The 144,179-nt window shown below is 48.5% G+C and overlaps 1 protein-coding gene across 1 annotated transcript; it reads left to right on the top strand.

Moving 5' to 3' along the window:
- Positions 1-24,663: 24,663 nt before the first annotated feature.
- LOC147659122 (uncharacterized) lies at positions 24,664-88,568 on the top strand. Its single transcript, XM_086951957.1, has 7 exons — positions 24,664-24,754; positions 39,073-39,195; positions 43,134-43,220; positions 56,888-56,944; positions 64,623-64,724; positions 86,076-86,162; positions 88,223-88,568. Exons 2-7 carry the CDS (start codon positions 39,082-39,084, stop codon positions 88,304-88,306), a joined length of 531 nt encoding a protein of 176 aa, XP_086808083.1. The 5' UTR covers positions 24,664-24,754; positions 39,073-39,081; the 3' UTR covers positions 88,307-88,568.
- The last annotated feature ends 55,611 nt before the right edge of the window (positions 88,569-144,179 follow it).

Genomic DNA, 144,179 nt, shown 5'->3' with positions numbered 1-144,179 from the left:
CTTTATGTGGATGGTTCATGTATGAGAACAAGCACAGGAAAGTTAGTGGCCGCATATGCAGTGACCACTGAGACTGAAGTCATAGAGACACAGCGAATTGACCCATTGTCTGCCCAAGCAGCAGAGCTTATTGCCCTGACCCAAGCCTGCATACGAGCCAAGAACCTGAAAGTAAACATATACACAGACTCACAGTATGCATTCGGAGTTGTTCACGACTTCGGTGTCCTCTGGCAAGAGAGAGGCTTTTTGACTTCTCATGGAGCCAAGATACAGCATGGTCCCCTCATTCAAGCTCTGTTAGATGCAATACACTTGCCTACAGCCATTGCCATCATGAAGTACAAAGCACATACGAAAGTTACTGACACTATTTCCCAGGGTAACGACCTGGCAGATCGAACAGCCAAGCTTACAGCCCAGACTCATACAGACATTCCAGCTAACACGACAAAGACTGAAGTACCTCCACTGACGAATTGCATGACAGTCAGGGATTCCACACAAGATGTACCAACATACAGACACATGCCACTCCGGACGAAATCAAGACATGGACTGAACAAGGAGGGGTCCAGACAGATCAGGGATGGATGACAAAGGGGAAAGCCACATGGTTTCTCCCCGACTCTATGGTTCAAGCTATCATTAATACAGCACATAGTCCAGCACACTTAGGAGGTAAAGCCAAGTTAGACAGCATACAGAACATTTGGTCCAACAAATATTTACGTGCAGCAGCAAAACAGAAAGTACGTACCTGCATGATCTGTTGTCAGTTCAATCCAGGCAAATGCATTCCCGTGGAACAAGGTGGATTTCATCCTCCTGACCACCCTTTTGAAGTCCTCCAGATGGATTATATCCAGATGGACCGATGTTGAGGATTCAAGTATGTCCTCGTAGTTGTATGTGCCCTATCCAGATGGACAGAAGCGTACCCAGTCCCAGATTACACTGCCGTGACTACTGCCAAACAGTTGGTTCGTGAATTCTTCCCGCGATACGGCTTGCCCCGTGTCGTGTACTCGGATAATGGACAGCCATTCTCTTCTGAACTCATGAAACAAGTATCTCTCCTGTTAGGGTACCAGTGGAAGTTCCATTGCGTACGACATCCAGAGGCAGCTGGCCTCGTAGAGAGACACAATCAGACTCTGAAAACACGACTAGCAAAGATCTGTGCAGAAAAAGGCGTAGATTGGATGGTAGCCTTGGCGGTTGCCCTCTTTTACATGCGTATGGTAGCTCATTCCAGAACCGGACTATCTCCTTATGAGGTTGTCTTCGGTAGACCTCCAAATATTTGGGGTACACCTATGCCTAGAAAAATCACTGACGTTGACAGTAATATGCTGACAGATTACCTGGCTTCCTTGATGTCTGCACTACTCTCTTGTTCGCAGGTTGCCGCCGCCTTTCCAGACAACACCCAGGTTAAGGACCACGCCATTGTCCCTGGCGATGTCGTGCTTGTGAGAAATTTCGACCAGTCAAGCCCCCTGGAGCCGCGTTGGAAGTCACCGAAACTTGTGCTACTAACAACGAGGACAGCTATAAAAGTGGAAGGACGTAAGGGCTGGATCCATGCCCATCACGTCAAACGGTTCTACGGACTTGGCTCAGATTCCAAAGACTGTTTCGCGAAGGTTTCTGAGAACATTTCTGATAATGACACTAAACTCCCTTTGTTAGAGAAAACTCCGCAGCAGGAGTATAAATCAAAACTACGGTCTAGTAAGTCAGGCAGCGTTTAATTGTTTAAGTCCCCCTCGGGTGAAGCGGTTAGACAGGTTCCTGACATGTATGAGATAGACCCAAATAGTGAGAGAGATAGACAGGAAATAATGAAAATGAAATATTGTAAGAATCTACGTAGTAAATGCATCGTTACCTTGCTTATTATGTTTTTTCTAAGTATATCGATTATATGTATGAGCTTGACACTACATGTTTTCTTTCCTCCTTTTGGTTCACATGTACATTCCTCTTTCAATGACACTGTAGAGCACACATTCAGTGACCTGCCACCTCACGAATTATCCTATCGACTAGCACTGCGCAACAATACCTTTATCCGAATGTTACACCATTCTCATCAGACCAGCAATGTCACGAATTGCTGGGTATGTGGCCGACTCCCACCTTACCAGAAAATGAAGGGAGCTCTGCCCCTCTTTCCTTATCCGTTTTCGCACAATGGTTCGTGCGGGGCATGGTTTACTTTAATGTCCTCATTAGACAGTAAGTCCGCAATTACCCAGGGCAATTGGATATGGGGAGACCTGAATACAGTTATGAATAAAGTATGTTTCCCAGACAAGGACGGTCTTCCCCAAAGGATAGGGACCGATCTAGAAAATGAAGTGTATAATTTAGGTAATTTTTCCCTTACCCTCATGATCCTGAACGTCCAGTCTGAGACTAATTCGGACTTACCGTTTATAACCGTCTTACCAGTGAAAGGCGAATTATGCGTTAGAAAGAATGGTTCAGTACACCTAGGACACAGTGATTGTAATACTGTGGTCGAATTCAGTGATAAAGGAAAGTCTACTTTCAAAGCTTCCCGCCATTCTTATTTTATTTGTGGTCAGACAGCTTATGTACGTCTGCCCTTAGATTGGGGTGGAACATGTTATATTGCGTTCCTACTGCCACCAGTTTTTCTAGCCCCATCCAATTATCATCGAGATACCCATCTTGTGCATGTTAGACATAAGAGAGACCTTCCTCCTGTTATCGATTACTCCGAGTCAGCGTGGGACCAGTATAAGGATTACATTAAAGGATACTTCTGGTTCATAGGTCCCGTCCAAAATAGTAAAATAATACGCAGGTTAACAAGAACTCTTGAAGCAGTAGTGAACGAAACTACATTTGCTTTAGGTAACTTGACCAAAGAGCAGTCTGCTATGAGACTTGTTGTTCTTCAGAACCGCCTTGTTCTTGATGTCATCTTGGCCGATAGGCGCGGAGCTTGTAGAGTGATCGGCTCCAGTTGTTGTGTGTTTATTCCAAATAACGCACCATCAGTGTATGCAGCAATAACAAGACTCCATAAGATAGCTCGTGAATTACATCAGGACCCATGGTCCTGGTCCGGCTGGCTCTGGAGTGTAATAGCGGGATGGGGCTGGACCGTACTGTCATTTATTGGAATAGTACTGCTCATACTCTTCAGTTGCTGTCTCTGTCTGCAATGTGGGCCAGCGATTTGCGGCTTGTGCGCCACTGCTTGTGTTCCCCATCCACGTTCACGTTCCCGTGCTCGAATGAAAAAGGACAAGCAAATGATGTTATACGAACAAATAGATGGTCTCATGAAGATAGATATATCCTAAAGGGCGCAGTAGGGGCCAAGGAGGGAATGAGGAAACAGAAATTTTTAGGTAGTCAGTGTGTCCCCCCACTCGCACCCTATCCATGTACCTATGTCCCATGTATGTCCATGTTATTGTGTAACTCCCTTCCCGTGTCTGCCATGAAAATGCCTCTGCATTTCCGTCTAATGTTAGCATGTCAGTTAGTGGGCCCTCCATGTATAAAGTACTGATTCCACATTAAGGCCTATGTTTCCAATGCATTTACATGGTGCATTTTTTAATATCGCAAAGCACACGTTTTCCACGTTTTCCTGGCCCAGTTGAGCCAGGCCCTGAATTGAGGCTCCGAGCCTCTTCTGTCTCAGAAAGCTGCAGTTTAGGTATGCATCCCTGACCTCTACCTTACTTCCTGCCCAGCCGAGCGGTGCCCGGCTCGGCCTGGCCTGCCTGCCAAGACGGTATTTTGCCTACAGTTATATGTTCAGCCTCCGCAAAAACACATTCCAGTCTAGTGAAATAGGTAAACATATTCCCGCCTGCAGAGCAAAGGGCCCGGCCTTCCTGTCTCCTTGCAAGTAATTTACTGCACCCGTTGCCATGGTAGGCCCATGGCCCCCGTACATTGCACGAAGAAACATATGCACGCGCTAGCATTCAGTAATGAACGGCCTCTGCTGGAGAGACCTTTTACTTCAGACAATACATCCTCCAAACACAAGATATCAGATATGCTATAGGTGTAGGTCGTTCTGACATCCCAGACACCAGACTCCTCTACTAGTGCTAAAGTCAAGCCCCCCAGCTCTCCCCAGTTACACGTCAATACCACGTCATGTTCAGTTGCGCGCGCATGTATGGTAAAGGTTACTGCTGACCCTGCAGATTTTCTCTATGCATCCACCCACTTGTGACACTTCTGTGACTCATCTGGTACACACCTCCGTGTACTCCTCCTTACACGCCTTCTTTTACGCCCATATGTTCTTATCTCTCTCTTTTCACTTGTTACGCCTACTGTATTCATTGCAATTGTACAGTTTTACTATATATAATGTGTGATGTTAATAAAACGTTAGATATCCCTTCCTGAACCTTAGTGGTGATGGAACCCGATTCTCAGTGACTCGAGTCATCTTAATTAAAGCCCGTATGACTCAGATACCACGGACTCTGCCTCTCATTTTTTATGAGCTATCCTTATTGTCATTTAATGTATAGAAAAATAGTCCCGGTAATTTTATTTACCAAAGGAGGATGCCTCTACCATTGATGTAGTCACCACGTCTCTAACAGTCGTCCGCATTGCACCTGAAATTATTTTAATTGGACTCCTATGGGTGGCGGAAACGGCTCTTCATAAACAGATTTATCTGCCATGGGTGGCGGGTGACAAAGTTGTTTCTGAAGAGGGGGAAAGGAATTGTAGCGTAGTTCCTATTTTCCCAATAGGCCCTGCGCATTGAAATAACATAAACAGTAGTATCGACGTAGAAGTGCGGATCTTCCAGGCCTCCACTGACTATGCTAAACTTAATTGGGTTTGTTACCAACTAGCTCAGAGGTCACTGGAAACTTTCTTGACTGAAATAGGAAGTGATCAGCTTCCCTGGCACAGACAAGAAGGGATTCAGTTTTCCAACAACCGTGCAACATGACAACTTTGCTCCTCAGATCAAGAGTCAATCTCTAGGGTCGTGTGAAACAATAGACAGTTATTTTACTCAGTCAGGTTGGTGCAGTTTACTTTCACAATATGTAGAGAACAGAGAGACGGGCGTTTGTCAATAAAAGGTTAACATTTATTGAACAGTCTTTCTTCTCGTACAAGAGAAATGTATTGCCACAATTGCAAGACTTGTTATTATAAAAAGTACGTACAGTAAGATAAGTATTGCGAGATAATACTGTAAAAGCATTGATATGGTTTCTTAGCCATACAATGGTTTAAAAGTAATAAAACATATATACATTCATATATACATTAGGCTAAAATACTCAACTGGTGCTTCTAACTACGCCTACCCCAGTGTACCTGACCTAAGCCTAATACTTGGGAGGGGAGTAAGTAAGTAGCTTTAAGTTAAGTTGGTTTTGCCAAGGTTTGCTTCAAGAATTCTCATGAAGGGTTTAGTCAACACCATACCTCTGAATAGAATGATGGAGGTCTGGTATCTCCTTCAGGGAAACTCGGTATCCCAGTCACCCGCGAGGGTAGACCAGAAACGCTGGAGCTGGATTTCTCTGCAGGAGAAAGGCAGCGTCTCTCTTCAGCGCGTCGAGGAGGAGGAGGGGGGACAGCGTCCGTGGGCAGCTTGCATCTGCTGGGCTCTTCGCAGAGGGATGGCTGTTCAGCTCCTAAGTTCACCACACCATCGTTCGCGCTTTAGCAGCGATAATGGTATCAGCAGCTTCACCAACAGCAACGAGACAGCAGCAGCATCAGCGTACTGCAGACAGCGTTTGCTTAAGGCAACGTTGGTAATATTTATACCTGACAGGTGCCTGGTTTGACGTAAGTTTGCTGGACATAAGACGTCAATTAAGATGTCACTAGGAAGTGATCACTATCAGTTGCTCATTAGAGTTCTATTACTAATCAAAACACAGCAAGCGGGGATTTCCAGGTTTGCTGAGTTTTTATCTTGTTGAAGAACTCAGAGTGTTAATCTAGGAATCTCAGATAGTGACTTCTGCTCTGTCATTGCACTAATTGGTTGCAAAGGAAGTGGCAGAGAAAGCTATCCTGGAATGTGGCTCTGTTCGTGTGAGGCCAGAGATGAGTTTCTGAATATCGCACTTGAACGGTTATGCCAATATAGGGAATAAATGGATTCATAGCCGAATAGGGGCATAAGGTCACAGTATCGATCAGGATCCTAGATAAGCACGCAACACCCACTCCACAGGTTCATGTCCATCAAATTACTAAAACTAGAGCAATAAGATGCATGTGTAACATTGCCCACCCCAAAATACATAAATGCATTTGAAATTGGAGTATATTGTAATACGTGAAAATTATAGGTACTGTACGTTTTTTGAAGCATAGAAATCATTCAAAAATTATAGCATATGAAATCGATGAACGATTATGCAAAAGAATTACACATGAAATATCTCTGAAACGGAAGAAGGGTGAGATAAATCATCACATATAAATGCATTGCAATAAATGTGCTAGAGGCTGGTGTAAGTTATTATGTCTCTAGATGTGTTTAGAAATAGAAGTTGAAGCTTCTGTTCTCTAAGAATAGTTTTTACCTTAAGCAAAGAATTTTTCGTGCCAAAAAAGGGTCAATATTAAAAAGTGTTCAATTCAAAAGAATAATGCTTGAACGGGGAAATAGAGTTCCAACGCTTTTAGCAGTTTTTGTTGATCAAAACTGAAGGCCGAATTCAGAGTTCATGGGAACGCTGTGTGTCGGAAAGCTTCTCCAAAGTTATTGTTTCTGTTCGGGTGAGAACATCATATCAGACAGGCTCTCAAAGAATTGGTCTACAAAATCAGGTGACAGTTCAACCAAATTAGATAGCGCTGTAACTTGGCAGGTGTGAGAATGATTGCTGTCATCATAGTCGGGATCAGCAATGCTCACAGAAGGTCGTACCTGGGTGATGCTGCTTTTGTCACTCGCTCCACTGTTACCACCTAGTCGTAGCACAGGAGTCTCAACGAATGCCGTCATCAGGATTGGTAGCCGCTGGGGACAACACAATGCGTGAGCCGTTATCGGACTGAGCAAAGTATCGACGTCCATTGGTACTGCTCATGGAAGTGAAAGACAGATGTCCAACACGCACTCATCTCCGCATAGCATACATCGAAGTACCGGTAAGATACAGTTCTGCCATATAGGTCTGAATGAAAGGAACCAGGTCATGTTTAGATCTCTCAGCCTGGCCAATCCAAGGACGTTAGTTATCCTGTCCCGGTAGCGCATTGCTAGGATTGTCTCTTCCATTCCCATGGGAGCTATGTCTGAGTTTTGGCTTGCCATAACGAAGCAGGACGGTCAAAAATAAAATCCCTGCTACAAGTCCCAAAAATAAGGGTATGCCGCCAAAAACAGAGTGGACAAAATTAGGAACGATTCCCAGAATTGCTTGAAATGGTGTTAGCAGTCCCGTAAAAATCGTCTTAAATATGCCTGGGATGCCTGTGGCACTAGACATGTTAAGGAGTTGGCTAAGCATTTCTACGAAATGCACGGGGCAATTTGTTGATAAAAGTTCATGAACTTCAGTAGCTGTCCTTGCAACTAGAAGATCATACGTCTCTTTTGATGACGTTATGGGCACTGTTGTCTGCAAAAGCACGGACTTCATTTTGCTTAAAGTATCAATTCGTATACAATAGAGATTCAGACGAGGCCATATGGGAGTCTCTGTGTCTACAGGCCCGCTCGGAAACAATGCCTGCATACAGCATTTGACCATGGATGTTACTCTTACTAGATAACTTTTCCCTGGCACAAGGCCACAACATCTGTGATCCGTTCTAAGAATGTAACTCCCATTTGCAAGTTGCATAAAGAAGGGCTCTATCTGAGTTACAGGTGTGACAAGCTGGTGGCATGAAAGGTTGTTAGAATTTCCATCACAAGCTCCGTATAAATTAATACCCTGGCACAAAAGTATACCGCTTAGTGAATGTTTACAATTTTCACCACTAAGAAATACATTTTTGTCGCTGTCACTATAGCAAGAATGTGTGTATGGTAATTTCCATTCAGATTTTACATATCCTTTACCCAATCGTTCATACTGGCCAGTAGGTATGTATTCAAGGCACTTTTTAAATCAGAAAGTTGTCATCGGAATAGTGATAATTCCGTGTATTATCCATTCATGACAGGACTTTCTGACATTGTCAATGTTAATCTCTCAAGTTTTTCGATGCTCAGGATTGTATAGTCTGCTCCTTTCTGTGCCAAACTGATTTGTTTATCAGTAAGGTTAAAAATGGAAAATAATGACGTTGTGTTTATTAAACGCCAAGGCACATAGCCTGAACGAAGATTTTGCTGCGTCCAGCCTAATTGTACAATAGAGCGTAATTGTGACTGGCCATGTTGTAACATTAGCAAGTCTCTTTCTATTACATCAAAGGCAGAGGATACAATATTGTCCAACGAATATATTTCTGGAGGACGGAGTCATTAACCCATTGTCCACTACAGAAAGTGATTTTTCCCAATTAATACGATCAATTTCTCGTATTTTTTCAGCTGTTTCAATTTGTTTGACTTTCCAAGCCTCGTTGTATGCAGCATAGATACTGGTCGCTATGAAACGCTTTTGACGCTGTTTGCGTGGTCCAAGAATGAAATCGCGCAAATCAGCACCATCTTTTAGTAAAGACAAGTGTTGCTTAATTTCAGCCAGTGTGGATGTTCCTAGCCATTCAAGGCAGAGTTTCCCTACACTGTATGTTGTTACTATCCCTGGATGTTGTCTCTGGGAGTATCTCGGGTCTTGTCTGGACATTTTTAACCCCTGTGTTTTGTTCAGGAATCTATCTTGACAGCTGTTTGTGTCAGTAGGCCAGATTAACCACTTTTTCCAATCAGGATGTGTTCTGTTAAAATGTAAAATTTGTGACACGTCTAACTCAATATCTGTAGTTGTATTTTCAGGTATTGGCTTTGGATAGACGGTTTTTTAAGGTCCTTGATCTTAGCTAGGCCAAGACAGGATGTTTGGTGTATTGTCATTTAAAAACATCATTTGTTCTGGTATCATGCAGGTTCTGAATAGTGCTTCAAGGACTTGTACCTGCCAATCTTTTGTACCCCAAATGATTTTCGTTTCAATGTTATTTTTCCAATAATCAAAACCAAATGTCATCATTTTGTCATAAAATGCTTCTGAATATATCAATTTAGAATTTGTCAGCATTGTTTTCATTCCTGTTTTATCTAACAGTTTGTAATAAAACGTTTCTGCATCACTGGTGTTAAACCCTGAGAAGTATTTGAATTTCTCAAAGAATGTTTTAGAACTGCTTTTAGGTGGTGTAGCACAATGTTCCCATTGATTATACATAAAAACATTTCTAGGCTGTGCAGATTTATGCAAGTAATGATCGCCATAATGTGTGTAGCAGAATAATTGCTCATAACTAGATGAACCTTGTAAATAATCATGTTCTGTAAATCTAGCTGACATTACTAAATCAGACATCATGTCATTAATACTGTTAAAGTCCCAATCATCAGAGAATGTACTAGCTTTTACAAAGTCAATTAAGGAAACCTTCAGTTGATGAGGATACTTCTGGATCTCGACCGGACCATAGATCTCGTAGTCAGTTTTCTCCCATACTACCCCACCAGGTATTGGAATGGCTGTGACATTTACTGTTGACAGTTCTCTTTTCTTCACGTGGGATGATCTGTGTGGTTTGAGGACTAGGTTGATGTTCTGACTTGCTGTGTCCATTCAATTGTAATAAACTTTCCTAAAATTTAAACTAAAATTAGGCATAGTAGGAGTATGAATACCCCTGAAATAATCCAATGCTCAATCAACGGTGAGTCCAGATATAATTCTTTGATTTGTTGAAGGAGTCCTGTTGTATTTTCTTTAGAAAACTTTTTTGTTTCTGGCATCACTTCGGGGTCGTTTTGATCTTCAGAGAAGTTGTCGAAGTTGATGAAATAACCAGAGGCAGTTCTGTCAATTGTTGGGATTGTTCCTTCAATCTGTCTCTCGGTAGCACATTCTGATGCCACATTATTGTAGACTGGAATTTCTTGACGAACTGTTCCAATCTGTGTTTCAAGAGGCACGAGTTCCATGGCATTATTGCATAGTCCTTCTCTGTGCACTGCAGGCTGATCGAATGTGATTAGTCTTTCAGTTTGAACCTCTTGGGTTGTTGCAAGTTTGGGTATTCTGTTGTTTCTTGGGAGTCCACTGGGCCTACTGTTGATTATAGGCGACATGGTTGTGGTTTTACCAGGTCGATAGACACGACTCTGTTCTTATTTTTACCAGCAAGGGGCGGTAGTACAACTGATCTTGTTTCGGTGACTGCCAAGACAGGTACTGCTTTTCTGTAAGAAGGCCCAAATTCCTTCTTCACCGCGATTTTTTCTCTGACTAGATCCCCAATCTTTGGAATCCAGACAGGCCTTGCTGGGGCTGTTGCTTGTGGTGCCTCGTCAGTGGTATCTGGCTGTTGCTTTAACTTTATGTTGCTTAAGGATTTTCTTGTTTCATTCAGTTCCTGTAAAACAGCCAAACGATCTTTGATGTCAAAGTCTGTTGTTTTTTCTTGTACCACTGACATCTGACTATCGAGGTCCTGAATGTTCATTCTAATTCCGAACAATAGTTCGTATGGGCTGAAACCTTTTAGAGATTTTCTTGGCAAGTTGTTAAGACTGGACTGGACACTTATTAAATGTTTGACCCGCCCAGCGCCTGAACCTAATACCTTCGCTGTTATAGATCGCTTTATGTCTCGGTTTTTTCTTTCAACCACACTATTCCCTTCGGGGTGCGACGGACAAGAATACCGCAACCCAATTCCCATGCTGGCCATGGCCTCCTTATAAGCTCAAAAGCTGAAAGCAGGACCCTGGTCAGAATGGAACGTGGTAATTGCGTATGTGCCGATAAAGACTCGCAGATCTTTTATACCCGTTCTAGCGTCAGCCGAGCGCTGGGGCCACATTTTTTAAGTGTGTTTAGCCTTAACTGATTAATAGGACACAGGATGGGGTGTAGGCAGCGTTACGCTGTTTCTGATCGGTAGCCGGTAGCATGGTTCACTACTGCGATCCCTATTGCAGTTTTCACAGTTGTTTGCATATATTTGGTGTTCTACACTCATTCCCGGCCACCAGTATACTGATTGTAATTCAGTCAGTGATTCCTTGATCTCTCTGTGTCTAAGACCCAAACCCATATGTGCGTCTGCTATTAAAAATATTCTCCTGTTCGTGTTTGGAATAACTCTGTCCCCCACTCCAGGGAATCGAGCAAAAGGAACGGAGTTTGCATCGATTACGTATGCATAATTGAGTGGATAGTTCACGGGTAGTGCTGCACAGTCGCCTTTTATGGTCGTTTTAACCGCCAGCATGGTTTCCCCGTCTATGTATTTTTTCTGTACGCTTTTTTGTGGCTACGGAAGCCGGTTTAGTTGCTTCCGCTGTGGCTGTATTAGCCAATGAATTCCCTGCAACGTGAACGCCATCACGTTGAAGACTCTGTGCGTGTACCACGTGAGTCTTTTGTAGTTCTTTCTGTAAAAGAGCTACCTGTTTCCAGAGCAATTTATGCTTTATTATGGCACCTGTGTCATCTTTGTAATCGTTTTCAATCCAACTCTGCAGTTTATTATTGTAAGAGTTGACGCAAAAATGAGAATCGCACACGATAAGTGTCGGGAATTCACGTTCTGCATTTTCGAGCGCCATCTTCAAACATCTGATTTCAGCTCTTCGAGCCGAACAGTTTCTCAATGATTCAGTTTTTGTTACTTTCGGTCTGAATTTACCGCACAGCCAACGACCTTTAATAATCGCACATGCTGCATCGTAGGATTTGCTCTCTACGTTAAAATGCTGTACAAACCTATCTGTATAGATTATACAGGCGTATTGTGGGAGAGGCAGAAGTTCGATTGGCAGAGGATATTCTTCTTCATATTCTAAATCATTCAGTTCTTCAAATTGTGGAGCAAAATAGTATCTCACATCTTCTGCTCCTAGAGAATCTACACACTGTATCCATTTTGGATCCAGTGACACTGTAGGCAGGTTTACTGGGCTGAATAGCGCCTCGAAGGCGGATTCCGCTGTGAGGATATTAATCCGTTTGCCGTGTGATTGTTCTCGTTCATTTGCTAATGCGATTTGCACTGCTTTCACAGTTCTTTCTGTGAGACTGAATGCCTTTTCTGCTTGTGTGTACAAGTGAGATTTAATTGAAATAGGTACCTTTTCTCCCTCATTAGAGGTCAGGTACGTGAATCCGCATCTTCCTGGGATGACTCGGATTACAAGACCGCGTGTATTGTCACGTGTATCTAATTTAGTTTTAGCTAACATGTCTGTTTGCAGTGATCTCAAAATTTCTGTGTGTTTTTGAGTCCAATTGATTTGTTTAAAATCAGGTTTAATTAGTTCGTAGAGAGGTTTAACCCTCTCCGCGTAATTTAGAATGTAAGTTCTTCCGAAATTCAGAAAACCTAGTATGGATTGTAAATTCTTCAGCGTTTTTGGAGCTTGGAGTACAGCACACTTTTCTAAGAAGTTGTCTGCTAGGCTTTTTCCTTCACTTGATAATTCGTACCCTAAGAATAGTACTGTCAGATGGGCAATTCGAGACTTTTTAAAGTTGAATTTGTAACCCTCTTCTGCGAACCCAAGTATAATGGTGTTCACTCTTTTCAAGTGAGTATCCAAGTCGTCGTCTGTGAGATAGATATCATCTACGTAAGATAATGCCTCATCATCATAGATTTGTAGTAACTCTGTTACCCTAGCTGAGAATAGTCCTGGGCTGTTCTTGAACCCCTGTGGGAGTCGACAGAATTTTTTTGCGACCCAAATGCTGAGAAAGCGGTCAAATATCTGCTTTCTGGTGCAATGTTTTGACAAAAGAAACCATTAGATATGTCTAATGTCGTTTTATATTTTTTCCTAACTATGTTATTCATTAGGGCTGCACTATGCGAATTTTGTACTGCAAATGTTTTACAACATGTATTTAGGTGTCTGTAGTCCAAAACTAGACGATATGAATTGTCTGGCTTGGAGACAGGAAACAAAGGATTGTTCATTTGAGAGGTGCATGTTTCAATCACCCCCTGGTATTGAAGTTGATCTAAGATCTCCCTGACCTGTTTTTTAGCTTCTTGCTTAATGGGATACTGCCGTTGGGCAGCTGGTTCACTTTTTAGTTGGATTTTGTGAGGAGGAGAGTCCTCATCCCATCCTACATGATTTTTATATAATGCCGGTGCCTGGGCCACTGCCCATTTCCTTGCATATGTATATTTTTTGTGAATCGGAATGTGATTCGAGAAGGCAGGCATAATCACTTCTTCGCCACAAGGGCACTCCCTGACAAACTCTGGGGGCCAATCTTTTTCAGCTAACAGAATATCATAGCCTTTTGAGAGTTTATCCCAAAATAGATCCTTTATTTTCCTAGTCTTATCACCCTCTATACGCAATGTTATTTCGTATATTTTATGGGGCTCGCTAAGTCTGGTGTCGGCAGTTTCAACCTGAATGTATTCATTCGTGTCCACTCCCCGTTTTTCAATTGTGTCCTCAGTATTCTCGGCATGGTTGATTACTCTAATACTGGCTACCTTCTTTTTTGGAAATTGAGATTTTTTACTCTGAGCAGGTTCCTTTTCTTTGGTCTTGGTGTGCTCTCCTGGGTCTGACCGTCCTCTTCTTTCCGATTTCTACGAAAAAGATCGAGAGGGACGTGTATCAATACTTTGATATCTATCAGGTTTTTTCAAATTATCCCTATTTCTAAGGTTATATCTTTTCTCAGAGGGCTCCCTCTGGGGAGACTGGTGTTCTCAAGTCGGAGTTCTTTCCCTCCGTCGAGGAGACCTTCCTCTGGACTGAAAAACTTTTTCCTTGGGAGTGGATTGTTTATTTCCATCCCAGCTCTTTTTAGGAGTGTTTGAATTATTTTTAATAAAAAAAATTTCAGGATTTTTGAGCAGTTGGGGCTTTACTGGTTTCCCACCCAAGCTGTCTCTACCTAATTCTTCATAGCATTTTTCTATGATTCTGGCAAGCTCAACTGGCTGATCTGTCATATCTGTTTCCTTCAACTTATGGCAGATCGCCACAGATGCTGCTTCTCCCTTTATGTTGGCTAATAATATAGCCGAGACCTGCTTAAAGTCTTTCAGTAATTTCATACCAAGATTTAAGGCGGGCTCTGGACCGTATTCATTTTGAATCTGTTTTAGCACTTCTGGTATTACCGCCATAGACGGAACACCGTGTGTTTTTGTGTAAATGGAAGCAAAGACTGTACCCCAAGTGTCGCAGTCCTCCACGTGTGGTGCGATTCCCATAGGAAGGCAGATGGTCAAGATTCTGTGTTTCTCTATAGGGGTAGTATCAGGAAATACTGCCTCTATTTGAGTGATTTTCTGTGCTAACCAGAAAGAGATTTGTTCCCGTTTTACGGGTGTTTTACCAAGACATGACTGTATGTTCTGTGGTGTAATTTTATTAGTATTCCCCTAATGAGGGGTCAGCTGTGGTATATTAACAGCTGGCTGGACTGTTGCAGTCCGCATTACATATTGGTCTAATTGTCTATGTATTTTAATTAATGTTTTTAGCTGTACTAACAGCTCTTCTCTAGACATTTTTGCAATGTCAGGATGTGGTGTGTAGCCGGCTAGAACCGGCCACGTTGCTCCTGGTCTACCTAGTGGACCGAGCCTGGTAATATGATCATTGTTTTAGGGCGCCATTAAACCAGAGCAGGTGCTCTTGGAATTTTAGTGGGATTTCAGTCTCCTCGAAAGGAGCGTACTCTTCCGGAGGTTCCTCTATTTTGTAATAGTGAAACTCTTTTGTTCTAGCGTTTGCCGCTGGAAAGTTTATCCATGAATAGAATACATCTGTCTGCCGATATTCGTGAGCCTCTATCACGAAGATTACTGTACCACCTTGTGGTGTCAGTCCGTTTTCTATAAGTTTTAACGTTATAGATTTTCTTAAGTGGACCGGGATGATTATTGCATCCGGGTCAGTTTGTAGGAGACTCGAGTCTTCCTCTATTAGTAGGGTTGCCAGCCTAGCTGCTTCCCTTTCTTCTTCTTCACTGTCTGACATTTTATAAATGCAGGCTTTGCAGAGTAGGTCTCCAAGGAGACAAAGATTAGGTGCACAATATTTTGGAACACTGTATCCTTCAACGTTGAATAAACCAGAGCTTTACATAGGAATCTCTTCCTACTGAGTTCGGGCGGATTTTAACCTTTCACCCACTCCAGATGTCTATTGGAGTATTTACGGGAAAAAGGGGTCTGTGTGAAATATGCACGACTGAGTTACTCTAACGTCTTGCGTTAGTTTATCGCCTTACCAAACGTTGGGCGCCATGTAGCGTAGTTCCTATTTTCCCAATAGGCCCTGCGCATTGGAATAACATAAACAGTAGTATCGACGTAGAAGTGCGGATCTTCCAGGCCTCTACTGACTATGCTAAACTTAATTGGGTTTGTTACCAACTAGCTCAGAGGTCACTGGAAACTTTCTTGACTGAAATAGGAAGTGATCAGCTTCCCTGGCACAGACAAGAAGGGATTCAGTTTTCCAACAACCATGCAACATGACAACTTTGCTCCTCAGATCAAGAGTCAATCTCTAGGGTCGTGTGAAAGAATAGACAGTTATTTTACTCAGTCAGGTTGGTGCAGTTTACTTTCACAATATGTAGAGAACAGAGAGACGGGCGTTTGTCAATAAAAGGTTAACATTTATTGAACAGTCTCTCTTCTCGTACAAGAGAAATGTATTGCCACAATTGCAAGACTTGTTATTATAAAAAGTACGTACAGTAAGATAAGTATTGCGAGATAATACCGTAAAAGCATTGATATGGTTTCTTAGCCATACAATGGTTTAAAAGTAATAAAACATATATACATTCATATATACATTAGGCTAAAATACTCAACTGGTGCTTCTAACTACGCCTACCCCAGTGTACCTGACCTAAGCCTAATACTTGGGAGGGGAGTAAGTAAGTAGCTTTAAGTTAAGTTGGTTTTGCCAAGGTTTGCTTCAAGAATTCTCATTAAGGGTTTAGTCAACACCATACCTCTGAATAGAATGATGGAGGTCTGGTATCTCCTTCAGGGAAACTCGGTATCCCAGTCACCCGCGAGGGTAGACCAGAAACGCTGGAGCTGGATGTCTCTGCAGGAGAAAGGCAGCGTCTCTCTTCAGCGCGTCGAGGAGGAGGAAGGGGGACAGCGTCCGCGGGCAGCTTGCATCTGCTGGGCTCTTCGCAGGGGGATGGCTGTTCAGCTCCTAAGTTCACCACACCATCGTTCGCGCTTTAGCAGCGATAATGGTATCAGCGGCTTCACCAACAGCAACGAGACAGCAGCAGCATCAGCGTACTGCAGACAAGGCAATGTTGGTAATATTTATACCTGACAGGTGCCTGGTTTGACGTAAGTTTGCTGGACATAAGACGTCAATTAAGATGTCACTAGGAAGTGATCGCTAACAGTTGCTGTTGGACAGGCCACATGACGGGCCGCTCTCCCCCGGCTCAACCAGGCCCGAGCCCAGTCACGCAAGTACCACACACCACCATTGCACGTCCTCCGTCCCCTCAGGGACCCCTGCCCTCGAACATGTTAACCTCGTGGGTCCGATCCACTGCCGGCCCACACGCCCAGCCCGGGCCGCCATCTTGGACACTTCACCACGAGGCCGCCTGGCCCCCGATCGACCTCAACCCTGGGCCTAGCCCGGCCTCAGACATTCCGGCACCACCCTCCGCCCAGGAGGTGAGCGGGCTACTTGGCAAGTCAATGGGAGAAAGAGGTGCCGATGGCTCTCCCCCGCCCAGTGCCGCTCGCCCATCGCCTCCCCGGGCGCTGGCTCCGCCCCCCTGCTGGGTGTCTGGACTCCCTCATCCCGGACCTCCTGACCTCCAAGTGCGAGGGTCCGGACATCAAAGCACGCCAGCCCTATAACTGGGGCAGCTCCAGAGCAGGAAGGCAGTTGTATCTTGGAGTCGAGAGACGTAAAGAGGAACTCATCCTGGACGGACTACTGGCGCTGCCGTAGCTCTGTCCTGTGCACCATCGTCCTGCCTGTTGGCGCTGCCACAGCCGTCGTAACCTTCATCCTTCATCGTCGTCGGGATCTGCTGGCGTGGCCGCGGACCGTTGTAACCGTCATCTTTCACCGGGACCTGCAGGCTCCGCCGCGGACCGTCGTCCTTCCTTCATCCATCTCGGGACCTGCTTGGCTCCTCCACGGCCCGATCATCTAGAACGCCGAGCTCGAGGATTGAGAGCTATTTGGTACTCATTGGTAACTAAGACTGTCCCGCTACCCTTTTCCTCAGCCAGAGATCAGAACCGAGGGGACCCCTGAGTCCAGACCTCCGTGTATCATACCAACGTAACCTAAGAATTGCACATAAAGTCTCGTTAACCTTCAATCTTGTGTGGTGTCCGTCTGTGGGGGGGAAGTTACTTGTCTGTACAGTCGTTGGAGACGGCTCTCCCTGGAGACCTCTCCCCGTAATCTCGGCCGACCCTCCCGGTCCGTCTAACATTGGTGGCCAGCGGCGCGATCCGAATCACCGCATAACGTACAGAGAGTAGCTCACCCCACAACGAACCACAATGTCAACTAAAGAGAGCGGATCAACTGAGAAGTTCCAAATGGAAAAACTAGAGGAGTACAGCCATCGTGAACTAAAGCAGTTCTGCATCGAACTAGGTATCGCTACCACCGGACTAAGCACCAAGGACGATTTTAAGCATGCCCTAGAATCTTGGGCAGAGACCGGGGATGTCGAAGCCCCTGAGCAAAACACCGCGAAAAATACCAACACGGCCCCTGAGGGGCAAAGAACCAGTCTCTCGCAAGACGAGATCCAAGAAAGAGAAAAAGCCCGACTACACGAACTAGAAATGGCCCGACTCAAGATGGACGTAGAACTCAAGTTGGCCGAACAAAAAATAAACTTAGAGCACCTACGTCTCCGAGAAGAAAGAGAGGAGAAACAGAGGCAAAGGGAGCTCGAGGAAAAGAAACTAGCGTACGAGCACGAACGGAACCTAGCCGAGATCAACCTGCGCAAGCAGAATAAAGAGTTAGGGGTGCCCGACAGACCACACACCCCAGGGACCACGGAGAAAAAAGTACACATCCCCAAGGATGTTGTCCGAGAATATTTTCGAGAAGACGACATCCAGCAATGGTTTAAGGCCTATGAAATCGCGATGACTGCGCACCGGATCGATAGAAACGATTGGGGAGCCGGCCTATGGGGCAAATTCCTCAATGAGGGCCGCGATACCCTGTTACAGCTCCCAGACCACCAGATGACCTCCTACGACCATATGAAAGCGGCCCTCCTCACCCGCTATGGCCTCACGCCCGAGATGTACCGTCAGAGGTTCCGAGACTGCACACGCATTCCGGGTACAACTTGGGTGGACTATGTAACGTACTTTAGCCGAGCCTTCGAAGGCTGGATCAGAGGGAACAACGTCACGACCTACGAGCAGCTGTTCAATCTGATGGTATGGGAGCATCTGTCCAACAATTGCTTCATTGAACTACGCCAACACCTCCTCGACAGCAAGTTAACCGATCCCCGGCAGCTCGCAGCCGAAGCTGACCGGTGGGAGATCACCAGAGTGGGCCGGAATGGGTCCTACGAGCAGAACAGGAACAACAATGGTCACCACCGACCCAGAGGAGGAGGAGGGGGCCAAGGACGAGGAAGAGACAACACTCCGGCCGCCCCCACTACCAGCACCACCCCCCCGGCCAACCGGGGCAGCACCCCGGCGCGACCGGGGTACAGAGCCAATGTTACATGTCACCGATGCCAACGAGTCGGCCACTATGCAAACGACCCAAGCTGCCCGCAGTATCAGAGTCCAAAACCCCGCCATGTGGCCGCCGCGGCACTAGGGGAAGAACAGATCTCCGAGGAACAAGAAACAGACGAGCAAGAGTATCAAGAGTGGGAGCCAGCAGCCATGACTCTCGCGTGCTTAGGGGGAAGAGACATGGTCCCGCGGGTCCCCCTACCCGCTAACACCCAGAAGTACAGCCAATGGGTGAGCATCAATGGACAACGGGCCGAAGCCCTTCGAGACACCGGGGCCAGTGTGACAGCCGTCCGCTGTCATCTGGTGACCCCAGAACAATATCTACCGAACATTCTCTGCCCTGTGCGATCAGCCGACAACTCGGAAAGTCTGTGTCGGATGGCCTGCGTCCCCTTTGAGTGGGGAGGGGTCTCCGGCATATTGAAGGTAACGGTCCGAGACGACGCCCCCGTGGACTGCCTCCTCGGAAATGACCTGGAAAGCTCCCCGTGGGCAGCCGTGGAGCGAAAAGAACACTTGGGGATGTTGGGCGTCCCGGACTGGGCGTGCGTCACCACCCGGTCCATGGCCGCCCGTGCCAACCATCACCCGGAAGAACCAGAATGGCCGGCGCCACCGCCTCCGGTCGCCCCAGCCGAGACCCCCGACCATGACATCCCCCTCGAACTTGCTCAACCTTCCGACCTCGCTAATCTTGACCAGTGGGCTCAAGAAGGGGGACCCACACAAGAACAATTTCGTCAGGAACAGAAGACCTGTCCCTCCCTCGAGGGACTCCGACAACAAGCGCTCGCCCAAAGCGCAGGGGATACCTCCGGAACTCATTGGGTCTACTGGGACAATGATCTGTTGTACAGCGAGCAACGAATCGCCGAGCTGGGGGCCAACCGAGTACTAGTAGTGCCCCTCCGCTTTAGAGACTTCCTGCTAAATCTGGCCCACGATGTCCCCCTGGCAGGGCACCTGGGACAAGATAAAACCTACAGCCGCCTAGTGACCCACTTCTTCTGGCCCAAAATGAGAAACGATGTGCACCAGCATTGCCGATCTTGCCCCACGTGCCAAGCCAGTGGAAAGAGCGGCCGCAAACTAAAGGCCCCCCTGCAACCCTTTCCAGTAGTCACGACCCCATTTGAGAGGGTCGGAATAGACATTGTGGGACCCCTGGACCCGCGTACAAGACAAGGCCATCGCTTCATCCTGGTACTAGTGGACCACGCCACCCGCTACCCTGGGGCTATTCCTCTCCGGACCGTGACAGCCTCAGTGGTCGGCCGGGCCCTGATGGGGATCTTCTCCCGTGTGGGGTTCCCCCGAGAAGTCGTCAGCGACAGAGGCACGAACTTTATCTCTAAATACATGAAGTCCCTCTGGCAACAGTGTGGGGTCACCTACCGCTTCACGACCCCCTATCACCCCCAAGGAAACGGACTTGTTGAGCGGTTCAATCGCACGCTAAAAGGGATGATCGGGGGATTGGAAGAGCCCCTCCGTCGCCAGTGGGACGTGCTGCTGCCGTGCCTCCTCTTCGCCTACCGGGAGGTCCCACAGAAGTCCCTAGGCTTCAGCCCATTCGAACTGCTATATGGGCACCCAGTGCGGGGGCCGCTCAGCCTGATCAAAGAAGGCTGGGAGATGCCTCCGGCCAAGAGTCCTCCAGATGTCTTCCGGTACCTCCTCACCCTCCGCAACCAGTCCCGGCGGTTCAGAGACCTAGCAAAAGCCAACCTAGAGGCCAGTCAAGAGGACATGAAGAAATGGTATGACCAGAACGCCTCATCCATTGAATTCGAGCCGGGGCAACAGGTATGGGTAATGTCCCCCACAGAGCCATGCGCTCTCCAAGACAAATGGACGGGACCCTTCAAGGTAATCGAGCGCAAGGGTCCTGCCACCTATCTGATCGATATGGAGTCCTCCCGGAATCCACTCCGAGTCCTCCACACCAACAGACTGAAACCCCACTTTGCACGAACAGAACTCAGCCTATTGATGGCCACAGACAATGGGGTTGAAGACGACTCCGAGCCTCTCCCTGACCTCTTGCGGACCCAGGAGCAAGACGGCTCCGTGGATGGGGTCCGACTCTCGGAGACCCTCACCAGAGAACAACGCCAAGAGTGCCAAGCCCTCCTGTCACGGTTCGCCAGTCTGTTCTCCCTCACCCCAGGTGTCACTTCCTGGTGTGTGCACGATGTGGACACCGGAGACAGCCCTCCTATCCGCCACCGGGCCTACCGCGTACCTGATCGGGTACGGGCCTGCATCCAGGCGGAAGTAGCTAAGATGCTCACGCTCGGGGTCATCGAGCCCTCAGACAGTCCATGGGCCAGCCCGGTCGTACTGGTCCCCAAAGCAGCCGCCCCCGGAACCACACCAGAACTCCGGTTCTGCGTCGACTACCGGGGCCTGAATGAAGTCACCAGAACGGACGCACACCCCATCCCCCGGGCAGATGAACTGGTCGACCGAATGGGCGCTGCCCGCTACCTCAGCATCTTCGACCTGACAGCAGGTTATTGGCAGATCGGCCTCACACCCCGAGCACAAGAACGTTCTGCCTTCTCCACCCCCGATGGCCACTATCATTTTACGGTCATGCCCTTCGGCATGAAAAATGCCCCAGCAACTTTCCAACGGCTCGTCAATCAGGTCCTGGCGGGGCTCGAAGAGTTCAGCGCCGCCTACCTGGACGACATCGCTGTGTACAGCCACCATTGGACCGAGCACCTCCACCACCTCCGAGCAGTGCTGCAAGCCCTTCAGCGAGCTGGCCTCACGATCAAGGCCAGCAAGTGCCAAATTGGACAAGGGTCGGTGACCTACCTCGGACACCAGGTGGGAAGCGGCCTAGTGGCCCCTCTACAGCTGAAAATTGCCGCCATCCAGAACTGGCAGCCCCCTATCACCCAAACCGAGGTGCGAGCCTTCCTGGGCCTCACGGGCTACTACCGAAGGTTCGTGAAAGACTATGGTACCATAGTGGGGCCTCTCACCGAACTCACGTCAAAGAATCAGCCCAAGAAGGTGAACTGGACCCCAGAGTGTCAAGCGGCATTCGAACAGTTGAAGGCCGCCATGTGTTCCGCTCCTGTGCTCCAGGCCCCAGACTACAGCCGGGAGTTCGTCGTCCAGACGGACGCCTCCGACCAGGGCATTGGGGCGGTCCTGTCTCAAGTGAACACCGAAGGCCTTGATCAACCGGTGGCCTTCATCAGCCGGAGACTCCTACCACGGGAGCAACGCTGGAGCACCATAGAGAGGGAAGCCTTCGCTGTGGTATGGGCCCTCAAGAAGCTCCGGCCCTACCTTTTTGGCACCCACTTTCGGGTACAGACTGACCACCGACCCCTGCAGTGGTTGATGCATATGCGGGGGGAAAACCCAAAATTGCTACGCTGGTCCATCTCCTTGCAAGGTATGGACTTCACAGTCGAACACCGGCCTGGGTCAGACCACGCCAACGCGGATGGCCTGTCCCGGTTTTTCCGCCTTGACGAGGAGAGTCCCCAAGAGGATGGGTAACTCTCCCCGCCTTCAGCTGGGGGGGACGCATGTTGGACAGGCCACATGACGGGCCGCTCTCCCCCGGCTCAACCAGGCCCGAGCCCAGTCACGCAAGTACCACACACCACCATTGCACGTCCTCCGTCCCCTCAGGGACCCCTGCCCTCGAACATGTTAACCTCGTGGGTCCGATCCACTGCCGGCCCACACGCCCAGCCCGGGCCGCCATCTTGGACACTTCACCACGAGGCCGCCTGGCCCCCGATCGACCTCAACCCTGGGCCTAGCCCGGCCTCAGACATTCCGGCACCACCCTCCGCCCAGGAGGTGAGCGGGCTACTTGGCAAGTCAATGGGAGAAAGAGGTGCCGATGGCTCTCCCCCGCCCAGTGCCGCTCGCCCATCGCCTCCCCGGGCGCTGGCTCCGCCCCCCTGCTGGGTGTCTGGACTCCCTCATCCCGGACCTCCCGACCTCCAAGTGCGAGGGTCCGGACATCAAAGCACGCCAGCCCTATAACTGGGGCAGCTCCAGAGCAGGAAGGCAGTTGTATCTTGGAGTCGAGAGACGTAAAGAGGAACTCATCCTGGACGGACTACTGGCGCTGCCGTAGCTCTGTCCTGTGCACCATCGTCCTGCCTGTTGGCGCTGCCACAGCCGTCGTAACCTTCATCCTTCATCGTCGTCGGGATCTGCTGGCGTGGCCGCGGACCGTTGTAACCGTCATCTTTCACCGGGACCTGCAGGCTCCGCCGCGGACCGTCGTCCTTCCTTCATCCATCTCGGGACCTGCTTGGCTCCTCCACGGCCCGATCATCTAGAACGCCGAGCTCGAGGATTGAGAGCTATTTGGTACTCATTGGTAACTAAGACTGTCCCGCTACCCTTTTCCTCAGCCAGAGATCAGAACCGAGGGGACCCCTGAGTCCAGACCTCCGTGTATCATACCAACGTAACCTAAGAATTGCACATAAAGTCTCGTTAACCTTCAATCTTGTGTGGTGTCCGTCTGTGGGGGGGAAGTTACTTGTCTGTACAGTCGTTGGAGACGGCTCTCCCTGGAGACCTCTCCCCGTAATCTCGGCCGACCCTCCCGGTCCGTCTAACAGTTGCTCATTAGAGTTCTATTACTAATCAAAACACAGCAAGCGGGGATTTCCAGGTTTGCTGAGTTTTTATCTTGTTGAAGAACTCAGAGTGTTAATCTAGGAATCTCAGATAGTGACTTCTGCTCTGTCATTGCACTAATTGGTTGCAAAGGAAGTGGCAGAGAAAGCTATCCTGGAATGTGGCTCTGTTCGTGTGAGGCCAGAGATGAGTTTCTGAATATCGCACTTGAACGGTTATGCCAATATAGGGAATAAATGGATTTATAGCCGAATAGGGGCATAAGGTCACAGTATCGATCAGGATCCTAGATAAGCACGCAACAGAATGGGGATGCAACTATGGAACCTGGAGAGCATGGTTGGAATGTTTATACTTTGTTTGCTATTAAAAGCATGTAGTAGGTTCATTGACTAGGAGAAACTCTTTCTGACATTGCTAAAGAGCTATAACTTTAGCACTTGCCAAATAAGCATTCAAACACTGCTCTTCAATTACAGCGCCCGTTCACAGCGGCGGCAGTCTGTTCCACGTGCCAATGAGTAGGACCAGACACCAAGATAGCTGTTGGCGTAAATGAAGCTGGGTCCTTCAAGATTACTCCTCCCCACCCCTCCTTCCTAGGACCTTAGTAATGTATGGATGTTAGACCTAACAGCTTTAAGGTGGTCTTACACCCCGCCCCCTACCTTGTGCCTACCTCCTCCTTTTCTGATCTGGTTTTTGTTGGCTTTAGGACTCTGTGAACTTTACCACTGCTAACAAGTGCTCAAGTGTATATGCGGTCTCCTCTAAACATGGGGATATTGGCTCCTCCCAAATTTGCATATTTAATTTACTTCTAAGTCCATAGTAAAGTGCACTACGTGTGCCCAGGGCCTGTAAATTAAATGCTACGAGTGGGCCTGCACAGGTTATTTTAGGGTTTGCCTGCTTCTTACCAGACTAGAATTGTGGCTGTTGCTTGACGAGGGCTCATACACCAGTCAAACTCCAACTCAATTTCTAACAATGGGCCTAGCATGTAATCTATTCCAAAAGGGGCGGCAGGTCCCGGCTCACGCTGGTGTTTGGATGGGGCGCGCAAGCCTGTGCTCACTGCTGATTTAGGTCTGAATCATTTGTAATCTCTGTCATTGTAGGTTTACGGTACGTGGTAGCAGCTCGCACTCTTCCCTACTCTGAGATCAAGACAACAGACAATACAGCAGACAAGGTAAGGACGTGACTTCATGGTGTCCACCTGAGCACAACTAGTAACCAGGGCACGTTGTATGTCCAAGTGCTTACGTGTCAGGGTGTGTTCTTGAGATGCTCTACTCAGTCACTCTTGCCAGCATTTTAGAACAAGCATTTGCAATGCAACAGGTCTCGCAGTTGTGAGAGTTTGAGCTATTGGCATTGTAAATGGCAATGCCTTTTATTTACGTGTTGGTTTTTAAAACAAAAATAAAAAGCACTGTCATTTACAATGCCAGTAGCTTAAACTCTCGCAAATGCGAGACCTATTGCATTGCAAATGCTTGTTATACATGGTGTATTTACTTTGTGCTACATGTGTGCACTGTATTTTCATAGTTGGTGTGGTTTTTGTTGTGCTGCTTCTATCTGCCACAATGTCCTTATGGTGCAATAGTGTACAATTGTACTTATTGTTTTATTCATTCTGCATGCTTGGAGCAGCGAACCGTGTGCGTCCTTCAGAAGGCTGTTAGTGGAAGAGGTGTAGCGCAGCGGCCAGGGTGCCTGACTCCGGACAACAGGGTTCACGGTTCGATCCCCGGTGCCAGCGGCAGGGCAGCCCAGCACCATGTGACTCTGGGCAATAGCTTGCTTAATCTTCCCAAGGGCCCCCAGCGCCGGGAAACCGCTTCAGAGGTAGCTGTGCGCTGTACAAATTCAAGGTTGTTGTTATTATTATTAGTGTCTCTCGCGAAGCTGAAGAACTTGAAGCAGGCGGTTTATCCTCCCTTAAGGCTGCAGTATCCTTTCCAGACTGTGGTGTGTCTCTCCCGTGGGTTCCAGGGTGTAGGTTACTGTATCGTTCCCTGATGCCGCGCCCCCCCTTTGCCCCTGGTATTCTCCATTGTGGTCTGGTGTCACATTGCTGCTCTGGCTCCATGCACAGCTTCAGGTTATCACCGTCACCGTGTTCCCTCTGCTGCTGCTGGGATGCACAAGATGATACGCCGCCTGTTCTCACTGCCGCATCCAGTGTACTTGGGAGGTACTTCCCCGCCAAGCCCGGCTTTGCGGCCCTCTGTGTCAGCCTGAGACATGGTTGTAGGGAGGTGGCATGGAGGAGTCTCCCAAGGCACTGAGGGCGGCGGGAGACTGACTGGGCCTTCCCGTCTACCTACACTCCGGCTCCGAGTCTGAATCCGAGGCCGTACTGTCCTGAAGCCTGGCACGCACCAAAGCACGCTCCTACGGCAGCACGGCGACAGCTGCATGGGCCGAAAGGTACACCGAGCACCCCGTGAGCTCCAGGGACATGCTGCAGGGCATCGCGCTGAAGTATGGTGTAACGGTAAAGAATGCAGGAGCGACTAGTTGGATGGAGGGGCATCAGGAGCTGAAGGGTTCTGCTGCGATGCCTTCGTCCTAGCAGTTGAAGGTAACAACGTCTGTAGTCCTGGAGGAATATAGTGGGGGTCGGCAGATGGCGCAGGGCTGGCTGAGCCTGGAGAGGATACAGGGGACAGCTGGGGATTGGAGAGGAGCGGCCTGGTGAGGGCAGGCAGGAGGGTATGTGGCAGTCGGAGGAAGCGCACGCCCGGGCATGTATGTTACTAACACTACCCAGATATAGATGTGAAAAAAATGGCAGTGTAGTGAGCATCATCCTAAAGAGAATGATGGACAGTAGATAGTGCTCTGAAAATTATGACGGAACCATGTGAGTACTGCAAAAATCCTATGCACAGCTCCATAGTTAAACAAGTGGAGCGCGGCCAGAAGTCCATGTACAGTGTTTACCTTGCGGGAGCGAGCGCTATAATTGTTAACAGATGGCACCGCTGCCGGCTTCCGCAGGGTAAATGCTGTACATGCACGAGGGCTCATTGGAAACCATGCATAACATGCAAGAGTTTCCACAAAAGCCCGGAGTGATTCCAAGAGGTCACTCCAAAGCAGCGCTTGCGCCCTGCGTAGGTGAGACCTAAAAATGGTCTAAAATCTAATGGATGACTCTTCCCAATGGAAAGTTTTACAAATATAAGGCCACCATCTCCCTACCACCAAGTACCTACTCACTAAGCATACCTAGCGCATGTGTACTGCTGTCCTGCATTGTAAGCCTAGGGTCAGGGTCTCAGACATTGGGACACGACTTGCTTGACTTGACCAGTCATATAGTTCCTAGGCCGCGTCTCCCCTCTCCCTCCCACATACAGGTTACTGGTGCCTCATGGTTGTGACTAGGTTTAATTATAATGTGTAGTCTCCATTTTCCGCCACGAAATACCCACTCAAGTATAAGAACGCTTTAAAATTACGAGTTGTAACTTTAATCTAATTTTAAACTCTAACATCCATCTGCAATACCTTTTGTAGTTTGATACTAATTCATTTAATGTCCTTTCTCGAAGTGGACACTATCTACTAGAAAAAACATTTTACAGATGGGTATTTTTCAACCATATAAGCAGTGTTTTTCTTAACTTGCTGAATGTCCCATCTAAATGGTCTTTTTTAATGACGTATCAAAATTTGCTACTGTCTTTTGTTTCTTGCATTCAGTCTGTTCAAATTTCTAAAATCATTACAACTATCGGTTTTATTGTGTCCACTTTGTCATTCATAATCTCAAGCTTTATTCATCTACACTCACAAGCACCGTACATACACACTCCAAGCAGCGCACATACACACTCCAAGCAGCGCACATGCACACTCCAAGCAGCGCACATGCACACTCCAAGCAGCGCACATGCACACTCCAAGCAGCGCACATGCACACTCCAAGCAGCGCACATGCACACTCCAAGCAGCGCACATGCACACTCCAAGAAGCGCACATACACACTCCAAGCAGGGCACATGCACACTCCAAGCAGGGCACATGCACACTCCAAGCAGGGCACATACACACTCCAAGCAGCGCACATGCACACTCCAAGTAGCGCACATGCACACTCCAAGCAGGGCACATGCACACTCCAAGCAGCGTCCCAACACAAACACATGGGGAGAGTATGTAGCTTTACGGCTGGAGCGGTTGACCTCGAAGCTGGGGAACCGGATTCGAGTCTCTGCAACAACGCATCCTGTGATTCCAGGTAAATCTCCCAGTGCCCAACGAAAATAAATGTGTCCATCTGTAACGAAACTGGTGCTCATGTAAAGCGCTTTGATACCCAATGTCTCTGGTCTAGTTTGCGCTATATAAAACTCCTAATTAAAAAGAAAATTCCAAGAGACATACATGCACACTCCAAGCGGCGTACAAGCACACTCCAAGCGGCGTACAAGCACACTCCAAGCAGCGCACATGCACACTCCCAGCAGCGCACATGCACACTCCCAGCAGCGCACATGCACACTCCAAGCAGCGCACATGCACACCCCAAGCAGCGCACATGCACACTCCAAGCAGCGCACATGCACACTCCAAGCAGCGCACATGCACACTCCAAGCAGCGCACATGCACACTCCAAGCAGCGCACATGCACACTCCAAGCAGCGCACATGCACACTCCCAGCAGCGCACATGCACACTCCCAGCAGCGCACATGCACACTCCAAACAGCGCACATGCACACTCCAAGCAGCGCACATGCACACTCCAAGCAGCGCGCATACATACACACTCCAAGCAGCGCACATGCACACTCCAAGCAGTGCACATGCACACTCCAAGCAGTGCACATGCACACTCCAAGCAACGCACATGCACACTCCAAGCAGCGCATACATGCACACTCCAAGCAGCGCGCATACATACACACTCCAATCAGCGCTCATGCACACTCCAAGCAGCGCGCATACATACACACTCCAATCAGCGCTCATGCACACTCCAAGCAGCGCGCATACATACACACTCCAAGCAGCGCACATGCACACTCCAAGCAGCGCACATGCACACTCCAAGCGGCGCACATGCACACTCCAAGCGGCGCACATGCACACTCCAAGCGGCGCACATGCACACTCCAAGCAGCGCACATGCACACTCCAAGCAGCGCACATGCACACTCCAAGCAGCGCACATGCACACTCCAAGCAGCGCACATGCACACTCCTAGCAGCGCACATGCACACTCCAAGCAGCGCGCATACATACACACTCCAATCAGCGCTCATGCACACTCCAAGCAGCGCACATACATACACACTCCAAGCAGCGCACATGCACACTCCAAGCAGCGCACATGCACACTCCAAGCAGCGCACATACACACTCCAAGCAGCGCACATACACACGCCAAGGAGCGTACATGCACACTCCAAGCAACGTAAAAAAAACAAACACACGGGGAGAGGATGTAGCCTTATGGCTAGAGCAGTTGACCTTGAAGCTGGGGAACCGGGTTTGAGTCTATGCAACAACGCATCCTGTGATTCTGGATAAATCTCCCAGTGCCCAACGAAAATAAATGTGTCCATCTGTAACGAAACTGGTTCTCATGTAAAACGCTCTGATACCCAAGGTCTCTGGTCAAGTTTGCGCTATATAGAACTCTTAATTAAAAAGAAAATTCCAAGAGACATACATACACACTCCAAGCGGCATACATGCACACTCCAAGCAGCGCGCATACATACACACTCCAAGCAGCGCACATACACACTCCAAGCAGTGCACATACACACTTCAAGGAGCGTACATGCACATTCCAAGGAATGCACATGCGCACTCCAAGCAGCGCAAATGTGCACTCCAAGCAGCGCACATGCGCACTCCAAGCAGCGCACATGCGCACTCCAAGCAGCGCACATGCACACTCCCAGCAGCGCACATGCACACTCCCAGCAGCGCACATGCACACTCCCAGCAGCGCACATGCACACTCCCAGCAGCGCACATGCACACTCCCAGCAGCGCACATGCACACTCCAAGCAGCGCGCATACATACACACTCCAAGCAGCGCGCATACATACACACTCCAAGCAGGGCACATGCACACTCCAAGCAGCGTCCCAACACAAACACATGGGGAGAGTATGTAGCTTTACGGCTAGAGCGGTTGACCTCGAAGCTGGGGAACCGGGTTCGAGTCTCTGCAACAACGCATCCTGTGATTCCAGGTAAATCTCCCAGTGCCCAACGAAAATAAATGTGTCCATCTGTAACGAAACTGGTGCTCATGTAAAGCGCTTTGATACCCAATGTCTCTGGTCTAGTTTGCGCTATATAAAACTCCTAATTAAAAAGAAAATTCCAAGAGACATACATGCACACTCCAAGCGGCGTACAAGCACACTCCAAGCAGCGCACATGCACACTCCCAGCAGCGCACATGCACACTCCCAGCAGCGCACATGCACACTCCCAGCAGCGCACATGCACACTCCAAGCAGCGCACATGCACACTCCAAGCAGCGCACATGCACACTCCCAGCAGCGCACATGCACACTCCAAACAGCGCACATGCACACTCCAAGCAGCGCACATGCACACTCCAAGCAGCGCGCATACATACACACTCCAAGCAGCGCACATGCACACTCCAAGCAGTGCACATGCACACTCCAAGCAGTGCACATGCACACTCCAAGCAACGCACATGCACACTCCAAGCAGCGCATACATGCACACTCCAAGCAGCGCGCATACATACACACTCCAATCAGCGCTCATGCACACTCCAAGCAGCGCGCATACATACACACTCCAAGCAGCGCACATGCACACTCCAAGCGGCACACATGCACACTCCAAGCAGCGCACATGCACACTCCAAGCAGCGTACATGCACACTCCAAGCAGCGCACATGCACACTCCAAGCGGCGCACATGCACACTCCAAGCGGCGCACATGCACACTCCAAGCAGCGCACATGCACACTCCAAGCAGCGCACATGCACACTCCAAGCAGCGCACATGCACACTCCAAGCAGCGCACATGCACACTCCAAGCAGCGCACATGCACACTCCAAGCAGCGCACATGCACACTCCAAGCAGCGCACATGCACACTCCTAGCAGCGCACATGCACACTCCAAGCAGCGCGCATACATACACACTCCAATCAGCGCTCATGCACACTCCAAGCAGCGCGCATACATACACACTCCAAGCAGCGCACATGCACATTCCAAGCAGCGCACATGCACACTCCAAGCAGCGCACATACACACTCCAAGCAGCGCACATACACACGCCAAGGAGCGTACATGCACACTCCAAGCGGCGCACATGCACACTCCAAGCGGCGCACATGCACACTCCAAGCAGCGCACATGCACACTCCAAGCAGCGCACATGCACACTCCAAGCAGCGCACATGCACACTCCAAGCAGCGCACATGCACACTCCAAGCAGCGCACATGCACACTCCTAGCAGCGCATATGCACACTCCAAGCAGCGCGCATACATACACACTCCAATCAGCGCTCATGCACACTCCAAGCAGCGCGCATACATGCACACTCCAAGCAGCGCACATGCACACTCCAAGCAGCGCACATGCACACTCCAAGCAGCGCACATACACACTCCAAGCAGCGCACATACACACGCCAAGGAGCGTACATGCACACTCCAAGCAACGTAAAAAAAAAAAACACATGGGGAGAGGATGTAGCCTTACGGCTAGAGCAGTTGACCTCGAAGCTGGGGAACCGGGTTTGACTCTATGCAACAACGCATCCTGTGATTCTGGATAAATCTCCCAGTGCCCAACGAAAATAAATGTGTCCATCTGTAACGAAACTGGTTCTCATGTAAAACGCTCTGATACCCAAGGTCTCTGGTCAAGTTTGCGCTATATAGAACTCTTAATTAAAAAGAAAATTCCAAGAGACATACATACACACTCCAAGCCGCATACATGCACACTCCAAGCAGCGCGCATACATACACACTCCAAGCAGCGCACATACACACTCCAAGCAGTGCACATACACACTTCAAGGAGCGTACATGCACATTCCAAGGAATGCACATGCGCACTCCAAGCAGCGCAAATGTGCACTCCAAGCAGCGCACATGCGCACTCCAAGCAGCGCACATGCGCACTCCAAGCAGCACACATGCGCACTCCAAGCAGCGCACATGCACACTCCCAGCAGCGCACATGCACACTCCCAGCAGCGCACATGCACACTCCCAGCAGCGCACATGCACACTCCCAGCAGCGCACATGCACACTCCCAGCAGCGCACATGCACACTCCCAGCTGCGCACATGCGCACTCCCAGCAGCGCACATGCACACTCCAAGCAGCGCGCATACATACACACTCCAAGCAGCGCGCATACATACACACTCCAAGCAGCGCGCATACATGCACACTCCAAGCAGCGCGCATGCACACTCCAAGCAGCGCGCATTCACACTCCAAGCAGCGCCCATGCACATTCCAAGCAGCGCCCATGCACTCTCCAAGCAGCGCACATGCACACTCCAAGCTTCTTATGATTGGCGTACATGCACACTCCAAGCGGCGTACATGCACACTCCAAGTGGCGTACACACACACACTCCAAGCAGTTTATGCACACTCCAAGCAGCGTACACGCACACTCCAAGCAGGGTACACGCACACTCCTAACAGCGTTTATATCTACTCACAAGCAGCGTACATAGAGACTTGCTAGCGTAGCATGGAGACCATATTGACCCTCAGCACATCCACCCTGTCATTCACACACTGAAGCAGTGTGCGTACAGTCTTGCAAGCGTGGAGACCATATTGACGCCCCGCATATCCACTCTGCCATTGATACTCTCAAGCAGCGTACATAGAGACTCACAAGCAGCATATGTACACACTCGCAAACATGGCGACTATAGCAAAATGCTTTTTTTCATCATGATCACCCCCATTTATTTTTATGTCAAAATTGGCTATGCTTCTAGTTAGCACAGTTAACTTTCCTGTGAGTCTGTATTAGATGGTGCAAAGCGTACCCTGGGCCTGCAAGTTAAGTGTCACTTATGGACTGCGCCAATCTTTGTACCATCATTAGATTGATCATGCTGGAACTGACTGCAGGCCTACTACAGTAGCCTGAATGTGTAGTTTTAATACTGCAATGTTGACCTGTTATAATTGGGCCTTGAAAAATCATTAAAGGCATGCAGGTCTAGGGGATTGAATAATCTACTTGACCTAACTGTAATCTACTTGACCCCTAAACTGGTCTCAAATTGTGTGATCCTTGGCAAATATTTAATTTTATAGTGCCACCTTTTTCTTAAATATCACATTTTAGAGTACCTTCAAATATGTGAGTTCAGCATTTCTGCTGTACAAAATTAGCATTGCCATCAGAGCAGGGTCTGGAGTGTTTCTCAGTTCATGTTTAAAAACTCATAATTAATAAATATATCACTAAATCATAATGTGGTTGCGCCCTGTCATTTACAAACAGTATGTTTTCTATTGAAGTGGACAAAAACTTTACCATTACCATGCAGTTTTACTGATAAAACTATGTAGTGCATAAACAATGTGTAAACTTTGGGTTTCAGCAAACATATTTATCATTTGCATGTCACCAAGTAAAGTGTTCTGATTTGTTTTCATCTTTTTACAGTATTGTTTTCATCACACAGAATTACAAAAATTGGAATTCATGAAATATATTTTGAAATGTTTGTACAGATCACTTTAATAGCTATTTAAAACTTGACGCACTACAGCTTTTTATTTCACACTCTTTGTACAGCACATCAGACAGTTCACTTAACAAAACTCTGGATAGACAGTAATTGTAAGAAGATGTAAACTGACTTCTGACCTTTGTATGCCCAGAGCAAACGTGACAAGTTAAAAACAAGATTTAAAGGCATCTTTGTTGCTCCTTCACATTCTGAATGAACAGAGCACCTGTTCTTTGTCAGCTCGGCAGAACAGGTGAAGAGGCACTAAATATAGCTCGCCCTGATCAAATCTGACTCGCCATAGTGAGTTGCATGTAGCTTTCTCGAGGGATGATTATAATTAATAATAAATCAATATTAATAATTCACCCCTCAGTAGGCTTTTATGCCCAATAAGGCAGGGTGAATGGTATTTGAATGTGAATTGTTCAAGTTATCAATAAAAATAGACCCAGAAAGCGATGGAGTTGGGTTGGATACAGAAAACAGGTTTTGTCCCAGTCGAATATTTTACCGTCTGACTTAGTCTCTGAAATGGAAGGCAGAAATGCTTGATCCGCACTTTTGTGGAGCTTGGATTCCTCACGTGGAGCAAGGCTGAAAGATGCATCCATGAGGCTGGGTAGCCTCACTGCAACTTCCCCATGAAACAGATTTGCTGCTGCAGACACGCTTGAGCAGGAGCAATCGGTGTCTATGGACCAGCCGCAAAGCACCTTTGTTGTGTTGTCGTTGCCGGTTTGCCCCAGTTGTCCGGAGGATTTAAATGATGGGATTGTGGGCTAACATTTTAATTCATTCAGTTCCCATTTTGATCAATATCACATATAAGAGCACCTTCAAATATGAGAGTTCAGCATGTCTGCTGTACAAAAAACTCTCTTGTTTGATTTAATGGACTAAACCTTTGCTCCATATACAATGCAAATCTAGCTGTGTATAGGATACACATGAACCCTGACTTGCCTCTTAGTTCATTAACAGCATTGTCATCACGATGGGGGCAGGGATGTTTCTCAAATCATGTTTAGAACTATCACTTTTAATAAATACATGACTGAAGCATAAAGAGGCCGCCCTTATCACTTTTAATAAGTACATGACTAAAGCATGAAGAGGTAGCCCACTGTCATTTGCAATCGACAAATTTTATATTGAAATGGCCACATCATTTACCACGGACATGGGGCTTTACTAATAAAACTATATAGTGTACAATGTTCGGAAATTGAGTTTCTGCAAATATGTGTCATTTGCACATCACAAACTGAAGTGTTCTGATTTATTTTACTCCCATTTAACTCTGTTTGCATCACACTTCTTAGTTTAAAAAATGTGTTTTCATAATTCCTGATATATTTGGTAATATTTGTAATATTCATTGGCAGGCTATTTATTTAAATGTTATGTGTTATAGAACAAAACTGACATCTTCAGCCAGCTCACTTGACGAAAACATCTAACTGCAGTAAGACAACGAAAAATAACCTCCATTTTCCAAGCAGCAATTCGTAAAAAGACAAACTGACATTTGATCTCTTTCTTTGAACAGACAGCAAATGTGTCAAGATAAACAAGATTTAATGGCATCTTTATTGCTCATTCACTTTCTGAATAAACAGAACAACTGTTCCTTTCCAGCTTATATTCACTTTGCAATAGAAACACATAGACTTGTGTATGCAATAGGGTGAGAATATAATGCAGTCCTAAGGGAGGAAAATAGTGTAATGCATTAACAGGTAAGTACACAACTTACTCTTCCAGTCTTTGAAGGTTTAGACCAACACTGGGCTAGGTTCTCTATAAGGTAAGTGCTGCACCACCAGCGGCAGTGGGGCAGCGAGGTGCAGAGGTCACTGTACATCAATGGAGACTGGGGGCTCCTCGAAGAGGCACATTTTGCAGGTAAGTATCTGCGGTTTCAAGGCACAGTCCTGGTGGTTAAGTTCAGCAAAGGGGAAAACAAGGCAGCACCAAAGCTACACCACCATGCGGTATGTGTTTGGTGAGGGGCCCTGGAGGGTGGCACAATAAGTACTGCAGCCCTTAAAGACCATCTCTGGTCACAAGGCCCTTGGAACCACTGGTACCTTTTTACAAGGGTCTTACAGGTGAGCCAGAGGTGCGCCAATGGTAAAAACAAAGATATCATTTTGGGAAGGAACACAGGCACTGGGAGCCTGATTTGCAGGGATCCAGTGCACACTCAAAGTGCATCAGAGACCGGGAAAAAGTGGGAGGATGGGGTAACTATTCAAAAAGGACACTTTCCTACAGCATACATAGAGACTCACAAGCAAGGAGACCATATAGACAAGCAAGGAGGTCATACTGACTGTCAGCACTTCTGCTCTGTCATCCATACTCTCCAGCTCTCATCGTACACACTCACAAACAGCTTACACAGTGGATCGCAAGCATGGGGACCATAATGACCTCCATGCATCCATCTTTCATACTGTCAAGCAGCGGTCGCACACACAAGCAACACACATACACACTTGCAAGCATTGAGGCTATATAGATGCTCTGAGCAGCTACTCTGTACTTCAAACTCCAAAGCAAGGTACTCACACTCTGCAAGTAAGGAGACCATATTAACCCTTTAAGTGCTGCCGTCGGCCAACGGTCGTCACGAGCACTACCTTGCCAGTGCTGCGCACGACCATTGGCCGACGGGTCAGCATTCGTTATTCGAACGTTCAGCACTGGGCGCTGAACGTTCGACGCTCGGAAGGTGTTAACTTTTACTGCATCCATTGTATCATTTGTAGTCTTGATCTGCGTCCATACACATTTCCTAGCACGGCACAGACTGCCTAAAGCATTAAGACCTCTGTCATTCATGCTCTCAAGCTGAGAACAAACACACCCACAGCCTCAAAGAGCATATTGACTTTGAGCGCGTCCATTCTCACTCACACTCTCATGCAGCGTTCATACACAAATGCACTCCGAGTATACGCAGTAGCAGACATGGAGCCCACATTCATTCTATGCTTCCACTCTCCTTCGTACCGTACAAGTCAGAGGCCACCGAAGTCATCTGCGGCGTCCCTCAAGGATCCTCGCTGAGCCCCACCCTCTTCAACGTCTACATGAGCCCCCTCGTGGCCATTGCACGCCAGCACAACCTCAACATCATCTCCTACGCTGACGACACCCAGCTGATCCTCTACCTGACCAACGACCCCGCCGCCGCCAGAGCCGACCTTCACGAAGGGATGAAAGACGTAGCCGAGTGGATGACGACCAGCCGCCTGAAACTGAACTCAGACAAGACGGAAGTCCTCATCATGGGCTCCTCGCCCTCCGCCTGGGACGACTCCTGGTGTCTGCCCGCCCTGGGCACCGCACCCAAACCGACAGACCACGCACGCAACCTGGGCGTCATCCTGGACTCCTCCCTCTCCATGACCAGACAAGTCAACGCCGTCTCCTCGTCGTGCTTCAACATCCTGCGCATGCTACGGAAGATCTTCTGGTGGATCCCCACCGAGACCAGGAAGACGGTCACCCAGGCCCTCGTCACCAGCCGACTGGACTACGGCAACGCCCTCTATGCCGGAACCACCGCCAAGCTCCAGAAGAGACTCCAGCGGATCCAGAACACCTCAGCCAGACTCATCCTCGACATCCCACGACACAGCCACATCTCCGGACATCTGAGAGTCCTGCATTGGCTCCCCGTCAACAAAAGAATCGCCTTTCGTCTCCTCACTCACGCACACAAAGCCCTACACGATCAAGGCCCGAGCTACCTCAACAACCGCATCAACTTCTACGCTTCCAAACGCCATCTCCGATCAGCCAGTCACGCCCTCGCCGCCGTCCCCCGCATCCGAAGAACGACAACAGGAGGAAGGTCCTTCTCCTACCTGGCCGCCAAGACCTGGAACTCCCTCCCGACCTGCACCTGACCCAAGACCACCTCTCCTTCAGGAAGAAGCTCAAGACCTGGCTGTTCGAGCAGTAGCAGCACCCCCAAGCACCTTGAGACCCTCCGGGTAAGTAGTGCGCTCTACAAATGTTTTTGATTGATTGATTGTATCTCGAGCTTCGTTCATACACACTCACATGCAGCATACATACACACTTCACACTTGCAAGCATTGAGACCATATTGACTCTCAGCGCATCCACTCTTTCATTCCTACTTTTGAGAGGCGTTTAAACACCGTACCAAACAGAGAACATACACAGTCGAAGGGAGGAGGAATATTTTGATACTCCATGGATCCTCTCTGTTATTCATAATCTCAAGCAACGAAGGGCCACACCCACAGCTGTAAAGCGCTTATTGACTCTTAGTGTGTCCACTTTGCCAGTCTTACTTTCAAGCAGTGTTTACATACACTCACATAATAAATGCTCGGAAGCAGCATACATGGCTGCACTTAAGCAGCATACATTGTTGCTCTGAAGCAGCGTACATGGTCGCTCGGAAGCGGTATACATGGTCGCTCGGAAGTGGCATACATGGTCGCTCAGGAGCAGCGTACATGGTCGCTCGGAAGCAGCGTACATGGTCACTCGAAAGCAGCGCACATGGTCGCTCAGAAGCAGCGCATATGGGAGCACGGAAGCTGCGTACATGGGAGCACGGAAGTGCGTACATGGGAGCACGGAAGCTGCGTACATGGGAGCACGGAAGCTGCGTACATGGGAACTCGGAAGCCGCGTACATGGGAGCTTGGAAGCCGCGTACATGGGAGCTTGGAAGCCGCGTACATGGGAGCACGGAAGCCACGTACATGGGAGCTCGGAAGCCGCGTACATGGACACTCTGAATCAGCGTACATACCTCCCTGAAGCTGCATATACACATTCTCAGAAGCAGCGTACCTACGCACTCACAAGCATGGAGACCATACTGATTGGCTAAGTGAATGACACCAGGGTTAAGACCTGTTGCCATTTTGAACTGAAAAAATAAACATTTATTCTAGAAGGTGAAAACATTCATCGGATTTAAAACTTCTACAAAAAATTATTGTAGGTCAATCTTTTTTGTCCTCAAAATGAAGTGCCACGCAATCTGCATAAAGCTTATTCTGTCGAAGAAAGCACATTTCCTGTATATCACGGACATGTCCACAATTAGCTTGACTAGAAACTGAACGAGAACATACAAGCCATGCATTTAGCTATTAGTAGACTGACATTACTACTAAATTAAATATAAAGCTTGTAGTGTACTTTTTTAACTATTTCCCAAATACTGGCATTTGCAGGTCCTAGCTCGGAATACGCTCTCTGGTTCAGTATATAGTGCAGTGCATTGTGGGAGGAAGTGTCAATCACAGTGAGCTGCGTAAAGAGGTGTCTTTGGTAACTGAGAGGAGACAAGGAGGAGGACTCAACCTGGGCGAAGAGACCTCTTGTCTGCTGCTTACGTTACATGGAATAGCACACAGGAAATCAGTACTGCGCTTGCTAAACAGACCCAGGCGTACTATTTCTGCAGCATAGGGAGGCGGGATAGTACTTATCTGTGGTCTTCGCTCCAATTGGACAGCATTACTCCGGAATTGACGTTGTCAGTCAAAGAGCTACACTTCTCCAACATGTTCGACAACTGGTGCAAGTTTCCTTAGTGATTCCATCCCTTGGTGAAAACCCTTATCTAAAGATTGTCTAGGGTGGAGATCTTTAGAGGCTTTGTGCTTTAACTCTAATTTTAGTAGGGAGGGATCAATATGCAGGAGAATTCTCGCCTCACCTTCTCTTCCCTTCTCTTTTCAGGTGGACACCATGTCGTCTGTGATCATAAAAATTGATGGCGTTGAGGTGGCCATGGTTAGCCCTGGATTGAATACGACTGTCGTCAACCTCAAACTTCCTCAGCATAATCACATGGGTTTGAGGGTAAGCAGTGCTCTGAGAGATAAGAGTGTGTCACCGGAGTGAGTTGGCATGGGCTGTATATAAGGGAACATTTCCATAAGGCTTGCAGCCAGACCCCAAAGAGGACAGGTCAATGCTCAATGTATACGTGATGAATAAGTTAATGCGGGGTTGGATCTAGGAATGTGACCCCATCACCGCACCCCGTAAATGTCAAGGGCCTGCCTCTGTTCATTTTTATTAAGGAGTCTGACTTCATTTGCAGTCAGACACGTTATACTAGTGCAAAATGAAGGAAAAACAAACCCTAAGTTGTTGGTACCTTCAAGATCCAATGTATTTATAGCGCTCAGAAATCATTAAGTTAATTATTCATTTATTGGGATACTGATTCTCCAGCTCTCTAATTGTAGCCCTGGTAAAAGAATGTAAATGAACCCTGACAAGGAATAAGGGGGCGTGAAAGGTAGGGATGCCCTACAAGGATTTCCTACAAGGAAACCCTACAGGGATAATGCTGTACAAGAAGAGGTATTCGCGCCACCAAAGCCATGGGCCATCTCGCGGTCCATGGGGCAAGAAGGCTCAGTTCTGTCCGAGTATCTCTCTTTCCCTTTGGGACTGAGGACGCCACCTTTGAAGTGAGGTATGGTTTGGAGGGGAGAGATGCGATCTAGATCGAGTAAAGTAATAGAAAAAGGACTCCTTCTAATGTAAATGTTCTGATATTTACAGGTGCTTGAATGTGTGGCAATACTAAGGGTTTTGTTGTATCCTGCATAGAGAAACTAGTAGCCTTTTAGAGTAGTTTCAAGTCTTCTTTATTAGATCCACGTCACAATCTTAGTCCAGCCAGCTCTATATAGGTACAAGTCATGTACCAGCCATACACCAGCCCCACCAGCAGCAGCCTGCCTAGCTGCTCAGCCCATCTCCAATTGTCCCCACACATCCACTCAGGCAACCAGGCATTCCACGCATCACAGTCACACCAACATTCCGTTACCATCTCACACTCTGGCTGAGCAGCTAGGAAGACCCAGGTTGATTCCACATAAATGCAATACTTAGGATAGAACAGGTTTCTGATGGGAGTTTTGCAGACAGTGAGGTAGTTGCATCGCTTTCTGACCGGGGAAGATGTGCATTGTTATGCTGATATTGAAAAAAAAGTGTTACCGTTTATTATGGAGAAATAAAGAAAGCTAAATTCGCATCTAGTTTGTGCTTGATGACTTTCAGCCGTTGCAGTGTTGATGCATTGTCGACTTACAAGGTTTTGTTGTGTCTGTGTGAGGAAAGAAATTGTGTTGGGAAGAGTTGTATGCAGATGAGTATCGCCAGCAGTGCCCTGACATGGGGGATTTGTTCACGTTTGTTGTACAGACGGTTCTGTGCAGATGTCTTTATTGTGTCCGTTCACGGTGCACTGTTGTACTGTGTCCTTAGTGTCCATCTTTTGTTCGGTTGAAGGGTGCACCCTCTTTGCGTTGTGATTGAGTGTTTAGACGATGACAGGTTGGTACCGAGTGTTTGGACGATGTTAGTTGAATGGTGGTTGAAGTTGTGACAGGTTGGTATCGAGTGTTTGGATGTTTTCAGTTGAATGGTGGTTGAAGTTGTGACAGGTTGGTATCGAGTGTTTGGATGTTTTCAGTCGAATGGTGGTTGGAGTTGTGACAGGTTGGTATCGAGTGTTTGGACGATGTTAGTTGAATGGGGGTTGGAGTTGTGACAGGTTGGTATCAAGTGTTTGCACGATGTTAGTTGAATGGTGGTTAAAGTTGTGACAGGTTGGTATCGAGTGTTTGGATGTTTTCAGTCGAATGGTGGTTGGAGTTGTGACAGGTTGGTATCGAGTGTTTGGACGATGTCAGTTGAATGGTGGTTGGAGTTGTGACAGGTTGGTATCGAGTGTTTGGATGTTTTCAGTTGAATGGTGGTTGAAGTTGTGACAGGTTGGTATCGAGTGTTTTTGGACGATGTTAATTGAATGGTGGTTGAAGTTGTGACAGGTTGGTATCGAGTGTTTGGATGTTTTCAGTTGAATGGTGGTTGGAGTTGTGACAGGTTGGTATCGGGTGTTTGGACGATGTCAGTTGAATGGTGGTTGGAGTTGTGACAGGTTGGTATCGAGTGCTTGGATGTTTTCAGTTGAATGGTGGTTGGAGTTGTGACAGTTTGGTATCGAGTGTTTGGACGTTGTTAGTTGAATGGTGGTTGGAGTCGTTCCATATTGTTGTTTTGGAGACTGGAGTGCATTGTTTGGTGGTTGATTAAAGGTAGGTGTGATGCAACTTGTGTCTGTCACCTGGTCCTTTCCTTGTCTAGATGTCCTGCCTTTTTGTTGTTCTGTGTTTGTTCTCTACATCCTCAGTATTTTCTGTGAGTCAGCTTCAACCTGCAGAATCTGCCCAAGGCCTTATCTGAGAGGTGGGCCTTAACTCTCTCACCTGATCACTGAACTGCTGTATGGACTTGGATAGTAATGAACATTTCAGCATCTGTCCTTGCACCAGTGATGTGCACCTGCCTCTGCTCTGGTCTAAATTGACCCATCTTTAGCTGCTCCCCACTCAGCCCAAGGCCTCTCTGTCCTGTGAGTTGGGGAAAGGGGAGTGATGGTTCCCTGGAATGCTGACAAAAACCATTAAACGTGTTCTGAAGCAGCACAAGTGAGAGACCAGCCATGAAAGGGCAGCCCTTCAGTTTGGCCAAAGTTCAGTTAAAAATGTAAATGATACACGTCAAGAAGCTGTAACCAAGGTGAATTGAGGGAAAGTAAGTAATTGTATAATATAACAGCCAAACTCATGACAATGTGACAAAATATAAAGTTATAACCTCTACCTCAGATTGAGAAGAGGGACTTAAAGAAACACTTTAAATGTCAGAGAAGAAAGCCACGAAGAAGCGAGCTAGAATCATATTTAAAGAATACTCTCCTGAGGAAGGGAAACTTAAAAGATTAGTCAAACAAACAGCATTTAGAAGGAGAAGCGGACAAAGACAATTCAGATTGCAGAATCAGTGGCAAGCGATTATGGCGTACGCATGGTGGCCACCAAATGGTGGACAACAGCTGACGAAATACAAGCCTAAATAGAAGAAGGTGGACAACCGAATTAGAGAACTTATTTGTTGATAGGCTACTACTATAGACCCTGTATGTGTATAACATTTGCTCACTGCTGTTGTAAAACAACTGACTTACACCTGCGGACGGACAGATGTGGAATAGAAGTTTGGAAGCCATTTAAAGAAAGCTTAAAATAAGCTATTTTCTTGAGCAAAAACCATTGTTCTTTTTCAAGGCTGAACACAGTAAGAGAAACACTTAGTTAAGGATAGGATAGGATAGGATAGTGAAGGATAATAAATGATTTAAGAATTATCTGCAAACAAAACCTGTCCATAGGAAGAAAAGTAAGTAAACTGAGTGGTGCTCAGAAGAGGAGGCTGCCACATGCAGAACCCTGGGCTATCCCCCCATGTCTTCTAAATACTGAAGATGTATGAAGACCTGAAGAATGGATCAGCAGTGTAGTATGTGTGATACACACACTCTGCATACCTGATAAGTAATCCTACTGAGGTGTGAAGATTTACAAATAGCAGAGGTAGGTAAATGATGTGATGGGCGGCAAGTGAGGTTTGTGGGTAGCGTTGCATCTGCAAAGTTTGCTCGTCCTGCTTTGTCTTTCAATACAAAGATCTTTTTAAAGCGGTGTGTGGTTTTGGGGACATGTGGATTCTTGTATTGATGAAAGTGTTGTAGATGGACTTGGGGGATGTGAGTGAGCACTCCGCGAGTAATTCTTCGGGAGTATTCAAACCGGGTGGGTGGTAGGTGAAGGGTTCGGAAGAAGTACGGTGAAGGAGTCTCTGTGTAAATCTTGGTCTTAAAGGATATTGATGTACTAATCCTTCTTCACCAAACTTGTGTTCTCTTTCTGCAGGTGTCGCAGATCTTGGCAGGTTTGGTGTGCGTCATATTCTGCTGGACCAGTCCGTACTACCTAACTGGACTATGGACAGGGATTCCGGTGAGAAGTTTGGGCCTGCTGCGTTGATGATTGGTTTTAGGAGCACTAACCTAGGCTTTAGCAGCTACTGGGATTAGAGTTTATGGGAAACTGACATCCTCAGCACCTGAAGGCCCATCAGCAGGGGCAAGTAAGGCTTCTGTGCATAAAGATGTAAGGTTGTAATGGACCAACATCCCAGGACCATTAAGACGTGCCACAGAGTGCCCTTGAGGGAGTAAAACCCATTAAGGTCTTTACAATATGTGACCGTTGACTGCCTTCTAATGAGGGTAAAGTTGTGTATTCCAAAGGGGCTTTGAGGTTGGCTGTGTCGGAGAGCAGTGCAGTGAATTAATGAGTGAGCGAGAGAGCAGATGAGTGAATGAATGAATGAGTGAGCGAGAGAGCAGATGAGTGAATGCCAATCAACATTAGTTAAATGCACAACAGTTGATGGAAGGATTCTTGCAATAAGTCTAACCACTGGCAATCGCTCTGCGTAGCATTCCAACGCATCGTTCTTTTTCCTACCTTGCCACCTCTGTTTGAACCCAGCTATATGCAAATCACTCCTGACCCGGGGGCTCCTCTGTCGGGTGTAACTTGACTCTAGTGGCATTGGGATGGGCACGAGCGATTGCCAGTGGCTGAGAATAATTTAAGCATTTCAATCATCACTTTATGTATAATTTAGAGTGTCGCCCTAAGTGCGACAGGCATGCCCAGATGGTGGTCCGGTTCTCACTGTGACACTGGAACCAAACGCTACCAGCCTAATAAGGGCAAAACTGATCCTGGGTTGCTTGCGTTCCGGTTCAGGGACGCCCTGACTTGCAGTTCGGCCTGGACTGTCCCCATTGGAGCAGGGTCAAGACTGATTTGCATATGGCTGGGTCCAGACTCAAGTGACATGATGGAAGGAAAACTATGGGTTGGAATGCTACTCGAGCAATAGCCAGTGGTTGAGATTAATTGAAGCATTCCATCCATCATCTTGTTCTCCAAACCTGTTGCCACTTTTGTGGCCATAAAAGCAGACAGTTGACAACCATCCTTTCCAAAGAAATACATCGGACCGACCTTCCAAGGAACGAGACAGACAGAATTCTTCAGGGTTTCCTAAGCAGTTACTTAATGACTCTGGTAAGTCGACCGCTCCAAAACAAAACAAACTTAACCCAAATGACATGTCATTCATAGGACTAAGTGTGCGGACCGCTGGTATGGAGGTTCAAACTTTACCAAGTTTGTAAAAAGTTAGTAAAGTGTAACCAACTTACAACATTGAACTTTTAATAAGAGTATTAGCAGGTGAAATATTCTTTCAGAAAAAAGCAAAACCTATGTTTTTGAGTAAAACTCTCCTGGAAATGTTTTTTTCCTGAAAAATCTTCTGCATAAAACATTTTGCAGTAAATTTAACCCACAACGGTGATTTTGCAAGTGGTGCCACATATTTTACATTTGCCACCATGCTTTAAATTATAAAAGTGAACACCTGTGTTTCAGGGGGTGGGTGGTAAGAAAGGGGAACAGTGACTTTGAACGTAGAATTAACTAGACTTTCCGCACACGTTTGCCATAGTATAGCCTATGGCAAATCCGCGCCGCTCTTCAGAGCAGGCCTTTGCCCCCACTGGCACTTTACACAAGCAGGACTCTGGGGATGACCAGAAATACCTAAGAAAAGCACAGAGGGCTTCAGAAATTGGCAGCTGTGTATGGAAAGCTGCAGCAATGCAGGAACCCTGCAGGGAGAGGGTCTGAGAAAGCTTTGCAGGTTCTCGCTCCAGGGAGAGACTTGTCTGTATCCCTGATCGACTCCAGATCTTTAGTAGATCAGATCCAGCATGAGACTCCAGGAAATACTGGGGTGGACAAGTGGAGCCTCTCTCTGGAAGGAAGATTGTTTATTTATTTATTTATTTATTTTATGGTTTTATAGAGCGCGTAGTCACCCGGTGGGTATCCCAGCGCTGAACCTTTTTACTCGTAAAGGGGGATTTATCCATTAAATACGTTTTAAACCACTTTTGTAATGAATAACAAGTAGTTTTATACTCTTAAAAATACTTACACCAAGTTTTTAGTCTGAGTAAATCTACTCCCACTGGCATGGGCAGACAGTGGCTGTTCCCAGAGGGTATGATATGAAAGTTTGTGCACACCCACAAACGTAGACATGTGTCGGTATTCACAAACCTCTCCCGGACCCACTCCGCCTCACAAAATATTGGAGATACCATACTCCTGTCAAGGGCAGCAATAAATCCTGTTGAGGGTGTGATTAGGGACAGGGCACCCCCCAACATTGGTGAAGTGTAGGGAAAGGCTTTCTGTTGGGGAAAAAAATGCATCTGACACATGGTTCGAATTTATTGACAAGTGCGCATGTTAAAACGCCTCTGCTTGTGAGTAATCGGAAATTCAGAAAGGTTTCCCAGAAATACATGTGGAAACATTTAACTGCAATCCCACTAGAAACCCTTACGAATTTGAGCAAGTTGATAACCAACAGACACAGATCTTTTATTTATTTTTTGTGTGAATCTGGCACATTCTGCCCTTTATTTCCTCATGATAGTCGTTGCTGACAGACACTGTTCTCCTTTACAGCTGTCGAGGGTCTATTTCAAAGTGTCCTTTTCTCACCCCTTGCTTCCATGTTGTATCTACTACCTTGGATGGGGAGGAGAGTGGCCTCCAGATAAACTGAGAGCAAATGGTGGCCAGGCCCTCTGAAGTTATTTTCCTTCTCCATTTTCTTCGAGGTCCTCCATGTGTCACTGGCAGCCATTGAACTCCATAGTTCAATAACAACACCTTTCATTGCGGAAGCCTTATGAACGATGCCCTTATGCCCATCGTCAGTGCTCCTGACACTTCTCTCCAGCACCATGAGGTCACCAGCTGTACCCTCTCTTGTCCCCCTATGTACCATTCTTAAGTTCACTCTGAGTAAGACTGGTTTCCAGTTGGGGTGTTACTTGGAGGTGCCCCATGACCCCCAGGGAAGAGGTTCTAGGTTCAGGAGTTGATGCCAAACCTCCAGTGAGATGTTCTGTAGGAGAACCTTAGGCTCTTTCTTCACACCTGGTTCTTTCCAGGGTTGGAATGCCAAAGGTTCATTTGTCCTCAACTTGTTTTTTAAAATATCTTTTTATTGAATTTTTGACGGATAAAGGCACACCCCTGACTGAGTCCTCCGCATTCAAGTGGCCTAGCTCAAGAGTTGATAAGCTGTTTTAACCAAGTCTACTTTGAAATCCCTTCATTTTTCTGAAGAAAGGAGCCATTGTGAATGCTGTAGTGTAGTTGTGACTTCTCGGCCATAGAGCTGAACCACCTACGGTGGATACAAAACATGGCTGATCTCCTGCTTCTCCTGCTCACCAAAGATAACAAGCGAGGAAAGATCAACCCCTTGCTTGGACCTTTTAGGTGATTCTTGAATCCCCAAAACTTCCATAGAAAGTTCCAAAGATGCATTTCTTACTGCGACGTATCATCTGCTGGCATCTCCTCCCCAGCAGCGTACCCTCTCAGTAAAACCTGTAAGGAGGGCTTGCCTTTGATGCACGAGAAGCATCCATCACAGCCCTACTGAAGCCATATTACACTGTGCCCCGGGGCCGCATTGGGCATTTGCACCCACTTTGCTCTCCCCGGGGCACTTTAGTGTTACAGAAGGGGCTATAGATGCTTGTGCGGCTGATTCAGTAATACCGATTGCGCAAGCGTACATAAAGCACCAGTGCTATCTTCAGGGCGCGTTCCCTCATTTGCATGAGCACAGACCCCATGCAAATTGGGAATCTCTTTGCCTCTGCACCTCCGCCGTATTACAGATGCAGGAGTAGAGGCAATGACAGTGTGCCACCTAAAAGTTGGGGCGCTGTCAGTGCAATACCTGAGTGCGGCGCTCTGGAGGGGGAAAAGGGGTCTCTAATTCCCCTTCAAAGTGTAGATGCGCTGGAGCCAGCACTGTGAAAACACGGAGCAGCTTTAAAGTAGCCGCTCCGTTTTTCACATGAATGCGCTGCCCCCGGGGCAGCGTGGGTTTGCAGCTGACCTGAGGACCGCACATTCATCATCATATGGTACATTTTCTGTCATTGCGCCGGGTGCACCTTGTAAAAGGTGCGCCTAGTGCAATGAAGTACATTTGTGCTGCATGTTCAAAGCAGCCCCAGATTGGGAAATGAGTGAGGTACAGAGAGCACTAAAATAATACACCAACCCCCTCCAAAAAATCTGCCCTTTGTAAATTCGAGAGAAGAAAAACTAGCCTTTGCCCTAGCTGAGGCACAATGACAAGCACATAATCAAAGGATTTACTCCGCAGTGCTGCCTCAGCAACTCACAGGAAATGCAACTCGAACGAGTCTACACACTCAAGAACACTTGGACTGAAAATGGAAGAGAGCCTGAGCCCTGTGCGCATGAGGAGGCTACGGCGAACACTGGTCATAGTTTCCATTATCGAGACTCCAGGGGACTCAAGAGATACTTGTGGGAAAGTGTCCTTTTTGGTTGGTGAGGTCCCACCTTTTGCTCGAGCATTGATGGTTCGGAGCCTGCTGCCAAAGCCCCAGCGCCAGTGCTCTCTCCCTAAAACGGTCATGTGTAAATTAGCAACTACAATTGACAAGGACTTTGCACCCCCTTAATAAGTCCCGAGTATATCTTACCAGTGGTACCCCGGGCATGGGTGGTAAAGGGGTCCCAGGGCATTCAGCATTGTTTGTGCCACCCTGAGTGACCCAAGTAAGCTAACAGCAGACTGCAGAAGACGTGCAAACTGCTCGAACTAGACTCTGCCCTCCCCATGTGTGGCCAAGTCAATGCACTGTCTTTAGTATAGATCCGTCACTCTAAAGAAGGCCTCCTAAAGCCCAGGAGGTAGGATGCATTATATTAAAGATATGAACACATAAGTGCACGCTTATATGTCCCTATAGTGCCCTTTACCATTTAATGACACTATAAGTGATAGACGGTCCACAGAATAACATAGGCTGGCACCTGGGCAAACCTAAGGTTGGCAGCTCCATTATATATGTAGAGTTTGGTATCAAACAATGTGTCTTCTCACTCCTGACATCAATCCTGTGCCATGCACCCATGAGACTAACTTGGAGGTTGCCCGCCTGGTTGCCTTATCTTTCCTCTCCTCTCGGTAATAGCCAGCGCTTGCTGCCACCAAGAAAGGATTCTGACCTCCTGACAGACAGTGTGAGCACTCCCAGGAGTTAGGAGCAAAGGCCTGAGCAGTAAGGAGATAACACCTCCTCCCTCTCAGGATAGCTAGTGAACTGGCGCATCAAGGCAGTGAGCTTCAAAAGCTACACCGCCTCTGATGTGCATCCAGGCTGCCTCCCAAAGGAAGGAATCACCACCTCTATGCCCCCAGGCACATTTGGCCCCGCGCAGGTGGGAAAATTAGATAGTCAAAAAAGACGTATAACCCCAGAAGGCTAGCAACACCTCTAGGGTGGCCTGCCTGGTCTGTCCAGCTGAAGAGGACATCTGCCATTTTTAATAGTGGTAGAAAAGAGGATTGTGGGTAGAAATGGGGACCTACACCCCCAAGTGTGGTCCCTTTAGGGGGCCAATTGCACCCACATCTATCACACCCCTAAATTTAGTATTCAATGGGCTACCCCTGGCACCAGGACCTCCGTTCGGAACAACCTGCATCAAGGAGGACAAAGAAGAGACCAGTATCTGTGACGACTTGACTAGCAGACAGCAAAAGAGGGCTACTCTGTCCCTGTGGCAATGCTCCTGGAACTGCCTGATCAAGGCTCGTCCTAGGCTAACTCTCGGTTCCCGTAGACAGAGGGATCCTTGTGAGAGCCTGAAGCACCCTCAGACTCCCCCTGGGGTAGTGGCCCTAGTCTCCTGCAACCTGCAGGTAAGACAATGCTCCTTATTCGAAAAATCGCTGTCCATTAGGCCCTCCAAGGGATGTCCTAAATCCAGGTGGTCTAGTGTGTTTGGGAACTGTAGTCCTGCCTTCCACGAAGTTAAAGCCAGCTACCATGGTCCCTGGGACCACTGGACGTCGAAGTACCCATCTGCTCTGCTTGCCGCTGCCAAGGCTTGTTGGTCGTCAGTCTGACAACTGACCCCGGCATTAGGTGCAGCACCTAGAGGGAATTCAATTTGATGTTCATCCGACATAAGCAGTGGCCTGGTTGTTGTGTTTTTGCATCTTGTTCCCCACAGCTTCGTTAAAGTGGTAAAAGAAGCTGTGGCACAGCTCCCGTTCGGCACCAGGAGCAGCCAGGACCACTCTGCACCTGGGCTCCAAGGGCCAGGTACAATTGAACTGACTGCCTTGGGTTGGTCCTGGGACTCATCACCTTTACCCTCCATTAGTTCCACGCATCTCTCCCTTCATGTGATCAACTACCACTTTTGTTTTTTACCATTGACCTAAATGATAATGTTTCACTGTATTAATTTAAACTGCCTTTCCATTGTTTCTAAAATCCATTACTCCGGTTAACTGTATCTGATTTCCTTTGTTTTGGTGGCTAAATTAAGATACAAATCTGCTTTATTTTTTATAAATTGGTGTCAGATTTCTTTTGAGTCTTGTCAATTACTTATCGTCCATGTTGGTACTCTGAAATGCTTAATACATGTTCCTCTATTAAAGCCGGACTACTCTTTGCTACTCTACGAGGACTGAGCTAATGATTTAGTTGTTTGAATCCAAGGCCAATTTTTGGGGTTCGTGATAGTATTGCATGGTGAAGCCGAACCAGCATCACTACAGAATACTCCATCTTCCTACAATACTCTGCTGAGAAATATAGGAAATTCAAGTAGAAAATCCGAAGGATTCTGAGGATTAGTACAGCCACAAAATGTGGGTGGGTGGGAGCCCACTCCTCTGCTGGGATGCTTTTCCAGTTGCAATGGGTGGTGCTGATAGATCTTTTGTGGTGTAGGATGGGTATGCTGTAACTGGCAAGAGCATAATATCAATCAATCAATCAATCATACCATTTATATAGCGCGCTACTCACCCGGAAGGGTCTCAAGGCGCTTAGGGGAGGGGTCCGCTACTGCTCGAACAGCCAGGTCTTGAGTTGTTTCTTGAAGGCGAGATGGTCCTGTGTCAGCTGGAGGTGGATGGGGAGGGAGTTCCATGTCTTGGCTGCCAGGTAGGAGAAGGATCTTCCTCCGGCGGTGGTTCTTCGGATGCGTGGTACGGCGGCGAGGGCGAGGCTTGTAGAACGTAGCTGATGGGTGGGCGTGTAGAAGGTCAGGCGGTCGTTGAGGTACTTGGGGCCCAGGTTGTGGAGAGACTTGTGTGCGTGGGTAAGGAGCCTGAACATGATTCTTTTGCTGACTGGGAGCCAGTGCAGTTCCCACAGGTGGCCGGAGATGTGGCTGCGTCGGGGGATGTCCAGGATGAGTCGGGCGGAGGCGTTCTGTATGCGCTGGAGTCTTTTCTGTAGTTTGGCTGTGGTTCCAGCGTAGAGGGTGTTCCCGTAGTCCAGTCGGCTGGTGACGAGGGCCTGGGTGACCGTCTTCCTGGTTTCGGTCGGGATCCATCGGAAGATCTTTCGGAGCATACGCAGGGTGTTGAAGCACGATGAGGAGACGGCGTTGACTTGTCTGGTCATCGAGAGGGAGGAGTCCAGGATGAAGCCCAGGTTGCGTGCGTGGTCGGTTGGCTTGGGAGCGGTGCCCAGGGCGGGGGGCCACCAGGAGTCGTCCCAGGCGGAGGGCGATGGTCCCAGGATGAGGACTTCCGTCTTGTCTGAGTTCAGTTTCAGGCGGCTGTTCTTCATCCATTCGGCAACGCTTTTCATCCCTTCGTGCAGGCTCGTTCTGGCGGTGGCAGTGTCTCTGGTGAGGGAGAGGATCAGTTGGGTGTTGTCAGCGTAGGAGATGATGTTGAGGTTGTGCTGGTGTGCGATGGTTGCAAGAGGTCTCATGTAGACGTTGAAGAGGGTGGGGCTGAGTGATGATCCTTGTGGTACGCCGCAGATGAATTCGGTGGCCTCGGATCGGAACGGGGGGAGGCGGACTCTCTGTGTTCTTCCGGTGAGGAACGAGATGATCCACTCCAGAGCCTTCTCTTGGATCCCGATGTTGCTGAGGCGTTGGACTAGAGTGCGGTGGCAGACGGTGTTGAACGCTGCATAGAGGTCCAGGAGGATGAGGGCCGCTGTTTCCCCGTTGTCGAGCAGGGTTCTGATGTCGTCGGTGGCTCCGATGAGGGCGGTCTCGGTGCTGTGGTTGGCTCGGAAACCGGACTGCGAGGGGTCGAGGGATCCGTTCGTCTCGAGGAAGGCTGCAAGCTGTTGTTGGTCTTCTCGATGACTTTGGCAGGAAAAGGGAGGAGCGAGATGGGGCGGAAGTCCGCTGTTGGTTTCTTCAGTAGGGCATTGAGCTCGCCATGCTTCCAGCTCTCCGGGAAGGTGGCGGTGTTGAAGGAGGTGTTGATGACGTCCCGGAGATGGGGTGCGATGATGGAGTCGGCCTTGTTGAAGATGTGGTGGGGGCAGGGGTTGGTTGGAGATCCGGAGTGGATGGTGTTCATCGTGCGGGCTGTGTCTTCGGTGGTCACCGTGGTCCAGGTGCGGAGGGTGGCGGTGGGGGGCATTGGTTCGACGGTTGGGTGCGTTGGTGGTGCGTCAAAGCTGTTGTGGATGTCGGTGATCTTGCGGTGGAAGAACGAAGCGAGAGAGTCGCAGAGATCCTGTGAAGGAGTGATGTCGTTGTTGCCGGTGCTGGGGTTGGAGAACTCCTTGACGATGCTGAAGAGCTCCTTGCTGTCGTGGGCGTTGTTGTCCAGTCGTTCTTTCAGTGATTTCTTCTTGGTGGTGCGGATGAGCTGGTGGTGCTTGCGGGTAGCGTCTTTGAGGGCGGTCATGTTGTCTGTGGTCTGGTCAAGGAGCCAGGTTTTCTCAAGGGTGCGGCAGTTCTTCTTGGAGTCCTTGAGTTCTTTGGTGAACCAGGAGGCCTTCTTGCTTCTGGGTCTGCTAGGAGGGTTCTTCAGTGGTGCGAGGTCGTCGGCGCAGGCGGTCAGCCACTGCGTGAAGTTGTGGGCTGCTACGTTGGGGTCCGCTGCCCTGGCGGGTGGGTTCTGGCTGAGGCAGGTGGTGAGCTGGTCGGCGGTGATCTTGCTCCAGCTCCTGTGAGGAACCTGTTGCGGGTGGCGGTGGGTCGTCGTTCTTCTGAAGCTGAAGTGGACGCAGCTGTGGTCGGTCCAGTGAAGTCCGGTGGAGTGGCTGAAGGTGATGTGCTTGCTGGATGAGATGACGGGGACAAGCGTGTGGCCGGCGTAGTGGGTGGGGGTGCTGACCAGTTGCTTGAGTCCGAGGTTGGCGAGGTTCTACAGCAGGGCGGCGGTGTTGCGGTCCTTGTTGTCCAGGTATCAGTTGTTGGCATGTTGTGATGTTGCTGATTGAGGAGAAAATTGGATCTAGTTAGTAGTAGGTTTGGCAATCTGCTGGGTTAAGCTCCGGTTTCTGAGGTTTTCTAGAAGGGCCTTGAGTATGGGTGGTTGTGGTCTTCTAGGTGCAAGCTAAGGTCTTCACGGAGGATGAAGGTTCTGGAGTTGATGAGGGGTGCGACGAAGCCCGTGGTGATGCTGGTAAAATTGGTGCAGGGTCCTAGTGCTCTGTATAAAAGTGTTCTGCATAGGGAGAAGTTGGTTGTGCTGTGTATCTTGAACTTGAGGTGTTCCATGTAGCTGGTGGGGGTGTCTGTCTATGTGGTGCCAGCTGATGGTATTTTTTAATTTGGTGGCGATTCCACCTCTGGGCTTTTGCTGATAGTCTTGCCTGGTGATCTTGTAACTGGCAGTGGTGGCTGTAGCGATATTTGGGGCAGGGGTCTGGTATAGCCATGTTTCCAAGAGGAAGAACAGGTCTGGACGTGGTTGTGCTGTAGGTCCCATATATCCGTGGCATGTTTGGTGAGTGAGTAGGTGTTAAGGAGTACGTATCAGCCTGGCATTTTGTGTGGGTAGTGTTTGGTTTTGTGTGAGCGGTTGGCTGGTTTCTATGAGTGTGAACAAAGGTGGTGCTGGGTGCTAATCAATCAATTATTATTTGTAAAACGCACCTTTTCACCCTGGGAGTGTGGGGTTCGGGAGGGTATCCAGGCACTGGGGTGTGGTGAGCCTCAGTCGGAGAGCCAGGTCTTGAGTACCCTCCTAAAGTTGGTGAGTGAGGGGGGGGGGGGGGGGCAGAGGTGGTGTGGGAGGTCATTCCAGGAATTGGCTGCGAGGTAGGAGAGGGAACGACCTCTGCATCAGATTTGTCGGATGCAGGGGACGTGGGCGAGGGATGCGGATCGGACATGTCTGATCTGTTGGTGGAAGGTCCGGCGGTGGTTGATGTAAGAAGGTCCGGCGTTGTGTAGAGCTTTGGAGGCGAGGGTCAGCAGTTTGAACAGCCATCTCATCAGGACGGGGAACCAGTAGATGTTTCTGAGGAGGAGGGAGTGGGGATTCTGGTCAATTTTGGGGGGGGTCGAGTATAAGTCTGGCTGAGGTGTTCTGTATGGTCTGTAGTCGTTTGAGGAGGTGGGTGATGGTTCTGGCGTAAAGTGCATTCCTGAAGTGCAGTTGGCTGGTAATGGTTGCTTGAGTCATCGGTTTCCTGGTGCTGACAGGGATTAACCTGAAAATCTTGTGAAGCATGCGGAGGGTGGGGAAGCAGGGGAGGCGACTGCGTTGACCTGATGCTTTATGGATAGATTGCGGCTGTTGGTGCAAGAATGGTGGGTTTAGTGTGTGGGAGAGTGCATGAGAACTAGCAGGAGACGCATATGAACGCTCCTACTGTTGATGTGTGTGTAATGCGGTGTGGCTGCAGTGTGGTGAGGAGTGACCAGGGTTGAGAGCAAAGAGGAGCGCGGCAGAGTAGCACTGGGTGGGGGAGAACCACGGTTCCTGGGGCTGGGTGTGGTCAAGGCACGGACAGACGTGGACGGGCTTGCCTTCGGTATGCCAGAGACGTTTCCGCACATCTGCTGTCAGTAAGTAGGTCCTGGGAGGAGAGAAAAATGATGCTGTGGATGGGAAACAATGGTGTTGCTTTTTGTGCAAATGGATGATGGGAAATCCGGTGATTTGTAAACAAATTTTATTGTTTTACATTATGATGATCACTTAAAGTTCGTTAGGGTCAACATTTACCTGTGTGTGTGTGTATATATATATATATCCCCACCAAATTTCCAAGAACTTAGGATAACTGTGCATCATACATGTTATAGGCCGGAAAATCGCTGCCCCAAGAGGGAAGAGAGAACAAGTTCTCACTGCTCACAGATTATAATGTAACACCCCCCTGAAAAGGAACCCCAATCTTCACTAACTATTATATAACCCAAAACCAAGTTTAGCCCTCGCCCTCTCCCCCTCACCGGTGTGGTCAGAGTGCTTACAACAACTACAGCTTGCGTCTCGGAATAGCCGAGTATCAGGACTTCCCACAATGGATTATTAATTAGTTGTCTTGGATGGGACCACCCTTCTCTGTGTCCACAACTTATTGCCGGTCGGGACACTGATTGTACCAGCCCCTCCCATGCTCTTGCCGAATCCAGCGCTTTCTCATTATTCAAGCATCTCGCTTGTTGAAACCGAATAACACTTTCGCTGCTAGCCCATTTAATCAGTTCAGCCTTCAAACCTCTTGCTGCTAGGACCCTCCTTTGATTTGCAATGCGTTGTAATTTCTCGCTTTGCCAGCAACAAACCCATATCTACGAATTTACTTGTCACCTTTGTCTTGGAGGTATGGGGGAACCAATGCAATATACACGTGGCTATGTCAAAAACTATCTGGCGATCTGTGACTGAATTTAATAGTTCTCCTACTTCAACCCAATAATTCCCCAGGTTCGGGCATTCCCATAGCATATGTTCTAGCTCCACTGCCTCTCTTGTGCACCTGGGGCATGCGGCGCTGTCAACCTTAAAATATTTCTTAATCTTACCAAGCGTGAGATATGCTCTGTTTAGTATGAAAAAGTGCACCTGCTGGAATCGTGCATTCCTAGTGCTTTTCCAGGCCCTGTGTAGAATATGTCCCCATGTAGTTTCTGGGATGGGCTTCCCTATACCTGTCTCCCATTTCAATCATAATGTGTCTAGTGGAGCCAACCCCTCATTCGACATTCGCGAATATAGACATGTAACTGCTTTAAACGTCCCTGCTGCCATCACAACATATTGACATGCCATTGTTGTTTTGGGCTCTACTAATCCCTCCTTCCAATGTTTCTGAAGTGCGTGCACCAGGGCGGCATGCACAAGGAATCCCCCTCTGGGGAGGTCGTATCATTCCTGCAATGCCTGGTAGGTCAGTAATTCACCGTTCTCGTATAAAATCCCGAGCACCTGCACCCCAGCTTGTTCCCACTCCAGCAAGGACGTCCAGTCTCCACCATGGGGCAATGCTGTAACCATCCCCAGCGGTATTTCAGGAGCGTACGGATGCATCACTCCCGCTCTACGCTGGCTCCGATTCCAACATAATCTCAATGTTTTCTCTTCCAGAGACCGATCCCTAAGGTCAAGCCTTTGTTGTAATATTATAAAGGATAGGATGTGTCTCGGTATTCCTGTACCTCTCAAGTCCTCCAGGCCCCTAAATTCTATTGCAACTGCTTGCGTGAGGACCTGTAGTTGGGCTGCTATATAATAAAGCTCCAAGTCAGGAACCGCTAGTCCACCCTCTGCTTTTGGCCTCATCAACGTTTTTAGGGCCACTCTCTGTCTCCCAGACCCCCAGAAGAATCCTATTATCATGGAATTAAGCAACTTAAACATGGATCCCGGTATCCATATGGGTAATGTTCTAAAAAAATACAGCAGCCTAGGCAGTGCCACCCTCTTTAATAAGGCGACCCTTCCCGTCCCTGACAACAGAAGCGTGCTCCAGAATGCTGTTACCCTTTAGTGCTCGTATACATCTCCCAATATTCCCTTCCAGAATAGCACTGGCCTTGTGGTAGAAATGCACACCAAGGTATGTTAGACAGGTTGGTTCCCAGCGTATACTCCGTGGTACTGTAGGTGCTGCTCTCCCGGGTTTCACTGGGAACAAGCATGTCTTAGCCCAATTTACCCTCAGCCCTGAGATGCCGCCAAACTCCGAGACCAATCCTGCCGCCCCTTCCAGCGCTCCCTCAGCATCCACCAGAAACATCAGCAAATCATCCGCATATAGCGAGACGTATTGCTGTTCTCCTCTGAACGTCAAACCCAACCGAGCTCGTGCTGCCAGGGGTTCTATAGCCTGGGAAATCCGGTGATGTCACTTCTTATGCAGATGAGTGATGGGAAATGAGGCCCTCTTGCTTGGCTTCTTCTTTTAAAGACTGTCTTGCTTGTAAAGCAGGCATGTCACTTCTTGTGCAAATGTATGATGAGAAATCCAGTGTCAATTCCTGAGCAGATGGGCGATGGGTCCAGGCCACAAGTTTAAGCCCTATATAAGGCAAGATCACAGCCTTGCAGCCTTCTGAGGTTGTTAAACTGAGTAACATAAGTTGCTTAATACTAACACCTGTTATTTGCAAACCTTAGAAGTGACAGAAGAGCAGTATTAAGTGCTGTATTTAAAAAACAAATAGTTATGTTCTCATTATTGTCTTCTAATCCCTCAATTGACCCTCACTTTGTGTCTTTTCTTTTGCAGTTAATCGTGACTGGAGTTTTCTACATTCTTGCGCACAGTATGAAGGATCCTAGTTGGGTAAGTTTGGACCTTTATTCTGTGACACAAACATTTCACTCAGTATATTTGATCTAATTTTGATTATGTATCGTTTAGGAAAGACGGTGTAATGAAACACATGAGGAGCAAATCAAAGTGACGTAATCCTATAACTGATTTGATTTTATTTCTTTATAAATTTCAAAACCCATAACGCCACTTCCCCACAAATCATCACAATTACTCTTTCTCTTTGCGCTGATCTCAAAAGTATGGCATGTGGTAATGTATTTTAACAAAAAAAATTACATTGTAAAACCGTGTGTTCCTCCCCAGTGAAATATACATTAAGAAATGTTTGAGATTTTTCAACTTACAAAATCAAATTGTATAAGAAAACATTAACAGTGCGAGGAAAACCTACAAGATGCAATTTATTTTGTGATTTAAATACTTTCAAATAAGGAAAGGCCTAGACTCTTCAAAGACTTGCTTGAATAACTTTTAATGTAAAAAATTGGGAGAGGTAAATATGGCTGACTTGCTTTCGGACCTTTGGGTGAAATTCTGACTGGAGCTGAAGGGACAATTGAAACCTATAGGAATTTCATTAATGATATTTCTGAGGATATGAATACAATTACAGCTAGTCATTAAAATCACCTCAATCCTTGTGTTTGTAGACAATCACAGGGGGTCGCCAATACTGACCTGCCCTATTATTTTGAGAGTGGACAATCAGTACATATGTTGCACTCAAAATCAGAGACGGGTTGCAAAAAGTCGGTGCACAATTCCAAACCACTTTTTGGTGTCTACATCACCGTACATCTATAGGTCTTCATATTGTGTCAATCATTGCATCTGGATAGATCCTGGGAAACAAGGAAAATTGAGAGCTTTGTATGGGAGTCCATCACAGCAGCAGTGCTTGCTGCAAAATCTTAGGGCGAAAATAGCTCGGGTACTGTTGGTCTCTAATAAGGACGCTCCCTTACAGACATAGCGGTCATGTATGTCTTCATCTCTTCCTGTAAGACCTACTTGCGTGTAGATACAGTAACCGGTATCTTACAAGCCTGTCTCGAAGAAGTCACCAGTTTCTTCCAGTCTTTTGCACTGTCAAGTGCATGTCTAGATGAGCTCTCTGACCCCAACTTGGAAGTTTTTGAAAAAATATTGATACAAATCTCAGTCCTCGTCCATTCCTTCCTCATTTAAGGCATCTTCCCAGAAGCCCTTTCGCCAGGCCAGATCCTCCTGTTTCTGAAGAAAACCACACTAGATTGTGTCACTGACTACTGGAATATCACTCCCCAGCCTTTGCGCTGCAAAGTCTTCAAATGAGCCGCTGACATACAACTTCAAGATCACATCAACGGCAATTATCTCCTGCACAACTACCATTCAGAACATCGCATCATGCATAGCATCACATTACGCTGCACATCACATTACGCAGCAAGAGATGGCTACATGGCAAATCATACATGCCACACAACTGACCATAGATGAAGATGGCCCCTGTCTCCTGGTCCTGCTGGACCTCTGTTGCTTACCAATGACTAGCATGTCATTGCCAGGCATGCTGCAGTACACATAAAGTCTGCAGTATGTGACCAGCATGTCCCTGCCAGTTGTGCCCTGGCACAGGCCCAGGCACTGTCCTTGCCAGGTACACATCCATTCGAGTACCGCCACCAATGTCTCGCACAGGCGTGCACCAATGCAGCTGCGGCCATAAGTATGTTACGTGCTTGTCCCTGCCGGACACGGCCCGCATGGACTGTATCTTACTTCAGAGACAAAGCGTGGTTTAACTACAACCTTTCACATCCGCTCACACCCAACACTGTGCCCATCACACCTCCTGATATTAGTAAACATCTGCCCAATGACCTCATCAAACCTGATTCAATCGTTCAACCTTCCCTCTTGCAGCTATGCAGATGACTCACAATTCTTTTTTTTTTTTTAAACATTATTTTTCCATTTTACATGAATGAAACATTGCAGTGGTATAGATATCGGGCACAGAATGCAGGAAGAAGATAAGGGGGGCAGCACCCCCAGGTCATGATTGGCAAACACATGCCAAGCACACCAGTCGATGACCGACATTCACCCAATCCCCACCCAGGAGTCACAACCAGTGGTGAGACCTTACTCAGGGTCTTCCCTGTCCTCACTGCTCGGTGCAGCCCCAGGAGGTAAGAGTCTATCTCCTAGCTCTCGCCACACAATGGTCTTCTCCTCCACATTTTCATCCCTCTTGCTAAACTTCATGTGGGCCTCTTCTGCTAACGACCATTCAGCCGCATCCATGCACCAGTGGACAGTTTCAGACCCCATTGTCCCATCCAGGTGATGGCCTCCCTGTGTCCGGCAAGTAAATGAAATGAATGGCAAACATGGTCAAACGGAGAAATAGTGGTTGGATTAGGTATCCACTTCACGCAGTGCGACTAGGAGTGGAACGTGAATTTTACGCTCCCCACAGGATTGCAAGAATTTATAGGCCATCTTGTGACCTTCTACCAGCAAACAGCATTGTGGGGTCACCAATACCTGCATCGAGGTTGCCCTTCTAGGTTCACACACCACCAAGTCCCAGAAGTCATGCGCTACTCTACAGCCAAAGGCCAGGTGAAGAAAGTCAGCCCCACTAGGCCCACATCTGGAGCAACTATGAATGTGGGCCTGCAATGGAGAATTGCGAGGGTCAGGTAAGTGCGCAGCAGGAAACTTATAATGTACCGGTTTAAAGCAGGCATTGCATGACACTGCATGTAAGCAGGTGCATGCCCAGTCAGCATCCCTTGAAGTCGCACCCAGGTCCGCCTCCCTTTCCCCGTGCCGACAACTGGCCGCCCAAGGCATCTGCTTTTAAGGCTTTATACAGCCAGGATATCAAGTGCCTGCCTGATCCGCAGGTCAGCAGGGCTTCCAAAGTGGCAGATGCCCCCGCACCGCGGGAAGGTGGTTCATGTCTAAGTAGCCATTTCCGCCAGGGTAGTGCAAGAAGTGTCCCGGTTATCCATCCAGGCCTGGGAGGACATTTTCTTAGCCATTTGTCAGACTGGTGCCAGTATCCACACTGACAAGTCATGGTGGAAGGGGGCACTTCTCAACACCACAGTCACTAACCTTTGCCAGATTTGCACCATCTTCTGCACCACAAATGGAAAGTCACCAGAGGCCCCTCCTATTATTATCACCGGTAGCTGCCCTACGTAGACCGGCCCCGACAGCAGCCATTTCTCCCAATTGTCCCCAGGGTCAAGCCATTTCGCAACGTGCTGCATCTGAGCGGTGTACGAACACAGGTCTAGTCATGACACTCTAGTGTGCGCAACCATTACCCCAAAGTACGTAAATTGTGCCAACTCCTAGTGCAAGCCAACATCCGGCAGGGTCTCTGCAGGAGTCCCAATGAATGCTGCCGGTGGGGGCAAAAGGGACTTACCACAATTAATCTGCAGTCTGACAAAGCCCCAAAAGTGTCCAGGAGTCATTACACGATCCCAAGAGATTCCGGACTCACTGGGCTTGGCGTAAGGAAGACGGATCTAGCCCTTAAATTGAGGCCCAAACCCCATTAAACTCAGCACCTCAAGTCGACTGTGTCAAAGGCTTTCTCCTGGTCAATAGAGACCAGAGCCAGTTCCCTCTCACCCTGCTCGACCTCATTCATGACATGGGACGAGCGCCTGAGGTTCATCCCAGTGTTGCACCCCAGGTCCTTGGGAACCAGGCTGGCCATAAAAGGGCTCAAGCGGGCAGCCAAAAGCTTGGACAGGACCTTCAGGTCTGAGCTTATGATGGTGAGCGGCCCAATATGCCGAGGGATCTGGCTCGCATTTCATTCTAAAAATAGGGGGCTTAGAACACCTCTTTAACTCAAAACCTGACACCTGCCTTCACGCCATAAACACAAGGATAACTAGAAACAACCTAAATTTCAACATCGCGAAGCACGAGATTTTGACATGAAAACAATGACAAAAATAATTGCCTACCGTCATACGGCCCATGGAACTCCAGGTTCCTCCAACAACATCAAGAGAAGTCAGAAACCTAGGTGTAAGCATGGATTCAGACCGGTCCTTGATCCCACGTCAATAACATCACTGGGAGTGCTTTTGTACACAATGAAAACCCTGTGTCGCATTCTCATATACCTAGTATACCAGCAAAAGCAACAAGCTCTTCTCACATTCGGAATCCCCAAGGTTGACTATGGTCAGGTTCATCAAACGGAAAATACAGCAATTCCAAAATGCCGCTGTAAGACGTCTTCTCTGCCTTCTTCTAGGAGAACGCATGACTCCAGTCATGCAATCACTCCTATAGCCTAGAAGGACAATGTTTAGGGCACCCTGTATTGTCCACGGAGCCTCCCAAGGAAAAGGACTTCTATATTTACAAGCTACTTCCGCGCTGCAGGCTTGCCCCACTTCTCATCATAGCACCGTACCATAAGAGATCCGTATGAGGCGCAGTGTCCTCCGTGCAAGCTGCCAACCGATGACGCTCACTACCAGCCAACATTCAGAGCATCCAGGAGCATATATAATCTTCAGAAAATAGGTAGAAACATGGCTGTTTTAAAAATAACTAGATCATCCCACAACCATGGTATGGAACCCGGAAAATCAATCACACCTTCACGTTCAGTCTTCAGCTTACAACCCACAGACATGGAACAAGCCAACCTGCAAAGTCATTTTTATGTCCAGACTAGCTAAGAAGACCTATGGTTAGCCTGGGCTTTATTAGATTAAGGGAATCCAAATGTAACCCTTCTGGCACACTAATACTAATACCATGAAACGCAGTGGCCTGCAGTCAATGGTAGCCTCATTATTATCGACTCCTGTAAGATGTATCTGTTACAGGTCTTGTGCATCACCCAGTACTGTACTTGCCAATAAACCAGCCATCACCAACTGAGCAGGCATGGGATCCAACACACCATGTCCCAGCGAGCTAGACACTGACTGCTTCTTTCCATCACACAATGACATCCAGACCTAGGATGATAGGAACAAAGTTCATGCCAGCTGATCTCCCCTCCACTTCTCTCTCCAACCAGGCCTGCTCACCACCAGAAATAAAACTTTAGACTGAAGTTCTGTTTGAACAACCCAATGCAGCTTAGTGAATTCATAAGAATGAACATAAAGAGTTCTGCAGAGCTGGCAGCGTACTGAAAATCATAAAGGGCTCATCTTGCTCACACGTCTTCACCCTCCATACTGCTAAGCGCTGTGCCCAATAATCTGATAATCGCACCCTGGTGGTCATCCCACACAACGAGAAACATTACCCACATAGGATAAAAAAAATGACTGTACCCTTCCAACCACACCTCCTGTGAGGTGTAGCCTTCTGCCCAAGTAGGCAAGTGCTGCAGGGTCCAACATAGGGAGAGTAAGCGCTATATAAATGCGCCAGGACTGTCCAGAGAGTTATCAGTACTTGCCTACCAAGTAAACTTTCCAGGTGTGTGCTTCTTCACAATGGAATAGACTTCCCATCTCCATCCGGATGATTCAGGAGGAGTTTCCTTTTCGCAAAGCGCTGAAAACTTTTCTTTTCTGCTAAACTCCATTGGACAAGATTCAGCATCTGTGCAGGAGCGCCAGGACACCCCGTTGGGGTAGCTGTGCGCTATATAAAATACACTAAATAAATAAATAGTCGTCCATATAGATACTGTCCTCATGTGTAACTAGACAATCCCGGCCAGGCCTACTCCAGTGCAGAAAAAGCCATCTGTATCGGAGTTTGCTTGCGTTCCCATTTCAAGGGGACCTGACCTTGCAATTCAACCTGGACTCTTTCCACGGTGTCTCATGACATTTTGGTGCGGCAGCTGGAGGAAGTGGGAATTGAGGGGAAGGCTCTTCAATGGTTCCGCTCTTTCCTCTCGGACCGGTTTTTTAAAGTGGCCATTCCACCTGGTCAGTCCTCTTTCCATCCTTTGGGACTGGGAGTCCCTCAGGGCTCTGCGTTGAGCCCCACTTTGTTCAACTTGTATGTGAAACCGCTGGCTGCTGTCGTCAGACAAAGTGGCTTAACCATGACATCGTATGCCGACGACACGCAGCTGGCGGTGACACTCAGTGGGGACCCTGAGGTGACTGCTCCCAGGTTCCGCGCAGGGCTTATAGCCGTGGCGAACTGGATGCGTATTTACTGCTTACAGTTAAACGCCAAGAAAACCGAAGTCCTGATCCTAGGGAAGCAGGCGGAACTTTGGGGAGATCAGTGGTGGCCTCCTGAACTGGGGGTGACCCCCATCCCAGCGGCCGAAGTGAAGAACTTGGGGGTTTGGCTGGATTCCAACCTCTCTTTTACCAGCCACACAAAGAAGATTGCAGCTACCTGCTATGGTATTCTGCGAGGACTGAGACCAGTCCTCAAATTCTTCGACCCCCCTACTCGGCAACTGGTGGTCCAAGCCTCTATTCTTTCTCGGCTGGACTATGGGAGTGCTCTGCTGCTTGGTGTAAATCAGGCCGAGGCCACCAGACTACAGAGGGTGCAGAATGCCGCTGCACGGGCCATTGTTGGCCTCCCGAGACGTTGTTCTGTCTCTGCAGTTCTGACCTCCCTTCACTGGCTGCCGGTCAGACAGAGAATCAAATTCAAGGCTCTCTGTCTGACATTTAAGATTCTGAAACTCTCCTCTCCCCCTGCTCTTGCGGGTCTTGTTTCCCCTTATGTCCCCACGCGGTCTCTCAGGTCGGAATCTCTTCATCTGGCGATTACGCCTAGGTTCAGACTGAGTAGGATAGGAGGTCGTTCGTTTCGAGTTTTGGCGGCCGGATTATGGAACTCCCTTCCTGTCCATATTCGTGCCCTTAACAGCCTGACTCTCTTCAGACGTGCTATAAAAACTCATTTGTTCACCTCTGTTGACTGATCTCTTCTCTCTCCAGCGGCGATTTGTTGTGTTGTGGTACTTGATCAGGCGCCAGGACGCCCCTTCGCTGGGGCAGCTGTGCGCTGAATAAAAGTTATTAACATAACATAACATAACATAACATAACATTGGAGCAGGACCAAAGTTGACTTACATATGGAGGACCTCTTTCTGGAGTGCTAAACTAGGGAAAACATGACAGATTGCAGTGTGGCTTGAGCATTTTCCATTGGATGAAACTTTTGCAATCATTCCACACATCACCTTTGTGCTTTCATCAAAATAGGTTGTCATCGGTGTGTGAGCAGCATGTCACTGCCAGGCTCGTACCCGTACCCTTGCAGATAAAATCAAGTGTCTGAGGAGGCTGTCCATGCCAGACTTGTTACCAATGCTGATATAGTCATCAGTGTGTGAGCAGCCTGTCCTTGCCAGGAGTACATCCATCGAGTACTTTTGTGCACTCTGCACATGTGCAGTCTGTCCTTCCATAAAGTCTCCAGTGGCAGAAGCATCCCCTATGGTTTCAGGTCACTGTGTAAACAGGGTGTGAGTGTGGACACGTTGTGTGGACAGGGTGAGTGTGTGGACAGGGTGCAAGTGTAGGACCAGGTACAAATGCTACGGATTCTGCAATTCCGGAATCTCGCTTTATTGCTGTTCCTAAGTTATGATTTCATTTTGTGCGTTCAGTCTAGCGTCCTTCCCATGATGATGGTGGGGGTGTTCTGTAGTGCACTACCACTTCTCTCCTCTGATCACCTTTCTTGTCTCCCCTCTCCTTAGCTGTTGGCCTCTTCGATAATGAACATACTGAGTTTCCTGCTGGGTGTTGTTGCCATTATCCTGTTTTCCATCCAGTGGGAGCAGCGGTGGAATAACCTGGAGGTGAGAGTGCCGGGCTCAATGGTGCAGATAGATGGAGATTGGTGCAGTAATGTAGAACCATCATTTAAACTAGACCCACCAGGCCCTAGATTCATGCCTTGGATTAATTTACAAATGTCAATGTTGGGCTTAGCCCCTTCTGAAGGGTCATCTCCAAACGCTTGCCTTCACCCTCCTGTTTACTGAACCTGTTTTTGTTGGCTTTAGGATTCTGCTAACCAGTACTAAAGTGCCTGTGCTTTCTCCTTGAAACATTGTAACATTGGCATACACCCAATAGGCATATTTTGTTTACTTGTAAGTCTCTATTAAAGTGGTACTACATGCACCCAGGCCTGTAAATGAAATGCTACTAGTGGGCCTGCAGTACTTACTGTGCCACCCACTTAAGTAGCCCTTTAATTATATCTCAAGCCTGCCATTGTGACCCGTGTGTGGATTGTGAAACTGCCATTTGGACCTGGCAAGATACATTTCTTGCCAGGCCCAAACCTCCCTTTTTAATACATAAAGGTCACCCTATGGGTATGCCCTACACAGCCCAGAGGGCAGCGTCCAGTGTATTTAACCCCTTCGCTGTGGCGGCTATTCTGCCGCAGCGCTAAGGGGGCAAGGGGGTGGCTCCGTCACCAACCCAGGTCGCGCTGTGCTCATGACGGAGCAGTATTGTCACGGCCCGGCCCGCTTAATAGAACGCTCAGTGCAGGCGCGGAATCCACGCCGCCCAGGCCTCCCGAGTGGGCCGTGACGGAACCGCTCCGTCATCAGCACAGCGCGACCGCGGCTGGTGTCGGAGCGGTTCCGTCACCAGCAGGGGAGGGGTTAAAGAGTTGAACATGTACGTTTAAGTTTTACATGCCCTGATAATGAAAAACTCTTGCATTTGTTTTTCACTCCTGTGAGGCCTACCTCTCCCATAGGATAACATTAGGTTCCCATATTACATTTGATGAGTGGTACTTTCAATTGGGAGCAGATAGGAATGTTAAGTTTGGTGTTTATGGAATTGTAATTTAAAACCTTCTTTAATGGTAAAGTCAGGTTTTATGTCGCAATTCTGGAAATGACACTTTCAGAAAGTTGTAATTTTCATGTCCTAACCATTGGATGCTTGCAGCCTGTATACTAGGTCATGTGACAAGGGTAGGTGTAGCTGGCAGTAGGTTTTTGTGTATTGCTCCCAGACAATGAGATAAAGGGAGGCTATGTATTGGCAAGACGGGCCACTCTGACTTAACGAGGGGGAGGAGCTGTCACCACACTTGCACATTAAAAAGCCTTTGCCTGAACTCCCTTACGAAGGGTTTCTCACTAGTCTTTTGTATCCTCAGGCAAGCTGTGGGCCAGGGCAGGGAGGAAGTCATTGCTTGACACCTCAGGGGGGTGGAAGCCTCTAGAAATGTCCAATTCAAAGTGCGTAGCAAGTATAAAAAACAGCCCAACTCTTCAGTACAGATCTGGACCTGACTGAAGGATTGCTGTTCTGCTTGTTGCAAGAAGGACTGCCACTCTGCTTCCCTGCTGTCCTCGAGCTTAAGTGAGAAGGATTATACCTACAACTTGAACCCAGTGCCACAAGAGTGACTCCAAAGGCTAGTTGTCAGGCCTTCTGATGATAGCCTCAGGGGCAGAACAGGGTACAACAACTTTGCACCCAGCACCAGGACTCTGCCAGAGTCCTGCCATCCTAAGTTATGCCTCCCCAGTCCTGGACCATTGAAAGAGGGCCTGAAGGTGCTCTGCCAGCCCATCTGTGGTTCCAGCAGAACCAGTGTCTCCACATCTGGACAGCTGAGTGACACCTCTCCGATGCAGGACTTTGTATCACTGCCTGCAGTCTCCTCAAAACCACCGCTGCTTGATGCATCCTAGACATGGCTTGTGCATCATAAGCCCCTTGTTGACGGCATCCTCGATAAAAACCCAGGACTCCTCATCGCGAGCCCCACAAATTCTCCGTAACATGCCAGTGCGTGACTTATCTTCAATGTAGGAATTTGCATTGCTGGCCTCTCGACGATGGTATACTCAACAATGATGCAGGACCTCACATTGCAGCCGTGCAGACCCGAGAAACTACCGTTGCATGCCCCGTCCTTGACACAGGACTCCGTATCGCTCTACAACCAGGATTTAAGGTACTTTGTTCAGTGGGCCTAACTTCGTCCCTCTAGCCAGCCCCCACTCCATTGGGGTCGGCCTGAGCTTGTAACATTGTCCCGGTCGAGCGGGACCAGATAGCCACAGTTGACGCTTTGTGCTTTACAGCATTATTTTCCCATAAATCTTCAAAATTGCACATTTATGATTCAATTGATTGGATTTTGTCAATGTCGTCTGAAATTATTTATTATATTTTACTCTATTTTTCTAAATTGGTATGTGTTTTTTCTTGTGTTGAGTTATGATTTTATTACAGTTTGAAGTGCTGCATAAATACTGTGCACATTGCCTTCAAGGTAAACGTTATTGCTCTGGGCCAACCCGCCAGAGGGTTAATCACAGATGTATTTGGGGTTTCCTTTTGACTTCATCCTGACAAGGATTGTGGTTGCTGCTTGAGTTGAGCTTCACCCCCATCAACGAGTAACCCAATTTCTTGCAGTTGAATGCACTGCCTTGCTCGTTCTGCTCTGGAATTTCCGGTATCGTGCAAAATCACTTTTGCAAAAAGAAGACCACTGTATGTCTTGTTTGTTTATAGCCAAACAATACAACAGCATGTTTCAATATCTGCATGCCACAACAAAAACACAAGCTGAACATAAAGGAACACACTGCAAAAACACACATTCTTCCCTAACACAAATGTGATGTTGTGGTTTGCTATTCTTGTGTTGTGTGGAGTGGTGTTGCACTTGGGTTATAGTTTTATTTTTGTGTTATTTGTTTGGTTTATGTGTTTGGCATTGTTTAATCTCCAAATAAAGAAGGCCCATATAGCATGGTTTAAAAAAGGAAACTGGTAGCCATCATTTCTTGTCAGTCAGTGGACTGACCTGAACGGACTGGCATTTCGGATACTTGTTGGCGAACACAGGCTGGGAGCTTACTGTGGACTCCCCGAATTATTGATATACGAAGGCCTGAAAATGTATCATTCTCATGATCTGGGAATCGATCCATAAAATTGAAAATAGCGCCATGACTTGCTCGCTTCCTCTTGGACCTAATTTGGGAATTAGGAGTGTGACATTTACTCTGAACGTTTTTGGAAGAGCAATGTAGGTCCAGTTTATAGGCATGGGCATTTGGGACTATTCAAGCACCGCAAGAAGATGACTAGGATTAAGACTACTGGTCTGCCTTGAAAAAGTCTTAAAAGATGAAACGCGTATTGGCTAATCTCTTGCTGAAAGTGTTTTTGCACAGAATAAACTCACAATGAACATTCATTGGATCTTATTATTGGCTCCCGTAGAGAAAATATCTGTTTGTCCCTTCAAAAAGACTGTTAAATTGGATGGAATACTGTGTTCCTATTAATGAATACTCATTATGGATGTGGTTACAATAACTAGCCATGAGGGTGCTGAGGTTGCAGTTCTATAAAAAGTTCAGTCGGTGGAATAGCCCTGCATTGGAAGTCTGTGGTACACAGGGACTTCTGAATCCATAAAAGCTGCCAAGTGGTAAACCACGACCCCTGGAGTCTGGAAGGATGATGGTCAAATGCCAATAGACCTAAGAGTGGCTGCACCTCCCACCACCAAGACTTATGTTGTGTTGGCTTTTATTATTAATTAATTGGTGCTCCACCATTCATCAGTGGTGTGTAGGTAGGTAGATAATGTGCGGTTTAAAATGGCTGCAAAGCGAGAGTTTAAAGTGGACGCAGTTGGGTTGCATAAGGTTTGAGACGATAGTAATGTTATGAAAGCACACTGTGAGCCTAAAATAAATAAGTATAATTTTATATATATATATATATATATATATATATATATATATATATATATATATATATATATATATAATATACCTACTGGCGATTGCCAGTAGGTAGTTATAGTTAGGACCTATTTTCCATAGGAAATCTGCAACATTCTATTTGGAAAAACTTTGGCGCCGGTTGACGAATCTTCGCGAAATGTTCAAAACTGGTGAGGCGCTCCGTTCCGCTCGCTCCTATCCTGAAAGTCTCTGGATGATTCGTGTAGATGGGCCGAGAAAAAAGGGGGGGTCCCAAAACGTGTTTTCCCCATGCAATTTTCCATAGGAACCGTTCGTCGCGGCTACAGCCCGAACTGCTTAACGGAATTACACAAAATTTGGCCAAGAGGTAGTCCTTGGTTCAGACTTGTGCCTTTTGCTTAAATGGTGTTAATCCGTTTAGTAGTTCCTGAGAAAATCACAATTACAAGTAGATATATATCTATGGCTGCGCTGGTTCCACGCACCCTAAGCACACCCTGCAGTGCATGAGCTGTATTCTAATTTGCTGTCAACACTCCAAACTAGGAAATATTGGCACTTAAAAAACCACCGAGGCACAGGAAACCTTTTTTTTCGTTTTTTTTTAAATCGGCAAAATACGTGCAGGATGCCCCCCACCGGGACTCACCATAATTGAGATTGCGGGGGGCACACTGCCCCCGGCAGTCCTGGGGACTGCCACCCCCACGGGGCTTAACATTATAATGTTGGGGCGCTAAGGCCCCCCCGAGCCCTGGGGACCGCCCTCCCCCGGGGCTCTACCTCACTGATATTGCTGGGGGCACACTGCCCCCCCCCCCCACAGCCCCGGGGAACCCCCGGCGATTGATTTTTGTATATATTTTTTTAAACCTGTGTGGGGGGGCTCAAGCACCCCACACGCCCCGGAACCACGACCCCCCAGGGCTTTGAAAAAGGTGGGAGGGGGCCCTCCTCCTGGAGCTCTCGAGGGCCGGCTACTGCAGTGTCCTGGGGTGCCCACCCCCGGGACAATGCTGTTTGCTATGGCAGGGCGGGAGTCTCGCGGCTCCCCCACCTGCCATAGTAAACTTGGTTTGCATTTTAAAAGAGAGAGCAGGGAAACCTGCTCCCTCTTTTAAAATGCAAACCAAATTGCTTTTCCACATGGGGAGCAGCATGTTAGCTGCTCCCAATGTGGAAAAGCAATGCCGGCTCCCGCAGGAGGCGGGGAACCGGGCTGGGACCGTGGGGGGATTGGGGACACCCCACGGTCTCCAACGAGCGGCCAGGCCCCAGGGGATGGGGTCCCAGGGGCCATAAGTGGCAAGGGAGGGGGGGCCACACGGCCCCCTCCCCAAAGTAAACATTTTTTTTTATCAAAAAGGGCCAGCCCCGGGGGATGGGGTCCCCGGGGCCATAAGTGGCCTGAGGAGGGGGCAACGCAACCCCCCTCCAAAAGAATCAAACAATAATGATAAAGGCAATGCCCCGGGGATGGGGTCCTCGGGGCCCATTAAGCCCTTGGGAGAGAGGGTCACGCGCCCCCCCCTTCCAAATTATAAAAAAAAAAGGGGACAGGCCCTGGGGGATGGGATACCCAAGGCCAAAAAAATAGGAAAAGAAGGGGGGCCAAACAGACTCCCTTCTTAGAAAAAAAAAAAAAGAAGAAAAAAAACGGCATCGCGCTGAAGCCCCGCCCCCTCGCTGCAGCACTATACAAACACGCCCCCTGGCGCGTTTGCAGATGGAGAATGAATTCCCCTTGAATACTGGGGGTTCCGGGGGGCCAACTAGCCCACCAGGAACCTCCGTATGCCCCAGGGGACTGCGTTGCAGAGAGGTGTTCAGAGGCCACGCCCCTTTTTACACCTCTCTGCAGCGCAGATCTGTGGCGCTTAATGGAGGTAGCTGGTGGGCTAGTTGCGCCCCAGGGAGCCTTGAGATTCAAGGGGAGGTAATCCCACAACTTAAAATGCGCAACGGGGTGCGATTGTACAGTGGTGAAGGGAGGGTCCGGGGCCTGAGTTCACATGTGTGCGAACACACCCAGTGGCGCAGTTTAAGTTGGGGAATTAATTCCTTGTCAATCCTGAGGGTCCCTGGGGGACAACTAGCCCGCCAGGTACCTTCAGTAAGCGCCACAGAGATGCGTTGCAGAGTGTTGTAAAACACAGCCCCCTGGCGCATACTGGAGGTACCTGGTAGACTAGTTGGCCCCCAGGGACCCACAGGATTGAGGAGGAATTAATTCTCGAACTTAAAACGTGCCACAGGGCGTATTTGCAGACATGTCCCCTCAGGCCATGCCCCCTTCCTTCACCACTGTGCAAACGCATCCCCGTGGCGCATTTTAACCCCTTCCACGCTCATGACGAGCTGGGCTCGTCATGGCGTAGCCTCCTCGCACGCTGATGACGAGCCCAGCTCGTCACGTAACATGCGCTTTTGAATATCTCAGGCAGGAGCAGAATTCTGCCAGCGCGGATGCGGTTAAGTTGGGGAATTAATTCTCTTATAATACTGAGGGTCCCTGAGGGACAAATAGCTCACAGGTATCTCCAGTATGCTCCAGGGAGCTGCGTTGCAGACAGGTGTTCAGAGGCCAAGACCCTTTTTACACCTCTCTGCAACGCAGCTCTGTGGCGCTTACTGGAGGTACCTAGTGGACTAGGTTGACCTTAGGGACCCTTAGGATTGAAGGGGACTTAATCTCTCAACTTAGAACGGCCACAGGGCGCGTTTACACAGCGGTGAAAGGAATGACGGGGCCTGAGGTGATGTGTGCAAACAGGTCTTGTGGCGCGTTTTAAGTTGGGGGAAAAAATTCCCCTTCAATCTTGAGGGACCATGGGGGACAAGTAGCCCACCAGGTGCTTCCAGGAAACACCACTGCACTGGGTTGCAGAGAGGTGGTGCAGGCCGTGCCCCTTTTTAGGTCTCGCCTGTCGATGCGCATGCGCATCGAGCAAGCGAGAGTATTGCGACTTATCCACTCTTTATCCACACTGCAAGGAATCGTGGCGATTCTTTGCAGTGCCCGTGACTTTTAAGGTCAATGCGCATGCGCATTGAGCTTATGCGCATGCGCATTGACCTTAAAAGCGCGTGCACGTCCGTCTTTGTTTACCCGCTCCGCCCCCTCCCCTTCCCGCCGTGTCGCATTTCTCCTCCCCCTCCCCTCTCTTCCCTCCGTCTTGTTTTCTTATGGAGGACAATCCCGTCCACCATGTTGAGCGGCGCGGGTCAGGGCCATTATCACAACAAGCGGATGCAACCCGGAGGCTTTTTTTTCTTCCATTATTGCTGCAAGCTGCACTGGGCCTTTGGCTAAACATAGCGGTGGTTTGTCAAAGGGTCATCACCCGATGCCCCCAGCCCATCGCTTGTTTCCCTCAGGCCATCATGCCGGTTCTACTACTCCAGAGTATAATCAGGAAACTCGAAGTTATCTGGTGAGTCCGCGTAACACCGCCGCAACGGTCACATCACTCGTCTTTTCAAACACTAAGGCTAACCCTTTCCTTCATCCTCAGGAATAGCCTTGTGCATGCACAACTGCGCCTAGATTCTCATCGGCACACAAAATAACCTGACCTCCCTAAGAGCCGCCAAGAATAACCCTGGCGATCTGCTCTGATTGTCTCCCTCCTCCAAGCCCCCCCCCCCTCCCCCGGTAAGACTCCACGCGGTTTGCGTCCCTCGCGCAGCTCACCATCACTGGGTAGAATCACTGCATCCTATGCTTAAGGCACAATACCGTTAATTGCGGCAACATTGACCGCTGTATATGGTTGCCCGTATGTTTAATCTCACCACCATTAGCTTGCGATTGTGACTTCTGAAACTTAAATCACAGAATTGTTACCTTGCAGGTAGATTGAACGTTGTGTGTATTTGTTTGTTGGTTAACCTCACCACCGTTAACTTCCAATTGTGACCATCATTACAAAAATGCTGCCACCGCCATGGTTCCACCGCCACTGTCACTCAGCTCGCATTATGACTAATTGTTCGTCCGCTCTTGAAACCTGGTTTTACCACCTGGAAATGTATTGTACATAGATGCCTGTACCGGTTCTTTAATATGTGCTTGAAATTCTCCATCTGCATGACAACTCTTTTACCAACCTACACAGCGCCGGCCCTAAGGTTCAACACATCATTAGCCCACCACTTTTAGATTAAATGTACACTCGTGGTTACCACCTTGCGACTTTTCCAACAACCTTCCACCTCACAAATAACGTGTTCATTGCATCATCCCTCTTTCTCCCGTAAACACGGCACAAAGGATTAAATTCACCGCTATTACTCACCTTCCAAACAGACCATAAGCAGTTAGTCCGGTTGACCATCTTGACTGCTGTGCTCTCCTGCTATGGTTCAGACACTAGTAACGCGCCTTCACATCCTCACCCCCTCATCCTCACACACCCTCACTCACCCTCACCCTCACTCACCCTCAACCCCTCACCCTCACTCACCCTCACCCTCACTCACCCTCACCCACACTCACCCTCACTCACCCTCAACCCCTAACCCTCACTCACCCTCACCCACACTCACCCTCACTCACCCTCAATTCCTCACCCTCACTCACCCTCAACCCCTCACCCTCACTCACCCTCAACCCCTCACCCTCACTCACCCTCACCCTCACTTACCCTCAACCCCTCACCCTCAACCCCTCACTCACCCTCACCCTCACTCTCACTCACCCTCACTCACCCTCAACCCCTCAGCATCACCCTCACTCACCCTCACCCTCACTCACCCTCAACCCCTCACCTACCCTCACCCTCAACCCCTCACCCTCACCCTCACTCACCCTCAACACCTCACTCGCCCTCACCCTCACTCACCCTCAACACCTCAACCCCTCACCCTCACTCACCCTCACCCACCCTCACTCACCCTCACTCTCACTCACCCTCAACCCCTCACCCTCACTCACTCTCACTCACCCTCAACCCCTCACCCTCACCCACCCTCAACCCCTCACCCTAACTCACCCTCACCCTCACTCACCCTCACCCTCACTCACCCTCACTCTCACTCACCCTCACTCACCCTCACTCTCACTCACCCTCAACCCCTCACTCACCCTCCCCCACCCTCACTCACCCTCACCCTCACTCTCACTCACCCTCACTCACCCTCACCCTCACTCACCCTCAACCCCTCACCCTCACACAGTGCAATAGGTCTCGGAGCATTTGAGTTAGAGCTTTTAGAATTGTTTATGGCTTTTTTTATTTGTAATTCTTTAGCATTGGCTACAGGAAACAAAAATGCTAAAGATTTACAAAAAAAACCCATAAACAATTCTAAAAGCACTAACTCTAATGCTGCGAGACCTATTGCATTTCCAATGCTTGTTATATCTCTGCTACGCAGCTCTGTGGCGCTTACTGGATGTACCTAGTGGACTAGTTGGACTCTAGGGACCCTCCGGATTGAAGGGGAATTATTTCCCCAACTTAAAACGCGGTAGAGGGCGTTTTTGCACAGTGGTGAAGGGAGGGGATGGTGTAGAAAAGTGGCTCTATATATACTGGACCGAAGTGAAATCAGCCGAACAACAAATTCAGATTTACTCGCCTATTATCAGGAGAGAACCCAGTGCTGCATCTTTTAGCTCAGCACTGACCCTGAAAAAGAATTCTTACTGTACTTACCAGTAACTTGTATTTTCTTCCCTTAAAAATTGCCTGTATGACTTAAACACATTTTTATTTATTTATTTATTTGAAAGTTTTATATAGCGCGAACAAGATCTTTGCAGATATCAGAGCGCTTTACAAGGGCACGGGGGAGATGGAGTAATAGAATGTAATAATAGTTGAGGTAGTTAGGTACAAGGTGCATAGTTACATAGGTAGGTCAAAAAACAGGAGGTAGATAATAGGTGAGGTAGTGTCAGTACAAGGTGCATAGTCAAACAGTTGCGCCAATAATATAAAAGTACAAAAATAAGCATATACTTGTTTAAGCGTGCTACAAGTGTTTTTGGAGATAACATAAAGGTGGGCATAGTTGAGGTAGATGCGTGCAGGATGTATAGTCACACAGGTGCATCAGTAGTACATATGGCTGAGATACCCGCCACCCCCTCTCAACACGATCCCCAAAAGAAGGGAAACCGGAAACAGTTCTTCAAAGTTTTTGGATGTGGGAGGGAGTGACCCTCCCGCGGCCGTATTTATTAAAACAAAAAATTAAACATTAAACGTTTTCATATTATGTACAATTTCATTATCACATTTGCGATGTTTGGCTAATCTTAACATATTCTCTAATACAGAGGTTCTCCTAGCCGAACTAGCATCCTACAGAAACATTCTCTATAAACACTGAAATTGTACATCCTAACGTTTAAGGGCCAACGGCAAGGTCATAACCGGTGTCAAGATCCCTAACCAGACTTACCCCGCCCACTTGGGAAGGGCGACAGCACAGAGGCTTACCTCAAGTGCAACTACTAACAATTTCCCTTGACTTGTCGGGGGCACTTAAGACTCGACGCCATTTAAAGGTCGTTCGAATACTTGTGTGTGGTATCTAGAAGGTATCGTGGACCTCCCCCCACCCCACACAACTTACCGCATCTGCCGTCGCAGATGACCCTGGCCCCGGGAAATTCCTCAGGAGGGGGCTGTAACCCCTCCTACACAGGAAGGGGCCTTGACCGCCTTTCCTTAACTTCCGGCGACCCGCCCTTAGACGGGACCGCCTCCCCATTGAGGGGCCAATGGCCACCTCCCCCGAGCGCTCCCATCCGTGTTGGGTGACGCCCACTCATAGGGATCTACCAATTAGTGCTCACCGATCATGACCTTACCGCCTACCAAAAATAAATACGACAATTCGAACTTATGAAAACATTGGTCGCTACGACCGAAAGAGCATGCTCAAAAAGCAACACTACATCAAGTCCTTTTAATCGTAACAACCTAAATGATATTCACCATACTTTATTATGAAAAACAACAAAACTGATACTTTCACAACCTGTAAACGAAAAAGGAAGAACATACTTAGAAAAATCCACTTTATTGCACAACAACTTGCTGTCCTCAGGGGCTGGTGGGTGGGTCAAAATTGGCTCTTTGTTCTGTCCCGAGCTCACGTGTAGCGAGGAGGTGCAGCTTCGGAGCACAAGAACAAGAGGACGTCTTCTGGCCTTGCGTCTCCTTTTATCCGTCTTCAGGGCGGGCGTAAACCCGCCCCTGCCCGTCCCGAGGGCGTGGCTGGCTGCGTCAGTGTCTAGGCCAGCCCACTCTAGGGCGGGAACAGGCGCGCCCCGGCTACGCCGCTTCGGGCATACCAGCCGAGACGCGCCTCCCGCCCAAAAATGGCTTCCCGGGGGGATCGAGGCACTCCGCCATACGTTCGGGGGGACCGAGTGGTCGCCCCTTTCCATATGGCTGAGATACCCGCCACCCCCTCTCAACACGATCCCCAAAAGAAGGGAAACCGGAAACAGTTCTTCAAAGTTTTTGGATGTGGGAGGGAGTGACCCTCCCGCGGCCGTATTTATTAAAACAAAAAATTAAACATTAAACGTTTTCATATTATGTACAATTTCATTATCACATTTGCGATGTTTGGCTAATCTTAACATATTCTCTAATACAGAGGTTCTCCTAGCCGAACTAGCATCCTACAGAAACATTCTCTATAAACACTGAAATTGTACATCCTAACGTTTAAGGGCCAACGGCAAGGTCATAACCGGTGTCAAGATCCCTAACCAGACTTACCCCGCCCACTTGGGAAGGGCGACAGCACAGAGGCTTACCTCAAGTGCAACTACTAACAATTTCCCTTGACTTGTCGGGGGCACTTAAGACTCGACGCCATTTAAAGGTCGTTCGAATACTTGTGTGTGGTATCTAGAAGGTATCGTGGACCTCCCCCCACCCCACACAACTTACCGCATCTGCCGTCGCAGATGACCCTGGCCCCGGGAAATTCCTCAGGAGGGGGCTGTAACCCCTCCTACACAGGAAGGGGCCTTGACCGCCTTTCCTTAACTTCCGGCGACCCGCCCTTAGACGGGACCGCCTCCCCATTGAGGGGCCAATGGCCACCTCCCCCGAGCGCTCCCATCCGTGTTGGGTGACGCCCACTCATAGGGATCTACCAATTAGTGCTCACCGATCATGACCTTACCGCCACAGGTCCGGATAGTTGACCGGCTATCCGGACCCCCCACCAAACTCCTACCTAAAGGTCATGTTTTAACGATTTTAACCAAGCTAGGAAGTCACCTATGAGTAACTCATTGCCCACCCTCGACAAATGCACACCATCCCCCAAATACATACTGTCATCATTAATACAACTATGCGAGATCGAATGCAATGTCTTGGAACGGAACAACCGACTCACTTTGTTATTCAATTTTTTAACGGAATGATTCAAAGCAGGGATCGAGATAGCCCCCCGCCACACTTTTCGTGGGATCATATGAGACCACGCAATTGTACACCCCGGAACTCTCCTTGCTAACCAACTTACCGTGGAAAGCATAGCCTCCAGGAGAAGTCGTCTACCGGTGGTGACTAGATCATTGCCCCCCAAATGTACTATGACTATGGACGGCGGTGACCTCATCCGCTCTAACAAACCCTCAAAAAATGCCTGAAACTGGTCAATACAGAGACCGCCCCTTCCGTAGAAGGACACTCTGTACCCGTATTCCCCAGGTACGTGAATCATATCACCTGCTTTGAATACGTCTGCGGCCCGTCTCACGTATGAGTGGCCTACAACCCACACCTCCTTTCTCTCAGCCGGTGATGTGTGACCGCTGGCCTGGTGTTGGGTCAACTGCACAGTCCGCCCTGCCGCGTAGGCTTGCGCAACTGAAAACAAACAAAAGACAAGAAGCGTGAGTACATGATTACAGCTTCACAACATGTGCAATCGCACATACCTCTTATAACAATTGGAGGACCAACGCCCCACCCGTTTCACTTGTTCTACATTAAGACCCCTGGCTGTAGCTTCTGTGGCAGCCCCTATACGAAAGGAATGGGTCCCAAATTCACCCGGGTCCAAGCCCGCTGCGGCAATGGCCATTGCAAGCACCCGCTGAAACTGAAACCTCGTCAGCGGGGTGGCGTCTACATGCCTCAACAATGTCCCCCCCCATGATGCCACCCTTCGTGCTAGGTAATCTTCTAAGCACTGAACTGGACACATGGATGACTCGGGGATCCTGCGAATGATCGTGCAGTCCCCCCTCCCATCTTGGTCAGTCTTGGACCTGAGAAAGGAGACAATCATCGCATCACCCCTGATCTGAACCTGCTCCCTGCACAAGCCCCCCGTCACATCCCGTTTGTTCCTTGCAACTAGCTCACTAACTCTCATAGCCCCGTGAAATGCCAGCATAAATGCAGTCCGGAACAAACAGGTCTCGAACGGGGACGAGCATGTGTTAGGGAGTGCGGTCAGCAACTGGGACAACCTGTCTAGACCTATCGGTCGTCTTACGTCTACTCTGCGACCCTCCAGACGTTGCCACCCACGCAGCGCTTTCTGTACCGTAAAAGACGCTGTCGGGTCCAGGATGCCATGGGCCCTGGCAACAAAGGAAATGGCGGCACGATGCCTTTGGGCCGTGGCCACCGATTTCCCAGCCCTACGTAAGGACATCAGGAAAAGTACTACCAACTCCTCCTGCCCCCAAAGTCCCCCTCTCTCTGCCCCCAAAAAGGCTAAATAGGCCTGGAACGCCCCTTCGTATGCCTTCCTTGTCCTGGGTGCTAGACTCTCTCCCACGAGGTGACGAAGTTCGGGGCACCGAGAGACCAGAGAGCTTCGGGGAAGGGTGCCGGCTCCGGGTCCGCTGAAGGAAGGAAACCCGAGAAAGCCTGCATGTGAAAACGAGACAGTGCATCAGCGGCCTGATTCATCACCCCAGGGACATGTTTTGCTCTGAATACCACGTTCAGTTGCATACACAGTAAGACAATTTCTTTGAGCAGCCTCAAAATCAATTTACAACGGGCTGCCTGACTATTGATGCATTCTACCACGGTCATATTGTCGGACCAGAACACAACAGAATGATCTCTGAACCCTTCTGGCCAGGTTCTCAGGGCCACCAGAATGGGAAATAATTCGAGGAAAGCGATGTTACTTGTCAGCCCCTTCTCGTGCCACCATAGGGGCCACTTCTGTGCCGACCATTTTGTGCCGAAGATGGCGCCAAAACCTACGCTTCCTGCTGAATCTGTCCATAGCCCCAGCTCATCGGAGGACATGACTGGCTTGTTCCAGACAACTCGGCCATTGAAGTCCGCCAAGAATGCTAACCAAATCCGCATGTCCTGGCGGACCTCAGTCGATAACCTTGTGCGATGATGACCCTCCTTCAGGCCAACCATCGCTTGGGCAATTGAGCGGGAAAAGGGGCGAGCCATTGGTATCACTCTCAAGGCAAAGTTCAACTTTCCCACTAACTGTTGCAACTGATGCAGTGTAACCTTGGATGCAGTTAAACATACTTGGAGGGCTGCCCTGAATTTCGACACCTTGCTAGCTGGTAAACGGAAGCACCCCTCCCTTGAGTCCAACTCGATCCCCAGGAACTCGAGGCAAGTCGTGGGACCCATAGTTTTACCCGGTGCCAACGGCACGCCGAGATGACCCATTAACACACAGAATTCGTTTAAAGCCTGGGCACATTCGGGACCACCGGCGGGGCCAAGGAACAGAAAGTCGTCAAGGTAATGCATTACATTTCGGAAACCCGCTGTCTCAGTGAACACCCACTGCAGGAAAGTACTGAATTGCTCAAAGTAAGCACAAGAAATAGAGCAACCCATTGGCATACACCTATCCATGTAAAATGACCCCTGGAACCCGAATCCCAAAAGACGCTGATCGTCTGGGTGTACCGGGAGCAACCGGAACGCTGACTCGATATCAGATTTCGCCATCAACGTCCCGTGCCCCAGGCGATTCAAGATGGCTACTGCCTCATCAAAAGATGCGTATCGCACCGAACAAACTTCTGGATCAATTGCGTCGTTCACCGAAAGACCTCGTGGAGCAGACAGATTATGGATCAAACGGAACTCACCCGGGTCCTTCTTGGGGACCACCCCTAACGGAGAACAAACGAAACCTGGTACCGGGGGTTCACTAAACGGGCCGGCGACCCGTCCCCGGCTAACCTCTTTCTGAATTTTCTCTTGCACTACCGATGTATGTTGTAAAACGGAAAGTTGATTTTTGCACGTCCCTACACCCTGAAAGTCCCCTACCGGGATGCGGAAACCATGTGTAAAACCGTTCCGTAGCACCCCGGCAGAAGTACGATCCGGGTATTCGCTGAGCCAGGGAATCATTGCCAAGGTATCAATCGGGGTTGGTAAAGGCGCCCCTCGGCCTAGCTTAGACCTGTTTGGCGCCCCCCTTACCCCCATTCTCACCCGTTCTGGCTCTGCACGATGACTCAGGATGGGACGACCCACACGTACTACACTCATGTTTGAACTTACACGATCCCGGAGGCCTGGTACATTTCCCTTTGTTGAAATTAAAACAGAAACCCTTTTTCCCTGTATTGCCTGCGGGCCTTGACTGGTCGTCGGTGCTCGTACTTGGTCGAAAGGGCGTCCCCACATTTTGGCGGGAGTAATCAACAACATTGCTCCCGACCAATGGCATTCTTAACATTCCTGATTCTTTCATTTTGTCCCAAGTTAACGAATCGTAACAATCCCAAGTCAAACTCTTGTTATGTTCCTTTTCCTTTCTGAACAGATTGTCATAACAAAACCAATGGTTACCTTGATACGTTGTCGAGTAACCCATAATTCGTGATTGGTAAACGGGAAACTCAGGGAGCAACTCGGGCCTACGTTCCCCCAAAATCGATGTGAAAATACCCCATGCATTGCCCCAGTTGCCAATGTTCTCATTAACCTTAAAGGCGGCCATTTTTGCGCGCCAAACACTCGGATGCATCAAGTCCTTCTGACTTTTCACATTCTCCACATCATAATGATCATCAAGCAGGGAAAAAATATTCACGTACTTTCCCGCCCAGATCTTTTCTTTTATAGCTAACGGCACATGTTGTCCCAATCTCTCTCTACGAGAGGGTGCTGACTCGTCCCTCGCAATCGGCAATGGCCGCTTACCTGCACCGGACGCAGCTTCTGCCGCTTGCGGCTTGTCTATCCCCGCCACTCTAGCTGCCTCTTTCTTCTCACGAAGCCCTTTTATCAGCGCCTGTGCCTCGGCAGCCGTGGCGCCATCACCACTATCCCCCAACCACGCTGCTAGCTGTGCTGCCAGCTCGGGGGGCATGTCTTCCTTGGATGTCGGGGAGACGACCCCCGGGATTGGATTCCCCTCTATCGGTACTGGGGTCGGCGCCTCGAGAGGGGCAGAGGGAACCGGGACGTCCCCACCGGCTGGAACCTTTCTCGGCCTCTTAGGTCTCCCTCCAGCCGGCGAAGGGCCCGAACCCTCCTCCCCATCTCGCTCCGCCAACCGTTTCTTTATGTCGGACATATCTTTAAAGAGTGCCCGAACCATCTGGTCAGTCGTCATTCTCTTTTCGCCTTTCCTGGGCATCTTCTTCGACGAAGTATCTGGAAGACAAAGAAAAAGATCAAAACGCTCAAAATTGGCTCTTTGTTCTGTCCCGAGCTCACGTGTAGCGAGGAGGTGCAGCTTCGGAGCACAAGAACAAGAGGACGTCTTCTGGCCTTGCGTCTCCTTTTATCCGTCTTCAGGGCGGGCGTAAACCCGCCCCTGCCCGTCCCGAGGGCGTGGCTGGCTGCGTCAGTGTCTAGGCCAGCCCACTCTAGGGCGGGAACAGGCGCGCCCCGGCTACGCCGCTTCGGGCATACCAGCCGAGACGCGCCTCCCGCCCAAAAATGGCTTCCCGGGGGGATCGAGGCACTCCGCCATACGTTCGGGGGGACCGAGTGGTCGCCCCTTTCCAAAAGTAGGGATGGTTGAGGTGGTGTAGGTACAGTGTGCAAAGTCAGACAGGTGCGTCAACAATACATCCAAATACAAAGAGGGAACATATACAATCAAATAAGTCATAATACAAGTAGTACAAGTAGACCAAGGGGTCAGGCAGGTATTAAGGAGCGGATTCATGAGAGCTACAGGATAATAGATCATGTGTATTTAGCCATGAGGATCGCTTTTACTTCTTTCTTAAAAAGTTTGTTGGAGGAGATGAGCCTGGTTAAAGGAGGGAGTGAGTTCCAGATCCTGGGTGCCATTCCTGAAAAGGAGCGTTTATAGGTTTTTTCCTTCCTGAATCTTCGAGGCTTCAGCAGAAGATTGTTTGTGCTTCTAGTAGTTCTAGAGCCACCCGAGATTGTCAGCTTTTGAGTGAGGTAGGCGGGTGAGTTCATGTGTACAGGCTTGTGAGTCATGCAGGCGATTTTCAGATGTATCCTGGCTTCAAAAGGTAGCCAGTTCAGGGATTTACAGTCAGGGTAAATATGCGAGTGTTTTTTTGAGCCAGTGATGAGTCTCGCTGCAGCGTTAAGGGACGCTCTTAGGGGTGCCGTTGTAGTTAGGGGGAGCCCGCAGAGGGCGGTTCTTCCGTATTCTATGTGCGGGATGACTATAGATTGTACTGCAGTTTGGAAGTCTTTGGCTGGAAGGAAGGGTGTAAGTTTTCTCAAGGTATTGATTTGGAAGTTCGCTCCTTTGGTTGCCTTGCTGATATGCTGCTGCATGTTGAGATTGGCGTCAAGTGTTATGCCTAAGGATTTTGCTGAGTCTACGACGGTAGGTTGTAAATTTAAAGCCGTTAAGTGCTTAAGCCATGTTTGAGCCGTAGAGAATTTTGCGGGAGGTGAGATCAGGAGGAACTCAGTCTTCAGGGCATTGAGTTTGAGGTGATTCTCTGCAAGCCAGGATTGGGTGTTTCTGATCGTGGTGTTCAGAAGCATGATGTCCTTGGGAGATTGTATTTTGAGATAGAGTTGGGTGTCGTCGGCATACATGTGAAAGTGTACATTGGATGTCTGTAGCAAAGTAGTGAGAGGTTCCATAACTAGGTTGAACAGTGTTGGGGAGAGGGAGGATCCTTGGGGGACGCCTAGCGATACAGGTAACAGAGAGGACATCAGGTTGTTGCTTTTGAATCTTTGTGAGCGGTTGTGTAGAAAGGACGTGAACCACTTGAGAACAGTCCCTGATATGCCCATTCTTGTGTTTAGCAGTTCGAGTAAGTTCTCATGTTTAACTGTGTCGAATGCTGAGGAGAGATCCAGAAGGATGAGGAGGCAGGTATCATTTTGGTCTAGGATTTGGAGGGCGTCGTCCACAATGTGTGTCATGGCTGTTTCGGTACTGTGCCCTGCACGGAAGCCTGATTGATGAGCGTTGAGGAGATCAAACTTGTCTATGTGTTTAGTCAGTTGTAGCTGTACGCATTTTTCCAACAGTTTAGCGAGGGTGGGAATATTTGTAATAGGGCGGTAGTTGTTTAGATCAGTGGGGTCTGCTGTTGTTTTTTTTAGTAGCGGTGTGACTTGCCCGACTTTGAGGGCGTCAGGGATGGATCCTTGTTGAAGAGAGCTATTGATAATCTTAGTCCAGAGTGGGAGGAGCAAAGGGGTAAAGTCTTTTACAGCGTTTGCAGGAAGGGGGTCAGTGAGGTTATTGGATGGTTTCAGGGTGCTGAGCAATCTGCCAATTTCTTCTTCGGAGTAGGTGCCAAAGGATGACCATGTAGCGTTGTTCTTTGGTTCAGGCGCTGCTGTGAGTTGGGGGTTGGAGTAAAGGATTGCGTCATTGAGGAGATCGCTTCTTATGTTGTCGGTTTTTTGGTTAAAGAAAGCAGAGAAGTCTTCACAGGAAGGTGTAATGCTCATGGTGCTGATTGTCTGGGGTTGTTCTTTGGATTGTGTTCTGATTAACTCAAACAATTTCCTTGGGCGGTTTTTTGCTTGGGCGAGCTGGAGGCTGAAGAAATCTCTTTTTGAGCGTTTTATTTTCCTGAAGTAGGCGTTTCTCTATTTCTTCAGGCTTTTTAGGTGCAGTGCAGAGGGGGCTGACCTCCAAGTGCGCTCTGCCATTCGCATGGCCCGTATATCTTCATTGAGGCTCCCGTCATACCAGGGGTTGGAGATCTTGGACGAGACTCTTTTCAGTTGCATGGGTGCAGCCTCATTGATTATTGTGGACATAGCATAGCATTCTTTCAACTGTTTACAGGAGCTGCTCCGGTGCTGGATCCAGGATCCAACACGGAGTTAGAAAAAATAACGATAACACTACTTACCTGCTAAGTGAATTTCCTCCCATAGGATAACATTGGTGATTCTATGTGAACAAAACAGAGTGGTGGTGTGGCACACCAAAGGGTTTGAAATGTAATCCAATAGTACTGCGCAATAAGCTTTTTCTTCACTTTTTTGGGCGCCTCAAGAATGTTTCTCTTCCGGCCGGTAAGAGAACGGATTGGAGACAATATCAAGGGGGGCGTAGGAACATCCCACGCTGAATCTTGAGGAGCACCAATGGGCCAAGGCCCATTGGTGCTCCTCAAGATTCAGCGTGGGATGTTCCTACGCCCCCCTTGATATTGATTCTATGTGAAAACATTTCTAAGTGTCAACTTTTAAAATACAATAATATTCCTTAAAAATCACTACTGTAACCAAAACACTTTTACTCAACTGTTTACAGGAGATGTCCCAGGACTGAATCTAGGATCCAGACTGTGGTTAGAGAAGTAATCCATAAAGTAACTAATTGCATTTAACTAGAAATTCACATTGAGCTCAATGTTGCATTGTGTTTGAAATTGTGTTGCCCATTGCAACAACTGAAACTACTGTACTTAAAAGTCTATTGCCTATTTACAAAGTTTTTAAACTAAAGTAATTCATTCTAAGAAAGTATATTTTGTAATGTAATGTATAATGTAATTAAAAAAATAAAATATCTAAAAATAAATAGATTTAAAAATTTTAGTAAATCAGTATCAAAAAAAATATAACCATGTCATTTACAAATCCTTTGATATTCACTGAAAAAACCTTAGGTTTCAGACATGTTCTAGTTAGGAATTAGCATTTAAAAAACCTTAGAAATTCACATGTTTCAGGAGGGTTATAGTTAGCTGGACATTATTTCACTCGTACAAAACTAATGAAATTCCTCTGTTATAGTTAGTTCTACTAACTATAACTCGTGCGCCCGCAATCCACTGCTGATGATGTCACATATTACATCATTCATGACATGGTCAGTGACCTCACTGATGACATCACTTATGACATCTGTAATGCCTCTGACTTAACTACAACTGGATCAGCTGATCTCCCACCTATGGGAGTGCCCAAGGAGTTTCAAAAGAGGGAGAAGGCGTCACCTGGCGGTTACCAGCATCTGAAGAAGGCATAATCGCCGAAATGCATTATGCTGTATACTGCAGTGAATAAAGGGCTCCTGAAACTTACCCCGCTGTGTCCTAGGACTACTTCATATGCAAGTGGTCGAGTGGTGATATTCTCTGCTTCTGCCAGGAACGCGGTGCTAGGACCCTTCTTCCAAGAGTCCAGGGACATTACTGGCAAAGAAACTGTTGTGGAATCGAGGTATCGATAGTTCCCTGTGACCGCCCCAGGAACGAGCGAGCTCAGTGGCCGCTGTCAGTGGCAGACCACGACTGCACGGGGATGCGGGTTCAATCCCTCCCGCTTCACGGCCCGACTTGTTCCATTGCTGGAGACTGAGGCGTTGGGGATCGGAGGGAGCCCTGGACACATGATACACGGGCTCGCCTGCCGCAACACAGTCCATCTTTTGCAAGGCAAAACACAGCGCTCATGTGAGCATGATCCGGCTGCCACACTGACTACATCTGGTGCATGCTGGGAGAGGTAGTTGGACATTGTAATGCCTCTGCCCGAACTACAACTGGATCAGGTGATCTCCCACCTATGGGAGTGCCCAAGGAGTTTCAAAAGAGGGAAAAGGCGTCACCTGGCGGTTACCAGCATCTGAAGAAGGCATAATCGCCGAAAGGCATTATGCTGTATACTGCAGTGAATAAAGGGCTCCTGAAACTTACCCTGCTGTGTCCTAGGATTACTTCATATGCAAGTGGTCGAGTGGTGATACATATATATTTTATAAATTATTTCTTAATTTACAAAAAACACAGACTCTCGTAGAGAACACGTTGCGCTACAGAGAATTCACTCCTTGATAAAAAAGATTTGTGTATATTTAATTTGTTGGTCCAGCACAGGGGTATTTCCCATCGGAGAGGTCTTCTGGATGATGCATGGTTTTAAAGGGGGCATTCATTCCACTCTTGTCGTGTTCTCTGCTCTGGTATTGTAATAATGCTGGTCATCAAAGGGACCTCTAGTGAGGCGGGACAAATGTGAATATCCATGTAGCTTCTAATGCACATTTCTTTCTGCTTGTCCCTTGCAGATGTTTGTGATTGTCGGTCTTCTTGGCGGAATGTTCTGCTCTCTACAAACCTTCGTTCCCCTGCGGCTTGGACACACTTCTCAGGAGGTAAACCCTTTACTTCAGTCCCCCATCTTCCCCCATCTCCCTCTGAAGAACTTATTCTCTCCATTTTCTTTCTTGTGTCTTTATTCTCCCAGTCATCCTCAACTGTGGACATTTTCTTTCTCCTCAAGTCATTTTGTTGTAGCCTGGTTGATACATTTTGATGCCCAGTTTTAAGCCTTCTGCTTTGCTATTATGAGGAAGCAAATATTTTATCTTTTTGAAATGTTTCATTTCAGTGCTCTGGATTATTGACTTGACTTGTATTTATTTTACTCTTTGGAGTTTTTTGCTCCGTTGCGCTTCCTTGTTTCACCCCTCTTGCCTTCTTACTTGGATTTCAAATTTTTCTTCTGCACCTAAAAGTATGTTTTGATTGCTTGATACTTTATTTGGCCTTTGGTTACTCTTTTTATTTAGTTTTTTACAATTATCGGTTCATTTTCTAGTACCTTTGGTTTTTATTTTGGCTCCTTGAATTCTTGTTCGGTTACTTTAATTTTCTGGGTTGGTTTGTTTAATTTCAGTCACTTTTGTGGTTATATTTCTTACTGATTCCATGTTTTTTTTTTTTTTCTTTACCCCGCTCTGCTAATCATTCCACCCCTCCCCCCACCCCACACCCCACCTGGTCTATTCTACATCAAGTCTACAAACGCTGCATTTAGCAGACTAGTATTAAGCCCTAAGCTCCCTACACTGGCTCCAAATCCCTGAGAGAATCAATTTCAAGTCCCTCTGCATCACACACAAAATCCTTCAGGACAAGGGCCCCCCAATCTTGAGATCGCTGATCAAACCATACAAAGCCAACAGGACACTTAGATCCGACCACCTCCTCCTGGCAAACGTCCCCAGACTCAGGAAGGCCCGGGCAGGCGGTCGCCTGTTTTCATACAACGCCTCCAAGCTCTGGAATTCCCTGCCACTTAACATCCGCAGGGAAACCAACCTACTAACATTCCGCAAACTCCTGACAACATGGCTGTTCTCTTAGGTCTCCTCTGTTCCCTAGCCAATTCCTCAAGTCCAGCGCTGGGACGCCCCCGGGTAGCTTCGCGCTTTACAAATCCAATTCAAATTCCAATTTGGTAGTTGAGGGATGCAAACCTGTGTCTTTAATGGGCCCATCGGTGCCTTCTTAGAAGAGTTTCTGCTATCATGTGCCTGATTCTGTAAGTTCGTGTTTTCGATAAAATATGTTCATGTTCCTCTGGATCAAAAAACTTGACGCCCTTCATCCCACTGTATTTAACAATCAGATTGATTTAAAAATGCTGTTTGTAGAACCACAGTGGAGAGTAGGTAGACAAAGAGCTGAGGAGAAATGGAACCATTGATAGTGGGAGCTTCCTGGTCAGGAAAGACAGAGGAAGGGAGTGAGCACAGCAAGGTGTTTGGGGGGGGGGCTTGTCCACCCCAGGGGGACCTTCATTTTGTAGGACACTGATTATATGATGCAGAATGACATTTCTTCACCTCATAAGGTTTAGAATACTATGCGTAACAAAAATGAGCACATATTCTGGTACAATATACTTGCTTTTTTGTTTTACAGTTATCGTTTAGGATTGATTAAAATGCTAATACCTGTCACTTATGGAGAATTAAGTTGAGCATGGCAAGCATTGAGCTATACGATCAAAGTTATTGGTATAGCTTGAAGTTGTTGGTGCTCAAAATAAATGAGGTATTTACAAGAATTTGATAAATGAAATCAAATAAACTAGTTGGAGGAAACTAAAAGTTTGTGATTAGTATATCACAGTAAATGAAAAGATATCAGTGGCCTGAAAAGTTTGCAACATGGACCTCAAGTAAGGTAATACATGTTTGTGTGTTTGAGGCATGTGTGCTGTAGATACACTTGCTTTGCATACTCCTGCCCTCTAGTGTTGGCGTAAGGCTGTGGTGGAACATTGGCATCACCAGATAATTTAGTAAATTCAGAGGGTTCATTTTGTGATTCATCAGCAGCGGCATTGATGCGACGTACTCCTGTCATGATGTGGACTCTTTAATGCTCTGTGTCCCTCTTTCTCTTTTCCTTCTATGTGCTGGAGGATGCAAAGACACTGGTAGACACGAAGCCCCTGCTGGACCCTCAGCCTCCGGCTTATGGAGAGAAATCTCTGACCTTGGACTAGACTAGAGGTGCTTTGCCAAGTCCTCGATGGCGCCACCATCGACTCTTCGGGAGCTACTCACGGTTGTGATTCATGCAGTTGTATTTGTAAATTTAAGGCCACCAGCTTCAGAGGGTTTCTCCAGCACCAGTATCTAGACGTATGGGTTTCTCTTCACTGCTACCTGCAGCACTACTAGAATATCACCAAATGTATTGGCTCTAGGCCAAAAGTAGCAAAAGTTTGTATTTTTCTTCAAATCAGTAAACAATCCTTTCTTTTCTCCCCTGTCTTATTCTGGATGTTTGTTCAAAACACCGTGAGTTCAATGTCATGTCATTCATGGTTATGAGGGCGGGATCATATAAGCGGAATGTTCTCTGTCTCCCTTTACTTTGAGGTAAAGATACCTCCATGCATGTCTATCCTTTGTTACTCGCTGTACAATTGCACGCGGAACAGAACATACTCGTACTCTCATATTCATGCTTTCAGATGACTACAGTCCTACAGAAGTGGAGATTGGCGGGCGCCTGTAAGCCCTCTCTTCAGGTCTGCTGTGGGGCAGATGATAACCCTTCAGAGGTACTCTTCTGCGAGAATGCACACATCTGTACACTCCTTTCTTCGGTGACATGTGTAAATTGTCTATCAGTAACAGTATCGCAGAAGGATTGCCCATTGCACCCTGAGAAAAAGATTGTCTACCCATCGGTTGCATCACTCAATCCTTGTTCACCAATCGCTGCAGAATCCTTGCCCATCAGTCACTGCACAACAGAATGCCTATCCATCATGTGTCACAGAATCTGTGTCCATCAGTCTGTCTCTGCACAATAGAATGTATACCCACTAGTAGCATCACATAATCCTTGCCCATCAGTCACTGCACGTCAGTTCCTACCCATCAGTTGTCAGAGAATACTTGTCCATCAGTCACTGCACAACAGAATGCCTACCCATCATGTGTCACAGAATCCGTGCCCATCAGTTGGTCACCGCACAATAGAATGTATACCCACTAGTACCATCACATAATCCTTGTCCATCAGGCACTTCACGTCAGTTACTACTCATCAGTCGTCAGAGAATCCTTGTCCATCAGTCACTTCACGTCAGTTCCTACCCATCAGTCATCCGAGAATCCTTGTCCATCAGTCACCACACAACAGAATGCCTACTCACCATCTGTCACAGAATCCATTTCCATCAGTCGGTGACCGCACAATAGAATGTATACCCACTAGTACCATGACTTAATCCTTGCTCATCAGTCACTTCACATCAGTTCCTACCCATCAGTCGTCAGAGAATCCTTGTCCATCAGTCACCGCACAACAGAATGCCTACCCATCATGTGTCGCAGAATCTGTGTCCGTCAGTCACTGCACAACAGAATGCCTCCCCCCATGTGGCACAGAATCCGTGTCCATCAGTCACTGCACAACAGAATGCCTACCCATAATGTGTCAGAAAATCCACGTCCATCAGTCGGTGACCGCACAATAGAATGTGTACCCACTAGTACCATCACATAATCCTTGTCCATCAGTCGCTTCACGTCAGTTCCTACCCATCAGTCATCAGAGAATCCGTGTCCCTCAGTCCCTGCACGTCAGTTCCTACCCATCATGTGTCACAGAATCCGTGTCCATCAGTCACTGCACAACAGAATGCCTGCCCATCATGTGTCACAGAATCCGTGTCCATCACTCACTGCACAACAGAATGCCTACCCATCATGTGTCGCAGAATCTGTGTCCGTCAGTCACTGCACAACAGAATGCCTGCCCATCATGTGTCACAGAATCCGTGTCCATCAGTCACTGCACAACAGAATGCCTACCCATCATATGTCACAGAATCCGTGTCCATCAGTCAGTCACCGCACAATAGAATGTATACCCACTAGTACCATCACATAATCCTTGTCCATCAGTCACTTCACGTCAGTTCCTACCCATCAGTCGTCAGAGAATCCTTGTCCATCAGTCAATGATCAACAGAATGCCTACGCATCATGTGTCGCAGAATCCGTGTCCATCAGTCACTGCACAACAGAATGCCTACCCATAATGTGTCAGAAAATCCACGTCCATCAGTCGATGACCGCACAATAGAATGTGTACCCACTAGTACCATCACATAATCCTTGTCCATCAGTCGCTTCACGTCAGTTCCTACCCATCAGTCGTCAGAGAATCCGTGTCCCTCAGTCCCTGCACGTCAGTTCCTACCCATCATGTGTCACAGAATCCGTGTCCATCAGTCACTGCACAACAGAATGCCTGCCCATCATGTGTCACAGAATCCGTGTCCATCACTCACTGCACAACAGAATGCCTACCCATCATGTGTCGCAGAATCTGTGTCCGTCAGTCACTGCACAACAGAATGCCTGCCCATCATGTGTCACAGAATCCGTGTCCATCAGTCACTGCACAACAGAATGCCTACCCATCATATGTCACAGAATCCGTGTCCATCAGTCAGTCACCGCACAATAGAATGTATACCCACTAGTACCATCACATAATCCTTGTCCATCAGTCACTTCAGGTCAGTTCCTACCCATCAGTCGTCAGAGAATCCTTGTCCATCAGTCAATGATCAACAGAATGCCTACGCATCATGTGTCGCAGAATCCGTGTCCATCAGTCACTGCAGATCAGTTACTGCCGGATCCCAGCCTACCTACCAAGTGTCATTGGTGGTTCTACCCTTCTGGAGCTACAAGTGATGTTTTGCTTCCATTGCTCGACCCACGACGGTGCATTACAGCACACAGAAGGTGATGGACATGTTGTGGACGTGCATGATGTGATCTCTGGGACGTATGCCATGTTAGGGGGTTTTTAGGGCTAGAATGTTTGACTATCACTGGGACTTTGTACTACACACCCAGGGCTGCTGTGACATCAGCTCAGCCCCAGCGCTTGAGGTTCCTCCACTCCAGTGCCCTCCTGCCCATCTGGGATGGGTTCCTGGACACACTTTGCCCAGTGCACTGTCTTGCCTTGCCAGGTTGCCCATGGGCATGCAAAAAGAAAAACAATGGTTCCTTCGGGGTCTTTTCGGGGTCTTTTATTTACAACGTTTTTAAATAAATGATCCGAATCCAACAGACATGCATACTTTGTCAGGTTCTAATAAAGTTATTTTCTTCACAAATATAAAGGGCACACCAAGGACACGAGCAAATAATACATATTCATTCACACGCATGTTGGTTTGTAAAAAATAAATTCATTGAGAAATGGACAGTGGATGCTGAATGAGTGAAGAAAGCAACTGTGTAGTGCTAAATTGATCTGGAAATACAAAGTGGGGAACGCGCATGACACATAGGAAGCAAAAACTGGAACACGCTTGACACATAGGAAGCAAAAACTGGAACACGCATGACACATAGGAAGAAAAAACTGGAATGCGCATGACGCATAGGAAGCAAAAACTGGAACGAGCATGACACATAGGAAGCAAAAACTGGAACACACATGAGACAGGAAGCAAAAACTGGAACGAGCATGACACATAGGAAGAAAAAACTGGAACACACATGACATATATGAAACAAAAACTGAAACGAGCATGACACATAGGAAGCAAAAACTGGAACACACATGACCCATAGGAAGCAAAAACTGGAACACGCATGACACATAGGAAGCAAAAACTGGAACGAGCATGACACATAGGAAGCAAAAACTGGAACACACATGACATATATGAAGCAAAAACTGAAACGAGCATGACACATAGGAAGCAAAAACTGGAACACGCATGACACAAAGGAAGCAAAAACGAACGAGCATGACACATAGGAAGCAAAAACTGGAACACACATGACACACAAGAAGCAAAAACTGGAACACACATGACACACAAGAAGCAAAAACTGGAACGAGCATGACACATAGGAAGCAAAAACTGAAACGAGCATGACACATAGGAAGCAAATACTGGAACTCACATGACACACAAGAAGCAAAAACTGGAACGAGCATCACACATAGGAAGCAGAAAATGGAACAAGCATGACACATAGGAAGCAAATACTGGAACACACATGACACACAAGAAGCAAAAACTGAAACGAGCATGACACATAGGAAGCAAATACTGGAACACACATGACACACAAGAAGCAAAAACTGGAACGAGCATCACACATAGGAAGCAGAAACTGGAACAAGCATGACACACAAGAAGCAAAAACTGGAATGAGCATGACACATAGGAAGCAAAAACTGAAACGAGCATGACACATAGGAAGCAAATACTGGAACACACATGACACACAAGAAGCAAAAACTGGAACGAGCATGACACATAGGAAGCAAAAACTGGAACAAGCATGACACATAGGAAGCAAATACTGGAACACACATGACACACAAGAAGCAAAAACTGGAACAAGCATGACACATAGGAAGCAAATACTGGAACACACATGACACACAAGAAGCAAAAACTGGAACGAGCATCACACATAGGAAGCAGAAACTGGAACAAGCATGACACATAGGAAGCAAATACTGGAACACACATGACAAACAAGAAGCAAAAACTGAAACGAGCATGACACATAGGAAGCAAATACTGGAACACACATGACACACAAGAAGCAAAAACTGGAACGAGCATGACACATAGGAAGCAAAAACTGGAACAAGCATGACACACAAGAAGCAAAAACTGGAACACCATGATAAATAGGAAGCAAAAACTAAACTGTGTCTGTAAAAGGTCTGAGAACACAGCAGGCTGTATTAAATAAGAAAAAAAACTACCTGGGGCTCCCCTATAGGCTGTGCAGTGCCATTACAACAATTTAATGACACTGTTTAATTAATTTAGGTTTTAAATCAATTAAGATATTGTTTGGGAATACATTTTTTTTGTCCAATTTAGAAATTTTGGGTAAAAGTGCTTTTGTGTGTTTTGCAGCGCTCCCTACTTTTAAGGTGACTATTCTTACAGTATATCATTTCTGATGTGAACCGGTCTGGTGGGCGTGTGCTTTGCACAGCGTGACTGACCGGCAGCATGTTGAGGCACAGTATCGACTGGGCAGTCCTCCTATGGCACCCTGGTCATTCTGCAGGACAGGGACCGAAGGGCGGGTATTCTGCGACACTATAAACAATAGACATTCTGCAGGAATCCTGTGGGACAGCAAGTGGCAGGGGGCACTGTGCAGCTCATAATGGCCAATGGGCATCATCACTGTCCATGTAAAGATTTCTGATGAACCCTAGGCCTGCCCTATCCTCAACAGAGCCATCGAGCCAAATGCCCAAGTCTTATGACCCCATTACTTTTACCCTACAACCCACAGAGAAGAGGAACCCAAAGCGTGAGTCGAAAGCGAGAGGAAACTGATACCTTTGAGGAGAGGGGCACTCGACCCTGATATCTTGTTTAAGAGGCGGGAGACAAACCTGTCCATCATGGGTCCTTCGTTGGGATTGGTCCAGTGCACTTAGGGGATGTTTCCAATTCTGTGGAGGGCAGAGCTACCTAGAAGGGTGATGAAAGTATGTTGATGCATCCCGGAGGGCTTTCTTTCCATTCCACTTCCTCGAAGACTGGAACTTACCCCATGGCATTATTGGATAAACAGGCCAGATGTGGGATCCTGGGGTCCTGACTTGTTTATTGTTCATGTAATGAACTGAATGTGAAGATATGCATCAAGCCCTGCTTCTTTTGACACCGAGATCGCCCCGGGTATCACACCTGCATATGTTGGAGAGACGGGTGCATGAAAGTACAGAATTGGAGGTCTGACGATAAAGTGCATTAGAAGTGATGTCGAATCCAAGGGTAGAGCTGCAAGACTTTTCGAGAAGGAACTTAAAATGATAGACCAGCGACCTGGGTGAGAAACAGACTGAAGAAATCAGGAGCAGGCTGTGGCAGCAGTGAAGGAAACCAAGCTGGCAGCCATCTTTAAATGGTGAGAGAGGGGTGGCCGAGAGAGGGGTGGCCATTGAAGCACCAGCTACCTTTACTGTTCACAGGGAAAGAGATGCCAGCAGGAGTCAAAATGACTGACAGTGTTCTAGTTACTCGCTTTGTCTCCTCCCTCTAACTGTTCCTGAACCTTTTCCTCTTCACTCTGCATCTCGCTGATACTCTGAAAGCATCCAAAGATTTTAAAGAGAAAACCCCTCATCAGAGCCTTACATGTTTCACACCTGTGCCAGTCCACCTCAGTGTCCTGATTAAGACACTGGTCCACATACCTGTAGATTCCACATCTTTTTTTTCAACAAAGAGCCCTGAGTTGTGGGATGTTTGCGGCCGCCAGCCCTTAAAGGCACAACCCTATGGTATCCCAGGTGCATTGTGCTCAGGTCTTTATTAGGATTTGTATGTGATATGTAAGTTGACATGTCGATATTATATCTGTATGCTAACCGTGGACATGGAAATAAGAACTTGAGAATGCTACCTAATAAGATCAGCATACGGTTGCATGGCTTGTTATGAAAATGCAATAAAATTCAGTTTACAAAAAAACCCAAAGTACCCTGAAGGATAGAGCTCATTCACAGTGAACACCTGGCTGCCATGGTGCTCGCGTGCCACCAGGACCTCTTCTCATCACTACTCCATTCTGCAGTTTAAAGACAATTAAGACTTTTTCAATTACTTTCCCATTCACTTTTGCACACTCTAAACAGATGTGCTTCCCTTTTACACATACAGCACTTCACGTGGACCGCAGGGCGACCAGTGGACGTAGCTCAGTGCTTCACATTGCCACGCCTGTAAGATCATGTTTGTTTTGTCTTCGCTTTGGTCAACATTCACTTTACAGCTACCCCCCTCCTCTTTTTTGCTTGCCTCAGGATCTGTCCCAGCATTCTCCCATCTCTCTTGCATCCTGATTTTACCATCTTTGGGACTCGACTCTTTCAAACAGTATGAGGTTCTTCAGGTCTCTCCGGCATTATTTAAAATTCTTTTTCAAGAGTCGTTTCTTCACAATCATGTCATGTCAGAAACCTTTATTCGATTCCAAATGAATCATAAAAGTTCACAAGGAAGACAAACAATCATAAAATAAGACAATATTGCCAAAAAAGCATAAATGATATCTTACGCAGACAATATAACACCTAATTACATACTTTACATTGCATATCGTTTCCTTATTATAAAAACAATCTTTATAAACCTAAGCACAGAGCTACAAATGGAAACATTTGCTAGGGAATGTAAATAATTAAAACCCTCTCTATGGGCACAGAAACAATTTTCCTTTAAAATTGGTTTAAGAAAACGCACCCTGGGATCTTTATATAATGTGCAAAATAACATAAGGTGCATAGTATTTTGTTGGGCTGTGCTGTTACAAGGACAAGTGGTCAAGTCAAGTCAAGACAAGTCAAAAGGATTTATATAGCGCACTACATACCCAGAGGGTCTCAAGGCGCTGGAGGAAGGGTGGGGGGATTACTTGTCAAATATCCACGTTTTAAGTTGCTTTCTGAATGCTAGGTGGTTCTGGGTAAGGCGAAGGTAAGTGGGGAGTGAGTTCCATGTTTTAGCAGCCAGGTATGAGAAGGATCTACCTCCCATGGTGGTTTTATTGATGTGAGGCACGGTAGCAAGGGCTTGGCTGGAGGAGCGTAGCTGGCGGGGGGGGTGTAGAAGGAAAGTCGAGCCTCTCACACCACCCCACCTGTTTTGAAAAATCCACAAGAAAGTGCAGTGTGCCTAAACGGAATCTAGTCATTAAAAAACGTGCATTTCCCTGTAAGCTAAAAGACAAATAAAATTGTTGCTGTTTTAAAAAAGGGGGGACCGGTCTGTCTGTGGGCCTAGAAGATATACTCAGCTCAGATCCAAAAGCTTCTTTTATGGACATTTTCATGTTTGGCGGTATACACTCAACTTTTCATAAAAATCTTCTAACCCTATTTTATAAAAAGTTTGTTAAACGTAGCGTAACCAGGGTACCGCCATTGCATTGTCTAGATTTGTGCAATCTTTTAAGACAAGTCGGGAGAAGTTAAGTTCCTCTGAAGAGCAGATTTTCCCCCATAAAAACAGGGGTGCCATGTGTATTCTCTCTGTAATATAATCCATGCCCACCTCCGAGTGACAAAATGAGGCAGGCGAACTAGACGGGATAAATAAGAGTCTCTTCAAAAATGTGTTCTCAATTATTTGGATCTGTGTACTCTTTTGGTATCCCCACACTCCTGCACCATAAGTTGCGCCTGACAGGCATTTTGATTTGTATAGGGTTAGCAGCTCTGCAACAGGCTTATGACCAAGTTTGGCTGCAAATCGAAACAGACCCTCAATAACTCTTGAAGCTTGTTGCACCCGAGGTACTAAAAGTTGGTCCCAATTTAGGTTAGAATTAAAAACATTCCCCTAGATAACTAAAGTGATTTACCTTCTCAATAGCTATCCCATTCACTGTGTATTTTCGTGTTTTCGTTAATATGGGCCAGCATGCCATGACAAAGGATTTCTTATAATTCACCTTCAAATCTAATGACATCATATATTTGGTGAAAGCATCCAAACATCCCCGAAGGCTGTTGGCAGTCAAGGACATCAGGACCGTATCGTCAGCATACGACAATAAAGGTACTTGGGCACCTGCTATTTTTGGGAAGTCCAAATGTTTGTTTACAAAAACTGCTCCAGTTTATTTGCATGAACCAAAAATAAAAACGGGGCTAGGATGCAGCCTGGCCGGACCCCCTCTGTCGACACGATGGGCTTTGTCTTCTCTCCCCCTAAACCATACCGGATGACTACAGAAGTGGAAGCATGTAGCCTGCGGAGGAGAGTGACAAGTGGTTCCTCGAAGCCCATATCTTCCATCAGCACCCACAACTTGCTCCTGCATACCGTGTCAAAGGCACTGGAGAAGTCCATGAAAGCCAGGTGGATCAGCGGGATCTATGTCGTTACAACGCGTTATTTTACAACGCAGACCGTTACAACGCAGTTTTTACAACGCAGGTACCATTACAATGCATGCCATTTATTTTATTTATTTATTTTATTTATTTTGAAAGTTTTATATAGCGCGAACAGGATCTTTGCAGATATCAGAGCGCTTTACACGGCTGGGAATGCCAGCAAGAAAGTGGGGTTACACATAAGTGGTACAGCAAACAATAGTGCAAGTATAACAGTTAAATGTGTGCATAGATAGTCAGTGGCATCAATCATACAATGCCAGCAAGAAAGTGGGGTTACACATAAGTGCCATTACAACGCATGTCATTACATAGCAGATACTATTAAAACGCATGCCATTACATCGTAAGTATTGGTAAGTATATCTTTTTTTTTAAATGTAATAAAGTTAATGTAATTAATTTTAATTAATAAATATAATTTAAAAATAGTTAAAATAGTAATTAATTTAATTATAGTAATTTAATTAATATTAAAATTGTAATTAATTTAATATATTTAATATAATATAATTAATGAAATATAATACATTTAAAAATAGTAAATAATATAATGTAATATATTACAATAAATATAATTTAAATAAAATTAAAATAATACTTAATATAATTTAATTTAATATAATAAAAGAAATTTAATTAATTTAAAAATAGTAAAAAATAATAATAACATATAATAAATTAAATAAATAAAAAAAGGAATTAATTTAATTTAAGTAATGTAATTCAATTAATTTTTTGATTGTAAAAATTGTAATTAATTTAATTAAATTTAATTAAATTAATTTAATTAATTTAATTTATTTAAAGTCGTAATACCCCTGTACCCCAAAAACCAAACCCAGCCCTAAAACCTAAAAATACCCCTGTACCCCAAAAACCAAACACAGCCCTAAAACCTAAAAATACCCCTGTACCCCAAAAACCAAACCCAGCCCTAAAACCTAAAAATACCCCTGTACCCCAAAAACCAAACCCAGCCCTAAAACCTAAAAATACCCCTGTACCCCAAAAACCAAACCCAGCCCTAAAACCTAAAAATACCCCTGTACCCCAAAAACCAAACCCAGCCCTAAAACCTAAAAATACCCCTGTACCCCAAAAACCAAACCCAGCCCTAAAACCTAAAAATACCCCTGTACCCCAAAAACCAAACCCAGCCCTTAAACCTAAAAATACCCCTGAACCCCAAAAACCAAACCCAGCCCTAAAACCTAAAAATACCCCAAAATTACTTAAATTAATATATTAATATTTTATTTTATTTTTAATATTAATTAAATTAAAAAAATAATGTAAAATAAAATTAAATAAAAATAATATACTTACCTATACTTACGATGTAATGGCATGCGTTGTAATAGTATCTGCTATGTAATGACATGCGTTGTAATGGAATGCATTGTAATGGTATTTGCGTTGTAAAAGTTGCGATGTAATGGTAGTGCGTTGTAAAAGTTGCGTTGTAACGGTGCAATACCGGATCAATGCTCCCCTGGCCTTCATGTACTTGCCCATGATCATCGACAAGTTGAGGCACTGTTCGACAGTTCCCATTCCATTTCAAAACCCATATTGGGTATGTGATATTAGTTCAGCATTATCGGCCTAAACTCTAAGTGTGCCAGAATCACCCTCCCCATCACCTTACATGTGGCATCCATAAGGGAAATCGGCCTATAACAGGTCGGATTGTTTCTATTTCCCTTTTAAAATATTGGCACCACCACTGCTTTCTTCCCTGATTGTGGGATCTGGCCAGTTATAACGGCTCTAAAGACATTTAATAGAACAGGGCCCCAAAGTGCTGGATATCTTTTAAAGAGGTCCAAAAGTACCCCGTCGGGGCCTGGGGCTTTAGAGGAAATGCCCATTCTAAGAGCCTCCTCCACTTTGCCTAAAGTTAGGGATGCACCTAGTTGCCGGGTGGATTCAGGGTTAAAAAATATATCTGGCTGGCTGACCTGTGGGCTAATATCATTTGGGTTAAAAATCTTCGTAAAATGGGAGTCCCAAGCTAAACCCATTATATTTAATTCCACGTTCCTGCTTACATCCGTGAAGAGTGGACGATTGATCACCCCCCAAAAGGACCTGGAGTCTCTTAGAATTCCTGCCTTCTCTAAATCTTCCCAGGCCAGTCGTCTCAATTCTTCTTTTCTACACTCTATTGTGTTTTTATAAGAGCGTCTAACTTCCTTAATCAAGGCCCTATCCCGTGGTACTACGCTTAATGCTGTTTTTAAAGCTCTATTTGCCGCTGAGCACTAAGAATCAAACCATTCATGTTCGGGGCGATTCATTTTTTTTTACTGGTCTCATTAGATTTTTTTGCCACATCTTCACATATAATTTCAAAACTCCCTATAATGGATTCCGGGGGGGCTAAATAAGTTAAACAGATCATCACATCAGGTAAGTTAGACTTAATTAAATTCTCTTCAAATTTTACATGATCCAAAGTATCCCATTTCAACCGTACCCCTTGATTACAGTTATATTTTATAGGACAGTCCACAGCCTTCCCCTTCGAGGCCTTAATTTTTAGAGCGGCTGTTAGAGGATTGTGGTCACTGGCAGCATTCGGTTCAACCAGGAAATCCTCTAGAAGATCAGAATATCTCCTGGTAACCCACATAAAATCAATCGTACTAGTTATGCCTCGAAAGACAGTCGGAAAATATATCTCCCAGCTGTCCACGAAATTGTTCGCCAGGGATAAGTCGTTAACAAGGATGATTGAGTTTAATGCCTCCCGCTGAGGAGTATGTTTAAAATGGGCAAGGATGAATCGTCAGGATCAAGCAACCCCCACACTTTTTTACTGCTTTGCTTACATAGAGTGCAGTTGAAATCTCAAACACAGATAATACATAAGGGGGAGAATTTTAGTGCTATTTTGTCAATTTCTTCTTGTAGTTGATTTATGACCCCCGTGCTTAGCTCATCGAAAATGTTATAGTACCAATTGATTAATAATAAGCTTACATCTAACAAATTAAAACACATGATCAGTTGGTACCAAGGTGAATCAATTACCTTTTCGATTACGAGCGCCTCGTACTCCACTGAGATCAAGGTTACCTTGCCCTCCCTGAAGGTTTCGCCAAAACATTTAGAGACAAATATCCATCTATGTCAACATCCCATTGTTCTGACATGGTTTTTGGCTCTATTTCGGAGTGATGATGACTTTAAGCTTGCTAACATCTATAATCTGTATTCTTACCTTGTGTTGGCCCTTTTAAGCCCTTTCTTCCAGACCTAGAAGCATAAACTAGAGGATAGCTGCTTTATATGATGATAGATCCCTTATTCTTGACTCTAATCCATCTATTGCCTATTGGCTTTGACATAAATATGTGTCCTTTCATCATCCTGCCTATAGTAGAGGGTGGATCCTGTAGTCCTGACTTTATATTACATATTGGTATGGTTTGTGTAGGTACTCTGATAGAGCTAAGTGTTATAACATCCTTCTCAGGCCTACAAGGCCCAGAACTAGAGAGATTCCATTTTGCTTTCTGTCCCTGCAGAACTGAGATGCTTGCAGGGTAAAGGTAATGTTTTAGTTTTGAGCTGTTGTCCGCTAGGCGAAAACCAGCCAGGACTGGTTCTTATCGGAAGAATGTGTTTGTCTCTTGGGCCCAGACGTAACATGCAGATGCGCACTGCGGTTGCGCGGAGAGCTCTGGAGCTAGCACAGGAATTCGATGGGAGGCAGCCCTCTGTTGGAAATTTCCATGAGGGGAGAGGATTCCACATTCGCGAAGTGCAGGAGAGGAGGAGGGTCAGTTTGGTTCTTGAAGAGAGAGGAGTAGGATGGTTGCTGGAGCTGAAGAGTACAGCTTAGTTCAATTGGTTTTCTGGAATGGAGAGAGAAGGCAGATAATTGCTAAAGCTGGAGAGAGCAGTCAGATGAACGAAGTTGGAACTATCAGCTGGAGCTGCCAGTTTATCAGAATGCATTAAAGCAGTTACCAGTCAGATGGAGGAGTTGAAGCTGCCAGCTGGAGCAGTTGAGCCAGAGGAGTGAAGCTGTGGTGACGGAGGGAGAGAAACATTCCTTCTAATAGGTGAGGTAGTCTGAACTAGTTTGCTTTACACTTACACCTTAATCTTGTCTTTTATTTCCTAGGCTATTGTATTGCTAATCCTTTTTCTTTCAGCGGTGTGACAGTCCCTGTTAGTTACATGTGGATGTAGTATAGTAATAAAGCTTTACAGAGACCCCGCAGATCTGTGTATGTGTCTATTCCCATTTTATTGATATTGTAATAAAGATACCCCAGTTCTTAGCGAACCAGTGTGCATGTGTTGTTCTTATGATAGAGCTAACCTTTCTTCTAACCAGATGCTGTGTAGCAAATGATGGATCAAAAGGGAGTAGGAGCGCTTAAATCAGGGAATAACTTTTGCATACAGTGTGTGTCTCTTGTTCTTAAAGCGCAGGTAACCTTTCATTGTAGTCAGGTGTTACAGCCAGAACAGATGCTGCCCCTGATCAGGTAAGTAGCCACTGAATAATTAGGGAGAGAGAGGAGCCCTTGAGCTGGGAGAATAAGTTATACACTAAGTAATTCGGCCATTCCATAATATTATTGTAGTAGTGAACCTCTAGTGAATAGTGAGAGAAACTTCCCAACATAGAGAGAGAGAGAGCTGAAGGTATTCATAGGAAAGTGATCGTCGTTGGGATGCGGCGTTAATGAGAACACTAGGGAGGATACTAGTGCTTAGATCCGCCGGATTGTGGATCGGAATGTGAGGGAGAGAACACTAGGGAGGATACTAGTGCTTAGACACGCAGGATTGCGGCTTGTCGAGTGGGCACTGACTGTGGTCAGTGTGTAATGGTACCTAATCGGAACTGCCCCAGGGTAGATTAGTCTGGGCCCATGTGGTTGCGAGACTGTGAGGTATGAGTGTGGTGTAGGGCATGGATGTCCTTAGTATCAGTGAGTATTCCTAGTAATCCCTATAGATTTAGTGGTGTTTCTGATGATATGAGCTTGTATATTGCGAGTTCCCCATCCTCAGGTAGGTACCCAGGTGCCTGGAAAGATGGGTCCTGAGGAGGGAGGTGGTTACGTTCCGGCTGGGTTGGAGATGCTTTGAGGAACTGATCCTATCTGGTCCGAGAATCTGGCCGTTACACCCATCTACTCCATTTTTCCTGGGTACAAATGATATCAAATGTTTTAATGTACCGAACCCAGACCTCATCCGTTAGCTTAGGAATAATCCCTGCTACATTCCAGGATAGTAGGCGTGGCTGGTGACAATTTCTTTGAGGATAAGGTACTTGCATGGCTTGTCCATTTGGGCCACTCGGGGTCTGGTCAGATGGAGCAGTAATTAAACCCAAACCTCCCATGCTCTCTAGCTCATATTCTATAACTGGATAGCCAAGTCCTCAATGCCCTGGGTCCCATTTAGGTTTATTGGTTGAAAATTTGGGACCCTCCGTTGGGCAATCTCCCTGACCACAGGGGACTCTTCCGTCTCGGGAATAACAACAGGAGGCAGTCAGTCACAGTCATGTAGACCAGAAAATGGGGCAAATCTGTTTGTGAGGTTTGGTTCGAAAGTGTACGGTATAACCCAATAGTTATTACAGCGATAATCACCTTTAGGCCTTGCTCCGGGTACAAGATTGTGATGGGGGCTATAAAAGAACCACAATGTGGGCACAGATATTTTAGCAGGATAAAACCCTTTGTTCCTATTTCCTAGGCATTCAAGTATAAGCCTGACTATACGTGCATTATTAAAGTTCGCCACCACACAATCCCCCCCTCCGTTCTTCACAGAATAGCCTACCCAAGAACAGCGTCTAGCCATTATAAGGTGGTTGCAAATCTCCCAGCCCCAGACCCCCTCTTCTTTCAAGTGTGTATTTAGCCAATGCATTATTTTTGCCATTAACTGTTTAGTAGACTCAGCCTGGCCTTCCTGTAAAATGGGTACATCCCTCAAGACTACAACCAATGGTGCTGCAGCGGGGGGGAGATTTATTACCCTGGGATCATATCTAGATATACTGTTTCACTGCACTCAAAGGTTTTCTCAGATGTTAAAATTAATTCTTCTATTCCTGATGGCTAATATTGATCAGTTGGTCTCTCAAATCAATCTTTGAACTTGCAAGACACAGCCGCAATATGCAACGCAGGAACATAATGCTGCACACCTTGGAAAGGAAGCGGGATCTTGAGAAGAAGCTGTGTCTTTCCAACACTACAAGAACCTTGTTCCCATAGTCCTTCAATGCTCTTTCATTCTCCTCTTTCCCATCTTCTTATGCACCACTAACGTCTTCATTGTCTGTTCCTAATAGGCATTTAGAATATATATATATATTTTTTAAATGCTTGCTACCACCCCCAAGTCGAGTTTCAACATATCCTACATATACATGTTTTTGTAACACTAATTTGTAAAACTAACTTTGCTTATTACGTTTGTACAAACAACTTAATAATTACTCATAGCAAGGCATGACTTCCTATTATTTTAACAAATCACTAGTTTGTTATGCACCTTTTAAAGACTTATACCTCATCCTTAAGTACTACATGTTTCACTATACTAATTCAACACTAATCCTCTATGGGTCCCGGGGTAGCGTGCTACTTGCCGAAAAACCGATTTGACGCCTCGTCAGGGGTAGTATGCGCGATATAAATGCAATTACAATACAATATAGTACAATACATGTGTATTTTAGGTTTTGATATGTCTTTTGAATCTTTTATGGCATTTCAGCCGAATAAAGATGTATTTAATTAAATCTGCATGTATTTTTTCATGACTTCTGATCCACTCTGCGCGTGTTTTCGGTTTATTTGGAATCTACTTAGTATAATTTGCTGAAAATTGATACAGTTTCTACCAGCCTTGAAAAAGCCCTATGCTTCACGGAAATAAGGTGTGAAACATGTGTCTTCTATATGCTTATTAAATGAACAATTTCTCACAAATATGCTTACGCATGTGTTTGGGACAGCAATGCTTGAATAATGCGTGATGAAAAGTAAGAGGTTAACTGCTCATTGCCATGAGCCTCAATTATTAAATACAAAGACCAGAAGAACCAGGTATGCTTACAAACCTAAGGTAACTTTGGACTGTTAGGGAAGGGCAACCCCAGAGGACCTAGAACCACCAGAACTCAAGCACAGCCGAAAGGAAACATTGGGTCCAGTTCGCACACACCGCCCTGGCATGGAGCTCTTAACAGTGGAGTTATTATTTGCACTTCGCAGCCAGACTCACACGCTCTGTGACTTGCTACCGACTGGTCTAAAAAGGCGTAAGGAGCCTTGAGTTCCATTGAATGCAGTAGCCCATTATGGTTTACATTAAGGCATGCATCATGGCCACACACATAATTTGAGATTCCACTGCAGCGACTGAGTACATTAATGTGCAGTTTGAGTTAAGTGGTGGTTGGCCAACACTACACCATGTTGGCAACTAGACAGTTCAGTGTTTACACAGTTGAAAAAAGTCCTCTTATTGCAACACAGATATAAATACTTTTCTGGCAGTCTTTTTCATGGGAATTGTCTCATACACTGCCTGTTGCCAGGACAGGTGAGCAGTATCTCCACATATGGGCAGGTAATATGGTTGTGATAGTGTGGTCTCTTTCAATAGTTGCCACAAAAAGAAATGATACAGCAAGAACGTTTAAGGTTTTATTGCAGCATCCTAGTGCAGTCATGTTACTAGGGTCACAGCAGAGTAACTGACTCCTTAAGAACCAACCCTCCTGCAATGTAGGTCGGTGGCGGTGGATTGGTGTGCACAACAGCAGCGACCTGTCTACGAGGCCTGGGGATATCCCTTGAAGCGCGGTCGAGTCTGGTGGTAGTGGCTGGGACAATTAGCTTAAGACTGCACTCATCTGTAAGTGCGTTGATGTGCCACCTCTGAACTGTCAAGTCAAGTCAAGTCAATAGATTTATATAGCGCGCTACATACCCAGAGGGTCTCAAGGCGCTTGAAGAGGGGTGGGGAGTTACTTTTCAAATATCCATGTTTTGAGTTGCTTTCTGAATGCTAAGTGGTTCTGAGTAAGGCGAAGGTGAGTGGGGAGTGAGTTCCAAGTTTTAGCTGCTAGGTAGGAGAAGGATCTACCTCCCATGGTGGTTTTGTTGATGCGAGGTACAGTGGCAAGGGCTTGGTTGGAGGATCGTAGCTGGCGGGAGGGGGTGTAGAAGGATAGACGTGTGTTGAGGCATTCGGGTCCTATTTCGTAGAGTGCTTTGTGTGCGTGGGTTAGGAGCCGGAAAGTAATCCTCTTATTGACGGGGAGCCAGTGGAGGTTTTTCAGGTGATCAGAGATGTGTTCTTTACGCGGGATGTCTAATATGAGCCTGGCTGAGGCGTTTTGGATGCGTTGTAGTTTTTTCTGGAGTTTTGCGGTGGTGCCGGCGTAGAGGGTGTTTCTGTAGTCCAGTCGGCTCGTGACCAGAGCGTGGGTGACTGTTTTTCTAGTTTCGGTGGGGATCCAGCGAAATGTTTTTTTGAGCATGCGAAGAATGTTGAAGCAGGATGAAGTAACGGCGTTGACTTGTCTGTTCATCGAGAGTGAGGCATCCAGGATGACGCCCAGGTTCCGTGCGTGGTCCGTCGGGATGGGTGCTTTTCCAAGGGCCTCTGGCCACCAAGAGTCGTCCCAGGCGGAGGGGGAGGTACCTAAGATGAGGACTTCTGTTTTGTCTGAGTTCAGTTTCAGACGGCTGAGCTTCATCCATTCGGCTACTTCTTTCATTCCTTCGTGTAGGTTGGTTTTGGCCGTGTTAGGGTCTCTGGTGAGTGATAGGATCAGTTGAGTGTCGTCGGCGTAGGAGATGATGTTGAGGTTATGTTGGCGTGCGATGGCCGCGAGGGGGCTCATATAGACGTTGAAGAGGGTGGGACTGAGTGAGGATCCTTGGGGTACGCCGCAGATGACTTCAGTGGCCTCTGATTTGAATGGTGGAAGGCGGACTCTCTGCGTTCTTCCGGAGAGGAACGAGGTGATCCATTCCAGTGCTTTTCCTTGGATTCCGATGTTTTTGAGGCGCTGTAGAAGGGTGCTATGGCAGACCGTGTCGAAGGCTGCGGAGAGGTCGAGGAATATGAGGGCGGCTGTGTCTCCATTGTCCAGTAGAGTTCGGATGTCGTCTGTTGCTGCGATGAGGGCGGTTTCGGTGCTGTGCTTGGCTCGGAAGCCGGATTGTGAAGAGTCGAGGGATTTGTTGGTTTCGAGGAATGCGGCGAGCTGGTTGTTGACAGCTTTCTTGATGACTTTGGCCGGGAATGGGAGGAGTGAGATAGGGCGATAGTTTTTGAGTTCGGCGGGGTCAGCTGTGGGTTTCTTCAGGAGGGCGCTGAGTTCGGCATGTTTCCAGCTTTCCGGGAAGGTTGCGGAGTTGAGGGAGCAGTTGATGACATCTCGGAGGTGCGGTGCAATAATGGTGTCTGCTTTGTTAAAGATGTGGTGAGGGCAAGGGTCTGTGGGGGATCCTGAATGGATAGAGTTCATCAGACGGATGGTGTCCTCAGTGGAGATTGGCTTCCAGTCATTGAGGATGTTCAGGGGGGGTGGGGGTCCTGCAGAGGATTGGGTGGGTTGGTCTCCGGGTTGGTTGTCGAAGCTGTTGTGGATGTCTGCAATTTTGTTGTGGAAGAATGAGGTTAGGGAGTCGCAGAGGGCTTGAGAGGGGGTGATGTCGTTGGAGTTGGCTGAGGGGTTGGTAAATTCCTTGACGATGTTGAATAATTCCTTGCTGTTGTGGGCGTTGTTATCTAGACGGTCCTTGAAGGCTGTTTTCTTGGCGTTTCGGATTAGTTGGTGGTGTATGCGGGTGGCGTTTTTGAAGGCGTCTTTGGTGCTGGTGGTTGGGTCTTTTTTCCAGGCCTTCTCGAGGGAGCGACAGAGTTTCTTGGATTTCTTAAGGTCATCGTTGAACCAGGAGGCCTTCTTGCTGCCTAGTTTTATTTGTCGTTTTTTCAGTGGTGCTAGGATGTCGGCGCTGTTGGATAACCATTGGGTGAGGTTGGTGGCTGCTTGGTCTGGGTTTGAGGAGTGGGCGGGGGGGTTTTGAAGAAGCGATGAGGAGATCTGGTCGATGGTGATTTTGTTCCAGTTTCTTTGCAGAGTGGGATGGTGGTGGTTGTAGGATGTGGGCTTGTTGTAGGTGAAGTGAACGCAGCTGTGGTCAGTCCAAAGGAGAGCTGTGGTGTGGCTGAAGGAGACATGTTTGCTGGAGGTGACGATAGGGTCGAGTGTGTGACCTGCGATGTTTTGGCCTATACCGTGGTTAACTGCTATATTACTTGTTGGCGTACTAATTCTGTGTCTTGCTCTACCATCTGTGCAAAAATTCAATAAAGACTTTTCCAAAAAAAGAACCAAACATCCCCTCCGAAGCCAACATTCCACAACTGAGCATTCTTTTCCAGGTGACCTCACTCAAAGGGCTGCATGCCACTAATACATACAAGTTAATCAGAACACAGCAGTTGCTCAACTAGCTGACCTTGCTTCCAGCAGGCAGACCGGTTGCTGGAGAAGCTGAAAGGACGCCTAGAACATAGCAGCCTGCTTCCCTTCACAACGAAGGAAGGGGCGTGCCTGGACCTGCAGTAAAAGGAGGGGAGAAGCCAGCTGTTTTCCCAGATGTGAAGATCACCTAGACTTTGCTGACTGCCCTTGGGAGTGAAACTGAAGCTGACTTGCTTCATGAGGGGTCACCCAGTCTTCCATCAGTGTAGTGTCTTGAAAATATACTGAAACTCTTTTGGTTGCCACTGTACACCGTACAGTGGCGGCTGGTGACATTTGAAAGTGGTGAGGCGTAAAATGATAATCATACTGCACCGTAGCGAGCAAGCGTAGCGAGCGAGCCCGAACCTTCCTAAGGCGGGTTCGGGGAGATTTCCCCCGCGAGAATTTTGAAAAAGAGTGGACAAATGGTGCATTTTCAAGCAAATTTGAGAAAGCAGGAAGGTTAATAAAGCAATTGTGAAAGTGAAGTTATTACATTAATAAAGTGGTGTCATATAACATAGGTAGCTGCTTATTCAGCATAACCACTTTGAAACACAATTTATTGCTGAGTACCTCACAGATGTTCAGAGGCATTATCTGCTATTAACGCCATAAACAAAGGGCAGAAAAAGGCATTATTTATTATCATTATGATTATTATGATGATTATTCATATTTTATTGTTATTTTCTAGTATTATTTTTGTATTATCCTTGTTGTTTGCTACCTCTGTTATTGTTCATATTGCAGTTAAATATTTTTGGTGCTGTACTGCATGAGGCTTACTATATTTCCAATAAGGCAGATTCTGGATTTCTGTTATTTAAATAGAAATTACATTTGCTCATAAGTTTGTTCAGACAGCCTGGGTAGCCAGCACCGTGTTTGAGTTGTTGAATACTGCTACCTATCAATCACACATGCCATTCTTCTTTAAATGAAGGATGCATCAAGAGGAAACGCACAAAATCTTCCGTCAATGCAATGCACGTTCACAGGTAGCTGGAGTAGTTTTGCTTTGGCATCTATCTGTGACTTTTACTGGTTCTGGGTAATTTGTGGTAGAAAATTCAAGTTACTTCTCACTGAGCCTGGCATTTCAGTCAGATAATTGCTTGGACGTGGTCGTATATTCAGCTTCCAGCACATCAGGGATTATCGGAGTCTCGTTCCATCCTGGAGTTCACTCTCGAAGCAGTTTTAGCAGACCAGTTTTGAAAATGTAACATAATCGGAGGGGAAAGACTGGACATTTAAAAAAAAACAGGTGTTGGGTCTTGGGAGTTTTTGCGACCTGTCTGCACACATTTAATTTGAGAAAGAAGTGTATTTTCTGAAAGGCAGCTATTATACACAGATTTAAAAGACGAATTACGGAGATCACAAGTATGGGTTGGTAAAACGTGTTCTCACCACATTAAAGTTTTACTACATGTATTAAGCCCGCAGGTCACTTGGTAAGGGTCTCACACACCGGCTCTCTCTGTCATCTGCGCTGGAACAGACCAGCCATTAGTGTGAAGCCTTTCAAAAGTAACTTCACCAGTAGATTGGGGAAAGGTGCGGCCATTGTCACACGTACACCCTCATTAGAGTGGCCCAATGTTTGAGACGATTTTTATCAAATACATTTATTACAATCCAAGCCCCCCTGGGTCAGAATTTACTGGGCCCAAGAAATAACACTCAATTTGGCATTTTTCCTCGTGAATTAATGTGTGGATTTTGCTGCTTAGCGCACTAAAATGTAAACATTCCTATCGGACATTTTTTTGTGATAAACTACTTACTGGTTGAAAACTGTGGTTGCGCAGTGTTAGCCACCGACCTGCTAATTGGTAGATATGCGGTAACAGAAGTTACTGCAAATTAAATTTTCCCGTCCCGACCCTATAGCATTACCAGGTTTGCTGCATCTCTCTCACCCCCACAAGGCCTAGTAGTGGCCTTGCCTACAATTATAAGTGCATGCGCGCATGGTGCGCCTCAGCCTGGCCCTGCCATGAAAACCGGAATCGGCGGGAGTAATCATTTCCCGAATCTGAAGGGATTCACCCCCACAACAAGGCCTAGCATCAATTCATCAAAGAAATAAGAAAGTTAAAAAAGAAACTCAGTGAGAGTGGGGGATTTGCGTCCTCCAAAGAATGTTCCCGAATCCCAAATGAAGTGAATCATGACTAACGTTACGTTAGTTAGTAACAACAAAAACTACCTGCTAGGAGCACTGCTAAGTGACAGCCAGTGACAGATGAGGACTGTGAACAGAGAAGCAGTGACTCGATTCGATCTCGAGTGACGAGCCGTGTTCTCTACACGTGCTCCTCCCATGGCGTGACTGTAGGGTGACTGGCCGGCCCCAATATGCCCAGCAACGGCACAATGACCAATCACTGAATGGCTTAAGAATAAGCATACAGTGATTGGGCATTGCTATTTTGGAACGGGCGGGCCCTCCCAACCCCGCGGTGCCAAGTCGTCAGGACATGCAGTCAATCATGATGCCTGCCTCAGATGACTAGACTGACAACCGACTTCTTTCCGACTTTATTGATCACCAATACTACCAGCAGCCAGTCAGCCAATCCTGGCGCTGCTCTTTTACAAAGAGAGGCTCTCTCTGTAATAGAGCAGGGCCAGTATTGGGGTGAGCAGGCAAACTCCCTGCTCATTTTTTAACGACTGGGGACTGTGGTTTGAGGCTAACCCCCAGTATCCTTGTGCTTGCTTTTGAAAAGGCACTCTGCGCATGTTGGATTCCTGGCTGCCGGCCAAACCCAACATGCGCAGTGTGCTCTGTTCATCTGTCAAGCAGCTGCAGCAACGTTACGGTGCGTAACTGTCTGTTACTCTGGTGATATGATGCCATGTTGCGGTGAGGTGAGTGACTCACGCAGCCGCGCAACGGAGCTTTCTGCTTTAAATTATTAATACAATTTCAACATGAAAGTTGAAAATTGTATTAATAATTTATAGTGGCGCGCTCTTGAAATGCACCAATAATTTTTAGTGGGGCAATGCCCCACCGCCCCAATGGTAAAACATCCACTGACACCGTAGGCCTGTGACACCAGGGTTGGAGGGATGATTTGAAGGTGGGTTTAGAATGTTGAGTTCAGCCTTACACGCAGCGGAATAAAGACATGTAAAACTACTCTCTGTGTGTGGTGAGTCTATAGGTGAGTACCTGGGCTGTTAGGATGCTACAATCGCAAGCACCACAGTGGATAACATACAGAAATCAAGCCAGGAAGTCATCCACTACTTCCCAGCACCCCTCTGGTGCTCAGACACTCGGTCCTGCTCCTGCCTCGTCCCCCAGCAAATCCTGAGGAAGAGCAGACCTCCCTGCCAAAGCAGGAGCAGACCCTTCCTTGAGATGGCAACTGTCTGAAGAAGCACAACCCCTTGTGAACCAGGCCTGAGGCGCAACTGCACAACAAACACCAACCGGCCCTCGCCCTGGAGGCCGCATTACGTGGAGAGGTACCCCCACATCAGCCTTGCCATATTGTGCTGTCCCCTTAAATGAAAGTGCTGCCTGTGGGCAGTGTCAGCAGAAATGCCTTGGAGGGCTCTAGCCTAGGCGCTCTAGGCAGTGCCAGTTGACCGTGACAATATGAGCAGGTGACGGGTGTTACGGAAGATTCAAAGGTAGATGCATAGAAGTGCACTGCAGTAGGCAGGGTGGCTGTTGCCTGAACGCTCCCTTTCATCTGGGGATAAACTGCTCTCATGGACTGTGAGCCTCCCTGTGCTTTACCTGTGCCTAGGATTGGCATCAAAGATCTGTAGACACCATTTCAACTTGTAGGATAGAGAGAGGACACCGCAGTGGGTGAGTTGCTTGACTAGGCATCGTAGCTGCAATTACATTCTTGCATCGATGCCCCAATAAATTGTATTAACTTTTGCTGTGATAACAAAGTATATTGTTTTTACTAAGATGAGCACCTCACTGGACAAGTAATTATTGTGTCTGTTGGTGAACTGTGGAGTTCTGAGCTCTTTTACCCATATCCCCCCTGCCCCACACTACCTCTCATAGAAGCTTTTGGCTATTCACCCACGAGTCATGTGCAGGGCTACACTGGCCATAGCGGGCACCGGGCAATCCTTTGGTGGGGCGCACGGGTGGGGGCCGGTTTTGGGCCCCTAGGGGCCGTTTTTTGAATGGACCGAAAACCGGCCCCGGCAAAGAGCTCGGCGGCACCTCCAACCCCCCCGAGTGGGGAGGGGGGCCGGCTGAGCACTTTGCCAGGGCCGGTTGTGTTTCCCAGTCCGGCCCTGGTCACGTGCAGAAAAGTTGTCCTTCGTCCATTTTGCTTGGTAGACAAACACAAGTGGCAAACCACCTCAGTTGGCGCCCAGAAGGCACTGCCAGCCCTGTGACCCCCACGATTGGGGGTGATATTTGGTATTCTGTCTCCATGCTAGTATCTCAACCAAAGCAAGAGACGCTACTGCCTAGATACCATAATCATATGGGCTCAAAACCTGAGCCCCATGCTATATCTGCCCGAGAGAATGATACAAAGGCCCAGACTTACCAACGCTTTGCACCGGGTTTGCATCTCCAATGCAGACCAACGTGCCCTACTTTGCGTGGAGCGGGGCATTCTATAGAGGTGCATGGGAGTTTTTGTGCAACCACCCATGGGTTTGGATCCCAGTATGCCAGCTGTGTGGGAGCAAACAAATGTGGCCTATATCAGTAGATCTGGTGCACTATATGTTCTTTTCCTTTGATGCCACATTGCTGCTGCTGCATTGCTTCAAATGTTGGTAAATCTGGGCCCTGGTGTCCAGTGTGGTATGATTTGACCTCCCTGGTTACTGTTTCTCAGTGATGCCTGAACAGACATCCAGCCTCCTCCACCGAAAGGCCTGGCAACAAGGTCAAGAGTGAGAACATTTGTTGTATTCAAAATATGATGAACATGATGGAGAGGTCTGAACGAACTTCAAGAAACCTGCCCTTGCCGGGATGCTTGGAGATAGCAGGATGTGGAGGAGAAGAAATCAGCTGTACGCCTGTACCTAGTAAACCACTGTACAAATCAAGAACCTAGCTACACGCCAACAGAGCCCTGTACAAGAGACCGGTTTACATAACATCTACTTTATGGGACAGTGGACATCTGGGCAGAGCGGACGGCGGACTACAGGTGGGATTGCGGAATGGCTCTCTGGGGGTAGGAGACTACAGGAGCTGATTAGTTGATTTGTGGTTCTGGATCCCCTTTTCCCTGAAGATGAATGCACAGAAGAAATCACACCATGTGTTTCAAAAGCTTTATTATTAGTGAAAACACTCTCCTAGTGCAGATTATATGTATAAAAGTTATAACAGAGATAATCATAATAGTTATGAAGACAAATGCAATACAAGATGGATGGTGTTCATTAAACCAAGCCATGGATGGGATCCATCTACTTCAGAATCCTCGCTTCCTAGCGGCTGGCTAAGTAGAGGTTAAAGATGGCTGGGACAAGAAGAAACCCTGGAGAGTCTACAGTGGAGACAAGTCCTTAGACTTAGGGTATCCATCTCTGTTTGTTGGGTGGGTAGTGAGTCATTTTTCCAGAGATGCTCATTCAAGACTTCAGGGTGTAGATTAGGGAAGGATAGATTTTGTAATCTACGGTGACCGAGAAGCCCAGTACTATCTAGCGGGCAGAGGTCATCTTTATCTGTGGTCAGCAGGGTATTTTCTGTGAGTTGGACGGCGTCGGTGCCACAGCCTGCTTTGAGCCAGGTTGGTAGTTCTTCCTTCTCATCTCTGTGGTCTGCACACTGGATGTTGTAGAATGTGTGAGCAAAGACGTGTAGGATTTGGGGTAAACCATATATATGTGTTGAAGAGTATGTCAATATTTTCAAAAGTGATAATGTCTGCAATGTTGCAACATGTGACAGCATCTTTCGAAAAAAATACTTTTCAAAGACCTATTTTGCAAACAACCCTGTTTTACCTTACGATCTTAGACTAATTTAATTTTTGAAGTCTAAGGCACAAAAATCAATTTACAGCCAGCCGACACGCGTTTCGTTATAGTTCTGTACAATCACAGATGCTATAACTCTTCAGGGCTCAATGGCTGGATCTTTATATATTAGGGCCCAAGTCCTGTGATAATTCCAAACCGGCAGGGTAACCATGCAATGAAAAAGGTGATACGGTAAAGTCCGATATTTCCTTGTCGAAATGAAGTAAAAACGTCAGTCTATCAAAAGGTATTCCAAAGTTCCAATCACAAATAGGTTAGCGTTAATCAGCGAAATACCACATGGGTACGTGTGGTATAGGGATTCATAGGGTCGAATCACCCTCGCTGCACTGGCGTCTCGGACCCGGAAGAACTTTACTTAACTTAACTTTACTTAACAGTATTCTACTGGTTATTTTGTTTTAGAGTGCGCAGGATTTGGTGCTTGAGTCTTAAGTGTGAATCACTTCACATTTAAATTGAAGGGTTCTTTGGGTTCCCCCTCCCTGCTAGCACCAGTAACTTGGACCAAACATAATATTTACGTTAATACTGTCTGAGCGCCCATACTTCCTGTATACCAAAAACCCCTTTTCTCTGTTGTACACAAACATCAATTTAGCCTCCATATATGTATTTTATTTAACACACTTAAAATGTCTATGTATGTGTGTGTATATATATATATATATATATATATATATATATATATATATATATATATATATATACATGTGTTCAGCAAATCGCCCTCGAGCTTGGAAAGGCACACGACGCTCTCTCGCACCATCCGGCTTTCTTTGCCTTGCTGTAACATGCTGTCTGTCTTCCTCCAATGAAATTAAAATCCGACGCGTTTCAAGGCAGTACACCCCGTATTCATGGATAGATGCAGGGGAAGTGATGTCTCCGTGTTTTAATTCATATCTTCACACACACACACACACACACACACAAGTATGCTGATGCCTTCGCCGTTTAGCCTTTAGCTATCAGGTTGTAGTAGCCACATTATTCAATGTGTACATGGCCCCCTTGGAGGATGTGGTGGCTCCACTTAACATCAAGATCGTGAGCTATGCCGATGACACCCAGCTGGTGTTTGCCCTCTCCCAGGCCACGGAAAATCCCCAAGTGCTACATTCCTGCCTATCCAAAGTCCACACCTGGATGGGGGATTCAGCACTAAAGCTGAACGGTTCAAAGACCGAGATAATGCTGATGGGGATGAAAAGTCCCTCACTCCCCCGGTCTGCCTGGCCTAGCTGCCTGGGATCCCCCCCAAACCCAAGGCTGAGATCAAGAGCCTTGGTATTTGGTTGGAGCAAGATCTTTGGCTACCAAACTGGCTGATGTCTGTTTCGGCCTTCTCCGATCGGTGCGCAAAGTGCTGCCTCTGCTTCCATTTCCATCTCGGAAGCTTTTGATCCAGGGCCTGATTATATCTAGATTAGATTTCAGTAATGCAATCTATCTGGGTGCCCCGGGATCACTCTGAACAAACTACAGCAAGTTCAGAATGCGGCGGCACGAATGCTCCACAACATCCCTATGTCACGATCGGCCAAACCCGCATTGAGGGCGCTGCATTGGTTGCCAGTGCGAGAAAGGGTGAAATTTTAAATCTCTCTGCCTTGCACATAAAATCTTGCAAGGCAAAGGCCCTCCTGCCCTTCAAAAGCTGGTGACCCCATATAAGGCAAGTAGAACACTACTCTCAGACCAACAACACTTACTCATGATCCCCAGGGTCAAAAAGGCCCGCTCAGGAGGGAGGAAATTCTCCGTAAAGGTTGCAACCCTCTGGAACTCACTCCCCCTAGGTTTGCGCTCGGAGCCATGCCTTTTGCATTTTCGTAAACAACTGAACACTTTTCTCTTTTGTTAAACCGCTGTGCCTCTCCCTCTCTTAATCTGTTACTCTGTTTGGTGAAGCGCTGAGATGCTCTAGGGTAACCACGCGCTATACAAAACTGTTTTAATAATAATAACCTCAATATTCACAATGACCAGACAGATCGGCGATAAGAACACAAAACACGCAATACCGCGAGTTACCAGCAGGAATTTTACACCTGTTCTGATCTGGTGCAAAGTCGAAGGCAGCCTGCACCACAATAGGGAGCACAGCCCACAGCCACACCTGAAGACAAACAGATGCCATGGAGCAACTGAACATGCAGCACGGACACCCAAGAGGGCCACAACACCCACTACACCACACCCATGCCAGCAACATCCCCCCCTGGGCCCACCCCCAAACCCCGACCAAGAAACTTAACACCAACACCACGAATCACAAAACAAATATGTTGCCTCAGGTCGCACAAGCAGGAAAATCAACCTACATGCCTGCCAAGAAAATGAAGAACCAGTCATACAGCAATGCAATCACCAACACAAAACACCATACAAACAAAAATAATAAACAACCATTTGGATGAGTCCTAGCGGGTCCACACTGGACAATCCGTAGGACACAGCCTGGAAGATTAAATACAACAGAAGAAGGTGTGCCAAGCGCCCAACAAAGGAAAGAGAGGGAGGGAGTGAGGGAGGAAGAGGGAGTGAGACTGCACAAGCAGCGCAAGGCCTTGCAGGGCACCTGGCACCACATGCCAACGTGTGTGTGTATGGCCATCCGTACATCATGAGCTCAAGGCTGTGTCCCAATGGCAGCCACAAAGCCACATCACATTCTGAAAACGCAAGTAGTAGTCAGACAAACGTTCGGGTTGAAAGATCCATTGTCTCAATGCAGAAGGCGGGAGGACACCTGCACCTCCAACCTTGGTCCAGAATGCACCTGGAACACCATGAGAGTGATGCCATGGCAGATGCGGATGACTCCCACACCACGCATTGCGCAAAAGACCTATCCGACTCATCCACACACCGAAGCCCCTGTGTGAGGTACCCCTGCATGAGATGGCCTTGACTCACACAGAAACAGCACCCCATGCTGCCCAACATTGCTCACACATTCGAACAATTGCTCAGGGCCGTGGCATATCCTCCACACAAATGCTGCAGCATAGAAGAGTGCGGGTTCCACGAGACGAACCAAGGCAATGGCAGGCCATACCGGGCACATGCACAACTCCCGTCACGTGGGACACTACCGTGAACGCATGCTGCATTTACTGGGCGCAGTGCCAATGGCAGTGCTGTGGATCAGTTACCGGCTCAGCTTCTGCATTGCCTACATCACCTGCGTCCAGCCCTGGTTCCACTGCCGAACATGCACATTCGAGTGTCCCAGGGAAGTCTGCCTATCCAACACAACCGTAGATGAATTGGACTATGACTTGAGTGTGCGCCCCCTGTTGGAACACGAACAGGAGTGTAACCAAGACAGCCGAGCATGGGATGTCTTGATAGCCTGTGTATGTATTGGCAGTTGTGCATGAAGGTTTGCACAAGTCCTCGTGTGCAGTGACCACATAGAGGTTCTACCCTATTGGGCTGTACTGCGGATTGGTGAAACGGCATGGGCTGAGCACACCTGCCCGGATCAGTAAATGGATTGGCTCACCCTGGTGTTCCTTCAACAGGACAACAACGTACTATTGGAACACATTGCATATTAAGATGCGCGGATGAGTAACTACGTCCCTGCAGCCACATCTGACTGTCACCGACAACACAGGTCCAAATGACATGTTTCTACGTGGGGATTGCTCACATGTGCCACCACAACCGAGGACATGTTTGACTTCGTCCGATCCCTGGATGCATGTGTGTGTAACAACGCATGTGTACACACACCTGTGCAAAGTGAGGTAGGTCCATGGTCTTAGCAAAACAGCTTCTTTTGGCAACATTGCCAATGTGGACACCCTGCTGGGGGACAGCACACACACAGCACTGTGGCACGACTTGTGAACACGTCGGACCCTTTCAGCTGAGCACTGTCAGCAGAGCAGACACAATGTGCACCCCGGTGGTAGAGCACCATGCAGATCCCATGGGCAGTGAGTCATGCCCCCTCACACAGGACAACGGGCAGACGCCAAACAACACATGACTCATCCAGCATGGCAAGGTGGGCTGGGACCACTGTCAACCGTGATGATCTTCATCCTTTTAAAAAAAAAAAAAAACAATGTCTGAACCTCGACATGTACCCATACTGCGTGAAAGTGTCATAATCATGTCACTGCCTGTTGTGGCCATTGCCTCGTCCGTAATGACACGCACATGCCAATAAAGTCTATGCCACCCCACTGGTGTCTGACTGTGTTGATTTCATTGTCCACTCATGTGCCACGATGAGCATCATCCCTACACACGGAGGAACTGACTGATGCATGATCAATGGTGGTGTGTCCCTTTTGCAAGTTCAACCTCTGGCCTACATGTGCACTTATGTGACTAAAACAATGTGAGTATGGTGTGCAACCACTGACCATGTCAAGCACTGTCATACATCATGTGGAATGTGTCCACACAGATGTGTGTAAGTGGGTTTGCGACATGCAGTGCTGTTGTCACATGTGATGTAAGGCAGCACTCCTGGGCTGCTACAGATTTGGTCACTCCTACCCACAACCCCATTCAACACATGGACATGGGGCCATAGTGTGGTGGTTCGTGAGAATATTGATGATGTGCAATGGGGACACAGCTAGTACTCACCTTCAAAGTCATCCAATTTGCCATGTGTCTCAGGGATACACATGCGCATAGACATAAGTTAACATGGTGTACCTTCATGTGCAATCATTGTGCCCACATCCAGCCATACTCCCATACGTAAGAGAACATAGTAATGACACATCTGAGTAATTCAGAATGTTTTATTCACGTTCAGGTGATTGACGGTGCTGGTGCTGTATCTAAGCCCACATCACATCTAAGCCCAGTGGTGGCCAAACACAGTCCTTTGGGGATTGAGCAGGGTGTAGGAAGTGTGAGAGTGCATTCCGCAGCAGGATTGCTGTTTAATTGCTCAGCGGTGGTGAAATGTTTTTTTTCTCTATTTCTTTTATAGTGCATTTCCCCGCCTAACGTGTGGGATCAGCAGACTGGTTTACTTTGATTTTTGTACAGTGATTGCCACATCCCATGTTTTTTGGGGTTTCGCATTTTTGCGGCACGGTGTAGTTTTTCACGCTTATTTTTGCAGCGTTATCTGGTGTCTATCACATGCTACCTCCTTGTTGTGAATCCCACGTTGACACAGGATTATTTTCTTGCGATAGGCTGCGATGGTGGAAGTTGTGCTATGCTACTCTTGCAGTAGTTATCACACGTTCTTGTGAATATACCCCCCAGTATTTTAGGAAAGAAACTTTTAGGAAATCACTATTTAGTGCATGGACTAGCAGAACATTTCTTTTGCCAAATTGCAAAATGCAATTTCTTAAGAGTCAAAATTTATGATTCAACAAATTCAACATTAGTGCATCGGAAAACCTGTCTCTTATTTAGTGAGTGCAAAAACATGACGGGCCAGATTCACAGAACTAACTTAAGACAAAATCCTAAACTTACTACTTTTGGTATTCACAGAAGTTAGGATTTTGTCTTAAGTTTGTCTTAAAACAGACTTAAGACACAATCCTAACTTCTGTGAATACCAAAAGTAGTAAGTTTAGGATTTTGTCTTAAGTTAGTTCTGTGAATCGGGCCCGATTATCGGGTATTTGGACACGAGGTTCTAACTCAATTTACAATTCTTGTTTTCTGCCTTGATGTGAAATATTGTTTTTTCTTTTAGTGGAACCATAATTAAACTCTCCATAACAAGAGGTAAGGACTTTCACAACCGAATACTGAAGGAATAGTGATCCCTGCTAAAACTTTAGAAGGACGATTCTCAAAATGATGGTAAGGAGTCAGAGTTAGTCTGACAATAAACTGATTTTAGCTGCCCAATCACTGCAGGTGGTGTGTAAGGTCAGTCATGGTATACCTTGAATAATCTTTAAATGAGCAGAGTATTATATCAAAACAAATACATATCGTGCTCACTTTTTGTTCTATGTTATCAAATAACTGGACCCTCTTCCCCATTACTGATCTTGAAGTAAAACTGTAAACTTTGTCAAAGCTCCAAAAACGTATTGTGAGTTTTATAACACAGCTTGTTCAAACCAGTCACATCCAGGGATTGCAGTTCAAATCCTCATAATGGACCCAGTAAGCCACGTTGCTGAGTTTTTCTTATTTTTTTTGTTTAACTTTGTTTTTATTGATTTTACAACAAATTTGCAGTTTACAGTGCATTATTATCTTTTCTTTGATCAACATTGTTAATACAAGACAGATAGTGGCTTTACAAAACTAGCCCACGTTGCAGAGTTTTTCTTATATGCGTTGTAACACCCACACTTCTTCTCATGGTACAACATTTGGGACTACATAAACATTTGGTGGGCCCAGTAGCAGAAAGATGTTTTATGAAACCAGCCTGCTTTCCTCTCCTGGGAGCCACAAAAACAACACATGATGGTGTAAGAGTGATGGGACATGCCTACTTCTATCAAGGAGGGTCCTAAATGTATCTCAGATATTTGGGATAGCAGAATGAGTTGGGTTTTGCCATGTTTGTGGTGTCTCAGTTATCACACCCTTCGGTATTTTCTAGTGTGCAAAAGAAGGAGGAACATGGCTTATAAACTTCTTCTGGATGCTGGAACGGAACATCTACCTGTGTCTACCCCATGGCACAATCGGTGAGCAGGTGAAATGATCTGACCTGGAGGAAGAATCTCTAATTGAGCGTCTGCTTGGATTCTGAGTTGGTTTCATTCTCTAAGTCTGGCCAGACAAGGGAAGTCGTGGATGACCATGGATGTGGCCGCAACAGACTGGAGCCAATATGCAAATTACAGGATGAGCCTGTAATCAGTTCAGAGAGGGCTCCTGTGTTACGATTCCATTGTTCCGCCTCTGGGGGGCACTATAGATGGACCATCTACAGCCTCGAAATCGCCATTAAAACTCCTCCAAAGTCCCTCTCTGACGCCTTCCTGCCTGCTCCCATTTCAATATTGTATGCAATCGAAAACCTATATTTGCTTCATGGACTTCAGGCAATGCTAAAGTATTCAGTAATACCTGGAATCTGGTGTGCATTGCTTTCTATGGGAGCAGTCCTGCTGGTGCTAGCACTGGATTCTCTCCTCCAGGACTTGTGAGAGATGGAAAGTCTTACACCTGTCACCAGTCTTGTGCAGCCCAGTCATGTGACTCCGCCTGGGCTTGCTTCTGGAACTGCTTATAAGCTGCCGTTTGCTGAGGCTCCTTGTTCCTTTCAGTGGAGTTTGTGCCTCTGTGCACCGGACCTCTCGGTGCTTGTTTTTCAGTCCAGTTCCTGCCTTGCTTCAACCACAGCTTGTGTCCTGTTCAGCCTGCTACAGATTTTCCCATCCCTGCTTTGCTTTACGCTCCTGTCTGCCTTGTTTCTACACCTTTGTGCAGCCCCTGAGCTGCTCCCTTTCTAATTGTTCCCAGTTTGTTCCTTCTTTTACTGATATTTCCCCTTTACATATTCCTTTTGCTTCTACCATAGCTCTAGTATTTTCTCTTCAATCTCCTATGTTTGCCCCTAGTTCATGTTCCCTCTCTCAGTGATCCTTATGCAGTCTACAGTTCCCTTGAAGTTCCAGTCTCTTGCTTGTTACAGCTCCTAGAAACCTTGTGCTTGACGTCCCTGTTTGTTCTCCAGTTTTTCCTTGAATGCCTTACTCCTGACTATTTTCTACAGCTCTTAGGTTCCTTTCTCGTGCTTGCTCTCTATTTTCCTCTTGGACTTTTGTGTCTGGTAGGTGTACTATTAGGTCCTCACTTGTGTATATAGCATTCATTTGCAGTGTACAGGGGTTCGCTTCTGGTTTCTATGAGGCAATTCCTGCCCCATCCTTTGTCTTGAGCCACATGTAGTCTTAGGTGCCTTACCTGGGGCAGTGTGACATTTCTATTTTTCTTAGGAATCTCCACTGTGTCTCCAGCTTGACCCTTAAGGGCTTGTCTCATGTACATTCCTTGTTTGTGCGCAGGGGTCCAGATACAGAATCGCTTCTGCTGCCTCCTTTCTATGTGGTTTGCAGGGTGACTGTCGTCTGTAAGACTCATCTGCACAGACACATTGACGGATCTTGTAAATGAGGTAGCAAAGGCCCAAGGATTTCAAGGCTTTAGACAACACTTGAATAAGTGTGGTTAGTTAGTGGATGGAGACACACTCGAAGCTCTGGACCTCTTGGGCTTCAGGGTTAGGGAAACAGTTTTGAGAAGTTGTAAGTGTGATCTCCACATAAGATTGGTTTAATTTGCCAGGATTAATATCCGTTTTTTCCAGCTCGTAATATGAAGGACAAAGACATTTCTGTTTGCAGCAAGGTTTCTTTATTTTAATTCGTATGAATTAAAATAAAGAAACCTTGCTGCAAACAGAAATGTCTTTGTCCTTCATATTACGAGCTGGAAAAAACGGATATTAATCCTGGCAAATTAAACCAATCTTATGTGGAGATCACACTTACAACTTCTCAAAACATTGACGGATCTTGTTGCTGTTGGAAGTTCTGAGCTTTACCTGTGTACAACCCTAGTGGTAACCCAGTGTGCTTGCCCATTATTGGCTACAATCTATGTTTGTCACATTAAGGTTGCTTTGCCTTCTCTGTCCCTTTCCTGTGCTTTACTCTGAATCTGTTCTTTCCGGGTGTACGCCTTTGTCTGATCCTCAGCTTGGAGACACTACATCCTTAGGGAGATACTCCTTGACCTTGAGGGGTGCCCGGCCCGAGTTCTTGGCATCCTGAGGAAGGCGACTCTAACATGCCCTGATAACGCAGACTCTGCTTGGAGGAACCACCCACAACCTGAACAGAGCAGCTTCTCCACTCTGGGTGCCAAGGATTCCCACTGACCAGTTCCATATCTACATAACAGTATGGGAGGCGAAGACGTACGTCTGTGTGTCGGGCTGAGATCTTTCAAAGCCAACCTCCAATACCAGTTTGCGACCAAATCTAAGAGAAGATCCTCAAAGACGACAACTCCGTGGAAGAAGGTGGCACTGCTGGCTGGAACTAGGTGATTGTAGGATTGCGTCCTCCAGACAAATATGTGCTTTGTGGATGGAATGGTCAGGTCAACAGCTTGAGAACTAAGACCTGTGTGTGCGACTTCTGCTTCTGAAATCTACTAGAAGTCCCAGAGCTATGTCAGAAAAGATGTATCCATGATCTGGGAGTGTTTGGTGGATGAGAACTGGAAGCCTTACAACTGAGCCAACTCACTGAAAACAACCCAGCGGTTGCAGATGTAAAGTCTACTTTTGAGCAGTTTACCTCTTCCCTTGCTTGGTTGCCGCATACAACCATGTTGACCAAGACAATCAGTAATGGGTGTTTGATCGTGAAGACCGCCTATCAATGTTTGTAGGCAAGGGGGGGTTTAGTGTGAAAACCTGTTGATAAAGCAAACAGGCACTTGGTTATTGATTATGACAACTCTGTTTAGCCTACTAGGAGAGAATTGTTTTCTATGAAAATACTGTCTTGCCTTGTTTTTGGTTTCTCCATGTTTATTTATATTTTTATCTGCCTTGCTTAACTGTATGTCTTTTAAATATCTTTATTCGGCGACTTTGTCACCATAAAAGAAAACATATACAATACATTTCCAACACATATAATATGTTAAAATACAATTAAAAAACGATTTGCAACTCCAACCCCGATGTGATACTATGGAACCCCGTCAGTCCATTAACCTCGCGGCTGCAGTTTCAATAGGCGGGATCGTATCAGCCATACACTTCCCAAGAACTTAGCTACCCCACAAATCATAAAGGGAGATGAGGAGTCAGTAGAGAGGACCCGAAGGGCAGATCTGTGGCACCTCAAACCCAATTCACTGCACACAGGTTTCAGCCAAAATTTGCGCGCCTCTTTATAAGCAGGACAGGCAAAAAATACGTGGGCCACTGACTCAGTTGGTGCAGCACATCCAGGGCATGAACGCAGGGGGGTACCAGAATTAGACCATCTCGACGAAAAATCGTGCACCGGAAGTGTCCCATAACGCAGTTTTATATATAGAGCGCGATCAAGGGGTTTGGTTATCAAATCCAGGAAGGCCTCTAATTTCCTCGTGCATTTGAATGACAAAAATTGGTCCGTAAGAGTGCCTCCTCCTAGGTCGCTCCACATGTTACTCTGGACCCAGTCCCAGTATAACTTTTTGATCGCATCCTTTGATGGCGGTGATTGTGTCTCCCAAGCGTCTCTTAGGCCTAACTTGAGCACTAAGTCCTTCAATTTATGCAGCCAACCAATTTTTTTTCCGGTATCCAATAGGAGGAGATCATCCAACCCCTCAGCATATTTAGCAAGTTCTTCCGTCCTTCCTTAACTGTATGTATGATAAATACCTTTTTATTTTTAGGTAACAGCACTGCTTGGATTGTCAGTGTTATTGGGTGATGTTATTGTCTCTCTGCTGAGTTCTACATTTTTAGCTCACAAGACCTTCCTGAGTAAGCCTTGGACTGCTTTGCAGCGTTACCTTGCAGATCAAGTGCTGGAGTGGTACCTTGTATCCAGTTTGGGGTCCAATTGTAAAGTGGCCCTACAGACTGAACAGACAATTGAGACTCAGTTATCCCGGGGGCCCTGGGAGCAGCCCAAGCCAGTTTCTGTAGAAGGTCTCTGAAGAAACTCTTATGGCTACACAATGCCTGGTTTATAGTGATGCTGCTGTGACGAAAGGTCCCTATTTCAGGGAACCTTAATCCACAGGAGTATAAATAAATCTGGTATTGAAAGAAGCCTTCAAGTCGGTGGATGTGGATGAAGAACTGAACTATTATGCTTGCTTATCCCTACAGACAAGAAAATATGAGTGTTGGTAGTCTTTTTAGGTCGAGGTATTTATAACTCAGAACCTATTACTACTGAACGAAAATCTCTGAAACCAGCAGGATTTCGTGAAATGCATGTTGTGCACTCAACCATGAAGCTTCCCCAGGCGCGCACTTGGCCTCGCACACCAGCATTTGTCTAAAAAGGCTTGAAAGCTTGAAGGCAATCTGCTTCCCTGCCCCCTGGTGTTTATGGCTTTTCTCGCTCGCTAATGCGTTTTTTTGCCCTCCCACCCTTCCTTTGATGTCCGCCACACGTGGCCTCTGTCTGTCACCTCTCCGTCCTTCACAGCCCTCTCTGTCTTGGAATCTCAAATTTGGGGACTACATCTTCAAAACAAGCCTGTTCATGTTGACACTTGCAATTAGAATCCTTTCTTTCTTTTCTTTCTTTCCTTTCATCCTTTCTTTCCTTCTTTTCTTTCTTTCCTTCCTTTTCTTCCTTCCTTTCCATCCTTTCTTGCCTTCCTTTTCTTTCTTCCTTTCCTCCCTTTCATTCTTTTCTTTCTTTCCTTCCTCCCTTGTTCCTTCTTTCTTTCTTTCGTTCTTTCTTTCTTCCCTTCCCTCCACATTATCACTCAGCACCACCACAGCATCACTCAGCACCACTTCAGCACCACTCAGCACCACCACAGCACCATTCAGCACCAAAACAGTATCACTCAGCGCCACACCAGTATCACTCAGCGCCGCTCCAGCATCACTCAGCACCACATCATCACTCAGCATCACCACATCATCACTCAGCGCTACCCCAGCATCACTCAGCACCACCACATTATCACTCAGCACCACCACATTATCACTCAGCACCACCACAACACCACTCAGCACCACCACAGCACCACTCAGCACCAACACAGCACCACTCAGCAACACCAGAGCACCACTCAGCACCACCCCAGCCTCACTCAGCACCACCACAGCACCACTCAGCACCACCACAGCACCACTCAGCACCACCACAGCATCACTCAGCGCCACGCAGCATGACTCAGCACCACCACATTATCACCCAGCACCACCACATTATCACTCAGCACCACCACAACACCACTCAGCACAACCACAACATCACTCAGCACCACCACAGCATCACTCAGCACCACCACAGCACCACTCAGCACCAACACAGCCCCACTCAGCACCACAACATTACCACTCGGCACCACCACATTATCACTCAGCACCACCACATTATCACTCAGCACCACCACATTATCACTCAGCACCACTCAGCACCACCACACCATCACTCAGCACCACCACAGCACCACTCATCACCACCACAGCATCACTCAGCACCACCACAGCACCACCACAGCATCACTCAGCGCCACCCCAGCATCACTCAGCACCACCACAGCACAACTCAGCGCTTCCCCAGCATCACTCAGCAACACCACATTATCACTCAGCACCACCACTCACCATCACTGCAGCATCACCACCACAGCACCACTCAGCACCAACACAGCACCACTCAGCACTACCACAGCATCACTCAGCACTACCACAGCATCACTCAGCACCACCACAGCACCACACAGCACCACCACAGCACCACTCAGGACCACCACAGAATTACTCATCACCACCACATCACCACTCAGCATCACCACAGCACCACTCAGCAACACCACAGCATCACTCAGCACCACCACAGCACCACCACAGCACCACTCAGCACCACCACAGCATCACTCAGCACCACCCCAGCATCACTCAGCACCACCACAGCACCACTCAGCACCACCCCAGCACCACTCAGCACCACCACAGCACCACTCAGCACCAACACAGCCCCACTCAGCACCACAACATTACCACTCGGCACCACCACATTATCACTCAGCACCACCACATTATCACTCAGCACCACCACATTATCACTCAGCACCACTCAGCACCACCACACCATCACTCAGCACCACCACAGCACCACTCATCACCACCACAGCATCACTCAGCACCACCACAGCACCACCACAGCATCACTCAGCGCCACCCCAGCATCACTCAGCACCACCACAGCACAACTCAGCGCTTCCCCAGCATCACTCAGCAACACCACATTATCACTCAGCACCACCACTCACCATCACTGCAGCATCACCACCACTGCACCACTCAGCACCAACACAGCACCACTCAGCACTACCACAGCATCACTCAGCACTACCACAGCATCACTCAGCACCACCACAGCACCACACAGCACCACCACAGCACCACTCAGGACCACCACAGAATTACTCATCACCACCACATCACCACTCAGCATCACCACAGCACCACTCAGCAACACCACAGCATCACTCAGCACCACCACAGCACCACCACAGCACCACTCAGCACCACCACAGCATCACTCAGCACCACCCCAGCATCACTCAGCACCACCACAGCACCACTCAGCACCACCCCAGCACCACTCAGCACCACCACAGCACCACTCAGCACCAACACAGCCCCACTCAGCACCACAACATTACCACTCGGCACCACCACATTATCACTCAGCACCACCACATTATCACTCAGCACCACTCAGCACCACCACACCATCACTCAGCACCACCACAGCACCACTCATCACCACCACAGCATCACTCAGCACCACCACAGCACCACTCAGCACCACCACAGCATCACTCAGCGCTACCCCAGCATCACTCAGCAACACCACATTATCACTCAGCACCACCACATTATCACTCAGCACCACCACTCACCATCACCGCAGCATCACTCAGCACCACCACAGCACCACTCAGCACCACAACATTACCACTCGGCACCACCACATTATCACTCAGCACCACCACAGCATCACTCAGCACCACTCAGCACCACCACACCATCACTCAGCACCACCACAGCACCACTCATCACCACCACAGCATCACTCAGCACCACCACAGCACCACCACAGCATCACTCAGCGCCACCCCAGCATCACTCAGCACCACCACAGCCCCACTCAGCGCTACCCCAGCATCACTCAGCAACACCACATTATCACTCAGCACCGCCACATTATCACTCAGCACCACCACTCACCATCACTGCAGCATCACTCAGCACCACCACAGCACCACTCAGTACCAACACAGCACCACTCAGCACTACCACAGCATCACTCAGCACTACCACAGCATCACTCAGCACCACCACAGCACCACACAGCACCACCACAGCACCACTCAGGACCACCACAGTATTACTCATCACCACCACATCACCACTCAGCATCACCACAGCACCACTCAGCAACACCACAGCATCACTCAGCACCACCACAGCACCACTCAGCACCACCACAGCACCAATCAGCACCACCACAGCATCACTCAGCGCCACCCCAGCATCACTCAGCACCACCCCAGCACCACTCAGCACCACCACAGCACCACTCAGCACCACCACAGCATCACTCAGAACCACTCAGCACCACCACAGCATCACTCAACGCCACCCCAGCACCACTCAGCACCACCACAGCACCACTCAGCACCACTCAGCACCACCACAGCATCACTCAGCACCACCACAGCACCACTCAGCACCACCACAACATCACTCAGAACCACTCAGCACCACCACAGCATCACTCAACGCCACCCCATCACCACTCAGCACTACCACAGCACCACTCAGCACCACCACAGCATCATTCAGCGCCACGCCAGCACCACTCAGCACCACCCCAGCATCACTCAGTGCTACCCCAGCATCACTCAGCACCACCCCAGCATAACTCAGCACCACCACAGCACCTCTCAGCACCAAAACAGCACCACTCTGCACCACCACATCATCACTCAGCGCTACCCCAGCATCACTCAGCGCCACTCCAGCATCACTCAGCACCACCACATCATCACTCAACACTACCCCAGCATCACTCAGCGCTACCCTAGCATCACTCAGTGCTACCCCAGCATCACTCAGCACCACCCCAGCATAACTCAGCACCACCACAGCACCTCTCAGCACCACAACAGCACCACTCTGCACCACCACAGCATCACTCAGTGCCACCCCAGCATTACTCAGCACCACCCCAGCATCACTAAGCACCACCACAGCACCACTCAGCACCACCACAGCACCACTCATCACCACCACAGCATCACTCAGCACCACCACAGCACCACTCAGCACCACCACAGCATCACTCAGCGCCACCCCAGCATCACTCAGCACCACCACAGCCCCACTCATCACCACCACAGCATCACTCAGCACCACCACAGCACCACTCAGCACCACCACAGCATCACTCAGCGCCACCCCAGCATCACTCAGCACCACCACAGCCCCACTCAGTGCTACCCCAGCATCACACAGCAACACCACATTATCACTCAGCACCACCACATTATCACTCAGCACCACCACTCACCATCACCGCAGCATCACTCAGCACCACCACAGCACCACTCAGCACCAACACAGCACCACTCAGCACTACCACAGCATCACTCAGCACTACCACAGCATCACTCAGCACTACCACAGCACCACACAGCACCACCACAGCACCACTCAGCACCACCACATCACCACTCAGCATCACCACAGCACCACTCAGCAACACCACAGCATCACTCAGCACCACCACAGCACCACTCAGCATCACCACAGCACCACTCAGCAACACCACAGCACCACTCAGCACCACCACAGCATCACTCAGCGCCACCCCAGCATCACTCAGCACCACCCCAGCACCACTCAGCACCACCACAGCACCACCACAGCATCACTCAGAACCACACAGCACCACCACAGCATCACTCAATGCCACCCCAGCACCACTCATCACCGCCTCAGCACCACTCAGCACCACCACAGCATCACTCAGCACCACCACAGCATCACTCAGCACCACCACAGCACCACTCAGCACCACCCCATCACCACTCAGCACTACCACAGCACCACCCAGCACCACCACAGCCTCATTCAGCGCCACGCCAGCACCACTCAGCACCACCCCAGCATCACTCAGCACCACCACATCATCACTCAGCGCCACCACAGCATCACTCAGTGCTACCCCAGCATCACTCAGCACCACCCCTGCATCACTCAGCACCACCACAGCACCACTCAGCACCACCACAGCACCACTCAGCACCACCACAGCATCACTCAGCACCACCCAGCATCACTCAGCACCACCCCAGCATCACTCAGCACCACCACAGCACCACTCAGCACCCCCACAGCATCACTCAGCACCACCACAGCACCACGCCGCACCACCACAGCACCACTCAGCGCCACCCCAGCATCACTCAGCACCACCACAGCACCACTCAGCATCACAACATCATCACTCAGCGCTACCCCAGCATCAGTCAGCACCACCACATCATTACTCAGCACCATTACAACACCACTCAACACCACCACATCATCACTCAGCGCCACCCCAGCATCACTCAGCGCCACTCCAGCATCACTCAGCACCACCACATCATCACTCAGCACTACCCAAGCATCACTCAGCGCTACCCCAGCATCACTCAGTGCTACCCCAGCATCACTCAGCACCACCCCAGCATAACTCAGCACCACCACAGCACCACTCAGCACCACAACAGCACCACTCTGCACCACCACAGCATCACTCAGCGCCACCCCAGCATTACTCAGCACCACCCCAGCATCACTCAGCACCACCACAGCACCACTCAGCACCACCACAGCATCACTCAGCGCCACCCCTGCATCACTCAGCACCACTACAGCACCACTCCGCACCACCACAGCACCACTCAGTGCCACCCCAGCATCACTCAGCACCACCACAGCACCACTCAGCACCACCACAGCATCACTCAGCACCACCACAGCACCACGCCGCACCACCACAGCACCACTCAGCGCCACCCCAGCATCACTCAGCACCACCACAGCACCACTCAGCATCACAACATCATCACTCAGCGCTACCCCAGCATCAGTCAGCACCACCACATCATTACTCAGCACCATTACAACACCACTCAACACCACCACATCATCACTCAGCACCACCCCAGCATCACTCAGCGCCACTCCAGCATCACTCAGCACCACCACATCATCACTCAGCACTACCCCAGCATCACTCAGCGCTACCCCAGCATCACTCAGTGCTACCCCAGCATCACTCAGCACCACCCCAGCATAACTCAGCACCACCACAGCACCACTCAGCACCACACAGCACCACTCTGCACCACCACAGCATCACTCAGCGCCACCCAGCATTACTCAGCACCACCCCAGCATCACTCAGCACCACCACAGCACCACTCAGCACCACCACAGCATCACTCAGCGCCACCCCAGCATCACTCAGCACCACTACAGCACCACTCCGCACCACCACAGCACCACTCAGTGCCACCCCAGCATCACTCAGCACCACCACATTATCACTCAGCACCACCACAGCACCCCTCAGCACCACCACAGCATCACTCAGCACCACCACAGCACCACTCAGCACCACCACAGCATCACTCAGCACCACCACAGCACCACTCAGCACCAACACAGCACCACTCAGCACCACCACATTATCACTCAGCACCACCACATTATCACTCATCACCACCACATTATCACTCAGCACCACCACAGCACCCCTCAGCACCACCACAGCATCACTCAGCACCACCACAGCACCTCTCAGCACCACCACAGCATCACTCAGCACCACAACAACACCACTCAGCACCACCACAGCATCACTCAGCACCACCACAGCACCACTCAGCACCACCACAGCATCACTCAGCACCACCCCTGCATCACTCAGCACCACCACAGCACCACTCAGCACCACCACAGCACCACTCAGCACCACCACAGCACCACTCAGCACCACCACAGCATCACTCAGAACCACCACAGCATCACTCAGCACCACCCCAGCATCACTCAGCACCACCACAGCACCACTCAGCACCACCACAGCATCACTCAGCACCACCACAGCACCACGCCGCACCACCACAGCACCACTCAGCGCCACCCCAGCATCACTAAGCACCACCACAGCACCACTCAGCATCACAACATCATCACTCAGCGCTACCCCAGCATCAGTCAGCACCACCACATTATCACTCAGCACCACCACATTATCACTCAGCACCATTACAACACCACTCAACACCACCACAGAATCACTCAGCACCACCACAGCACCACTCAGCAGCACCGCAGCACTACTCAGCAGCCCCACAGCACCACTCAGCACCAACACCGCACCACTCAGCACCACCACATTATCACTCAACACCACCACATTATCACTCAGCACCACCCCAGCATCACTCAGCACCACCACATCATCACTCAGCGCCACCACAGCATCACTCAGTGCTACCCCAGCATCACTCAGCACCACCCCTGCATCACTCAGCACCACCACAGCACCACTCAGCACCACCACAGCACCACTCAGCACCACCACAGCATCACTCAGCACCACCCAGCATCACTCAGCACCACCCCAGCATCACTCAGCACCACCACAGCACCACTCAGCACCACCACAGCATCACTCAGCACCACCACAGCACCACACCGCACCACCACAGCACCACTCAGCGCCACCCCAGCATCACTCAGCACCACCACAGCACCACTCAGCATCACAACATCATCACTCAGCGCTACCCCAGCATCAGTCAGCACCACCACATCATTACTCAGCACCATTACAACACCACTCAACACCACCACATCATCACTCAGCGCCACCCCAGCATCACTCAGCGCCACTCCAGCATCGCTCAGCACCACCACATCATCACTCAGCACTACCCAAGCATCACTCAGCGCTACCCCAGCATCACTCAGTGCTACCCCAGCATCACTCAGCACCACCCCAGCATAACTCAGCACCACCACAGCACCACTCAGCACCACAACAGCACCACTCTGCACCATCACAGCATCACTCAGCGCCACCCCAGCATTACTCAGCACCACCCCAGCATCACTCAGCACCACCACAGCACCACTCAGCACCACCACAGCATCACTCAGCGCCACCCCAGCATCACTCAGCACCACTACAGCACCACTCCGCACCACCACAGCACCACTCAGTGCCACCCCAGCATCACTCAGCACCACCACAGCACCACTCAGCACCACCACAGCATCACTCAGCACCACCACAGCACCACGCCGCACCACCACAGCACCACTCAGCGCCACCCCAGCATCACTCAGCACCACCACAGCACCACTCAGCATCACAACATCATCACTCAGCGCTACCCCAGCATCAGTCAGCACCACCACATCATTACTCAGCACCATTACAACACCACTCAACACCACCACATCATCACTCAGCACCACCCCAGCATCACTCAGCGCCACTCCAGCATCACTCAGCACCACCACATCATCACTCAGCACTACCCCAGCATCACTCAGCGCTACCCCAGCATCACTCAGTGCTACCCCAGCATCACTCAGCACCACCCCAGCATAACTCAGCACCACCACAGCACCACTCAGCACCACACAGCACCATTCTGCACCACCACAGCATCACTCAGCGCCACCCAGCATTACTCAGCACCACCCCAGCATCACTCAGCACCACCACAGCACCACTCAGCACCACCACAGCATCACTCAGCGCCACCCCAGCATCACTCAGCACCACTACAGCACCACTCCGCACCACCACAGCACCACTCAGTGCCACCCCAGCATCACTCAGCACCACCACATTATCACTCAGCACCACCACAGCACCCCTCAGCACCACCACAGCATCACTCAGCACCACCACAGCACCACTCAGCACCACCACAGCATCACTCAGCACCACCACAGCACCACTCAGCACCAACACAGCACCACTCAGCACCACCACATTATCACTCAGCACCACCACATTATCACTCATCACCACCACATTATCACTCAGCACCACCACAGCACCCCTCAGCACCACCACAGCATCACTCAGCACCACCACAGCACCTCTCAGCACCACCACAGCATCACTCAGCACCACAACAGCACCACTCAGCACCACCACAGCATCACTCAGCACCACCACAGCACCACTCAGCACCACCACAGCATCACTCAGCACCACCCCTGCATCACTCAGCACCACCACAGCACCACTCAGCACCACCACAGCACCACTCAGCACCACCACAGCACCACTCAGCACCACCACAGCATCACTCAGAACCACCACAGCATCACTCAGCACCACCCCTGCATCACTCAGCACCACCACAGCACCACTCAGCACCACCACAGCATCACTCAGCACCACCACAGCACCACGCCGCACCACCACAGCACCACTCAGCGCCACCCCAGCATCACTAAGCACCACCACAGCACCACTCAGCATCACAACATCATCACTCAGCGCTACCCCAGCATCAGTCAGCACCACCACATTATCACTCAGCACCACCACATTATCACTCAGCACCATTACAACACCACTCAACACCACCACAGAATCACTCAGCACCACCACAGCACCACTCAGCAGCACCGCAGCACTACTCAGCAGCCCCACAGCACCACTCAGCACCAACACCGCACCACTCAGCACCACCACATTATCACTCAACACCACCACATTATCACTCAGCACCACCTCATTATCACTCAGCACCACCACAGAACCACTCAGCGCCACCCCAGCATCACTCAGCACCACCACAGCACCACTCAGCATCACAACATCATCACTCAGCGCTACCCCAGCATCAGTCAGCACCACCACATCATTACTCAGCACCATTACAACACCACTCAACACCACCACATCATCACTCAGCGCCACCCCAGCATCACTCAGCGCCACTCCAGCATCACTCAGCACCACCACATCATCACTCAGCACTACCCAAGCATCACTCAGCGCTACCCCAGCATCACTCAGTGCTACCCCAGCATCACTCAGCACCACCCCAGCATAACTCAGCACCACCACAGCACCACTCAGCACCACAACAGCACCACTCTGCACCACCACAGCATCACTCAGCGCCACCCCAGCATTACTCAGCACCACCCCAGCATCACTCAGCACCACCACAGCACCACTCAGCACCACCACAGCATCACTCAGCGCCACCCCTGCATCACTCAGCACCACTACAGCACCACTCCGCACCACCACAGCACCACTCAGTGCCACCCCAGCATCACTCAGCACCACCACAGCACCACTCAGCACCCCCACAGCATCACTCAGCACCACCACAGCACCACGCCGCACCACCACAGCACCACTCAGCGCCATCCCAGCATCACTCAGCACCACCACAGCACCACTCAGCATCACAACATCATCACTCAGCGCTACCCCAGCATCAGTCAGCACCACCACATCATTACTCAGCACCATTACAACACCACTCAACACCACCACATCATCACTCAGCGCCACCCCAGCATCACTCAGCGCCACTCCAGCATCACTCAGCACCACCACATCATCACTCAGCACTACCCAAGCATCACTCAGCGCTACCCCAGCATCACTCAGTGCTACCCCAGCATCACTCAGCACCACCCCAGCATAACTCAGCACCACCACAGCACCACTCAGCACCACAACAGCACCACTCTGCACCACCACAGCATCACTCAGCGCCACCCCAGCATTACTCAGCACCACCCCAGCATCACTCAGCACCACCACAGCACCACTCAGCACCACCACAGCATCACTCAGCGCCACCCCTGCATCACTCAGCACCACTACAGCACCACTCCGCACCACCACAGCACCACTCAGTGCCACCCCAGCATCACTCAGCACCACCACAGCACCACTCAGCACCACCACAGCATCACTCAGCACCACCACAGCACCACGCCGCACCACCACAGCACCACTCAGCGCCACCCCAGCATCACTCAGCACCACCACAGCACCACTCAGCATCACAACATCATCACTCAGCGCTACCCCAGCATCAGTCAGCACCACCACATCATTACTCAGCACCATTACAACACCACTCAACACCACCACATCATCACTCAGCACCACCCCAGCATCACTCAGCGCCACTCCAGCATCACTCAGCACCACCACATCATCACTCAGCACTACCCCAGCATCACTCAGCGCTACCCCAGCATCACTCAGTGCTACCCCAGCATCACTCAGCACCACCCCAGCATAACTCAGCACCACCACAGCACCACTCAGCACCACACAGCACCACTCTGCACCACCACAGCATCACTCAGCGCCACCCAGCATTACTCAGCACCACCCCAGCATCACTCAGCACCACCACAGCACCACTCAGCACCACCACAGCATCACTCAGCGCCACCCCAGCATCACTCAGCACCACTACAGCACCACTCCGCACCACCACAGCACCACTCAGTGCCACCCCAGCATCACTCAGCACCACCACATTATCACTCAGCACCACCACAGCACCCCTCAGCACCACCACAGCATCACTCAGCACCACCACAGCACCACTCAGCACCACCACAGCATCACTCAGCACCACCACAGCACCACTCAGCACCAACACAGCACCACTCAGCACCACCACATTATCACTCAGCACCACCACATTATCACTCATCACCACCACATTATCACTCAGCACCACCACAGCACCCCTCAGCACCACCACAGCATCACTCAGCACCACCACTGCACCTCTCAGGACCACCACAGCATCACTCAGCACCACAACAGCACCACTCAGCACCACCACAGCATCACTCAGCACCACCACAGCACCACTCAGCACCACCACAGCATCACTCAGCACCACCCCTGCATCACTCAGCACCACCACAGCACCACTCAGCACCACCACAGCACCACTCAGCACCACCACAGCACCACTCAGCACCACCACAGCATCACTCAGAACCACCACAGCATCACTCAGCACCACCCCAGCATCACTCAGCACCACCACAGCACCACTCAGCACCACCACAGCATCACTCAGCACCACCACAGCACCACGCCGCACCACCACAGCACCACTCAGCGCCACCCCAGCATCACTAAGCACCACCACAGCACCACTCAGCATCACAACATCATCACTCAGCGCTACCCCAGCATCAGTCAGCACCACCACATTATCACTCAGCACCACCACATTATCACTCAGCACCATTACAACACCACTCAACACCACCACAGAATCACTCAGCACCACCACAGCACCACTCAGCAGCACCGCAGCACTACTCAGCAGCCCCACAGCACCACTCAGCACCAACACCGCACCACTCAGCACCACCACATTATCACTCAACACCACCACATTATCACTCAGCACCACCCCAGCATCACTCAGCACCACCACATCATCACTCAGCGCCACCACAGCATCACTCAGTGCTACCCCAGCATCACTCAGCACCACCCCTGCATCACTCAGCACCACCACAGCACCACTCAGCACCACCACAGCACCACTCAGCACCACCACAGCATCACTCAGCACCACCCAGCATCACTCAGCACCACCCCAGCATCACTCAGCACCACCACAGCACCACTCAGCACCACCACAGCATCACTCAGCACCACCACAGCACCACGCCGCACCACCACAGCACCACTCAGCGCCACCCCAGCATCACTCAGCACCACCACAGCACCACTCAGCATCACAACATCATCACTCAGCGCTACCCCAGCATCAGTCAGCACCACCACATCATTACTCAGCACCATTACAACACCACTCAACACCACCACATCATCACTCAGCGCCACCCCAGCATCACTCAGCGCCACTCCAGCATCGCTCAGCACCACCACATCATCACTCAGCACTACCCAAGCATCACTCAGCGCTACCCCAGCATCACTCAGTGCTACCCCAGCATCACTCAGCACCACCCCAGCATAACTCAGCAACACCACAGCACCACTCAGCACCACAACAGCACCACTCTGCACCATCACAGCATCACTCAGCGCCACCCCAGCATTACTCAGCACCACCCCAGCATCACTCAGCACCACCACAGCACCACTCAGCACCACCACAGCATCACTCAGCGCCACCCCAGCATCACTCAGCACCACTACAGCACCACTCCGCACCACCACAGCACCACTCAGTGCCACCCCAGCATCACTCAGCACCACCACAGCACCACTCAGCACCACCACAGCATCACTCAGCACCACCACAGCACCACGCCGCACCACCACAGCACCACTCAGCGCCACCCCAGCATCACTCAGCACCACCACAGCACCACTCAGCATCACAACATCATCACTCAGCGCTACCCCAGCATCAGTCAGCACCACCACATCATTACTCAGCACCATTACAACACCACTCAACACCACCACATCATCACTCAGCACCACCCCAGCATCACTCAGCGCCACTCCAGCATCACTCAGCACCACCACATCATCACTCAGCACTACCCCAGCATCACTCAGCGCTACCCCAGCATCACTCAGTGCTACCCCAGCATCACTCAGCACCACCCCAGCATAACTCAGCACCACCACAGCACCACTCAGCACCACACAGCACCACTCTGCACCACCACAGCATCACTCAGCGCCACCCAGCATTACTCAGCACCACCCCAGCATCACTCAGCACCACCACAGCACCACTCAGCACCACCACAGCATCACTCAGCGCCACCCCAGCATCACTCAGCACCACTACAGCACCACTCCGCACCACCACAGCACCACTCAGTGCCACCCCAGCATCACTCAGCACCACCACATTATCACTCAGCACCACCACAGCACCCCTCAGCACCACCACAGCATCACTCAGCACCACCACAGCACCACTCAGCACCACCACAGCATCACTCAGCACCACCACAGCACCACTCAGCACCAACACAGCACCACTCAGCACCACCACATTATCACTCAGCACCACCACATTATCACTCATCACCACCACATTATCACTCAGCACCACCACAGCACCCCTCAGCACCACCACAGCATCACTCAGCACCACCACAGCACCTCTCAGCACCACCACAGCATCACTCAGCACCACAACAGCACCACTCAGCACCACCACAGCATCACTCAGCACCACCACAGCACCACTCAGCACCACCACAGCATCACTCAGCACCACCCCTGCATCACTCAGCACCACCACAGCACCACTCAGCACCACCACAGCACCACTCAGCACCACCACAGCACCACTCAGCACCACCACAGCATCACTCAGAACCACCACAGCATCACTCAGCACCACCCCAGCATCACTCAGCACCACCACAGCACCACTCAGCACCACCACAGCATCACTCAGCACCACCACAGCACCACGCCGCACCACCACAGCACCACTCAGCGCCACCCCAGCATCACTAAGCACCACCACAGCACCACTCAGCATCACAACATCATCACTCAGCGCTACCCCAGCATCAGTCAGCACCACCACATTATCACTCAGCACCACCACATTATCACTCAGCACCATTACAACACCACTCAACACCACCACAGAATCACTCAGCACCACCACAGCACCACTCAGCAGCACCGCAGCACTACTCAGCAGCCCCACAGCACCACTCAGCACCAACACCGCACCACTCAGCACCACCACATTATCACTCAACACCACCACATTATCACTCAGCACCACCTCATTATCACTCAGCACCACCACAGAACCACTCAGCACCACCACAGCATCACTCAGCACCACCCCAGCATCACTCAGCACCACTACAGCACCACTCAGCACCACCACAGCACCACTCAGCACCACCACAGCACCACTCAGCACCACCACAGCACCATTCAGCACCAGCACAACACCTCTCAGCACCACCACATATTCCCTCAGCACCGCCACATTATCACTCAGCACCCCACAGCATCACTCAGCACCACCACAGCATCACTCAGCACCACCACAGCACCACTCAGCGCCACCCAAGCACCACTCAGCACCACCACAGCATCACTCAGCACCACCATAGCACCACTCAGCATCACCATATCATCACTCAGCGCTACCCCAGCATCACTCAGCACCACCACATTATCACTTAGCACCACCTCAGCATCACTCAGCACCACCACATTATCACTCAGCACCACCACATTATCACTCAGCACCACCACAGCATCACTCAGCACCACCACAGCATCACTCAGCACCACCCCAGCACCACTCAGCACCAACACAGCACCACTCAGCACCACCACATTATCACTCAGCACCAGCACTGCACCACTCACCATCACCACAGCACCACTCAGCACCACCACAGCATCACTCAGCACCACCACAGCACCACTCAGCACCACAACAGCACCACTCAGCACCACCACAGCACCACTCAGCACCAACACAGCACCACTCAGCACCACCACATTATCACTCAGCACCACCACATTATCACTCAGCACCAGCACTGCACCACTCACCATCACCACAGCATCACTCAGCACCACCACAGCACCACTCAGCACCACCACAGCACCACTCAGCACCACCACAGCACCACTCAGCGCCACCCCAGCATCACTCAGTGCCACCACAGCATCACTCAGCACCACCACAGCATCACTCAGCACCACATTATCACTCAGCACCACCACAGCACCCCCCAGCATCACTCAGCACCACCACAGCACCTCTCAGCACCACCACAGCATCACTCAGCACCACCACAGCACCACTCAGCACCACCACAGCATCACTCAGCACCACCACAGCACCACTCAGCACCACCACAGCACCACTCAGCACCACCACAGCATCACTCAGCACCATCCCTGCATCACTCAGCACCACCACAGCACCACCACAGCAAGTCAAGTCAAGTCAAGTCAGAGAATTTATATAGCGCACTACATACCCAGAGGGTCTCAAGGCGCTTAGAAAGGGGAGGAGGATTACTTGTCAAATATCCACGTTTTAAGTTGCTTTCTGAATGCTAGGTGGTTCTGGGTAAGGCGGAGGTATGCGGGGAGTGAGTTCCATGTTTTAGCAGCCAGGTATGAGAAGGATCTGCCCCCCATGGTGGTCTTGTTGATGCGAGGTACAGTGGCGAGGGCTTGGCTGGAAGAACGTAGTTGGCGGGAGGGGGTGTAGAAGGATAGTCGTGAGTTGAGGCATTCTGGTCCGATGTTGTAGAGTGATTTGTGTGCGTGGGTTAGCAGTCGGAAAGAGATCCTCTTATTGACGGGTAGCCAGTGGAGGTCTTTAAGGTGACCAGAGATGTGTTTGTTGCGTGGGATGTCTAATATGATCCTGGCTGAGGCGTTTTGGATTCGTTGGAGTTTCTTCTGGAGTTTAGCGGTAGTGCCTGCGTAGAGGGTGTTTCCGTAGTCCAGACGGCTCGTGACCAGAGCATGGGTGACTGTTTGCCTTGTTTCGGTGGGGATCCAGCGAAATGTTTTTCTGAGCATGCAAAGAATGTTGAAGCAGGAAGAGGATACGGCGCTGACTTGTCTGTTCATTGAGAGTGAAGAGTCAAGGATGATGCCTAGGTTCCGTGCGTGGTCTGTCGGGATGGGTGCTTTTCCGAGGGCTTCCGGCCACCAGGAGTCGTCCCAAGCGGAGGGGGATGTACCTAAGATGAGGACTTCTGTTTTGTCTGAGTTCAGTTTCAGACGGCTTTGTTTCATCCATTCGGCAACTTCTTTCATTCCTTCGTGTAGGTTAGTTTTGGCGGTGCTGGGGTCATTGGTGAGGGAAAGGATTAGTTGAGTGTCATCTGCGTAAGAGATGATGTTGAGGTTGTGTTGGCGGGCGATGGCCGCGAGGGGGCTCATGTATATGTGGAAGAGGGTGGGGCTGAGTGAGGATCCTTGTGGTACGCCACAAATGACTTCAGTGGACTCGGACTTGAATGGTGGGAGGCGGACTCTCTGGGTCCTTCCGGTGAGGAACGAGGTGATCCAATCAAGTGCTTTTCCTTGGATTCCGATGTTATTGAGGCGTTGTAAAAGGGTGCTGTGGCAGACTGTGTCGAAAGCTGCAGAGAGGTCGAGGAGGATGAGGGCGACTGTGTCTCCATTGTCCAATAGAGTTCGAATGTCGTCTGTTGCTGCGATGAGGGCGGTCTCAGTGCTGTGTTTTGCTCGGAAACCAGATTGTGAGGAGTCGAGGGATTTGTTGGTTTCGAGGAAGGCGGCGAGTTGGTTGTTGACAGCTTTTTCGATTACTTTGGCCGGGAATGGGAGGAGCGAGATGGGGCGGTAATTCTTGAGTTCGGTGGGGTCCGCTGTGGGTTTTTTCAGGAGGGCGGTGAGTTCAGCGTGTTTCCAGTCTTCCGGGAAGGTGGCGGTGTTGAAGGAGCAGTTGATGACATCTCGGAGGTGCGGTGCAATGACGGAGTCTGCTTTGTTGAAGATGTGGTGAGGACATGGGTCTGTGGGGGATCCTGAGTGGATGGAATTCATCAGGCGGATTGTGTCCTCAATGGAGATTGGGTTCCAGTCGTTAAGGATGTTCACGGGGGGAGAATGTTCAGCAGATGGTAGGGTGGGTTGATTTCCGGGTTGGTTGTCGAAGCTGTTGTGGATGTCTGCAATCTTGTTGTGGAAGAATAAGGCTAGGGAGTCGCAGAGGGCTTGAGAGGGGGTGATGTCGTTGGAGTTGGCTGAGGGATTGGAAAATTCCTTGACGATGTTGAATAGTTCCTTGCTATTGTGGGCGTTGTTGTCAAGTCGATCCTTGAATGCTGTTTTCTTGGCCTTTCGGATTAGTTGGTGGTGAGTCCGGGTGGCGTTTTTGAAGGCGTCCTTGGTGCTAGTGGTTGGGTCTTTTTTCCAGGCCTTTTCAAGGGAGCGGCAGAGTTTCTTGGACTTCTTAAGATCATCGTTGAACCATGAGGCCTTTTTGCTGCCGGGTTTGCTTTGACGTTTCTTCAGTGGTGCTAAGGTGTCGGCGGTGTTGGATAACCATAGGGTTAGGTTGGTGGCGGCTTCGTTTACGTTAGAAGAGTGGGCTGGGGTGTTAAGAAGGAGCGATGAGGCGATCTGGTCCGTGGTGATTTTGTTCCAGTTTCTTTGCAGAGTTGGTTGGAGGTGGTTGGTGGGTTTTGGCTTGTTGTAGGTGAAGTGAACGCAGCTGTGGTCAGTCCAGAGGAGATCCGTAGTGTGGCTGAAGGAGACATGATTGCTGGAGGTGAAGATGGGGTCGAGTGTGTGACCTGCGATGTGGGTGGGGGAAGTGACCAGTTGTTGAAGTCCGAGGTTGGCGAGGTTGTCCAAGAGGGTGGCGGTGTTGCGGTCGTTGATCTTTTCAAGGTGAAAGTTGAGGTCTCCCAGAAGGATGTAGTCTTTGGAGGGGAGCGCGTGAGGAGTGATGAAGTCTGTGATGTCTTCACTGAATTTTGCGCGGGGTCCTGGTGGTCTGTAGAGGAGGGTGCCTCTGAGTGTGGTCTTGGGGTCAATGTGGATCTGGAAGTGAAGGTGTTCGGAGTTGGCGAGGTTGGCGTCAGAGCTGGTTGAGATGCGGATTGATTTCTTGTGGACGATAGCGATTCCTCCTCCTGTGTGGCTGGTACGGTCTTTGCGAGTGATCTTATAGTCTTCTGGGATGGCAATTGTGATGTCCGGTGCGGAGGAAGCATTCATCCATGTTTCCGTTAGGAAGGCGACGTCTGGAGAGGTGGTGTCCTGTAGATTCCATAGGTCTATGGCGTGCCTGTGGACCGATCGAGTGTTGAGAAGGATGCACTGTAGGTGGTTGGGGTCGGGAATCTGTGTTGTGGTCGTAGCGGAGAAGTTGTTGGTGCCGATGAATTTGCAGGAGTAGCAGGAGAAAGGTCCATGGGTGTGACCAGGGGCGGCTTGGACGCAGTTGGGGGCGCGACCGGGGTTAAGGGCTAGGAGGGATGCGGCATCGTAGGTAATGCGGGGGGGCTGGGAGGGACGGGGGCCAGGGGGACTGGCGCTGGGCGCGGTCCAGGCGCGGACGGGCGTAGACGGGCTTACCTTTGGCGCACCTTCGGCGCGGGTTGGGCGCGGTCGCTGCGCGTGGACGCTGCGCGCGGGAACTACTGTCATATATGGATAGTGGAGGGGGAGGGGCGAGGGCGGCTCAGCTGGGAGGCGGGGCGGGCTCCAGGGATCACAACAACAACAAAATGGAGGCGGAGGGGGGAGCACAGCGTCGCGCTAGTCAGAACGCGCACATACAGTGAAAGCGGCACGTATAATCAATTAAATTGCAAAAAGAGCAACTCGGCAAGCAGGCACACAGCAGGCAAATGGAATTAGGCAGATATCAAGGGCAGAAGCGGTGCAACGATACCGAGTACAGTGAAAGCGGCACATATAATTAATTAAATTACAAAAAGAACAACTCGGCAGGCAGGCACACAGCAGGCAAATGGAATTAGGCAGAAATCAAGGGCAAAAGCAGCACAACGATACCGAGTGTCACGAGGGGACACTGGGGAGCGACCACTCAGCCTGAGGGACAGGAGCGAGTCACGGCGCTCTAAGGTTCTGCAGCGCTGATCAGGTCA

The sequence above is a fragment of the Lissotriton vulgaris genome, unplaced genomic scaffold, assembly GCF_964263255.1.
Source record: "Lissotriton vulgaris unplaced genomic scaffold, aLisVul1.2 SCAFFOLD_2691, whole genome shotgun sequence".
NCBI classification, from domain to species: Eukaryota; Metazoa; Chordata; class Amphibia; order Caudata; family Salamandridae; genus Lissotriton; species Lissotriton vulgaris.
Note: the sequence above shows the minus strand (reverse complement) of the source record. Positions and strands in the feature narration are given on the sequence as shown.

Bases quoted from the DNA above. Each gene is read 5' to 3' on its own strand.
- LOC147659122 (XM_086951957.1), top strand. From the start codon at position 39,082: ATGTCGTCTGTGATCATAAAAATTGATGGCGTTGAGGTGGCCATGGTT. The intron at 56,945-64,622 runs GTAAGTTTGGAC...CCCTCTCCTTAG, and splicing joins GTATGAAGGATCCTAGTTGG to CTGTTGGCCTCTTCGATAAT. The intron at 64,725-86,075 runs GTGAGAGTGCCG...TGTCCCTTGCAG, and splicing joins AGCGGTGGAATAACCTGGAG to ATGTTTGTGATTGTCGGTCT.